Source organism: Mustela putorius, unplaced genomic scaffold (genome assembly GCF_011764305.1).
Source record: "Mustela putorius furo isolate JIRA1106 unplaced genomic scaffold, ASM1176430v1.1 tig00003858_pilon_pilon_pilon, whole genome shotgun sequence".
NCBI classification, from domain to species: domain Eukaryota; kingdom Metazoa; phylum Chordata; class Mammalia; order Carnivora; family Mustelidae; genus Mustela; species Mustela putorius.
In genome coordinates this window covers 2,580,838-2,718,131 of record NW_025422010.1, presented here as the reverse complement: position 1 = coordinate 2,718,131, position 137,294 = coordinate 2,580,838, and the positions used below count along the sequence as shown (strand labels likewise).

At 51.6% G+C, this 137,294-nt stretch overlaps 8 protein-coding genes across 23 annotated transcripts; 4 read left to right on the top strand and 4 right to left on the bottom strand.

Moving 5' to 3' along the window:
- The first annotated feature begins 16,392 nt into the window (after positions 1 to 16,392).
- On the top strand, positions 16,393 to 23,420 carry LOC101692660 (immunoglobulin lambda-like polypeptide 5). Its single transcript, XM_004742510.3, has 3 exons — positions 16,393 to 16,607; positions 21,716 to 21,834; positions 22,966 to 23,420. The coding sequence occupies exons 1-3, from the start codon at positions 16,408 to 16,410 to the stop codon at positions 23,280 to 23,282; spliced, it is 636 nt and encodes a 211-aa protein (XP_004742567.2). The 5' UTR covers positions 16,393 to 16,407; the 3' UTR covers positions 23,283 to 23,420.
- Positions 23,421 to 49,438: 26,018 nt separating this feature from the next.
- Positions 49,439 to 57,735, bottom strand: ZNF70 (zinc finger protein 70). 2 transcript variants are annotated; one of them, XM_004742507.3, is made up of 2 exons: positions 57,587 to 57,735; positions 49,439 to 54,134 (listed from the first exon to the last, which is right to left on the bottom strand). In XM_004742507.3, exon 2 carries the CDS (start codon positions 54,055 to 54,057, stop codon positions 52,711 to 52,713), a length of 1,347 nt encoding a protein of 448 aa, XP_004742564.1. In that variant the 5' UTR covers positions 54,058 to 54,134; positions 57,587 to 57,735; the 3' UTR covers positions 49,439 to 52,710. The 2 variants fall into 2 exon arrangements, with proteins under 2 accessions (XP_004742564.1, XP_004742565.1); XM_004742508.3 differs by lacking the exon at positions 57,587 to 57,735 and adding an exon at positions 57,372 to 57,580.
- A 1,193-nt stretch (positions 57,736 to 58,928) lies between these two features.
- On the bottom strand, positions 58,929 to 63,905 carry VPREB3 (V-set pre-B cell surrogate light chain 3). 2 transcript variants are annotated; one of them, XM_004742500.3, is made up of 3 exons: positions 63,817 to 63,905; positions 60,100 to 60,227; positions 58,929 to 59,380 (listed from the first exon to the last, which is right to left on the bottom strand). In XM_004742500.3, exons 1-3 carry the CDS (start codon positions 63,822 to 63,824, stop codon positions 59,064 to 59,066), a joined length of 453 nt encoding a protein of 150 aa, XP_004742557.2. In that variant the 5' UTR covers positions 63,825 to 63,905; the 3' UTR covers positions 58,929 to 59,063. The 2 variants fall into 2 exon arrangements, with proteins under 2 accessions (XP_004742557.2, XP_004742558.2); XM_004742501.3 differs by having other exon boundaries at positions 58,929 to 59,332.
- Positions 63,906 to 64,054: 149 nt separating this feature from the next.
- On the top strand, positions 64,055 to 66,743 carry CUNH22orf15 (chromosome unknown C22orf15 homolog). Of its 4 annotated transcripts, XM_045065256.1 has the most exons (7): positions 64,055 to 64,166; positions 64,323 to 64,349; positions 64,947 to 65,033; positions 65,125 to 65,262; positions 65,498 to 65,572; positions 65,653 to 65,813; positions 66,192 to 66,743. In XM_045065256.1, exons 2-6 carry the CDS (start codon positions 64,325 to 64,327, stop codon positions 65,790 to 65,792), a joined length of 465 nt encoding a protein of 154 aa, XP_044921191.1. In that variant the 5' UTR covers positions 64,055 to 64,166; positions 64,323 to 64,324; the 3' UTR covers positions 65,793 to 65,813; positions 66,192 to 66,743. The 4 variants fall into 4 exon arrangements, with proteins under 4 accessions (XP_044921191.1, XP_044921190.1, XP_004742559.1 ...); XM_045065255.1 differs by lacking the exon at positions 64,055 to 64,166 and having other exon boundaries at positions 64,206 to 64,349; XM_004742502.3 differs by lacking the exon at positions 64,055 to 64,166 and having other exon boundaries at positions 64,206 to 65,033; positions 66,195 to 66,743.
- On the bottom strand, positions 66,714 to 68,707 carry CHCHD10 (coiled-coil-helix-coiled-coil-helix domain containing 10). The gene is made up of 4 exons (XM_004742506.3): positions 68,553 to 68,707; positions 68,067 to 68,274; positions 67,033 to 67,180; positions 66,714 to 66,930 (listed from the first exon to the last, which is right to left on the bottom strand). The coding sequence occupies exons 1-4, from the start codon at positions 68,591 to 68,593 to the stop codon at positions 66,911 to 66,913; spliced, it is 417 nt and encodes a 138-aa protein (XP_004742563.1). The 5' UTR covers positions 68,594 to 68,707; the 3' UTR covers positions 66,714 to 66,910.
- A 2,308-nt stretch (positions 68,708 to 71,015) lies between these two features.
- MMP11 (matrix metallopeptidase 11) lies at positions 71,016 to 81,356 on the top strand. Its single transcript, XM_004742499.3, has 8 exons — positions 71,016 to 71,168; positions 76,277 to 76,506; positions 77,444 to 77,587; positions 77,667 to 77,800; positions 77,940 to 78,181; positions 78,261 to 78,477; positions 79,086 to 79,343; positions 80,519 to 81,356. Exons 1-8 carry the CDS (start codon positions 71,058 to 71,060, stop codon positions 80,650 to 80,652), a joined length of 1,470 nt encoding a protein of 489 aa, XP_004742556.1. The 5' UTR covers positions 71,016 to 71,057; the 3' UTR covers positions 80,653 to 81,356.
- Positions 81,357 to 82,467: 1,111 nt separating this feature from the next.
- SMARCB1 (SWI/SNF related, matrix associated, actin dependent regulator of chromatin, subfamily b, member 1) lies at positions 82,468 to 119,747 on the top strand. Of its 2 annotated transcripts, none has more exons than XM_004742492.3 (9): positions 82,468 to 82,758; positions 86,613 to 86,724; positions 88,400 to 88,529; positions 93,281 to 93,418; positions 95,430 to 95,557; positions 106,150 to 106,316; positions 111,786 to 111,976; positions 118,918 to 119,049; positions 119,400 to 119,747. In XM_004742492.3, the coding sequence occupies exons 1-9, from the start codon at positions 82,666 to 82,668 to the stop codon at positions 119,437 to 119,439; spliced, it is 1,131 nt and encodes a 376-aa protein (XP_004742549.1). In that variant the 5' UTR covers positions 82,468 to 82,665; the 3' UTR covers positions 119,440 to 119,747. The 2 variants fall into 2 exon arrangements, with proteins under 2 accessions (XP_004742549.1, XP_004742548.1); XM_004742491.3 differs by having other exon boundaries at positions 86,613 to 86,751.
- Positions 119,748 to 119,882: 135 nt separating this feature from the next.
- DERL3 (derlin 3) lies at positions 119,883 to 123,890 on the bottom strand. 10 transcript variants are annotated; one of them, XM_045065250.1, is made up of 7 exons: positions 123,727 to 123,890; positions 123,549 to 123,611; positions 123,374 to 123,459; positions 123,174 to 123,267; positions 122,512 to 122,707; positions 121,961 to 122,051; positions 119,883 to 121,223 (listed from the first exon to the last, which is right to left on the bottom strand). In XM_045065250.1, the coding sequence occupies exons 1-7, from the start codon at positions 123,817 to 123,819 to the stop codon at positions 121,094 to 121,096; spliced, it is 753 nt and encodes a 250-aa protein (XP_044921185.1). In that variant the 5' UTR covers positions 123,820 to 123,890; the 3' UTR covers positions 119,883 to 121,093. The 10 variants fall into 10 exon arrangements, with proteins under 10 accessions (XP_044921185.1, XP_044921184.1, XP_044921186.1 ...); XM_045065249.1 differs by having other exon boundaries at positions 123,549 to 123,614; positions 123,727 to 123,886; XM_045065251.1 differs by having other exon boundaries at positions 123,386 to 123,459; positions 123,549 to 123,614; positions 123,727 to 123,881.
- Between the last annotated feature and the right edge of the window lie 13,404 nt (positions 123,891 to 137,294).

The window sequence follows — 137,294 nt, the reverse complement described above, 5'->3', positions numbered from 1 at the left end:
TATTTGCAGAGATAGAGGTCACAAGTAGGCAGAGAAGCAGGCAGAGAGAGGGAAGTAGGCTCCCCACTGAGCAGAGAGCCCAATGCAGGACTGGATCCCAGGACCCTGAGATCATGACCCAAGCTGAAGGCAGTGGCTTAACCCACTGAGCCACCCAGGCACCCCCTTTTACCCTCTTCTTGATCCAACACCCTCAAGACACACGTGAACTCCTAGGTCCTGTTTGGTCATTCCTCCTGTCATCCAGAGACAGTACTCATGTCAGGACACTTTGAGACTTGATTTTTCTTATTAGTCCAAAACAAATGATGGGATATGGGACATTTCTTGAGTAAGGCAAGCATAATTCTGAACCAGCCTTTGGGTGAGATCTCTGCCATGTCTCCAGATGAAGTTGGAAGCTCCAGATGTGTAGGAAGGAGGAAGCCCCTTGACCCAGAGGTCCTAGGGAATCAGAGTTACAGGTTAAGTGTATGCAGCTAGATGCGGCCATGCCAAGTCCCAGGTCCTATGCCCTCTCTATCACAGCCTGACTTTGGCGTCAGAGACACTAGGGCTGTGAAATCTGTCACCTTGTTTCTCTGTTATGCTCCACCCACAGATCTTGATCTTCCTTCTGGCCACAGATTACACAGACCTCTAAGCATTGCCATAGAAGCCAGCTGGCTCCCACATCAGTTGGCTGTTCTGAGACCACCATTTTCTTCTAGTGCTCTGTTGGCATTTAGCGACAACCAGCCCACTCCATGGTTTTACAGTGACCATTTCCACCATATTGCTCAAATGTTGGAGATATTAGTCAATGCAACCCCTTCCATCTGAACCTGCAGATCCACCACATTCAAGGGGCTTTTCCGGTAAATGTCTTATTACTTGGGGAACCGAGCAAGCTAGAGTCACTAATAAGGTCCTTACTTCTATTTGACTGGTGAGCTATCCAATTCCAGAATTTCACTCTGAAGTTCTGCTTCTTATGACCATGACCAGCTGCTTAGGGTTTCACAAGAATCCAATCCTGAATCGAATGCAAGTAGCATATTTAGGAGATGCTCCTACAAAACGTGGATAAGGAATGGAAAGATGGCAGGAAAACAAGTTATCACTCTTGTGCAACTGGAGTTTAATTCCACTGGGGACCCCTGGGAAACATCCTAGAACACATATCTCGGACTGTTGGGTCTCCCAATAATGGGTCCGTGATTAAAGAAGCGAGACTGATACAAAGCGAAGGTAAAACAAAGCTTTATTTCGTGCCAAGCATCAAGAATCAGACCGACTGTCAAACAGACCGGTCGGGGCCGCCCCTTACAGAGAGGGTGACCCCCCTCTGTTTCACAGGCTAATTTTTATAGAGCAAAAGCCATGTGGTTGGGCCTGGCCACACACAGGTGGCCAATGAAATTGTAACACACAGAGAAAGCTGCACAGTCATGTTAGGTCACACATAAGTGACCAATTGAATTACAATTTACCCTAGTAGACATTTGAATCAGCCTATCACCTTGGTCAGAATTGGCACCCAAAAGGTGCCCAAAGGGCGGGGCCCATACTCCTTGGTAGCTAGGAGACAGTATGCACCCTTACTGATTGAATACCTCCACCTGGCCTGACCCACCTTTGTATTTGGGCTTTTTTACCTGGGACTGGTTTCCAGGACTTGTTTTCAAGTAAGTTCCCCGGTGGGGGAGTGGGGCAAGAGTCAATTTAAGTTTTACAACAAAATGGCAGTTCAACCGGGGTGGGGCCACTCTGGCTGAATAGGCCCTTACAAGACTACTGCCTTGGAAGGGTGGGAGAACCAAGGTGTCTATGTACCTACCAACTCTCATCGGTCATTGGTTGAGAGCTGCTCTGGGAGGAGCTAATTTCTTGCACCCTTGTCCTCCCCTGCACACCGGCACTGATGGCCAGAGATGTCCAGGTGATAGAAACTAGAAGTCAAGCAGAAATGCAAGTGTTGAGGGAATACAGGCAGGTCCCAGACAGCTTCTACTACAATCTCCAGAGGCTGAATGAAGATTCTCTCAGTGGAGACCAAGAGGACTATGTTAATTCAAAAGATTTTGGAGGCAGATGGAGAGTCCTGATGTGCACGAGGGTTCCGATTTAGGTAAGTGTCAGTCAGGGTTGACTAGGGAAGCAGAATCACTGTGAAGGATACAGAACAAAGGATTACTAGGAGGGTGGATGTTTTGCCGGGGTGTGAGTGGTGGAGCAATATTCACAGGCTACTGCCTCTCCTCTACTGTTGAGCCTGAGCTCGCTCTAGGTTATCCAGATCCGCAGTTGGGAAAGAAAGCAACATAGGCAAATTTATACCCATCTCTCCCACGTTAACCTCAGTGCTGGCAGTGACCCCTGGCACAGAAACAATGACGCAGCATCGCATTCAACTTCCAGATCTTCCGTTGAGTGTTCCCCTACGCCTCATCCTAGCCAAGCCATGCAGGGAAGAGAATTCTGCTAACGTGGTTTAGTTGAGCTCAGGCAAAATGGTATGAAGCCAACCCCAAGTGACTGAGAAGAAAGATTTCTAGAGAAATCTGATGATGAGTTTATTCTGGTTTATAGCTTGTAAGATTGTGGAGCATAGAGGGAAGTCAACAGAAATGGGAAAATCACATTGCAAAGAACGTGAACACTGCCAGTGATGATGGGCTTGTCCGCCCTTAGGTGGTGGCCACAGCTATTGACTGGAGGAGGGTGAGGCAGAGGCGCGCCCTTCAAAAATCAGCACTGATCTGGGACACTGGCATGGCTGGGGCTTGACATAGAGTTTTCTGCATGACAAGGAAAGGAAGGAAGCAGCTGCTGGGTCAGTACACAAGTCCAGGTGCCGTGGAGTCTGCCACTGAGTCTGCATCAGTGAGCAGGAAGCTCAATCCAAGACTGGGAGGCGGTTGAGAGCAGCCCACGCGAGGACACCCTGGGACGAGGCCACAGCGCCCCTTGCTGGCCACAGGTCAAATTTCAGTCTTTCCCTGAGGGGTTCTTCCATCCAAGACCCCAGCATCGGACAGACAGTGGACAGGATTCCAGCCCCGGAGCTGCCAGTTCTGCTCTGAGAGATGGGGTGCCTGAAGAACGAACAGATGGGGGTTCGTTCCGGGCAGCCGAACGTTTCCATCTTTTCTTTCTTGGCTCCTGCTTCTTGTTACATAACCCTTCTTAATTCTATGTTAAATAATGCATTAACTTGGGGCACCTAGCTGTCTCCGTAGGGGGAGTAGGGGCTCTTGATCTTGTGGTCTTGAGTTCAAGCCCCACGTTGGGTGGTGTAGCGTTTACTTAATAAAAAAAAATTTAATTCATTCTTTTTTCTGCTTGTTTTGCTTTGTTTTTAGCTATTCAATATACCTGAAATGTATCTTTGCATACAGAGAAGATAGGTGGCTGCATTTTTTTAAAATGTGGCAAGTTCTGGTAAGGCTTAATAACAAAAGACTTAACTACAAGCTTATATTGTGCTTCAAATTTCACTCTTTAAGGGACTGATGATTCTTTTCTGCTCATAATTATTTCTTCAGAGAACAAGCAATTAGATTATTGATGTTTCATTTAATGTTCTTCTCTCATTTGCTAGGATACATAAAACACTTTCAAATTATTTTTGCTATTAAGAAGAGTTAAATGGGGGCACCTGGGTGGCTCAGTGGGTTAAGTCTCTGCCTTCAGCTCAGGTCGTGATCTCAGGGTCCTGGGAGCGAGCCCCGCATCAGGCTTTCTGCTCAGTGGGGTGTCTGCTTCCCTCTCTCTGCCTGCCTCTCTGACTACTTGTGGTCTCTGTCTGTCAAATAAATAAATAAATAAAGTCTTTTTAAAAAAGGAGTAAAATGTATTAGCTTCTGACAGTTTTATTTAAAAGATTTTATTTATTTATTTGACAGAGAGAGATCACAAGTGGCTTTAACCCACTGAGCCACCCAGGTGCCCCAATAAAATCTTTAAAAAAGTAAGAAAAGTAAGTCCTAGGAATATAATGTACATTATGGGGACTCTAGTTAACAAAACTGTGATGTATTTGAAAGTTAAGAGAGTTAATCTTAAAGGTTCTCATCACAAGAAAAAAAATACCTATATGTGGTGATGGTAGTTAACAAAACTTACAGTGGTAATCTCTTCGCAATAAACACATATAATCATATCCCACACCTAAAATGAATACAGTGTTATATGTCAGTTACATCTCAGTTAAAAGTACATTTGACAAATGAAGCAGGTCCAGAAAGAAGTGGGATGATATTTCAGACCAGACTGGGCGTGTTCAGGGTGATATGGCAGTAGACATGATATTTCAAATATTGAATGAAATTCAAGATTCTGTTTATTTTGGCTATTTATGTTTTTCTGGATATACAACCTTTTGGATTATAGATACATAGTTGATTTTCCATTTGCTGTGGTAAGCAATGTTTTGCCATTCAATTAAACTGTAAGAAGCTGGGTGCCTGGGTGGCTCAGTGGGTTAAGCCGCTGCCTTCGGCTCGGGTTGTGATCTCAGGGTCCTGGGATCGAGTCCCACATTGGGCTCTCTGCTCAGCGGGGAGCCTGCTTCCTCCTCTCTCTCTCTGCCTGCCTCTCTGCCTACTTGTGATCTCTGTCTGTCAAATAAAATCTTTTTAAAAAAAATTTTTATTGGGCGCCTGGGTGGTTCAGTGGGTTGGGCCACTGCCTTCGGCTCGGGTCGTGATCTCAGTGTCCTGGGATCGAGCCCCGCATCGGGCTCTCCGCTCGGTGGTGAGCCTGCTTCCTCCTTTCTCTCTGCCTGCCTCTCTGCCTGCTTGTGATCTCTCTCTGTCAAATAAATAAATAAATAAAATCTTTAAAAAAAAAGATTTTATTTATTTATTTGTCAGAGAGAGAGAGCGAGAGAGAGCACAGGCAGACAGAATGGCAGGCAGAGACAGAGAAGCAGGCTCCCTGCTGAGCAAGGAGCCCGATGTGGGACTCGATCCCAGGACGCTGGGATCATGACCTGAGCCGAAGGCAGTCACTCCACCAAATGAGCCACCCAGGCATCCCAGGACTTACTTTTCTTACAACTAGAAGTTTGTACCTTTTTAAAAAAAAAAATATTTATTTATTTGAGAGAGAGAGCGCACAAGCAGGGAGAGCGGCAGAGGCAGAGGGAGAAGCAGGCTCCCCACTGAACAGGGACCCCAATGTGGGGCTCAATCCTAGGACCCCAAGATCATGACCTGAGCTGAAGGCAGACACTTAACCAACTGAGCCACCCAGGCGTCCCTGGAAGTTTGCATCTTTGACTGCCTTCACCCATCTTGCCCACCCAGACTCCCGCTCCCTTATTTTTCCATCATGGACAAGAACTTCATTTCATCATTCAATAAACATTGAGGGAATACCATCTGACAGACACATCCAGCAGTGGGGACACAGGTGTCAGCCCCTCAGGGATCTCACATTTTGTTGGAAGGAGACAAGCACTGAACAACTAAGCAAATACATCATTTGTAAGGTGGTGACAAAGCAAGGTTGGGACAGAGGGTCATGGGAGTGCTGTCCTGGTTGGGGGCAGGACAGACCTTTCTGGCAGGGGGGCGGGGGCGCCTTAGCAGTAGCCGCTGTGGGGAGGGTGAGTCAGACGGACAAGACGACGACAGCCAGGCCAGGGGTGGGAACACCCAATGCAGGTGACCTTAGGTGGAAGGGTGCCCAGAACGTTCTATGAATGTTCTCTGAACAGCCAGACCAGGAGCTCTGCGAATAGAGGCGACAAGGTGGCTGAGGAGCAGGCTGAGGGCCTGGAAGCTGCTGTAAGGATTTTAGCTTTTCCCTGAGAGAATGGAAAGGTCACCACAAGGGAATTTTATTTTATTGGTTTCTTTTTTAATGCTCAAGGGCGATTTCTTTTAAAATTGAGGCTGTGGGGGGCCTGGGTAGCTCAGTCAGTTAAGCATCCGCCTTCAGCTCAGGTCATGACCCCGGGGTCCTGGGATCGAGCCCCACAATGCTGTCTCCCTCTTCCTCTGCCCCTCCACCCCTAGCTTGTGCTTCCTCTCTGTCTCTCTCTCTCAAATAAATAATAAATAAAATCTTTAAAAAATCAAATCAAATCAAATTGAGATTGTGCCCCGGTTGAAGTCACTCCCTATATGACCCAGGTGGTGGCCAAGCCTAGGAGAGAACCACTGGAGTGCTCGAAAAGGCAGGTATCAGACAGAGCTGTGTGCACAACCTGAGACACCTCCCCCTGCCCGCATGCATGTGTCAGGCTCATGTATGTTCTCATTGTTTCTGATATAAATATTTTTAAGAGCTTTGCTCAGCCTCTGTATCTTGGAGAGATCTTACTTCCCACACATAACACAGATGTCTTCGACAAAGGCTTTCCCTCGGGTATTGTGTTTTGGGCTACTTGCAAGTCAGACTGATGTTCTGTCATGGTCAACCCTGGTCAAGGGCTGTTGAGTAGCCACTTCCCACTGAGCTGGGGTCTCATCTTCCCAGTGGTGCTGGCAGGGCAAGGAGAGATGGACAGGGCTGGTCAGCTGGTGGTGTTTGTCTGTGAGTCCCATGAAGCCTCTCCCCTGGCCCCAGGCAGCCTCTGGAGGAGTCAGCCTCATCCTCTGTCTGAAAGAGTCCCTGCAGAGCCCCCACAGGCGAGGACTACAAAGGACATGGACCCCTACGGAGTTGAGCAAGCCAAGGTGGGGGTGTGGGGGGGTGGAGGGGGGTAGCAGTCAGAAAGGCTCCTTCAGGAGAGTGGACAGCGCAGTGGTGAGACGGGACAGCAGACAGGAGAAGCCCTGTGCCTTTGTTTAGTTGCTCATCTTAAGCTGCTGGAGGGGGCCCCTGGGTGGCTGAGTCAGTTAAGCATCTGTCTTCGGCTCAGGTCATGACCCCAGGGTCCTGGGATTGAGCTCCACATTGGACTCCCTGCTCATTGGAGAGCGTGATGCTCCCCCTGCTTTTACTCTCTCTTGTTATTTTTGTCTGTCAAATAAGTAAATAAAATCTTAAAAAAAAAAATAAGAAGAAGCTTCTGGAAACAATGCCTGGCATTTTAAGCACCAGGGTATTTTGAGTGTGTAACTGGCCATCATGTCAAACCACATCACTCATCCGAAGCAACCAGCGCCATTTCCTCACAGGCCAACCTTCCATCTGGACACACAGGAGTCCAGTGAGCAGCAATGGCTCAGCCTCCTGAAGACATCTGGGCCATTCCCTTGTGTCTCTGGCCTTCGTGTCTTCTCCGTCGTCTTCAGCCTCACACCTGCTCAGCCTGATGCCCAGGGTCCTCCTTTCTTCCCGTCTCTTGGAAATACGGCCGATCCTCCTCCCTCCCCTCTGGATTAAATCATATTCCCCGGTGCCTCAACTCGGCCATAAACTTTGTTTATGGTGGATTTTTACCTGCACAGGTGGAAAGTTTAAAAAGTGAAATTATAGACTTTTCTCATATACTTAAAACTATTCATGGAAAATTGCATTCAGACAAAATGTTACTCCATCCCTGACCCCTCTCTTCTCCTTGACCTTGACCTTTATCTTAGGGTTCTCCAGAAAAACAAAACCAATAAGAGATACAGATGGATGGATAGAAGACAGACAGATAGGGACACCTGGGTAGCTCAGTTGATTAAGTGGCTGCCTTTGGCTCAGGTCATGATCCCAGGGTTCTGGCATCGAGCCCCACATCAGGCTCCCTGCTCAGTGGAGAGCCTGCTTCTCCCTCTCCTTCTGCCTATTGCTCTGCCTACTTGTGTTCTCTATCAAATAAATTTTTAAAATTTTAAGAAAACAGATAGAGGGGCACCTGGGTGGCTCAATGGGTTAAAGCCTCTGCCTTCAGCTCAGGTCATGATCTCAGAGTCCTGGGATCGAGCCCCGCATCAGGCTCTCTGCTCAGTGGGGAGCCTGCTTCCTCCTCTCTTTCTCTCTGCCTGCCTCTCTGCCTACTTGTGATCTCTGTCAAATAAATAAATAAATAAAATCTTAAAAAAAAAAAAGAAGACAGATAGATATAGCAATATCTAGAGACTTATGGTAAGGTATTGCTTCATGTGATCACAGAGGCTGAGAAGTCCTGCCATCTGCTATCTGCAAGCTGGAAGCCCCACAGACTGGAGGTGTGGTTCAAAGGCGCAAGAGCTGGGGAGTGGGGGTGGGCAATGGTGTAGATTCTAGTCCAAATCTGAAGGCTCGGGGACCAGGAGCACCCAGTGCAGAGGAAGATCAATGTCCCAGCTCATGCAGACAGTGGGAGGGAGAGTAGCTCCAACCTTCCCCTGCCTTTGTGTTCTGTGCAGACCCTTGATGGATCAGATGACGCCCGCTGGGGACGTGCACATAGAGAAATGGCTGTTTAAGTCCCTCACATCCTCTGTGATATCTATTATTAAAAGAAGAGAAAATTACAAATGTGGGTGAGGATGTGGAGAAATGGGAACCCTGTGCCCTTGGTGGGAAGGCAAAATGGTACAGCTATTATAGAACATGTACTGAGGAGCCTCAAAAAATGAAAAACAGAATTACCATTTAATCAAGTAATTCCACTTCTGGGCATAGAGCCTAAGAATTGAAAATAAGATCTCAAAGACATATTTGCACAACTGTGTTCATAGCAGCATTATTTACAACAGTTAAAAGGTAGAACCAACATTTGTCCATCGATCGGCATATGAGTAAACAAAATATGGTCTATCCATACCATGGAACATCATTCAGCCATAAAAAGAAAAGACGGACCTTGAGAACATTTTAGTAACAGGCATATGGTGGATGTGAAGTGGCTTCTCATTATGATTTTGGTTTTCATTTCCCTAATGATGAGTGATTTTTGAATAATTTTTTCACGTACTCCTTGGCCTGTGGCCAGTGATTTTTGAACAATTTTTTCATGTACTCCTTGGCCTGTGGCCAGTCATTCTGTATCTTTAGGGAAATGGCTGTTCAAGTCTTTTGCTCATTTTTTAAACTGGATTGTTGGTTTTTTTTTTTAAAGATTATGTTTATTCATTTTATTTTATTATTATTATTTAAGATTTTATTTATTTGTTAGAGAGAGAGAGATACAGAGCGCAAGCACAGGCAGACAGAGTGGCAGGCTAGAGGCAGAGGGAGAAGCAGTCTCCTGCCAAGAAAGGAGCCCGATGTGGGACTCCATCCCAGGATGCTGGGATCATGACCTGAGCCAAAGGCAGCCGCTTAACCAACTGAGCCACCCAGGCATCCCTGTATTTATTCATTTTAGAGAAAGAGAGCTCATGTGTGAGTAGGGGGAAGGGCAGAGGGAGAGAGAGAGAATCTCAAGCAGACTCCCCACAGAGTGTGGAGCCCAACACGGGGCTTGATCCCAGGACCCTGAGATTGTGACCTGAGAGAAATCAAGAGTTGGACACTCAGCCAACTTGTGCCGTCCTGGCATCCCTGTGTTAGGATTTTTGGCTTTGGGTTGTAGGAGTTCTTTCTACCCTGGATATCAATCCTGTATCACGTATTTGATTTGCAAATATTTTCTCCCATTCTGTGTATTGCCTCTTCACTCTCGATTGTGTCCTTTGACTCAAATAAGTTTTAGATCTGATGTAGTCTGATTTGTCTATTTTTTCTTTTGTTATCTGTGCTTTTGGTGCAATACCCAAGACATTGTTGCCCACAAGTTTTAGTACATTGTGTTATCATTTCCATTCATCTTAAATATTTTCTAATTTCTTTTGTGATTTCTTTTTTTGCCCCATTGACTATTTAGGAACATGTCCAATTTCCACATATTTGTGAATTCCCCAAATTTGCCTCTGTGATTTCTTTCTTATTTCGGTCCTTTGCGGTGAGAGAATGTACTTTGTGTTATCTCAATCCCTTTAAATTTAGGAAGACTGATTTTATCACCTCCCATAAGGGCTATCTTGGGGAATGTTCCACATGTGCTTGAGAAGAATGTGTACACGGCTATTGTCGAGTGGATGGACTGTTCTAGAGATGTCTGTTGGCTTTTGTTGGCTTACGATATTGTTCAGATCCTCTATGGCCTTGTTCAGCTTCCATCTACTTCTTCCATGTACTACTGAAAGTGGAGTATTGGGAGCTGAGACTAATATAAGACTGTACATTATGCACTGGAATTAACATTTTAAAACTTAGTAAAATTAACATAACAAAAATATTATAATGAACCCAGAATGAAAAGTTTCAATAAACAGCCAGAAAAGAAAAAAAAAAAAAAAAAGAAGAAGAAGAAGAAGAAGGAAAACTGGGATAGCAGAGTCTCCAACCACTATTACCAGATGAAGGAACCTGTTTGAACAAATCCTGATTAGGGTTTGTGATCCTTGGGATCCAAACAAGGGTGGGAGGAGCATATGAGAAGCGAACAGTCTACTCCCCCAAAAGATTAAAAAAAAAAAAAAAAGAGGATAATGTCAGGATAACATTAGCCCACCTTACATCACTCCCTCAAAACGAAAGAGTGAAAGTCTGAGGAAAATACCGCCATCCCCTGCAAGCCTCCTGTCCCCTTCCCCGAGGCTTCGTTTTTCACCAGAGGTAAGGCACAGGGAGGCTGGAAGTTGGGGAGCAGGCAGTCTACGCTGGACTATGTGGAATGCCGCTGAAGCCGATAGAGCTGCAAGGATAATTGTCTTTACAGGTCAACCACAACCCTCCCCGCCATTCCAGGAACCACCCTCTAACTGGGAAGTGTGCGCAAGTGCCTCAAATCGCACTCTCCTCTCATTTTCTGCATCTAGTTCGAGCTCGGCTTCAGCTCACCAGAGGTCAGATCTGGCCCCCAGAGTCGCCCCTCTGGCCGCAGGTGGCCGCCCCAATCTCCATCACCTACCTATTGGACCAGTGCGAACACCTCTCAACAAGGCCGCCAGGGGGCAGTACAGAGTCGCATTTGCTCCTCCTTACTCCAAGTGTGGTCCGTCTGTAGGGTGGCAGCCACGACACCCCCTGGGAGCTTTAAAAACAAAAACAAAAACAAAAAAACAAACAAAAAAAAAAAAACTCGTTTCCGGGGCCAGCTCAGACGTGCTGAATGTGAATCCACACTTTCCCCAGGTCCCTGGCATTTTCTGCACACCGAAGACTGAGAAAGCACGTCCTTAGCCCTCATCATCTGGTTCAGCCTCACCGGCTGAGAGGCTTGCCTGAAAACCACGCGTTTGGGCAAGCGGAGAAGTCACTTCCCCTTGGTCTCTGGCGCCACTGGGTTGTAAACTGCACACCCCTTCCCTCCTAGGTAGTCTGGGCTGTTTTGACATCTTGACCAAGCCTCCCACTGGATCTTTGCAGCCCTGCTTCCTTGATGACTTGCGGTCCCTCCTCCCTCATCCAGTCCCCCGCCCCCTTTGCCCCCCTGACACCCTCACCCTTCACTTTCGAAGCCCTCACCCCCCCAGGACTTGGAGGCCTCTCTCTCTGCCTGGGGCTGTTGCTGCCCTCCCGCAGTTCCCTCCATCCCAGGAACTCGTGAGATTTGCTGCCCAGGGAAACAGACAGGCATTGGACATTGCTGGCGGCATTCTTCTTCCATTAAAACTGCCAGGACAGGTGGGTGAACAGGACTGGCTTTGTCTCCTGTTCGTCTATTTCAACCAAGGCTTAAGAAATACCGTGAATATGGACGCCTGGGTGGCTCAGTTGGTTAAGCAGCTGCCTTCGGCTCAGGTCATGATCCCAGCGTCCTGGGATCGAGTCCCACATCAGGCTCCTTGCTCGGCAGGGAGCCTGCTTCTCCCTCTGCCTCTGCCTGCCATTCTGTCTGCCTGTGCTCGCTTTCTCCCCCTCTCTCTCTCTGATAAATAAATAAAATCTTAAAAAAAAAAAAAAGAAATAAGAAATACCGTGAATACAAATGGCTTTTAGGCCAGGCCTGAATCCAGTCCAGGGAAGGGGTGGGGGCAGTCCTGGCTGGGTCAGAGCTGCCACTGCACCAGCTGAGGAAGCCCAGCCCATGAGGTGCCTTGTAACTCAATCTCAATCGTTAAGCATCTGCTTTAAACTCAGGTCATGATCCCAGGGTTTGGGGATTGAGTCCCGCCCCCATCGAGCCCCGCCCCCTCCCGGCCCCTCATCCTGCTCCCTGATGAGCAGGAAGCCTGCTTCTCCCTTTCCCACTCCCTCGGCTTGTGTTCCCTCTCTTGTTGTCTCTCTCTCTCTCTCTGTGTGTCAAATAAATAAATAAAATCTTTATAAAAGAAAACAAGCCCAGGCCAGCCTGTGTGAGTCCTCAGGATGCAGTCAAACCTGGATTTTCAACCTTGCAACCATGAGAGGATGTGGTCTGTGACAGTGATCCCCAAAGACCATGGCAAGACAGCTAGGGTTCCTGAGCTTAGGTCCAGCCCCTCCTTCACTCTGAGACCTGGGGCTGTCCCAGGTAGAACCACAGTTTCAGAACCCTGGACACTGGCTGAGCGTGTCACACCCACACAGGGTTGCTGGGGCCTGGGGAGCAGCTTCAACCTGGACCCCTGGGACAAACCCGGCCCCAGGTCCAAAGGTGCAGGAAGCCTGAGGTCAGAGGCCAGAGCGGGTTCAGTATCACAATAAGGAAAAACTGGACTGAATCAGGGGCTTCCCAAGGTCTGCCCCTGTCCCCTATATGACGTCTGCTAGGGGGCTTGGCCCTGTTACTGTTCCGTGCCTTGTCCATTTCCCTGTTGACCCTGAACTCTCCAGGACGCAGTGCCTGGCCCTCAGGGATGCTGGGTCACTAAGTGTGGGACCCAGGGATCCAAACAGAATCACAATCCTGCATGGAGTTCAACCTCACTTGGCCCTCATGAGCTCCATGTGCGAGGAGGAAGTCAGAATGTCTATTACAGCATCCGGGACCATGGTTGGACAGATGCCAAGGAAACACCCGAATCCATGAGGGCATATGGCACCCATGAAATTCACTCTGGGGGACACTAGAGGAAACCTTACAAAGATGGACAAGCCACCAGGACCTCACTGCTCCAGGATACACCAGGATCTAGAGGATCTAAAACAAGGGGTGGTTTCAAACTTGAATTCCAGGTCTGCCAACCGTGAAGGGCAGGTGGATTTGACAGCTAGCTTCAGCTGGATTGCACAGACAAACCAGTGTGTTGCTAGATAGCATTTTCCTCAAGTTTTCCTATCAAAATAACCACTAAGAAAGGCATTTCCCATCATCATCCAGAGTCCTGATATGAATTTCGATAGCTGAAGCCAAATCCTGTGAACCGTCAGCACCCCGCTCCTTGCACCGGACCCTCTCTGTTCTCCCCACTGCTCTAGGCTACTTCACTTTTGCAAAATGCTATTTGCAACTGACCGAACTGCTGTAACAGCCCTCTGAGTGACAAGACAAACTTCGAAACGTGACAGTTGATATAACTAGGGTGTCATTTATTTTTTTGCTAGCCGGTGATTTTTTTCCTCGGCCCCACCAGACGGACCAGCTGGTGGGTATACTAACAAGAACAGCAATAAGAAATGTGATCGTAACAGCCGTCCTCCATATGCGTTATGCTCGCTGTACTTTTCCATTTAAAAAGCACATTCACCATCCACAAAAATAGACTCAAAAGGGATGAAGACTTAAATGGGAGACAGGAATCCATCCAAATCCTTGAGGAGAACACAGGCAGCAGCAACCACTATGACCTCGGCTGCAGCAACTTCTTGCTAGACACCCCCCCAAAAGCAAGGGAAACAAAGGCAAAGATGAACTATTGGGACTTCATCAAGAAAAAAACTTCTGCACAGAAAAGGAAATAGTCGACAAAACCAAAAGACAACTGACAGAATGGGAGAAGATCAGTGAAAATGCCTTATCAGATAAAGGGCTAGTATCCAAGATCTATAAAGAACTTCTTAAACTCTACACCCAAAGAACAAATAATCCAATCAAGAAATGGGAAGAAGACATGAACAGACATTTCTCCAAGACAGACATCCAAATGGCCAATAGATAAATGAAAAAATGCTTAACATCACTCGGCATCAGGGAAATACATATCGAAACCACAATGAGATACTACCTCACACCAATCAGAATGGCTAAAATTAACAAGTCAAGAATGACAGGTGGTGGTGAGGATGTGGAGAAAAGGAAACCCTCCTGTCTTGTTGGTGGGAATGCAAGCTGGTGCAGCCATTCTAGAAAACAGTATGAAGGTTCCTCAAAAAGTTGAAAATAGAGCTACCCTATGACCTAGAAATCACACTACTGGGTATTTACCCAAAAGAAACAAATGCAGTGATCTGAAGGGGCATGTGTACCCCAATGTTTGTAGCAGCAATGCCCACAATAGCCAAACTATGGAAAGAGCCCAGATGTCCAACAACAGATGAATGGATAAAGAAGATGAGGCATAGACATACAATGGAATACTACTCAGCCCATCAAAAAATGAAATTGTGCCATTTGCAACAACATGGATGAAACTAGAGGCTATTATGCTAACGAAGTAAGTCAATCAAAGAAAGACAATTATCATATGATCTCTCTGATATGAGAAATGTGAGAAACAAAACAGAATCATAGGGGAAGAGGAAAAAATAAAACAAGACAAAATCAGAGAGGGAGACAAACCATAAGAGCCTCTTAATTATGGGAAACAAACTGAGGGTTGCTGGAGGGGAGGGGGTACCTGGGTGATGGACATTAAGGAGGGCATGTGATGTCAATAGCCAAACTATGGAAAGAACCTAGATGTCAATCAACAGATGAATGGATAAAGAAGATAAGGTATATATATGTACAATGGAATACTATGCAGCCATCAAAAGAAATGAAATCTTGCCATTTGTGATGACATGGATGGAACTAGAGGGTATAATGCTTAGCAAAATAAGTCAATCAGAGAAAGACAACTGTCATATGATCTCCCTGATACGAGGATGTGGAGAGGCAACGTGGGGGGTTTGGGGGTAGGAAAAGAATAAATGAAACAAGATGGGATTGGGAGGGAGACAAACCATAAGAGACTCTTAATGTCACAAAACAAACTGAGGGTGGCCGGGGGGGAGGGGAGTAGGGAGAGGGTGGTGGGGTTATGGACATTGGGGAGGGTATGTGCTATGGTGAGTGCTGTGAAGTGTGTAAACCTGGCGATACACAGACCTGTACCCCTGGGGCTAATAATACATTATATGTTTATTAAAAAAATAAAATAATTTAATAATTTAAAAATAAAAAAAAGGACTAGGTACCAGGGTGGAGGAGAAAGCCAAGGCTGAACTTGGGAACTGTAAAAATTAATAGAAAATTATATCTGAATATAGTTTATTTGAATAGTATAGCACAAAATAAAAATACCATAGTGGTTTAAAAAAAAAAAAGGAGGGCACGTGATGTAAGGAGCACTGGGTGTTATATAAGACTGATGAATCACTGACCTCTGCCTCTGAAACCAATAATACCTTCTATGTTAATTAATTGGATTTAATTTTTTTTTTAAGTACATTAAGGGGCGCCTTGGTGGCTTAGTCGGTTAAGTGCCTGACTCTTGGTTTCGGCTCCGGCTGTGATCTCCCAGTGATGCGAGGAGGGATACTCTGGTCCCCCTGGGACATCCGGGCCTCCGGGAGGCGGGGCTGGCTGGTCCCCTCTGGTGACCAGAGTATCCCTCCTGGCGGCGCCCACTGCAGAGCCCGGCTCTGGCCACCCCATGCTGGGGCTCAGTCCCTCTTCATTGCTTCTGCCCACCCCACACCTAAGCAGGGGTTCCCGGACGGACAGTGTGTGCGCATTCCAGGGAGATGGAAAAGGGATCTCACGGAAGCCATTACTGCGTGCAGTGTGTCCATGCTATACTTATGACTTGACCTCTGGATAAAATCTGTGAGAGTGTGAGTGAGTCTGCGTGTGTGTGTGTGTGTGTGTGAAAGAGAAAGAGAGAGATGACTCCCATGAGGTGCTGAACAAGGTGCTTTAAACACTGTTTTTAGAATTGTATCATGATTCCCGAACTTGAACATGGGCTTCCTGCTAAACTACACCTGTTTCCTCCCCTGTGGCCACCCCTGCCCCCAGGCTGCTCAGAACAGCAGCACCAGTCCGAGCCCCGAATGCTGGCGGCTCCCACTCCCCTGGCGTCCTTGGTCCTCCATGGCCTCTCCAGTCCCAGGGGAGATGCTCCGCAGAACCAGTCGCCCTCTGAGAAGGAAGGCAGGAGCAGGTGCACCCCATCCGGGGCCCCAGGGGAAGACCAGGCTTGCAGCTGTGAGGGAAGACGGTTGAGCTGTGGATGCCAACCACAGCAGGGCAGTTGGCCAATGGCCCGCTGGGAGAGAGCCCCCCGGAGTAACAGCCATGGGCCTTGGAGAGAAGGTTCAGGCAGAGGACCAGGCCACTTGGGCCACAGAACACTGGGATACCCACTGCCAGCAAGAAAGACCAGGGTACCCACTGTATCTCCTCCAGGGATCTCCAGGCTGCAGGTCCTTTGACCCTGAAGGTAAATGAGGCCAGGGACAGGTCAGGTGGGCTCTGAGGCCCCCTGGGGGCAGAGACCTGGCCCCAAGTCATGCTGGCCCCTGCTGCTGCTGGGCTTGGCTGTGGGTGCCCAGGGCCGGCTGCCCCCCAAGACAGTAGCCCCACCGAACAGCACCCCAGAGCCCAGAGCCCCAGCAGGAAGCAGCTCTCGGAGCCTGTGGGACAGGTAAGGGACTGAGTGAGTCATGGGGGTGCGGGAGGAGAGCGTCTTTGCTGCCAGAACTGGGCCTGGGACACTGAGCCACTATGAGGGGGACAAGAAAGACAAGGGAAAAAAATCAGTGAGAAGAGAGGCAGCCTGGACAGACCCTGGCTTTATTTAAAGTGTTGACATTTTGTCCAGGGTATACTTGTTTGCTTTTTTTTTTTTTTTACTATTGCATTAAAATATTATTTATCTGACTTACTGCACTTTCTGGCACTCCAAAATTTTGCACCTAAGGCTAGCGGCTCACTCACCTCACCTTGGTCTTCTGGGTAGGGAAGAAACAGGAGGCAGGGGCAGGATATCCATGTGGGTGGTGGGTGCTGTGGCTGGGCCAGGGTGCCCAGGCCACCTCCTTTATGCTGATGAGTCACCTCCTTGCCCTTCTTCTGCTGGGCAGGGGCCACCCCCTGGAGCACTAGGGTGCAGGCTTCCTACCTCAGAGTGGGCCTTCCCTGCTGTCCCCAGGTCACTGGACCCTCTGCCAAGCATCTTCAACCAGAGCCACCTCCTGCAACCCACCCCCTAAGAACTCGAGCCACCCAGGGTGCAAGCTCCTCCATGGGAAAGGCCCCCACAAGGGTCTTTTGGGGAGCCACGGTCAGCCCCCACTTGCTGATTGAACCCAGCCCCCGCCTCTCATGTATGGGTGGGAAGTCCCTGGGCAAAGTGCCAAGTGTCTGGGTCCGTTCATGATAATGGGTGACACAACAGCACCTTCACTGTGGGCACTAATCCCTTTAGGGGCAGAATGTCCCTGAACAGCCCCACAAGGCACAGCCCACTGTCATCCCCATTTTACAGATGAGGATGGAGGTCCAGAGAGCTGAGGGGATCTGCTCAGTGTCATATAGCTGGTGCAGACTCCAACACTCATAACCAATGGCCTGCAGCTGTTCCCACCCCGATCTCCTAACTTGGGGGTGCTGACAGGCCTGCTCCTCGCAGCCTCAGCTGCCTACCCTGCAAAGCAATGGGTCCCAATTGGGTGAGGGCCTTGTAGTCTGACGCCCACCCTAGGGATGCTGGTGTCATCGTGGTGAAGGGCTAGAACAGGATGAGATGCGTCTGTTCTGTACTGGCAGGCCAGCCATGGAGGGTGGGTCAGCACCTGTGGGGGTCGGGCAAGGACTGGTATCTCAGCGTCCGGCAGGGTCCAGGGAAACACGGAGAGAGAGATGGAGCCCCATGCAGGGTCAGGCCTTGTGCTGGGGCTGGGATACCAGGGGAGGAAGGTTTGGCCCCAGCTCAAGGTCCCTCGGGAGAGGGGCAGGTGAAACAGTAACCACACCCAAGGACAGTGGCAAAGGGGTATGGGTACAGAATGCCCGAAAAGCTCTCAGTGGTCTGCAGGGCTGGAAGGAGTGGGCACTGGGGCCAAGATGGTCTGAGAAAAGGCCAAACAGGTGACCAGCGCCTGACCTGGCGGACCCACCTCGAAGGACAGATTTCATCTGGGGCATCCTGGGGAATGTTTGCAAGGAAAGGACACGACCAGACTTGGGTGATTGAGGGTGGGAATCCAGGGCTAGAAAGACTTGGATAGGTGTGTGGCGGGTTCCCTGGCAAAGTGCCCGGATCCTTGGAGATTGAGGAGGTGGGAGTAACAGGGAGGAGCCAGGATGCCCCCACCCCGGGTTTTTTGCTAGCCAGTTAAAGGAACGCTGCGACACACCAGTGTGTCCTGTATCTTAACAAAATGGTCCAAGAGAAGGGGTGCCTGCAAGGCCTTGGTCTCGCCCAAGGACGTCCACTCACTTTCCTGACACTCAGGGCCAGTGGATATAGAGAGAATGGGGCCCAAACAAGGAGCTCACATGCCGTCTTGAGGACAGACCGATAGACCATTTTCGAGCAGTAAGGTGGGAGGAGGGAAATGACCCAGCTGGTTTCACAGACAAAACGCTGTTGGCCGGTGATGGGATGTCTCCAGGCAAAGGAAGTAGCCAAGGCTGAGGGGAGAGTGAGGTGCGAGGGCCACGTCAGAGACTGGGGGAGGGAAGAGGGAGACTGGTGGCAGACTGCAGGGGCTTTCACGCACTGGTGCTTTTTCCTGAGATCCTTGAGGGACTTACACGTGGGGACTCTCAGAGTCAGATCTGTATCTTGGGAAAATGGCTGCGGATTTTTTGACGGCAGATTAGAGCTGCAGAGAGAGGGCTGTCCACACAATGACCAAGCTCACCTGTGAAACTGGCAAGTGAATTTAAAGTGATGACGCCAGAGGGTTGACGGAGAAGGACTGGGCATTCTCATGGATGGTCAGTGGGAGACGAAATTCTTGGAACAATGACACCATGTGTCAAAATTCATAAAAACCTGCGTTCCTTTTAACCAAGTAATTCCACTCCTAGAAATTTATCTTGAGGAAATAATGAGAATTTGAGCTAAATATTGTATGTGTGTTCAGAGGAAAAAGTAGAAACACCCTCAAAGTCCAACGATAAGAGAAGGTAAAATTAACTATGGCATATCATGGAAGAGAATAATAAATGATATATAGAGATACAGATATATAGAGATAGAGACATAGAGATATGTATTTGGTGGCTATAATAACATATTAAAGATTTCTATTTTTATTTTACTTTAATTTATACAGAGTAAAATTCCCTCTTTTTGGTATAGTAGCTGTAAATTTTAATAAAATCATAGAGTCATGTAACTAGCACCACAATCAAGATAGAGAACATTTCCATCACCCCCCAAAATGTCCTTGTTTCCCTTTGGTAATCAGTCCCTTTCTGGGCCCCAACCATGGCATCCACTGATCTCTCTGTGACCCTATAGTTTTGCCTTTTCCAAACTATCATATACATGGAATAGTACAGTATATAACCTTTTCATAAATTAAACTTTTTATTTTGAAATCATTGTAGATTCACATATAGTTGTAAGAAACAACACAAGGGCCCCAGGTCCCCTTCACCTGGTTTCCCCCAAAGCCACCCAGGTGTCCCAGTTCTCTCTGTGTTTTCTATTTGTCAGTCTGGTAAACATTTCTCAAAGCTGTTAAACTTCGAAGAAGCCGCTTTTGATTATACTGGTTCTCTTTATTGTTTTTTTACTCTCTAATTCATTTATTTCTACTCTAATCATTATTATTTCCTTCCTTCTGCTAGCTTTGGAATTAACTTGTTCTTCTTTTTCTATTTCCTTAAGGTAGACTTAAGCTATTGGTTTGAAATCTTACTTCTTCTTTTTTTTTTTTTTAAGGTTTTTAAATTTGGGGTGTCTGGATGGCTCAGTGGGTTTTACCCTGCCTTCGGCTCTGGTCATGATCCCAGGGACCTGGGATGGAGCCTCACATAGGGCTCTCTGCTCAGCAGGGAGCCTGCTTCCTCCTCTCTCTCGGCCTGCCTCTCTGCCTACTTGTGATCTCTGTCTGTCAAATTAAAAAAAAAAAACTTTGAATTTTTCATGAAGTCCAACTTGTCTAGTTTTCCTTTGTTGCCTGTGCCTTCAGTGTCTTATCCAAGAAATCACTGCCAATCCAATGTTGTAAAACTTTTGGCCTATATTTTCTTCTAAGAGTGTCTTTGTTTTAGCTCTTATATTTATGTCTTGCATTCATTTTGAGTTCATTTTTGTCTATGATGTTAAGTAAGAGTCCAACTTCATTCTTCTGCATGTGAATATCTATGTTTCCCAGTACCATTTGTTGAAAAGACTGTCCTTCCCCCATTGAATGGTCTTGGCACCCTTGTCAAAAATCATCATTTGATTTTATGCATAAGAGTTTATTTCTGGGCTCTCTGTTCTGTTTATTCCATTGGTTTGTATTTATGTCAATACCACACTTTCTTGATTGTTGTAGATTTATAGTAAGTCTCAAAGTCTTATACTGTCATTTCTCCGACTTTGCTCTTTCCTTTCAAAATTGTGTTAGCTATCTGAGTCCTTTGTCCCTCTATAGAAACTTTAGAATCAGTTTGCCAATATCAACAAACTAATTTGCTGGGAATTTGATTAGGATTGCATTGAAGCTACAGATCTGGCCTGAGGGTTGAGCAGTGAGAGCACTCATAGTCACATGTGACAAGATGAAGACAGAAAAAGAGCTGGGTTGGGGGAACAGTGGTCAGTCTCATTTGGGTATGGTAAATTTGAGATTCCTGTTGAACATACAGCTGGAGATGGTCAGTAGCAATTTAGGAAGATTCAAGGAGAGGGTTTGGAGCTGAAATAGACTCGAGCCTCACCCAGTGGGCAGTAGTGGGAATCCACAATGTAGGAAGATGACAAAGAAGGAGGATCCAGGGTGCTGGTCAGGGAGTCAGCTGCCATGCATGGGCAGGAGTGAAAGGGAGGTTAGGGGAGGAGAATGGGAGGTCTCAGGTACCAACAGGAAGAGGGTCACTGAAAAGAGAGGCTGACTCTATGTTGCATCCTGTAAAGACATAATGTACAGCAGGAATTGGGAAAATACCAGGAAGAGGGCCTTCTTGGCCTTGATCTGAGAATTTTCAGGGAGAGAGGAAGATGAAAGCCAGGGAGGCCCTCCATGTCTCAGGATATGAAACAGTGCCTGGAGCTACTGTTGGATGGATAGATGGTAAGTGGATGGTTGGTTGGAAGGATGATAGATGGATGAACACATGGATAGGTGGACAGAAAAACAGCGGTCTGAGAGATCAGAGAAAAAACTTCATCAAAGAAGTGGGACTGCATTGTGCCTTGATGTGTAGAGAAAAAGTGGGGGGTCTTCACATGGGAGAATTATGAGTCAGGAATGTCCCAGTCCCAGACCAACCAGTAGGCCCAGAGAGGAAGCCACCTGGCTGGACCATGGGAAATTGTATTTTGAGAGGAACCCTTGGAAGCTCTATGTGAGGCTCAGCGCTTTACTGAACACCTACTCCATGCAGTGTCACCATCAGCCCTGAGTATTAGGAGATGACCAGGACAGCCTTGGAAAGGGGAGAAATATACAAGACATGGGCAGCGTCTACCTCAATCAGTGGGTTGGGTATGGGGACACCTCTGGGCTATGGGGTCATCCAGGTGTGTCACAGCCTCTAGGAGGCTGACTTCCCAGCCCCACTACTACAGCTTTATGCCCATCACAGGTTCCTATTCTGGCCCGGGCCCCACGGGGCAGGCCCCAGGTGCTGGCCTGGTGGATTTTGGCCTGAAAATCAGTCACCCTGGTATGTTTTCAGTGACGGAACCCAGCTCACCGTCCTAGGTAAGTGGCTCTCACCACATTTCTCAACCTGTCACACCCCTCTGTTGTCCTGGGAAAGTTAGTTTTCTTTGGGGGCTGCTTCCTGTCCACTCTCCCAACCTTAAAGACAGAGCCCCTAGCAGATCTGTGGGATCTGGGGGAAGTGGATTGGCCTGAGGGAACCAACAGGAAGGACCCAATGGTACAAACATTTATCTTTAGAATCTGACAGTTGAATGTGTTCAGATTGCAGGGGCCTATGGCGGGGTTGGGGGGGGGGTATCCAAAAATGGATGTTCCTTCCCTTCTTCCAGGGCAGACAGCTGTGTGGGGTCTGAGGCAGGTTCTGACTAGGGGTCCTGGGGCAGCCTTACATAGAGTCCCTTCAGGTCTTGGCCAAGGGCTTAATAACATCCAGGCTAGGAGGGCCACACAGGAGGCTGGGGACATGGCTGGGGCTTGTGAACCCAGCCTCTGGGGACACAGAGGGGAAGTCTGAGGGAAAGCCCATGGGAGGGGGACAGAACAGACTGGTTTGCTCTAGGCTGAAGTGCTGAGAACCTCTGCTAGGGCACGAGGACACAGGCACAGAGACAAGAGTGATGCAGGCCAGGGTGACCAGAAATACAGCCATCCTAAGACATTGGTCAGAAAGGAGCAGGTCCCATGGGGCAGAGCCTTACCAGTTCCTGGAGCCCCATAACCCCCAGGTGTCTCACCTGTCCAAGGGCTGGCCTCCTGCTGGAAGGCAGGGACAGAGCCTTTCCTGAGAGTGACGGGGTCTCCATGCCCCACTGGGCGCAGGCTTGGGACCTCCCCACACACCGTCAGAGCTGTCCTGGCAGGCTGGATAGGGGACTCCAGTTCACAGGGCAAGTACCTGGATCTGGAAGAATGAAGTGGGCCAGATGCTGGCCTGAGGAAGAAACTGAGGCCGCAGAATCACTTCTCACGCATCTGGGAGAGGTGACATGGCAGAGCTGCTGGGAGCCTCGGGGGCTGCTTGCTGTCCAGGGCTGGAGTTGAAAGGAGGGTCTCCTGGTAAACAAGCATGGACACCATGGGAACAGTCACAGAGGCTGTAGGTAAGGGAAGGGCGGCCCAACACTTTGACTCTGCCTGCATCTTTCACTCTCCCTTCTGTCCACATAGGTCAGCCCAAGTCTACACCCTCGGTCACGCTCTTCCTGACATTCTCTGACATCATGGCCAACAAGGCCACCCTGGTATGCCTCATCAGTGACTTCTACCCTAGCAGCATGACAGTGGCCTGGAAGGCAGATGGCAGCCCCATCACCCAAGGCGTGGAGACCACCAAGCCCTCCAAACAGAGCAACAACAAGTACGCGGCCAGCAGCTACCTGAGCCTGTCGCCTGACAAGTGGCAATCTCACAGCAGCTTCAGCTGCCTGGTCACGCACGAGGGCAACACCGTGGAGAAGAAGGTGGTCCCCTCACAGTGCTCTTAGGTCCCCGACACCCTCCCCCACCCAGCGGGGCCTGGAGCAACAAGACCTCCAGGACGATCTTCCCTCACCAGGGTCATCCCAGCCCTTCTCCCTGTATCTAGTCAACACTCAATAAAATGCTCTTTATTCAATCAGAAATCGTGTTCTCAGCTCATTGCGTTTCAAACACATTGTGTACTCAAATGTGAACATTTCATCCTGTTGGGAAAGGAGTCAACAGAGGCATTGTCAGGTTTCTGGAAGGGCAAGTTTCACTCTCACCCAGAATTGCCAGAGAATATTCCAGAACAGGAGATACCGACAGCAGAACCCAGATAGGCCTTCCTCCACCATGTCTCCATGCTTACTTTTCTTGCATGGACCACATCGGTCACCACCAGTACCAGAAGCCCATCGCTTCTGGTTCCCTGTGGACTCCTGGATAACGTGTGAGCTCCACCCTCGATCTAGGGCCTCACCATCAGGGACTAGCTCTTTCTGAGATGTCCACTCTCCTTTCTTTATGCCCCCCCCTCATTGCCATGTTTTGGCTGGTTATCTACTCTGTATAGATATTCCCTATTGTCAGCCTAGAGCATTCACCCTTCCTTAAGTTACCCCCTGCTCCTGCCTCCCCAGGAACACTGTCCTGTGCTCCTCCCACAGACGTCTCTGTCGCACTCAGTACTGGACCCTCAGTCCCTGGACCCTAGTCACTCAATCCCACACTGCCACTGAGGACTGCTCCTCCTCCCACATGTGTCATCGGGTTCCAGCGTGTATTCAGGGTTCCTGGGAAGCAGGGACCCTTTAGAGTCCAATCCACCACTGACCCCACCACAAGCACTAAACCAAAATGTCCATGGGTAGTCACTGGGGCCAGGAGTTCAATGACAAGCTTACATTCTGGAGTATGTGCTGGACAACTGTGAGCCATGAGCCAGCTCACGTTAGGAGTTGGCAATGGGCTCTGAGAACCAGGAAGACTGCTGTGCTAGGAGCTAGCTCAGGAGCTTGGGTCCCGGCTCCGTGTCCCACAGACTGGACACGTGCACATGCACGGTCAGGTCACATGCACATGCTAGTACACACGCATGTCTGCTATTGCACACATGGCCAGATTGGGCACGTGTCTAGGATGTGTGGTGGCATCCAGAAGCCTCCATGGGCCTCCGCTCAGCCAAGGTCACAGGCCCCATCATGTCTGTGTTGGAAACAGGTCTGTCGGTTCTGCCGGGTAGCATTCCCCAAGCAAGCTGAGCCACACACAGAGCTCCTTCCAGGAAGCTACCTAGGATGGGGTATGTCACTCAGACACTCCCCACTGCCCCTCCATGGCTTGGGATGGGGGGAAGCTCACCCTCCCCACCAAGGACCTGAAGATGCGAGTGGGGAGGGAGCCCCCTCTCAAGCTCCCATGACCCAGACCAGCCCCCACAAGGAGGAGGCTGGATCTTGAGCTTCCCTAGCATCTGCAGGTGGGCCTGGGTTTGGCGGGGCGGCTGTGTGCGGGCGACAGAGGGTTTGTGCTCCAGACTATGTCACCATGTGATGTGTTCAGTGGAGGGACCCAGGTGACTGTGCTGTCTCTCTCTTTGAGAACCTAAGTGAAATTTGGACTTGAATTTCTCTCCTTTCCATTCAGTCTAGGACTGGGATCTGAATGCTCTGGCATTCTGGAAAGTTCACTTTTTGTCTGGCCATCTCACCACCTATAGCCTATTCCCGCTCTGCAGCACCTGGTGGGGACAGGATGGGCCAGTTCCCGTGACCCCTTCCTGCCCTCGTCGCTGGGACTCAGATCTGCTTCTCCAGTTGACCATCCCTGCTGGCCTCTGGGATAGAAGGAATCTTCAGTTTTCCTTATGGGGTAGTTTCAATCTTACCCAGAATAGCCAAAAGAATATAGAAGACAGACCAGCAGGACAGGACAGCCCACCCTCTGCTCCTTCCCTATGTTTACCATTCTTGTGTGGACCATGTCCTACCCCAAGCAGTCTCTGGGCTAATGGCTAAGCTCCTCCCTGGAATCCTGGGATCTCACTGGCTGGGAAGGGAGGAGAGCCTGAAAGACAGAAACCATGTTAAAGACAGAAGGACCAAGCTGGACAGACAGAATCCCTGCAGGAAGATACTAGGGAGAGTTACCTGGGGGAGATCTCAGGCAGACCAATGCTGGAGGACAGATGGATTTCTCAAGGAGCTCTAAGGTCTTAAGGCTGATGCAAACCAGGAAAAGGACAGCTCAGGGCTGGGATGCCTCAGGGTTGGGATAAGGACAGCTGAACCTGCAGAAGGACAGAGACTAAAGAGAGGGTGCCAGGGCTTCCCCGACTGAGGCATTGGAATGCTCCCATGGAGCATGTCCACTCTTTCTGCTAATTCCTTTGGGTCTCATACTTGATTAGCAGCCTCTCCAGGATTCTCAGGGTGACGTGCATGAGATCAAGGTAGGAAAGTAGCCCAAGAGGAGCAGCCCACACTCTCCTTGGGGCATCTCTCGGGATAAGAGGAGTCTGGTCACCAGAACCTCTGTCTCTCTGTCCTCTCCTTCCACCATTCCTCCTCCAGCACAGAACCGTGCCCATTCCCAGCTATCTCTCTGGTCGGAGGGGCCATGGCTGTGACCTCCAGATAAGCTCTTCCTCCCTGACCTTGTGGGGACCCTCCACACCCTGGTGTCCTCTCTTTCCTCAGCCTGGAAACCCTACTCTGACCTGGGCCCCCTCTGCTCCTGGCCCTTGTCCCCTTATGCCCTCCTCCCCCCACCCCATCCAGCTCTGCTTCTCTTCACTTCATCCCCTCCTTGTCACTCCCTCAAGCTGGACCACCCATAGGGTCCAGGACACTCCAGTAGCTCGGTTTCACAGGCTCTTGAATCTGGGCTTGAATTCCTCACTGGATGGCAGGTTCAGAGATGTAAGAGGAATAGAAGAAAGCCAGGAAGAAAATGTTGAACATAAGGCCTGCTGGGAGCTTTGCAGAGCTTTGGGCATCTGCAAAAGCTCTGAGCTCCCCAGGAACCAGTGCAAGGAGGGAAATAGGTGCCCCCCCAGTTTCTCTGCTGGAGGGAAACCGGTGTCTCAATGCTGAGGCCAGGTATCTTGTACCATAATAAAAAGTGGGGACCTGTTTCACCCGAGACCTCCCCAGGGATGGGACTCAGGCTCGGACACACACACGGATAACCCTCCAGCAGCCTCAGGATATAGCAATGACCTTAAGGATGATTCCACTGCCTCTGCATGGGGAGCTCCCTATGTTCCTGTCTCCATTACTGCCAGGTCACTGTAGCCCAATGGAGCAGGGGTGATTACCTAGTTACAGTCCCCTGATTTGGCCCAGTGCATTCCTGCCAGGCAAGCTCCTGCCCCTGGACCCAGAATGGACCCTTGGCGCCAAGTCCCAGCGCCCCACACCCACTGCAGGCCCAGCCCACACCCACTCTGCCTGATGGCCCCTTGGCTACTCCAGGGCCTATGAGCCACTCCCCAACTTGTGCCCCAGCTCTGCCAAAGAAAGATGGGGTACTGGCCCAGGTGTGAGGCTCAGAAAATCATCTGCCATCTTCTGGGGGCCAAGAGAGGCATCGCTTATTCAGAATTCACTCCACTCAACCCTGGAAGTCCCTGGGAAAAGCAGAGTCCAACTGGGGACATTCTGGGTGGCACTACGGGGTTCTGGGGGCATGGGGTTCCAGATACCCTCGGACATGAGGGGTGGTCAATAGACCCGGGCCCAGCACCCGCAGCCCTTCATGCTGGGTCCCTGGGCTCCTCTGGGGGGTTAAAGTGGGATGGGCCAGGTGTGTCACTGTGGGAGGTGGCCACAGATGGGGGTTGACGGTGATCCTCTGCTGAGTACTGCTTGAGGCTCGTGTTTGACCTCATGTGATGCACTGGGCAGCCCAGAAGGCAAGTACCCATACCCCACACCTTACAGACAGGGACACTGAGGCTTTCAGAGCGCTGGCAGCCTGCAGAGCTCTTTCTCTGGTCAGGTGGTCATAGTCACAGAGATGATGGGTACCCAGGCCTCTTCCTCACCCCAAGGTCACCCTCTTTCCTGGAGAAGTGACAACTATGCCAGGCCAGGAGAAGATGCTGAACACACAGACCCTGTTTATCTCTAGAGATCAAAGATACCCTTAAGGCTCTGTGGAGTGGGAGGATCCGGGCTCCTCGGCCCTCTGGTCTCAGCACTGGAACATGCTGAGTGTGGTGGCAGGAGTGTCCCTGTGTGTGAGTGGGGGTGGGGTGTGTGGGTGTGGGTTGGTGTGTTAGCGTCTGGAGCTGCAGGTGTGACCGGCTGTGAGTGTGGGGTGTGGCTTTGTGCCTATCCCTTTGCACCTCACAGGCAACTTCCTAGAGACAGGGTCAGTCAGTCACCACAGGGCCTCTCTGGACCACAGCCACGGACCCAGGAGTCTCCTACCTACTCCCCGCCTTCTGTTAGGCCTGCAGGCTCAGGGAGGCGCTGGCCCCTTCCTGGCCCTCTCCACAGGCCTCCTCCCTCTGACTCTCAAGTTCCCGGGGCAGGCTCCACACTCCTGTCCTCTCAGCAAGGGGACGTCTCAGAGGGCCCATGCACCCTCCGGCATGCTGAGTGTGAGCTCCCCCGGAGACCTGAGATTGGAGGATGTCAGAGCCTGTCAGCCGGCCCCTCGGGGGCCACAGGCTCCTGAACAAAGCAGGGGCAGGTGTTGTGTGCCCATTTCACAGATGAGAGCGCCAAGGCTCTGACAATGGGCTGGGGGGGTGGGGGTAAAGCCTGGGGTCACAAGGTGAGTTCCTGCTGTCCTTGCCCTGCAGGCCCTTTCCTCAGCTCCACTCTCCTATGTGACATGTCACTCATTCACTCACACCCTCCTTTATTCAACAATCTGTGGGCCAGGGCTGGCAGCAAGGAGATGAGAAAGAATTCATGGCCAGGGACAGCCACGGAGACCTGTGCTGACCCCACTTTCATCCTCAAGCCCCCAGATCAGCTCTCAGCCCAGAGAGCGTCTGATGAACCTCAAGCTTCTTCCTGCTCACATAGAATAAGATGGAACCAACAGATATGTGTGCTGAGTGCCCGCAGCTGCCGTCACTGGCCACTACTCTGGGCATGTCACCGTCCCTCATGGACCCTTGACGTCCCTGTTAGGACTGTCATAGCCCATTTCACTGAAGGTCACTGAGCATGAGGGTTGCACTGGGGCTGCCCTGCCCAGGTAAGAGCAGGGTCATCCCTTCCTGGAAGGAGTGATGGCCCTGGGACACCAGGCAGGCAAGTCCACACAGGATGGAGAAGAGGGACGGGTCCTGGGAGGGGGGCTTGACCTGGCCCTGCCTGCCTAGTTGTAGGACCCAGGGCAGCCCCGTCCCTAAGGGCCTCTTTCCTGCTGGAGGCCTGGGCTGAAAGACAGGACCAGGACTGAGTCAGATGGGGGAGGGAGGCTGTGACTTCCTTCTCAGCCCAAAAGACAGAGCCCAGAATAGCCTCAGGCTGGGGAGGACAGAGGGACCTGGGGGAATGGGGGACCAGCTGGTCACCTGGGACCACAGCAACCAAATTCTGTTTGGCCAGGAATGCCACAAGTGGTGGACTCCCCCAGAGCATCTAGGCTCAGGGCCTCTGGGCAACGGATTTTCCTGGACATTCCCAGTTCAGGCCTGTGTCCCAGTGTGATTTTTTTTTAAAGATTTTATTTATTTATTTAGCAGAGAGATAGCACAAGTAGGCAGGGTGTAGGGGATTCTGGGGGTCATGCACAATAAGCAAATGTGGTCTGGTGGCAGCAACAACTTCTGTAACCTCAAAACAGGACCTGGGAGCTAGACCCCCAAGGCTGGAAGGACAGAGGTAGGGAGAGCGTCCTGGAGCACAGCATGAGCAAAGGTGCAGAGGGGAACAGTAGCACCCCTCAGCTGGTCCTCTCCAGTTCCACTGAAGCCCCCGACCTCTCCACCTTTAGGACCCCAACCTCCTGTCTCCCGTGCCACCTGGCCTGCCATCCTGTTCACCACCCAGAAAGCCCTTGGATTCTGTGCCACATGGCTGGGGCCTGCCCTAGGGAGGAAGGAGAATCAGACAGTGACCACTGGGCAGAGAAGGGACGTACCGAGGATGCTGGGAAATGGGCCAGGGCAAGGTCCCAGGGGCATGCGGGAGTTCTCTGGGGTGGAGGAGTGGTCAGTGCCATAGGCCAGGAACACACGGGGCAAGAGACAGAACACACATGCTGAGCCAGCCAGTGGGCTGGAGTGTCCAGAGTCCCGGAGCCTAGCAGAAGGGCAGGGGCAGAGCCCTGAAGGCCTCAGCACTGACTAGAGCTTTGGTTGCAAAAGCAACTGATCCCTGAGACCCTAATGAGTGGCTGATTGTCGCTGTAGCACTTACGAAACATGGGGCACATGGTATTCAGCTGAGCGCGTCAGGGATTCTGTGAGGCTGACAGCCAGGGCCATCGTCCCATTTCACCAGCAGGGAAACTGAGGCTCAAAAGGGTTATCCCAGAGTGAGTCGGAGCAGCTCCTGCGACTCCCAGCCTGGGACCTCGCACTGATGGATGGGGAGACTGAGGCCAGCAGAGGACGGGGCCCGCTGAGCTCACAGAGGGGTGCTCTGTGTGGAGAGCTGCCCTCTGCCAGGCACCAGACATGCTCACACGCGGTGACCTCCCTCCATCACTCTGCCGCCCCAATTCCCTCTCAGGGTGCAGAAAGGAGGTCCAAGTGTGGATGTCAGGCTGAGCCAGGAGTGCAGACCCCAGTGACAGTACCTCTACCCCATGGCTGAGAGGAGGGAGGGCCAGAAGGCAAAAGGCCTCAGGGAGACTCTACAGTGGGAGCCCAGCCCCAGGGTCAGGCAGGCAGGAGTCCCCACCCACACACAAGCCTTCTCCGCCCTTGACCTTGGGTGATTTGCATCCCCTCTCTGGGCCTCAGTTTCCTCCTCTGTACAAGGGGGAGATAATTCACCTCTTCCCCACAGGGTCGGTGTGGGGATTTGAGACGATGCCTGTGGTGTGCCTGACCCATGGTGACCCTCGTTAACCACCAACAATTGCTGTCATTTCCTGGGCTCTTGCCCAAGGGACACCTCTGACATGCTGTGTGACCCTGGGCAAGTTGCTTCCCCTTTCTGGACCCTAGCCTTCCCGTCTGCTCAAGGACACTTGGGTGAGAGGTTCCAAGGGCCAGCCTGCTAGGAAACAATAAGATTCCTAAATGAAGGCATTGGTTAAGGAGGCCAGGGCCTGCCAGGACCCTGAGGCCTGAAGCAGAAGGGAGCTGGGCCAACTTGCCTTCCCCAACTCTTGTGACCTTGCAGGCCACCTTGGGAACCCCCAGGCTAAAGTTAATCCTAACTTTTACCTAAACTAGAACTCAAAGTGATAAATGGGGAGCAGTATGAGGAAGAGAAACTGAGCCCGTGGTCAGTGGGGCATGGAACAGGTGACAAACAGAGCCAGGTGCAGCCCGGGAAGGGTACAGGGCAGACAGAGGCATTCAGCTAGAGCTGAAAGTTAGTGCTGCTCATAGCAGGGAAGAGCAGAACCCTCCCCCTATGCCCAGCCCCCTTCCCCACCACTCCCATGCCTGGTGCTACCCCCCTGGCTGCCTCCCAGAGCTCCAATCTGAATCCTGGAATCCTGGAGGGCCGGACCTCAGGGACTTCAACCTTCTCCTTCCAGGACCTTCATGGACAAAGGAAAAACTGCTGCCCCCACGGGGTGCAGCCCTTCCTGGATGTGCAGCCCTTCCTGGATGTGCAGACTCTATCTCATCCTCGGCTCAGTACCTGGGAACTGCAAGGCTCCCAGTAAACAGTGTGAATGAGGGAAGGAAGGCAGAGATGGGTGAGTAGATAGATGTGTGTGTGGGTGAGTGAGTGATGGATGTGCGGGTGGATGGATGGATGGTTGGGTGGGTGGGTGTGTGAACAGATGGAGAGACGGGTGGATGGCTGATGGATGTGCGGCTGGTTGGGTGGGTGTGGATGGATTAATGAATAGGTAGATGAGCGGGTGGATTAGATTGGTGGGTTCATGGATAGGTTAGTAATTGGATGGGTGAATGGATGGACAATAGTTGGGTGGGTGGGTAGATCTTAACCATGAGAAACACAGACCCTTGGTGCCTGGCAGCTCTGTGCCTGAACCCAACACTTGGGTTCTGATGCTGATGTTGACTTGAGGGTGACCTTGGCGTTGTCATTGCCTTAATGTCTCTAAGCCTTGTCCCCTCACAGGCAACCAAGATGTGGGTCAGTACCTGCCCTGCACACCTCACCAGCTCAGCTTCTGGGAAATAACCTGCAAAGACAGACAGGCAAGAAGGTGCTTTAAGATCCCTAGAGGGCTTCCCGGGAGCACTCTTGGTGTGGAAGGACCTTGCAGGTCACTGAGCTGATCCTCCGGAGTTGGATCACAGCCTGTGGGAAGAGCCCCAGCTCGGAGCCCAGACAGACCTGGGTTCTAGTCCTGACTCCACCACTTTCCAAGTGCATGACCTTGTGCAGGTGACTGAGACCATATACCGGTTCCAAACAAAATAGACTTTGGGACAGAAATTATTACAAGAGACAAAGAAAAATACTACATATTGATGGACGGGTCAATTGGCAAAGAAATATAATAATTAACATATACATATCTTACTGCAGAACCCCAAAATCCAAAGTGAGAACTGATAGAACTGAATGGAGAAATACAGTCCTCCAATTATAAAATTATAAATTCTACAATTATAAATTCTACAACTATACTTGGAGAATTCTATGCTCCACTATCAATAATGGATAGAAGGTCTAGACAGGATTAATAAGAACATAGAGGAGTGGCACCTGGGTGACTCAGTTCATTAAGTGTCCTGCTCTTGATTTTGGCTCAGGTCATGATCTCAGGGTAGTTTGATGAAGCTCCACATGGGACTGCACACTGCTTAAGATTCTCTCTCTCCCCCTGCTCTCCTTTCTCTCTTAAAAAAACAAAAAACAAAAAACAAAAAACTGTGGAGGCTAAGAAAATTAAGGCCATCCCACCTCAGGTTTAGCATTAGCACAAGTACAGCCATCTTAGCTTTGGCGGCATCTCAGGCCTAAGTGTTGAACTTTCCCCTACTTTACTTTAGTTCTAGGAACTAAAGCCCACCCTGCTTTAGTCCCAAGAAAGTATCCCACCCTACAACAGCCCGGCAACAGCTAATCAGCTCACTGCAGAAAAGTCTGAAACTTCTCCCCCAGCCAAGCCTCTTGTAATGACCCATAAAACCCCTGCCTTAACTAGCCTCGGGGTCCAAGTCCCTACTCTGTGCTGTGTCGGGTATACTTAGGCCCAAGCTTAAGCTTGTCAAATAAACCCTTGTGTGATTGCATCAGTGCTTGGATCCTTGGTGGTCTCTCAGACGCGAAAACTTGGGCATAACACAACATAGGGGAACTGATGAAGTTCTAGAACCTAGGTGAGGTTTGGTGGGCTGAGGTCCGGAGCCGATGACCAAGAAAGAATTCTTGAGACATCTTTGGTGCAAAATGGTGGTTTATTTCAGAACTACACTATAAAACACTATAAAACACATCTAATAAGGGACGCCTGGGTGGCTCAGTTGGTTAAGCAGCTGCCTTCGGCTCAGGTCATGATCCCAGCGTCCTGGGATCGAGTCCCACATCAGGCTCCTTGCTCAGCGGGGAGCCTGCTTCTCCCTCTGCCTGCCATTCTGTCTGCCTGTGCTCGCTCTCTCCCCTTCTCTCTCTCTGATAAATAAATAAAATCTTTAAAAAAAAAAACACATCTAATAAGACATATCTAATAACTACAAACGTCACAAAAATGTATAGAACATTCCATCCGACAATAGAACACAAAATGTTCTCAAGTGCACATGAACATTCTCCAGAATAGACAGTTAGCTATAAAATAAATCCCACTAATTTAAAAGAATTACATTAATACAAAGTATCTTCTCTAACTTCCTTGGAATAAAACTAGAGATAAATAATACAGGACATTTTGTGAATTCACAGCTATGTGGAAAGTAAACAACACACTGCTAAGTCATCAATGGGTCAAAGAAAAAAAAAATCACAGGTGATATTGAAAATACTTTGGGACGAATAAAAATAAAGCCTAAGCTGAGATCATGACCTGAACCAAAACCAAGATTCGGTTGCTTAACTGACGGGGCCACCTAGGCACCCCAGTCATTTGTATTTCTATGCATTAGCAATGAGCAAACAAAAAAAGGAAATTAAGACAATTCCATTTACAATAACATCAGAAAGTACAAAATACTTAGGAAAACTATGAAATGTTGCTGAAAGAAATTTAAAAAGACCTACTAAATAAATGGAAAGACATTCCATCCCATCTGGTCACGGACTGGCAATACTGCCCAAACCGCTCTGCAGGTTTAACAACCCTACCCAAATCCCAGTGGCCTTGTCCACTATGGAAATGGAAAAGCTGATCCTGAAACTCATACAGAAATGCAAAGACCCTGAAGGGCCAAAAAAAAAAAAAAAAAAAGAAAAAAAAGAAAAGAAAAGAAAGAAAGAAAGAATAGGAAAAGAAAAAGAAATCTTGAAAAAGTAGAACAAAGCTGGAGGGCTCACACCTTCCAATCTCAAAGCTTACTAAAAGCTACAGGCAACAATACCATGCAGTATTGGCCCAAGGATCAAGGCAATGGAGTTGAGAGAAAGAAAACCACACCTGTGGCCAGCTGATTGTTTTCAAATATTTCACCTTAGAGCAGTTTTAGGCTCACAGCAAAACTGAGAGGAAGGTGCAGTTTCCCATGTGCCCCCTCCCTGCCACGCGTAGTACCTCCACTGTGAGTGGTCTCTCCGCCCCCTACCTCCACCCCCACCCCACCCCCCCCCCCCCCCCCCCCCCCCCCCCCCGCCCCTGAGCGGTAATGGGCTCTCACTGTCATGGCCTTGTTACCCAAAGCCCACAGTCCATACTAAAGATCCCTTTTGATGTTGTGCCTTCAAAGGTTTGGGAGTCAGGGGCGCCTGGGTGGTTCAGTTGGTTAAGCATCTGCCTTCAGCTCAGGCCATGATCCCAGGGTCCTGGGATGGAGTCCCGCATTGTGCTCCCTGCTCAACAGGAAGCCTGCTTCTCCCTCTCCCTCTCCCACTCCCCCTGCTTCCCCTTGTACTTCTCTCTCGCTGTGTCTCTCTCTGTCAAATAAATAAATAAAAATAAAATCTTAAAAAAAAAAAAAAAAGGTTTGGGAGTCAGCCAAAGGTCCTGGAGGGACTAATCTTGGGAGGAAATAACAAGGCCTGGGGAGATATTTCTCTCTTACCTTGGGGCCATCCTGGCGCAAAGGTTTGGGGTCCCTCTGGGGCCCTAGAACTTCAGGCCCAGGTGGAGGCAATAGAGTGTGTTGAGCTCAGCTCAGCACAAGGGAGAATCACCTTATTTGTTTTCTGAGTTTCTTTTAAAATACAGTTTATTCATCTTGGCCTTTAGTTTAAAAATAACAACAGTTCAGTCAAGTAATGTAGAAAGTACAGAAAAGCAAACAGGAGAAAAAAAGTCACCCCTCATCCTTCACCCAGAAGAGCCACTGCTGATGTGGTGATGTACTTCCTCTGTTCTAACCGTGCACTAGAAGGACCATGACACCTGTTCAGAAAATATATCTGTGAACTTTGAAAAGTAGTAACAAAATCACTGTTACGTCCCACCTACGAATCAGAATGTGCCCAGGACCTCAGCAGTCCCTGGGTCAACCGTCCCGTTACTCCTTCCCGCAGTGTCATGTCTCTGTGCCCTTGAACCATTTCTCAGCTTCGCCTGGCTTTGAACTTCCCACAGATCTAGTGAGACTGCGTGTGTTTTCTCGCTCTCAACACAGCGTCTGGGCTCTCCAGCCCTTTGCTGTGTGACAAGGCTTCTTTGTTCGGCTGCACTGGTGCAGAGGAGCCACCATCTGGTAGCACCTGGTCCTGGGCGACACTGAGCAGGTGTGCCCCAGCTCCAGAGCCAGCCTCAGACACCTGTGGAGCCCGGAGTGAAGCTTTCTCTGGGGCCCTGGCACTGGACAGCATGTTGTTTTCATTTATTCTCTTTTAAAATGGAGACAGCTTAGGATTTGTTTGTTTGTTTGTTTTCCTGATTATAAAAAGAAATTTAAAGGTTCTTTTAAAAAAGAAAACGGAAGGAAGCCTGGGTGGCTTGGTTGCTTAAGCGTCTCCTTCCGCTGGGAGGAAGGATGGTGATGATCCTGGGATCCTGGCATCAAGTCCCCCCGCCCAGGGCTCCCTGCTGAGCAGGGATTATGCTTCTTCCTCTGCCCCTCCCCCTGCTCATGCTCTCTCCCTCTCTTCAAATAAATAAATAAAATCTTTTCAAAAATTAAAAAAATAAACAGCAGAAAAGTATAAAGAAGTAGCCAGCACAGCCTGGAAATTGTGCTGGTCTTATCAGGTGTATGTCCTTCCAGACTTGACCTTGCATTTCACACAGACAACAATTAGGCGATAGATGACAGATGACAGATGACAGATGATGGACAAGAGATGATAGATGATAGGTGATTGATAAACAATAGACGAGAGCTAGATGGAGACCTTCTTTTGTCACCGAACAACACAGCCACAGAGGAGTGGGGAAACCTGGGCGTGCATTACCCTTGTGAGTGGGAGGCTCTAATGACACTTAGGCAGCCTGTCTTGGGTCCCGCCAGTACCACCATTCCATACAAGACGCATCCAACGGCCTGGCCTCCTTCCCTGTGCACCAGACCCACCACAGACCTCGGGTTGACCATCACCTCATGGATAGAAGGTCATGCCTATCTAACCCTATGGAAGCATGTTATAGACCAACTTCCAGAAAGGCAGCACATACCCCCCACCCATCCCTCAGAGCCTGGAAGTCCTGCCTAGACCCTGAGGAAGGGACAGCTGGGTCGTGGACAGAGACACACCTGAGGACACTGCCCTCCCACCAGTCCCACTCTGATCTCAGCTCTGCCCTGAGGCAGGGGCAGAGGGGGCTCTGAGACCTCTTTCCAGTTCCTTGGGGGCACCCACCATGGGGTAACCCTTCCTCAGGTGTCTCATTGGCAGGACTGAGCTCCAGGTAGGGGGAGAAGGCTCAGGGCTATGAGCTCAGCCTCTGGCTGGTCTCAGGGGGCTTGGAGGGTATGAATGCTGTGGGCCAGGAGCTGTGGAACCCACATGCATGGGGCTCTGGGAAGGCACAGAGGCCCTGCTGGTGGTCCCCATAGTCAGGACCCAAGGAAGGGACTTGGTCCCCTCTGCCCCAGATAATGCACGGCCCCTCTGTTTCTGAGGCCAGAGGCCCATCTGGCCTTCTTGGGGCAGCTGCCCTTGATGTGGAGGTTGGAGGGGAGACCTTCAGCATTAGGGCCTGGTGCCTCCATCCTGGTAGGGAAGGGTATTAGAGCCTGGGCTGACCTTAGAGACTGGGCTACACATACCCATCTTTCTCAGGAGAAACTGAGGCCCACAGGGAGTGAAGGGCTTGCCTGGGCCCCACTGTGAGCCTGGTTACCAGCCCCAAAGCCCCGTGCTCTCTCTCACATGGTGCTCATATGTCCTTGGCCTTGAAAGCACTGCCCCCCCCCACCCCACTGGGCTCCAGCTCTGTGACCTGTACCCTATGACTCAGCATTGCTTCTGGACTGTGGAACTGAAGCATATTTAAGCACATCCTGGCTCAGCTGGCACTTGTCCTTGGGTAAATCAGTAAAGAGAAACCTCACTAAAGCAGACTTCAGAGGATAAAGGAGAGGCTGGAACCAAGAACCCTACTACTCAATGTCAATTTCAGGAAGCATGGTCAGTTACAGATCTTCTGCAGAAGAATCATCCATGGAAAAAAATAATCAATTACAAAAGGACCAGACCTACCTTGAATCTTCTGTAAGAAATCCACTACCTCTGCAACTCAGCCAACCAGATACCATCTTCAGCCTCCCCTCCTGCCACTCCTCCTTTCAGGCCTGGGGGAGCAGAGTGAGCCCACTCCTCCACACCCAACATCCCAGGTCCCTTCTGAAAGGCCAGGCCTGTCAGTACTGCCCCAGCCCAAGGAGTCTCAGGCCCATGCCTGAGAGAGGAGCTTGGGCCTATCAGGAGTTGATGGCCCAGCAGTCAGGAGCCCCAGCCAGAAGGTCATCGTGCACAGCACAGAAGTGTCACCCACACAGGGACATCACCACTTCCCCTGGCTATTCTCCACGTGCTGCACAGTGTCCCAGATACATTCCTGGCCAAGACATCCCAAGGGTCTCTGTACAGTGTCCCCCCCCCTCTCTCTCTCACACACACACACACACACACACACACATCCCAGATCCCAGGATCCTGCCAGAACTCAGAGGCTGGGACTTCTCCCAGGGCAGGAGTTGGAGCAGCGGAGCTGGCTGTCCCTTACCCCTCACTCCCTCACACACAGGGTGCACAACCTACCACATGGGAAGAAGGGATGGGGAAGAGGAATTTCCAGACCAGAGGGTCCCTGAAAGGGGTCTCCTCCATGCTAGATGGGGTGGGGAACCACAAAAATACCAAGAACGCTGACACAGATGTGGTGCACACAGAAGCATCAAATCTTAACCTGTGGTAAACCAACTCAGATATTTCACTAAGAGAAGAAAAACAACTAGTCAGGGCGCCTGGGCTTGATTGGTTAAGTGGCTACCTTCAGCTCAGGTCATGATCTCAGGGTCCTAGGATCAAGCCCCACGTTATCAGGCTTGCTGCTCAGTGGGGGGCCTGCTTCTCCCTCTCCTTCTGTTCCTCCTCCCACTTCTCTCTCTCTCTCAAAATAAATAAATAAATAAAATATTTTTTAAAAAAGAAAGAAAAACAATTGGTCAAACTGAACTCCCTTCGTCCCTGCCCTTGCCCCATAGTCCCATGCTTTCCCTACTTTTCAGGAAGAAACCCAATGTCTTTCAGTCTTCAAGTAGAAGCTGATCTTCTCTGAAGCCTGACACTGCTGTAGGGCCTGGATATGGCTGTGGCCTCAGAGACCACATCCCGGAGCAAAGTTCCAGTGAGTGGCAGAGGCCAGAATAAACATCATGTTCTACTGTAATATGTGGCGTGATGAGTTCCTTACAGAAAGGAAGGGGTTAAGGGGGAGAGAGTGACAACTGTTAGTTTAGGTAGATGCACAGGAGAGGCCACTCCTGAAGAAAGTGAGAGGACCATCCCAGGTAGGCAACTAGGGAAGGGTGCTCCCTACAGAAGGAACAGTAAGTGCAAAGGCCCTGGGGTGGGATGTAACTGACAAACTGCAGGAACAGCCAGGAGGCCAGTGTGGCCCCATCCAGGGAAGGGCAGGAGGCGGGAGAGGGAGCCAGTGTGTCCCTGGAGCCCTGCAGTTTATGCTGAGCCCCTTGCATTTTACTCCAGGTTCTCAAATGTACCTGAACATCACATGGACATATCTTGCTCCTTCTAACTTCCTACACAGATAAGGACTGAACAGGATGGCTCCGTGTATGAATAAACAGCACAGTACTGGCCATCCCGGTAGATGGATGAACACCGGGGCAGTTCTGGTTCCTCCTCCACAGACACTGGCCCCGGGAACCCTGGCGCGTCTTCCCTGCACACACCAGCGCTTCAGAGGGCCACATACCAGACCTGGAACCGCAGGAGCAGAGGGCCTCTGTATTCCTCCAGCTGCGAGGACAATGGGGCATCTATGGTCACTTTTACTCTGAGCTGGAGCTGGCTCTCATTTACAGCTCAGAGACAGGCCACGCCCCGGGTCCCCATGTTCGTGCCCTTTCTTGGATTGTTGATGCTCGCAGGTTGCTGCCCCCGCGGTGAGCATACCCCCGCGTCACTGGGAACCCTGATAAAGCCCCCTGGCATCAACCGGAGGTCACTAAGCCCCCGATCCTGGTCCCCATTCTCCCCCGCCTAGTATAACCCTGGACTCTGGAGCCTCAGTTTCTGGTGGTGTTACTCGGAGATCCCAAGCCCACCCCACCGTCCTGGTCTCCGCTTGTTTCAGTCTGTGCGCACGCGCGAGCCCTTCCCTGCTTTTCTTTTTTCTTTTCTTTTCTTTTCTTTTTTTTTTTTTTTTTAAGATTTTATTTGCTTATTTGACAGAGAGATCACAAGTAGGCTGAGAGAGGGAGAGAGGAAAGCAGGCTCCCTGCTGAGCAGAGAGCCCGATGCGGGGCTCAATTCCAGGACCCCGGGATCATGACCTGAGCAGAAGACAGAGGCTTTAAACCACTGAGCCACCCAGGCGCCCCCTTCCCTGCTTTTCTAACGATAGGTCAGAGACCTCGTGGCCAAGGAGGGTGAGGCGATTCCGGGAGCCCAGGCGAGATTGAAGGAGGCTAGAACGGGAAGGGACAGGGCGGCCCCCCCCTCCACCCCGGCAGCCCCATCCCCTCCCAGGAGAGCAGAGAGCTCTGGACCGCCTCCCTGGGACCCACACTCTGGGGAGAAGCTTGGCCAGCAGTGTGCCCAGAGAGAGGGCCCTCTCCAGGTCGCCCCTCACTTGCGAGCAGGGCAGCCCCACTTCTGGGGTTGAAGGCAGAAAGGTCTCGGAGCCCAAGGAACCCCTCCTCCCATCAAGCTGCGGGGCACTGCCAGCGCCTTGCACCCTCTCATCAGGTTCCCATCCTGTGTGCAGCTCTCTTCCTAAGCCCGTGGCCCTTCCATGTAGAGCAAGGATCCTCCCTTGGCTCCAGAGGACCAATGAATGAGAGTGAAAGACTGTGAGTCTTGAACAGGAGTGAGGGATGAAGGAAGTGCCAGTCTCAGACTCCTGAGTGTGTGAGTGTGGGGTGTGTGTTTAGGTGTCTGTGTGTGTGAGCAAGGGAGAAGGTATGTAGTTGATATTCATTCCTCTCCTAGCTCACACACACACACACACACACACACACCACCACCACCACCACCACCACCAACAACAACAACAACAACTGGAGCTGAACAGAAGTTTGTGAACATTGATAAAAGGGAAGCTTGCTGAAATAGAATGGCAGGAGGTCTCTGACTTACCGCAGGGACCCAAGGGTTGTCAATCACAGACCCCCAGCAGAAGCATCAACAGGAAAGAACCATCAATTACAGGCCCCAAGGGAGAAAGGAAATCCTGTTTAAACTGTGCCCAGACACTTTCAACTGCCCGCTGGACCATTTGAGTTTTGGCAAATGGGTTTCATACAGCTTCCCCAATTCCATGGATAGGAATACGTTTCAGTCATGGTTTGTATGATTTCTCACTAGGCTGATACTTGCCCTTGCAGACAGGCTGCTGCTTTTTCTGCAGCTAAATTCTCTTAGAAAGGTTATCCCTGGGACACCTGGGTGGCTCAGTCAGTTAGGCATCTGCCTTTGGCTCAGGTCATGATCCCAGAGTGCTGGGATCGAGTCCCACATCGGGCTCCCTGCTCAGCGGGGAGTCTGTTGCTCCCCCTGCTTATGCTCGCTCTCTCTCTGACAAATAAATAAATAAAATCTTAAAAAAAAAAAAAAAGATTTTGCCTATCGGGGGAATCCCTCTAGAACTTCATGGTAACCATGGAACCCATTTTACTGACCATGTGCTTCAGCAAGTGGTTTGACCAGTTTTACCACACTTCCATGGTGCAGACCATCCTCAATCCTCAGGGTTAGCTGACCACACTTATGACCACTGTTAAGACACGACTGGCCAAATTTGTGGAGACAAATACAAATACATGGCTGAAAGCAATGTCATTGGACCTTTTAAATCTCAGATCTACCCCCTTTGGAATGTGTAGACTCTCATCGTTTGAGATAATCCTGGGACCTCAAATGCACTTGGCACCAGTCTCCTTTGACCCACAATTGATAAAAGAGATCTATTTCAGTATTGTAAAAATTTAGTTGCTTCTATTAAAAATAACCGTTCTTCGGTAGAACAGTCTTTTCACCGTGCACTCCCAAGAGATGAAGTTCTTGACCAGCATGACTTGCAGGCTGGGGATTTTGTCTGTTGGAAAAGACACCTCCGGAAAGACTCTTCAACCTTGCCAGAAAGGTCCTTATCAGGTACTGCAAGCCATCCCTCGTGCCACTCATGCCACTCCAGGGAACAGACTCTTGGATTTACATGACATGTAAAGAAAGCACCAAACCTTCTCTGAACCTGCACAGCATGTGGTGACCTAGAATTGAAGCAGATGACATCTGACGAGACCACTTTGCCAAGATATCCAGACCAGGCCTGTTAGAAGGTTCCAGATTTGCAGAAGTTTTTCTTTTTCATCTGGACCATTGAATGACTCTGGATTCTTATCCAGGTTCATGGTTTCTGAATTTATTAGACTGTATCATGTATAATACACTCCGTTCCAGTTTGAGATAACAGTACTGTTTTAAAATGTCCTCCAAGTTTTGCTGTTTTGCGAAAAATTCATCTGTTATTGCTTCACATTTGTGCCTGCATCACATCGTCTCAAATGCACTTGGTTAATTGCAAGAAAGGGTGCTTTTGCAGTATTCATTATTTTGCTTTCATGGCTGCTTTAAGTGGGGACTTCCAAGAGGCATACGTGACGCCAAATTTGCCTCTACAAGAGGAACTTTTCTCCCTTAAGTTGAAATAAGTGACAACAAATATATTTAGTTGGTTGCTTTCAGACCTAGGACTTGGGGGTCTAAAACCTTTGGCTCATGATGCAATTTGGAATTGTCTGTGACTTTTGATTCTGTACTTGTTGGCTGTCAAACCTTTGTAAAAATGGTTTACCCAAAGGAGGAGATGGTCTCCAGGGCTTAGGATCTCAGTATGGACTACAGATGGGAAGTACCTGAGAATTCTCTTGCTTCCCCTCCTTGTTACTCGAACACGGTCTTAGTAGATTTCCAATCGGTACTGTTTCTCTCCAACGTGACACATGACACCCAGGAAAGGTCTTTCCTGGCACCAGGGGACAAAAGGCCAATGAATTTAAGAAAATCTGATTTTTGGTCAGCAATGTTTTCAGAGAAAGATCTTTTTTTTTTTAAAGATTTTTTATTTTATTTATTTGTCATAGAGAGAGAAGCAAGAGCAAGCACAGGCAGACAGAGTGGCAGGCAGAGGCAGAGGGAGAAGCAGGCTCCCTGCCAAGCAAGGAGCCCGATGTGGGACTCGATCCCAGGACGCTGGGATCATGACCTGAGCCGAAGGCAGCCGCTTAACCAACTGAGCCACCCAGGCGTCCCTCAAAGAAAGATCTTGATCAAAAAGAAGGAAATGTGAAAAATGATAAAGGGAAAACCTTGCTGAGATGGAGTTGGGATGCCAGAAGAGGGAAGCTCTGGTGCCATACCACTTGATCAAAAGGTGTCAATTACAGGGGTGTCAGGTGGCTCAGTCATTAAGCATATGCTTTCTGCTCGGGTCATGATCCCAGTGTCCTGGGATGGAGCCCAGCATTGGGATCCCTGCTCAGTGGGAAGCCTGCTTCTCCCTCTCCCACTCCCCCTGCTTGTATTCACTCTCTCTGTCAAATAAATAAATAAAATCTTTTTTAAAAAGTTGTCAATTACAGTCTTCTCTCCCACACCCCCAAAGAAGAATCCTCAGTAGGAAAGAATCATCAATCACAGACCCACATGAAAAGACATACATTACATTTCGTACAAAAAATCAACTACCCCAGCAACTCAAGCAGTGAAAAACAGCCATCACCTTGAGCTCTTTCTCCAATGGGCTTTCATTTAAAACAGTCCTTCCCAACTTCCTCTTTCTTTTCCATGAAATAATGTTCCTCTGCTTTGTTTGGTGGACTAGCCTATGATTTTTGCCATAACTTACTTGTCCCAAATTACAGTTCTCTGCTCTACATAATGCCAATTTTGCTGGTAAAATAACAGTGACTGCTGTGTTTTGAAGGTCAACAAATTAAAGTGGCAAAAACAGGTTTTATACAGGCACTACTGCAATAAGGGCAAAGAGACTTAGTATAGAGACAAGTTCAATTCAAACACAGCATGGGCAAGAGAGCATTTGTCACCAAAGAGCAGGGTGAGGGGCAGTGGATGGAAGATTACTAAGAGGGGACACCATGGGTAAGGAGGATTCTGGCTATCCTGACTTAACACAGATTCTTTGCTGAAGACAAGCTAGGGCGATCAGACCTCACCTGGGGGATGGAGGAAAATGGGGAACACAGTCAATATCAAAGCTGAGGGATTCTGGTAAAACTAACTTCTGAGAGTTCTTGCTAAAAAACAGATTTTAGATGGAGTGGCCTGGGCGGCTCTGTCAGTTAAGTGTTCGACTCTTGATCTCACCCTGGGTTTTGGTCTCAGGGTCTTGAGTTCAAGCCCGGTGTTGGGCTCCATGCTAGGTGTAGAGCCTACTTAAAACAAAACAAAACACAGATTTTAGAAGAATTTGTACAGATGGGCCTAGGAGAAGGTTCAGGAACCTGACTACAGTTTTAATACATCTAGTTTTAGATTGTAGGGAAAAGGAGGGAGGGCTTTTACAAATGCCTACATGGGCACCTGGCTGGCTCTGTTGATTGAACAGGCAACTCTTGATCTCGGGGTTGTGAGTTCAAGCCCTATGTTGGGTATAGAGATAACTTAAAAAATAAAATCTCCAAAGTAGGGGCACCTGGTTGCTCAGTCAGTTAAGCATCTGACTCTTGATTTTGGCTCAGGTACTGATCTCATGGTTGTGAGAGCAAGCCCCATGTTGGGCTCCGTGCTAGACATGGAACCTGGTTGAGATTTTCTATCTCTGCCCCTCCCCCCACCCACCTCCCTCTCCCCCACATGCCTGCTCTCTCTGTCTTTAAAAATAACTGAATAGGGCACCTGGGTGGCTCAGTGGGTTAAGCCGCTGCCTTCGGCTCAGGTCATGATCCTGGGATCAAGTCCCGCATCGGGCTCTCTGCTCAGCAGGGAGCCTGCTTGCCTCTCTCTCTCTCTCTCTTTCTCTCTGCCTGCCTCTCTGTCTACTTGTAATCTCTCTCTGTCAAATAAATAAATAAATAAAATCTTTAAAAAAAAATAATAACTTGGGACGCCTGGGTGGCTCATTGGTTGGGCAGCTGCCTTCGGCTCAGGTCATGATCCCAGCACCCTGGGATCGAGTCCCACATCGGGCTCCTTGCTCAGCAGGGAGCCTGCTACTCCCTCTGCCTCTGCCTGCCTCTCTGTCTGCCTGTGCTCACTCGCTCTCTCTCCCTCTATCTCTGACAAGTAAATAAATAAAATCTTTAAAAAAAAATAATAAATAACTGAATAGACTGATGATTCACAGACCTGTACCCCTGAAACAAATAATACATTATAATTTAATAAATAAAATAGAACAAAAAATTTAAAAACTGAATAAAATCTTAAAAGTAGATAAGTAAACAAATGCACGTATGTTCATGTAGAAGCAAGAAAGAAATGCTGGGAACTACTGTTTTTTGTGCCAGTTCCCCGGCTGCAGCTGGTGCTTATTGCTTCCACTGCCTGTTCTGTATTCCCTTGGCCATCACCAAGCAACTCAGCAGACCTGACTACCTTGTCCAGCACAGTAATCCAAATCTCCTTTCTGGAGGATCTAGGACATGAGCCCTTCTGACTGAGGGAGGCAGGAGTAGTTGGCATGAACTGTCCTCTCAGGATGAAGGTACCCTGAGGCCCTCCGAGCTCCGCATTCCTCCCAGCTCCCAATACCGACAGGCTGATCACCCACGCCTGTTGTGCCCTGACATGAGATGCCCACAGTGGCCAAGGGGGTGGCCTCTTACTGCGTCCTTGGAAAAAGCATGCTTCTCTTGGGAATGAAAACTTCTCAACTAGCAGAGCCTGAAGTCGTGTGTATGGGAAACACATCTTGCTGCTGGCACCCCGGCCTGTAAATCCTGGCTAGGGGGTGAAGCAGCTCCACTTTCTCTGCTACACGTTTATGGTTTCTAGCATCATTGTGCTATATTCCAAGAACATAATCTGTACTTCGGCCTAGCCCAGCATGTGTGCACTTTTTTTCCATGTGTCCTTGGAAAGAATGTATTCCGCATTTGGCACGCTCTGCTCCATAGATGGCTGTGAGGTCAACTGTCTTGTTCAAGTCTTCTCTAGCTTTTTTCATTCACAGCCCTCTTCTTCTACAAGTTACTGGTAGAGATGTGTAAAAATCTGGTAGCACTCGTGCATGTAGTAAGGGCCTCCAGGCTTGGCCTCCTGTGACCCCAGAGCTGGAGGTGGGCTTCAGACCAGTGGGCATGGCTGAAGCAAAAGGGAGAAGAGATGGTGTGGAGAGGCGGGAGGGGAGGCAGCTACTGGACATCCCATAGGCTGGGGAGCACCTGTCCTGTGAGTGGGTGGTGTGTCCTGCTCCCAGTAGCTCTATGGGGCAGGCTCCTGGCGCCCACTGGTGGCCTCTTGCTTCACATCTGATACTTAGCCTCTGGAAAGCACTGAGGTCTCAGACAAGGGGATCCCCCTGTTGTCCCAGCCCTGTTCTCCTCTGTCCCCGTGGATTGACGGGTCTCTTCGTCTCCCTCCCTTTCACTTCCCTGCTCCAGGTACTCTGGACTCTTGCCCGAATTCTCAACATTGGTGCCTGAGGACACAAAACACTAAGGTCTCCCGTTACAATCTTGAAACGGACTCCAAGCTCTTCACTTTACTCTATGGACCGGCTTTCCCTCAAGAGTCCTGCTGGGCCCTGGCTCCATCACACTGGAAAGAAACCAAGGACAAGGTGAGCTTCAGTCACTGTGAGGATCTGAGAGCCCTGGCTATCTTGGGCAGGGGCCAGGCTGTGGAGGCTGAGGGCTCAGGCAAAACTGTAGTTGGGGATGCCCAGGGGGCTTGCAAAGTCAATTTTAGGAGATATGTAAATATGCCAGGTCTTGAGATGATGTGAAAGTGTCACCGTGAGACACAGAGGAGGACAGTCACCCTATTTTGGACCCACTGTCTTTTCTCATTCTCCACTAACTGAGGTGTTGACTCTCACCCTGAACATGGCCTTCTTCCCTGGTCCAGCTGCACCTAACCAGCACAGAGCCGGGAAGGGCGCAGTGGGGGAACCTGGCCTTCTCAGAGCAGCTAACCCTGGAGAAAGATGCCCTATCTTCAGCCCATGTTCTTTCTGTGGGTGGGAGACAACAGTCTCCCGAAGGGCACCCTTCCTCTCTTCCTGCCAGAGGAAGGCATGTTTGGGAAGACAGGGTTCAGCGTGGCAGGGGCATGGAGGGCCTGGGTGAGGACGAAGGGTCACATCTGGAAGGTCCTACAAGCTGGCCTCAGCAGAGGTTTACATAGAAACCAACAGGGATTGGGGTACCTGGGTGGCTCAATGAGCTAAAGCCTCTGCCTTTGGCTCAGGTCGTGATCTCAGGGTTCTGGGATTGAGCCCCACAGCAGACTCTCTGCTTAGCAGGGAGCCTGCTTCCTCCTCTCTCTCTCCCTGCCTCTCTGCCTACTTGTGATCTCTGCTATATAAACAAATAAAATATTTTTTTAAAAAGAAAGAAAGAAAGAAACCAACAGGGGTGTTTGAGAAAGGGAGTGACCCCATCCGACTGAGTCAGAATGATCACTCAGACATGGAGAGTAAGTCAGGTCAGTGGTGGGAGGCCTGCAGTGGGGCAGCGGTGGACAGCAGCAGCCCTGAGTAGGAGCAATCAAGTGACAGGAGGAGGTGGCCTTGAGAGAGCAAGGCCCTGACTTGGGGTGGGGAAGAGTGAACGAGAAGGCAGGAGAGGAGGTGGTGTCTGGCTCTTGGCTTATCAGCAAGTACGGAGAGAAGAACAGGTGAATGTGTGTTGAAAAAAACCCTTGCTATGCACAACAGGCAGGAGTAAGTCCCCTTCACACAGCATAGGCTCCAGTCTCCAGCCCACCTTGAGACATGGTGGCAGGTCCCTCCCCTCCAGGACTCAGGTAAATGGAAGATGGGCCATCAGAGGGAGGGAGAGGCATTGGGCTTTATTTATAAGACCCACACAAACCCCCACCGCCTCCAGGAAGGCAACTGTGCCCCCTTTCCACCTCCTGCACAAGCCTAGTACAACTCTTCACTTTTGGGGGTGCCTACAGTCCTGTGAGAAGACCCACCCAGAACCACACAAGGGACCACTTCCTTTTCCAAGAGGCAATGTGAGGGTTACATAAGGAGCACCTTACTACTTGGCTGTTTGTGACTCACTCTCACTTCAGGGGTTCCAGGACCTGGAAGACCTAAGTGAGGTCCAGAAGGCAGAAACGGTGGTGCTTCCAGTCATCTCCAGGGAGAAGGTGAAGCCTGGCTAAGGGTGTTCATAAAGGGAAGCAGGGACTGAAAGACACTTCACTTGGGGAGCTCTGGTAACAACATTTCACGTGTTTGCAGACGGCCACCAGAAGGCACTTCAGGACCTCAGAAGGCAGGCAACCCCCAAGGGGGAGAGTGTGGACCCTGGACAGTCTTCATGTGCTCCCCACCAGCATTCTGAGTGTGTGCAAGGGGATGGCCTCTGGTGCAGTAGGCATGGTCCACGTCCTGACACCCCAATTCCACACTCACCAGGCAGCCTTCTGATGCAGTGTCCTGGGTCATTAGATACTGAAGATGGGGTTCTCCGACAAGAAAGGGGCTTCTCTTTCCCCATCCCCAGTAATTCTATGTGTTGGCATTCTGGCAAATACATATATCCACCTTTTGTGACGTTGGTGAACGTCCACTTGTCCCCAAGGGCTGAGCAGCTCCGAGCGAACAGAGAATACTTGGTTTTCACTTTGGACTGTGGTGACTAAACCACTTGCCACCTGAAAAGTCCTGCCAAGAGCTGCCCAAGGCTGCAGCAGAACCTCCAGAATTCCTCCTTCTCATAGCTGCCGGGGAGATCTGACACCAAAGCACCTCACTTATGCCATAGTCATGGCCTCTGTTTCCCCACCTGCCACAGGAGGGGCCGAGTGACCATATTCTCGAGCCTCTGCAATTGTGACAGTGCTTCCCCCTACCACCACAGGAGAAGGGGAAGGGGGAAGGCTGACCAGGGAAGCCACCTGGGACAGAGAGGTGATGGGGATGTGGGTTATGCAATCGGGGTTCCCGCTTCTCGTCCAGATGACTATACGTTGACTTGGGGGGTGTGGGGAGGGATCTGTGAGGTCTAATTCTTTGCTACATCTGGCAGTTTTTTTCTAAAAAGTAAGCCACAAGGTACCATTCCAAGTTATGTTGAAAGAACTTTGGGAGTGAGAATCGAAAATTGAAATATTTCAATCCTCTTTGCCCCCAGTTTGCCACGCAGGTTTGTATGTCTGACTCCTCTGAGTTCCACAGGGCTGTGCGGGGCATCAGCCAGGTGCGCTGCAGCCAGAGGCTGACTTCAAGAGTGGGCTCAGGACAGAGCCTGGCATTGACCAAGGCAGGAAGGAGTGGTGTACCCAACGACATACCCTCAGGATCCCCAGAAATAATACTCCACACATGGTGAATAGCTCCTAGAGATGAGGCTTAAATGAGCATGGCCTCTTCTGGGTTAAGTGAGTTCATCTATATAAAAACATAAGCATGAAGATAAATTATGCCTTACTCTAAATTGTGATATGAGTACTTCTTGCATAAAAAGAAAAAGAATTATAAAATCAGAAAATAAAATCCAACACTTTGCTGTTTATAAGTTATACAGCAAAATATATGCACAAATTTTGAAAATAAAATGCTGAGTGAAAGCAACTCTCATGCAGATGCAAATTGAAAAAAGCAAGGGGCTTCAATTGTGGTATCTGGAAAAGAGAAATGTAAGCCAGAAGCATTCAAAGAGGCAAAGAGGGCAGAGAAAGGCACAATTTTTCAATATAGTACTATTAAATATATATGCTCCAAATATCCTGGTACTTACTTAGTGATACCCTGCTTCTCAAAAAGGATTTGAGGAAACTGCAGATCACATCTAACATTACAACAACAAACATAAAATAGAAACAATTGAAGTGAAACAGAAATAACAACGTAAAAAACACAAAATCAGATTATGATCTGATCATGTCAGTGAATGCTCCTAACTGTTTGGGGGCTCACAGAGCCTTTCCAGAATGTGGGGAATGCTACATGTCCCCCCAACCCCTGACCCCAAACAATCCATTCACATTCATAACCCCCAGCTTTGTTCCACCCTCTATGCCGACTCTACAATAGACCTGCGTGCTCCTGGGCTCCTGGGCAGTATGCAGACCCCAGGTTAAGAAATGTAAAGTAAACAACAGAGAAAATATGAACTTGAATAAAGTAATTTAAAAACAAGTTAACAAACAGAATGGATGGAGTACAAACCCATTTCTTGAGAGTACACAAATGCTTTATAAAAACTGATCGTATCTTCAGGCCCAGCGTTGTTCTATGGGCACTTAGAAATGTTGATACCACAGCACAGTAAGAAAGAATGGCAATGACCTATGCAGTCATCACTTGGAAGTACAGAAAAAATAACAACCCTTGGGCCAAAAGGCAATTCCTCATATGGTAACAAGAACTTGCATGTGTCAAGTTGAAAGAATGCAGAAAAAGCTCTAAGAAAAAAGTCCTAGACCAGAGTACCTGCATTTACTAGAAATATTAAAAATATGATTAGCTATAGCTAAATAAATTTAGAAATATAAAATATGAAGTTAAAAAAAAAAAAGCAGACAATACATACACTTGGACAAAACCATCCAATTAGTCAACAAAACCGAAAGCCAGAGCTTTATAACACTCAACATCTGCCATTAGAAGGAAAAAAAAAAAAATGTAAGACAAACAAAAACAACAACTAAATCCCAGGACAATTAAAATGTTACCAGGATGTTCTCTTGTAATACTATACTGTTCCAGAACCTAAATAAATTGAAGGATTTGAAAATATATAAAAGTAAAGGAATACGAACAGAAGGGACTAGGTCCTGCTCAGTCTTTGAAAAGTACCTGGTTCCACCATGGTTATGGGAGAATCCATCCACCCTTCTGAAAAGGGGGTCTCAATGTTACATAAATTGTCAAGAGGAAGGAGGAGACGGGGGTCAGGGGATGAGGAGGAGGCAAAAGTGCATATCCCAAAACGCAAGAAGGGCATAAAATGAGCTAAGGGAAGCTGGGAGACAAGGGAGCGTCCAGGCAGGGCCTGAAGCCCCTGTGGTCTGTTCCAAAGGAGCAAGCCAGATTGGCTGAAATGGGGGCTTATCCGTAGAACAGCCCCTGAGGGTTGGTTTTAAGGAAAGTGGTGGCATGTGCAAAAAGCTTTAGGAAAATCAATTTGGCTGGGGTGTGCAGAAGCACACGGAGAGACATCAAAGGTAGGAAACTGACGACTGCCAGGTGAGAACAGGCCTGGCCAAGGCGAGGTCAAATGGGGGTGCCAAGGAGGTAGATCTTGTGGGGGGTGCTGCTGTTCCACCCACGCTGAGCAGGGGTCTCAACTCTCTCTGCACTTTTAGTAAGTAACTGCAGACCCTCAGTGCAGGCCACCTGCCTATAATACGTGGGGCCAGCTGGTCAGGCTGGTCTAGCTGGTGGTACAGTAGGTTCTAGGAGACCCAGGTGCTGGCTCGAGGTTTCACACATTCATGCAACAGAGAGGAGCTTGACAGGAGCAGCTGCTGTCCCCATGGCTGGGACGCCCGCTGTCATCCCCCCAGCTGGAGACCTGGCCTTTTAAAGTCTCCAGCCTGCCAAGTTCCACTTCCTAAGTAACCATTACTTGTCCATTTGTATTCATCAAAACAATACATGATTGCCAAGCTGAGCTGAAACAGCCAGTATTCCCATGATGGGGGTCATGGGATCCCAGCCATAAACTTTTGGAAAACTTCAGAATCGCTCAGAAGGGCACTGAGGAGCCTGGGGGAAGGCAGTACCAAAGAGATCCTGGTGGACACACGAAGGCCCAAGGACCAGGGCCAGACACCTCTCAACCAGCCAGACATGGTTCAGCCTGTGCCGATTCCTGGCAGAAGGGAGGTGTGGGTCCTGAGACAGAATGGCCACCTTCAAACTCTGCTCATGCCCAGCACATTTGGGAGATGCTGGGGTCGTGATGATGCCTAGCATAGGGCTCACACCCTGGCTATGTACTAGAACATTCTAATCATCTAGGAAGATTTAAAAACATACCACTGTCTGAGCCCCACCTCTGGGGATGCCAACTGAATTGGTCTAGGCAGGCAGCAGGCAATGGTAATTTTTGAGCAAAGCCTGAGGAGAGGAGAGAAGCATGGGTATGCAGGCCGCACAGACCACACTGATGATGGGGAGAGCTTTAGGATGGCATCTGGAAAGGGTCCCTTTGTGGGAGGTGGCCCCACAGGGCACCCACAGCCCTGGGGGCAGGCAGGAGGGGGTAATGGAAAGCCTGAGTCTCGGTTCAACAAGAGGGTGGGCTACAGACCCTGGCATCCAGGGAACCAGCAGGGGTGCCTCTCCTGCCTTTAGGAAATAGATCTCTGGCTAGGGCAAGGGTCCCTCTTGGTCTCCATCCTCAACTGCCAGTTGCCAAAGAACTTCCTGGCTGGTTTCATTCTGAACAGGAGTCAGCCAGGTCCCAATAGCCCCATCTCACAGATTGAGAAACAGAGCCTTGGAGCTTCCTCAAGGTCACACAAGTAGGAGGAGTGGAACTGGGATCTGAACTGACTGGATGGCCATGCTTCCCACGTCCCCCAGCACTACAGAGCCACTGGACCAGAAACCGGCCATGGGGCCGACCTACACACGCTGTGGTCTGGGGAGCCCTAGGTCTTGTGGAGAGGTTATAACTGGAGGGCACTAATGCCTTAGGCCAGGCTGAGTCAAAGCCAAGGTCAAATGTCCTCTGGCCTACAGGACCAAACCTCTACCGTCCTATGAAAGAGCCATCTGCCAGAAACGATTCTTATTCTAAAAGAACAGGGATCAAGAGACCATGCCAGGGGCTTGCCACCCTCTTCCCCAACCCCATAATGAGTCCTTTCAGACCCTCCCTTTCTTCTGTAAGGGAGGTTGTTGGTTGTCCCCACCAATGCTCAAGCCAGGTGGAAGATTCCACTTTGCTGTTAGCTACTTCCAGATTCATTTTTCTTTAGCGGATTTGGACCGTGAACACAGTTCTGTCTTCTCAAAGTGCCAGACGGCAGCTGACATTAGAGTCCATCTGACATTTTTGTGTGTTTCACTCAACTTTCTCCCTCTGTATATTCTTCTGGATTTTGACAAGGGCAAAGAGATGGCAAAACCCAATCTCCTAGGCTTGGGAGTCAAATGTGAATGACTTGAAGGCCAGGTCTCCTTTGGGGTATGCCTCTGTTTCAGGGGCCTTCCCATTACTCCACCCTCCCTGCCACTCAGTAAACCGGCCGTATGTGGGGTGCCTGGGGGTCCGTGAGGGGGCCTGGCTGCTAGTGTGTGTGGCCAGAAGCGCTGGGGGTGGCACATTTCCATTTGGCCCTGGGATCAGGGAGGTGGGCAGGGTCTTTGACGATGGGGTATGGGCTCCATCTGGGAAAGGGTCTCAAGCTTTGGTGTGAGTTCCTCCTTCTAGAGCTTCTCCCCAGCATGGATTTTCTGATGCCGAATAAGGTGTGAGCTTCCCCTGAAGGACTTGCCACATTTGTTACACTCGTAGGGCTTCTCTCTGGTGTGGGTTTTATAGTGCTCAATAAGGGCTGACCTGTGCCGGAAGGCTTTGCCACACTCGTTGCATGCGTAAGGTTTCTTTCCAGTGTGGATTCTCTGGTGCTGAATGAGGGCAGAGCTGTGGCAGAAAGCCTTCCCACACTGGCCACACTCATAGGGCTTCTCCCCAGTGTGGATGCGCTGGTGCTCAATGAGGGAGGAGCTCTGGCTGAAAGCTTTCCCACACTTATGGCATTTGTAGGGTTTTTCACCGGTGTGGGTCTTACGATGTTCAATGAGGTTGGAGCTCTGGCTGAAGGCCTTCCCACACTCTTCACATTTGTAAGGTTTCTTCCCAGTGTGAATCCTCTGGTGCCGAATGAGGTGGGACCTGTGACAAAAGGCTTTCCCACAGAGATCGCATTCGTGAGGTTTCTTGAGCGTGTGGATTTTCCGATGCTGGCTCAGGCCGGAGCTCTGGTTGAAGGATTTCCCACATTCCTTACACTGATACGGTTTCTCTCCTGTATGGATTCTCTCGTGTTTTCTGAGACTTGAGCTCCGGCTGAAATCCTTCCCACATTCCCTACACTCGTACGGTCTCTTTCCAGTGTGGGTTTTCTGGTGTTGTGTGAGGGCTGAGCTCTGGCGAAAGGCTTTTCCACATTCCCGGCATTCGTAGGGCTTCTCCCCAGTGTGAATGATCTGATGTCTGAGAAGGTGTGAGCTCTGGCTGAAGGCCTTCCCACACTCACAGCACTCATAGGGCTTCTCCCCGGTGTGAATCACCAGGTGCCTGAGGAGGTGTGAGCTCTGGCTGAAGGCCTTCCCACATTCCCGACATGCATAGGGTTTTGCGGGTGGTGCAGTTCTGTGAGGCTCGTTAGGTCCTGAGTGTGCCCTGTTCGCCTTCTCACAATTGTGTTTACTGGGTTCCTCTCCACTGTGGATTATCTGACACATACTAAGGTCTGATTTCTGGAAGAAGGTTGGGCTGAAGATGTCATCATCCTGGGGTCTGTTCACCGGGGGGGTACTCTGATGCTGAACAGGGCTTGAGCATAAGCTGAAATTGCCCTCATAATCGTCATGTTCCTCGTCTTGTTCCCCGAGAGGGATCTCCTTATAAATAACAGCCATTTGCTCTAAACCTCTTTCCTGAAGAAAAGGATCCCCCAGGTCCTCCTCTGGGAAGAGTCCTTGCTGCATCTCTAAGCTGTCCCCAAACACAAAGGTCTCACCAAACTTGGCTGCTGGGGGAACCTCCATTGTGAATCTAGTGTCACCCCCAATAACTGTATTTCTTGAAAGATCGTCTTCTTAAGGGCACTTACTGTCCTCCCAATCTGAGAAGAAAACAAGGAACATTGTCAAGTCTGCAGATCAGGGCCCTAGGACGTACCTCCTGCCTGTGCCAGAATCTATCGTGGACTAAACGAAATAGGTATAAGATCCAAGCTGGCCCTTGAGATGATCCCCACTGAGTTAGAGACAAGTCTGATTTATCAGAAACACGACAAAGAAGATGGACAGAATCAAGTGCTATACCATGGGATCTAGAATCTAAAGACTGAAGGGGTTCAGAAAGGTAGACGAGACCAGAAGTGGAGCCACTGTGGAAAGGGGGCAAGATTCTGGCTAATGGAGGATCTTGACGATGGCAGTTTTTGAGAGTACAAACTTCCCTCCTCTACTAGGTTAGCTGCAGCCCCTCCAATCAGGTGCCCAAGCCACAACCCTGGGAGTCAGCCTAGACCTTCCCCCTCTCTCACCCCATACATCTAGTCTGTCCATTTCCTGAGGCTCTATGAAGAGGTCTCTGTCTCTCTGTCAGTCTGCAGCTGAGGCCTCATGCAGTTGCCCAGGATCACTTCAATGCTCACTGCCCAAATGACCACCGACCCCCAGCTTCTACTCCTCCCTCAGGTCTGTTCTCTACCTTGACACCAGCTTCAAATACCCCAAACACAGGCCCGATCATCTGCCTCAGGATCTCGCGGCAGCCCAAAGCCTTCACAAAGCCCTTCGCACTAGCCGTCCCAGCCCCAGATCCAGCCTCTCCTTCCATGTAGCCCTAGCTGCTGCTTCATGCTCCTAACAGGTTCCCCTCCCATCTCAGATTGCCACTGGCTTATCTTCCCAGACCCAGTCTTTTTTTTTTTTTTTAAAGATTTTATTTATTTATTTGACAGACAGAGATCACAAGTAGGCAGAGAAGCAGGCAGAGAGAGAAGGGAGGAAGCAGGCTCCCTGCAGAGCAGAGAGCCCGATGCGGGGCTAGATCCCAGGACCCTGGGATCATGACCTGAGCCAAAGGCAGAGGCTTTAACCCACTGAGCCACCAGGCGCCCCCAGACTCAGTCTTAATGTCCCTTTTTCTGTACCCTAAGTCTGGTGATCTCAGGCTCAGGGACCTGCAGAGCTCGGTGCACGTGTCCATCAAAGCACTCACAACCCTGGACGGCAAACATGCTGCCTGAGAGCTCCCTGGGGGCAAGTACTGTGCTCCTTCAACGTGAAGCCCCCAGCCCCCAGCATAACAGGACAATTTCCACTGAATGGAAGAAAAGTCATGTTTTCCTGCTAGAACTAATGGCTACACTTTTTTGAGGGGAGGGGGGCACAGAACTCTATTCAAATAAATCATCTGGGAGATACAAATAAATAAAAGATAAAAGCAGAGATGCTCCAGTTAATGGGGGTTGTTTTCATAGGGACATGGACGGATCCCGGAACACCCCCCATTCCACTGTGGTGGCCTCCAAGGGAGCCTCTCGTGACCTCATTCAGAAATTGCTGTGCAAGGGGCGCCTGGGTGGCTCAGTGGGTTAACCCCTGTCTTCAGCTCAGGTCATGATCTCAGGGTCCTGGAATCGAGCCCTGCATCGGGCTCTCTGCTCAGCAGGGAGCCTGCTTCTCCCTCTTTCTCTGCCTGCCCCTCTGCCTACTTGTGATCTCTCTTTTTCTGTCGAATAAATAAAAAATAAAATCTTAAAAAAAACAAAACAGAGGGGCGCCTGGGTGGCTCAGTGGGTTAAGCTGCTGCCTTCGGCTCGGGTCATGATCTCAGGGTCCTGGGATCGAGTCCCACATCGGGCTCTCTGCTCAGCAGGGGGCCTGCTTCCCTTCCTCTCTCTCTGTGATCTCTTCCCTTCCTCTCTCCTACTGTGATCTCTCTCTGTCAAATAAATAAATAAAATCTTAAAAAAAAAAAGATTAAAAAACGAAACAGAAATTGCTATGCAAGCTGAAGGGAAACCCCAGGAATCATAACAATAACAGCTCGTGTTTATTGAGCATCTACTATGTGCTGGGCACTACTAGACCTTCTATAAGCACATGTGCATTTAATCCTCACAATTCTATATACAAAGATACTATTAGCAGTACACTGAAGCGTAGACAAGCAGCTCAAAAACACACTAAATTAATCAGCATAGTCGCAATGGAGCTCATTCCTATTTGGAAACGATTTTTTTTTTTTAATGAATAATCAGGCGATACGAAGGCCAGGTGTGGAAAAAAAGCAAAGAACTGAAGTATTCTCAAAAATTCTTTGATCACTTATCTCCCCTTCCCCTCTTCTTCAGCAACCAGAATCTCCCATCCTTCAGGTTCTCTAGATTAATCTCATTGGGTCTAACAACCCACTGATTTCATCCTGGCTCTCCACTTCTAATCCACCCTTCCCTGTCTAGCTTAGACTCTATTGTGGATCGAACCACAGACTCTGACCAGCATCACGTTCCTCACCTCCTTGCCCTGCTGCAACCAGCCGCCAAATACCAAAGCTCTCCGCCAATTCCTCCTAAGATGTTAAATGTTGCCAAAGAAAATCATAGGACTGTGTACTGCACCAAGACAAATTTCAAGTTTCCAATTCCAGCTGGGACTTCAGCATCTTCAGCTCTTCCATCCAGTGACCTCCTTATGGCCAATCCCTCTATTCTCAGACCTCACTTTCCCACCCCTTTTGGCAGTGCTCACCAAAAGCTCCCTTCTCAAAACCCTTCATTTCAGAAGTTGCAAATTGGCAGCCTGAGGATCCTGTCACAGACACGTTTTGTTTGGCTCGGGAAAGAGCTGGAACTTTTTCTTTTTGTTTGACTTAGCTGCCAATATTGGAAACTCTGTAGGTTTCAGGCTTTCTCTTGAAAACCTGAAAGATGTGATAAAATGGGTCTACCCTGTCATTAAACCCTCCTTGCATACCTGAACGCCTCAAGATTTTGAGCCCCCCACCCCCTTTCCCACGTCCTTCTTTATTCCCTTCATTTATTAAAGTTCTTTCCCCCACTCCCTGTTTTGATGCTCTCCGATCCCTTTTTCTTGGCATCTGTGATTACAACTCTTCTTCCACCCACCTGTTAAATCCTGATGTTTCCAAGGTTCCCTCCTTAGGGGTTTCCCATTCCCACTATAGACCACCTACATGCTGAAGTCTCCACGCCGTTCACAAAGTTGGCGATCCTTTATCTATCCTCAACAATGTCTTAAATATTTTGGGACCGAAGATCCCAAGGTCTGGAACCCCAACTTCCCACCTCTCTCGGGGCCTTCCTCGGCTTCTCCTGTATGCTCACCCTATGCTTCAGGGAGCCCTCGGGGCCTGGGCACCCGGGAGACCCTCGGTCCCGTCAGGGTTTCCTGGCTGGAGGCCCGCGGGCGGCTGCGGACACGCACACGCCGCTCGAGAGGCGACGCGGAGCCCCTACAGGCTTCCCACCGATGGGGGACGCCCATACCCAGGGCCACCGGAGGGACAGGTGGTCACACTGGCTGACGCGGAGCCACTCACCTGGGCCTGGGCGGGGCCGCTCACCTGGGCCTGGGCGGGGCCGCGGGCGGGCGGGGCGGGGCCGCACCAGAGCTGCTCCAACCCGCGGCCGACCCGGCCTAGCTCAGAGGCAGCTGCTGACGCGGAGCCCGCGGCTGCCCGAGCGCCCGGAGCCCCGCCCCCCACCCGCGGGCACTTCCGGGACCGCTCTAGGCCGCGTGGAGGTCCCTACGTCTCGGTGCTCCGGCGGCCCCTGGCGTCCGCGAACTCAGGCGCCACGACTCTAGGTTCCAAGGCTGGGACTGGTGGTCTCTGGGCGGTTCCCAGAACAAATCCTGGTCTTGGGGGAGACAGCTGGTTAGCCGTTGGCGGGAGTGCAGAAGAGGCAACTGAGGCCGGGAAGGGCGGGCGGACGGGCGGGCGTAGAGCCGCAGGCAGACAGCCAAGTTCCCGCTGCACTTGCCCTACGGGTGGGGGCGAGCTAGAGGCCACGCGGGCGGCAGGGGTCTTCGGGAGAAGGGAAGGGGTAACTAGAGCTGTGGAGCCTGTCACCTCGCGCAGGCCCAGGGGTCCTGCATGATTCACCCTTCCTGGGTAACCTGGTCCTGCCTGCCGAGCTGGTACCAGCAGAGACAGACGAGAAGGGGCCGAGTGAGGGCCCAGGAGACAGCTGGGAGTGGAGGCTGGACCCTGGAGACCCGGAACTCCAGTGCATGTGAGGGATGACCTCCAGACATAGGCGCCTCTTAAAGGAACCGGGAGGGACGAACAGTGTGTTTTTGAAGCCCGCTCCAACACCTCCCAACCCCCACCACACACCCATACTCTCAGCTCTGCTTCTAATAAGGATTGCTCCCCTACCCAGTGCCCCCTACTCGGCCCAGTTGCTCAGGTAGTAGGCTGCTCTGCCTACTTGTGATCTCTTTCTGTCAAATAAATAAATAAATAAAACACTTAGAAAGATAGAGATGCTGCCACCTGCAATGAGCACCCTCTGTCCGAGCTCCGGGGTGCCTCCGAGTGGCCCCACCCCACATACATACTCATACCCCTCCATGCCCCATAAAGGAGTAAGCAGGGGCTCCATAAGAACCCAGTCCAGCCACCCCTTGAGCGCTGAACCACAACCAGCCATGCAGAGCTGGGAACAGCAAGAGCTGGTTCCTTTTTCTCTTCCTCCAGCTCCTCAGGTCACAGGAAGCCCAGTCTAAGCCCCCTGGGGGCCAGTGGAGAGGCTGGACCCCGCCCCAAGGATCTCAGGTGCTTCCTCTTCTGTAACAATCCCCAGAATCCCTACCCCCACACTCCCAGTCACTTTTTCAGCAGGAATTCCATGGCCCTCAGAATAGTTACTGTTCATATGTTTGATATTATTCTTTTTTACATGTTTAATACTGTTAACCCATTTTACAGAGGAGAGTTGAAAGTTTGGAAAAAGAGGGGCGCCCAAGATGAGAGTGCAGGAATGAGAGGCAGACAAGAAGCCCACGCTCCACCCCTAGGATGTGTAAGCCACAGAGCAGTAATAATCTGCTTCGTCCTCGGGCTGCACGGGGCTGATGATCAGGATGCAGGCATTGTGGGCGGCGTCTGTGGCTGCCGAGAAGCGGTCAGGGATGTCAGGGGGCCGGTGGTAGTCGTCCTCTGAGCGGTAGTAGAGGAGGTATCGGGGGGCACTGCCTGCCCGTTGCTGATACCAAGACACGCCGTACTCCCCGATGGTGGCATGGCTGGGGCTGAGCATGCAGGAGAGTTGAGCCACTTGGCCTGGAAAGACCAGCAGTGCATCTGGCTGGGGTAAGCCTGGCTGAGAGACTGAGAGAGAGAGAGACTCGTGGGCTCCTTTCTTCCTGTCCCCACCCCACAAAGGCTTGGTCTCTCTCCAAGGAGACTCTGACCCCCAAAAGGCTCACAGACCTGTGCATAGAATTGAGATGGGTGGGGCACAAAGCTGACAACCCCCAAGTCCTCATTTGTGCTATGTTCCCAAGAATCTGTGTTCAGTTGAGCACCTAGAGTTCAGAGTGTGGGACTGGTGGCCTCTGAGTCCTTCTCTGCCAGCCCCCATTCCTTACCCCTCAGTCACACTGGCTCTTCCAGACTCTGGCTACTGTCACCACCCAGAAGCCTCCTGGGCTGTCCCATCCTTCAGGTCAACCTCAGATAACTGGCTGCTAGGAATCTTGTCAAGGGTAGTTTGTCTTTGAGGCCCTTGGGGTAGCTTCCCACGTGAAAAACTAAAAAGGTGACCAATCAATTCCAATTTCTTCTGAGACCCCAAAGAATCAGAATCTGAAGGGATCCTAACAATCTGCTCGTTCCCCATTCACAAATGGGGAAACTGAGGCCCACACCGAGAACTGACATGCCCCGAGTCTAGGGCAGAGTTATTTGTAGCTAGTTCTCCCCTCCATCTTAATGCCCCTTCTAGAACCCTCCCACTGCCCACATCAATTTGTTTCTTTGCAGGGGCCTTCTGGAGCCCATGCCATCCCCCACCCGACCCCAGGTGAGCCAGGCCTGGGGGATCTCACCAGACAGGAGGGTCCCAGTCAGAAGGAGGGCCAGATGCCAGCAGGCCATGGCCAGAGGCAGGGAGGCAGACAGGAGTTGCTCTGTTGGGAGTGTCCCAGGTGCTTCAGAGCCCAAGCAGGGGAAGCCCCTGGACCATGACAAGGCATGCAAATCAGCCCATTGACTGGGGGTGGGGGCAAGGGGGTACAGTGGCTGGGGCCCAACGGCGGGCCCTATCTTCCCAAATGTGGATGGCCTGGCCCCACAGGGCCTCCTGAGAACAGAAATCCAGACATACACGTGCAATTATAGTGGGTAGATGCTTTTTTATTGAGGTGTAACTCACGTAGGGTAAGGTGCACAGATTTTTAAGTGTATGCCTTGATGATTTTCTTAATATTTTAATTTATTTATTTTAGAGAGAGAGAATAGGGGAGGAGCAGGGGGAGAAGGAGAAGCAGACTCTATGCTGAGAGTGGAGCCCGACGTGGGTCTCGATCCCATGACCCTGAAACCATCACCCGAGCCTCAACTAAGGGTCAAATACTCAACTGACTGTACTACCCAGGCACTCCTGGCTAGATTATTTTATTTATACTTATACCCTGCAACCTCTACTCAAATGACAATTTAGAATGTTTCTATCTCCCCAGAAGGCTCCCTCATGTGCCTTCCCCATCAGTAACAGGCTCTCTAACCCCAAGGGTAACCATCATTCTGACTTCAATCACTTAGATCAATTTTGCTTGCTCTAGAATGCCAACTCTAGGGAATGGCAGTGTGTTCCTGTTGCTCCTCCTTCTTCCGTTCAGCGTTATAAGAGTCACCCATATGTGTACAGCGGTGTCTAATTTATTCTCATGGTTGTATGTGGATAGACCACCGCAAAGCCATACCTTTCCCATTCTTCTGTTAATAGACAATAAATTGGGTGCTTTCCGGTCTTTAGCCATTACAAATAAAACTGCTGGTGCACCTGTGTTCTCATTTCTTCTGGTAGACACCCAGGACAGAAGTTGCTGGACGGAGGGAACATGCGCATTTATCTCTAGTAGATAATTACTAGTGTTCCAATGGGGTTGTACGGATCTTGCGCTCCCCCTCAGCAGGTGGGAGAAGTCTGGAGACATCCTCACTAGCACTTAACGTGGTCAGCTCCTTTAACTTGCCAGACCAAGGTACCTGGGTGGCTCAGTTGGTTAAGCATCTGCCTTCGGCTGGAGTCATGATCCCAGGTCCTGGGCTCCCTGCTCCATGGGAAGCTGGCTTCTCCCTCTCCCACTCCCCCTGCTTATGTTCTCTCTCTCATTGTGTCTGTCTCTGTCAAATAAACAAATAAGATCTTTAAAAAAAATAATAGAGATAAAGAAACTACAGGGCTCTCTCTTACCTTCTGCCTGCTGACCCAGTGTGGGTGCTTCCCTATGTGTCCCTCTGTGGTGCCCCATGCCCCATGCTCTAGAGATCTGCAGGGAACACTTTTCTCAAAGGCAATCTCCTGGCCTGCTGGCCTTAGCATACCTAAATAATTATAAAAGTAATTAAAACAGCACATTCTCATTAACTCAAAGCCTTGAGAGCTCCCTTGGGGGAGGTTATAAAGCCCCACCTCCCCGAAACGGGTCCCATTCTGTCTCTAACATCTCCTTAGGGCATCTCCAAGACACTAAGTTCAAAGACTCCTTCATGGCAGCACTGGAAATGAACCCTTGAGACAACAAGGATGGTTGCTGGAGCTGAGGCTTCAGGGTTCTGCATGGACATTCTTCTGGAATTTGGTTGCCACCCCTCCTGAGCTGTGGTCTGCCGGACACAGGTCCCCAGGGACAGTGGTGTCCAGTGTTTAAATAAATCTGCAAAATACTATTTGTTGTCACAGTGCTCATTCTGAGCACTTGCAGCATTCTGAGCACTTTTTTTTTTTTTTTAAGATTTTATTTCTTTGACACAGAGAGAGAGATCACAAGTAGGCAGAGAGTCAGGCAGAGGGGGGGGGGTGGACGCAGGTTCCCCGCTGAGCAGAGAGCCTGCTGCGGAGCTCAATCCCAGGACCCTGAGATTATGACCTGAGCTGAAGGCAGCGGCTTAATCCACTGAACCACCCAGGTGCCCCTACCCCTTTTATTAATACATAATTTTTAAAAAGATTTTATTTGTGACAGAGAGAGATAGAGAGGGAACACAAGCCACAGGGGAGCTGGAGAGGGAGAAGGGGCTCCCAGGGAGCCTGATGTGGGGCTCAATCCCAGGACGCTGGGGTCATGAGTTGAGCTGAAGGCAGACGCTTAACGACTGAGCCACCCAGAAGCCACCCCCATGCCCCAAGGTAGCACTTTAAAGTGTTAGCATGTTTAAGGGGCGCCTGGCTGGCTCAGTCGGTAGAGCATGCAACTCTTAATCTCAGGGATCAAACCCCACACTGGGTGTGGAGTTTACTAAGAAATAAAAGAACAGAAAAGAAAGAAGAAAAGGGGCGCCTGGGTGGCTCAGTGGAAGCCTCAGCCTTCGGCTCAGGTCATGATACCAGGGTCCTGGGATCCAGCTGGCATCGGGCTCTCTGCTCTGCAGGGAGCCTGCTTCCTTCTCCTCTCTCTGCCTGCTTCTCTACTTGTGATCTACGTCTGTCAAATAAATAAATAAAATCTTTAGAAAAAAATAAAAGAAAGAAGGAAAGAAAGAGAAAGAAGGAAGGAAGGAAGGGGGTAAGGAAAGAAAAGAGAAAAGAGTTACCACGTTTAATCCTCACGAGGACTCTGCGGGGCGTGTTCTTACTGCCCATCCCCCACGGGGGCGGAGCACTGAGCTGAGTGCTGGGTGAGCTGCTCTGAGGATCCAGTCCTCCTCCGGAGTCAGTGGCCCAGCGGGTAGGACATATAGCCTAATCACCCTGGTAGGGAGTGAGGGGGGTGGTGCATTTCTAAAACCTTGGGGAAAGGGAGCTGGCAAAGGTCAGAAGCCTGCTCCAGACGCCTACCTGGCACTCTGGCTGAAGGGGTCTGGTAGGGGCTCATGGAGAGGGGGCAGGAGACAGAAACCGAGAGAAGGAGAGGGTGCTAAGGGGGAGGAAGGAAAGAAGACGATGAAGAGAAGAGAAAGGGGGAGAGAAAGTCAAAGAATGGGTGGGCATGGATGGAGAGGCAGAGAAACACAATATCCTGTCTGCCAATGTCTATCCTGGCTTTATGCGTAACTGCAAAAAACTGAGAACTATCCAAACAATAGCAGGTGAATGGATCAACACACAGGCCCAACCCGACAATGGGACCCTCCTCAGCAGCAAGAAGGAACGAGCTGTTGAGTGACTTGCGTGCTGAGTGAGAGAGACCAGACTCCAAAGGCTCCATGCTGCATGATTCCCTTTATACAATTCTGGAAAAGGCAGCGGCAGGACACAGACCCATGGTGTCCAGAGGCTGGCACGGACTACAAGGGGGCATAAAGGAATTTGGGGGCTGGGGATGAGGGAAATGATCTGCCTCCCGAATGCAGTGGTGGTTCTATGAGATTTGTCAAAACTGGAAAACACGAAAAAGTGAATTTACTGTATATAAATCATAGCTCAAGAAACTTGCCCAAACAAGGAGAGAAACAAGGACAGAAGGAAAAAGAGGGGAGGGTGGACGTGAGGAGAAAGGCAGAGAGGGCAGGGAAGTGAGGACAGGGAAGGGGGCCTTGAGAAGGTAGGGGATCACAAGGGTGCCGAGAATCCCCCTGCTTCCATCAGGCCATAGCCTTACCTGGTCATAGTTTTCCCAGGACCAGGGGCACTGATCCAGGAATCTCCCCACTTTCAGCCTGGAAGCTCTGTCTCTCTCTCTACTGGTGGGGGGATGTGGTCTTGGGCCATCCCTGGACCACAAGCCTTGAACCCCCATTGCAGCCCTGCCTTAGGGAGTGCCTGTACTCCTGCACCAGATCCTGTTACTGAGATACTGTGGGGTGGGGGAAGGCATTTCCTGCCTAGATGACTTGGCAGCTCCCACTGCCATGGAGACCAACTTGGAAGCTGGGAGGGCCTCAGTCTCCTCGGGTTGCTCTGAAGCAGCAGGCAAGAGGAAGAGGAAGCCAAAAGGACCCCTTTAGACTGGTAGAGTCTAGACCTAAGGGTGGCCAAGCAAGGACCTAAGCCCGATCCACCCACCCATTCCCCCCAACACACATTTCCTGGCAGTGCCATTCTCCCCATTAGATCTCAGCCCTAGATCCTTCCATAGCTGGAAAGTCTGTCTCCTCTCTCCTACAGCCATGTTTATCAAAGTGATGTTTGGAGGTAAGTGGGGTCCCCTGTCCCTACAGATGGGTAGGGAGGTGGTACATTCAGAGGCTTGCTTCCCTCTGACCTGGGGGAGATTAGGGAGGCAGTGTGGGGAAGGGGGATGCACTTGTGTAAAAGGATGGGGGAAGGTTAGGGAAACAGCTCTATGAGGAGACAGAGAGAGTACTTGGAGTCCGTTGTGGGGCAACCCTGATGGCTGGGTCCTGGGAAATTCTCATGGCTCCTCTAGAGGACTAACCACCACATCACCATGGGGTGTGTTGTTGAACTACACAATCTCTAATTCAGTGGGTGGTCAAGCTTCAGGGTTGATCAGGCACCTCAAGTTCTGGCCACAGTTGCAGATTTCCCGACTTCCAGTGGCAGGTGGGGCTGGGGTGGGAGGTGAGGTCCTGTGCAGAGGCAGCACTGCGTGCAGGAGACAGGAGCTGTGTGCCCTGGTCACTGACACCTCAAGAGATGGAGGGTCCAGGCTCAATAATGGAGCCCTATTCTCTGCTCTGGTTAGAGAAGGGATGGAAGAGAGACAGATGGTCCCAGATTGGGGGCAAGGCGGGGGTCGCATTCACTCACTTCTGCCCACCCCTACAGCTGGCTGCTGGGAGCTGGTGAACACCTGGTGCAGCCCTGTGACCCTCAGAGCCCACTTGAGGCAGAGGGGGCAGGTGCCCCCGGATGGTGAGGGGGCAGGGAGGGATGCTGGGGAAGAGGGGCCAAGGGCCCCCCGGCAGATGCCAGCCCTGTCTTGCCTCCCTTTCTGCCTTCCCAGCAATCATTGCCCTCCTGGCTGAGGACGGGCACTTGGTGAGTCTGGATGAAGGACTGGAGGAGGGGGCATCCCTGGCCCCTTCCATGGGCAGCCCCCTGCTGCAGGAGCGTGGAACCTACGTCCTCGTGCAGATCTTCAGTAAGTGGGGCCCAAGATCTCCCCCTGGAGTTATGTTAGAATGAGGGAGGGGGGCAGCAGTTGAGACCACCCGAGGCCCTGGCCAGCTCCCCACCTTTGGCCAGGACCTGGCCCTGACCCTTTCCATCCAATGCCTTGTCGGCGGCCCCAGCCAGGCCCAGCAAACAGGTCCAGAGTGAGAGGTGGGGGTGCGGACTAGCAGGCCGGTCAGGAATTGGTCTTCCTCCCTCCACAGAAGGGGAGGGTGGAGCCCCCACCCGCTATGAGTCCCTCCTGGAGAACCTTGATGACCAGTATCCAGAGCTTGCAGGTGAGTGTCATGGTTGAGCCCCAGGGGGAGGGTGCACCTTTTCCCCAGCACCCATAGGTAGGGCTTCCTGGGCCTTCCAGAGGAGCTTCGCCACCTGTCAGGCCTACACCCTGCAAGTGATGGCCGGAAGAGGCGCACGAGCACTCGGCGTGGGCACCAGGAGCAAGGTCCCCTTTCAAGGCCACGAAGGATGGGCTCCCTGCCATCCAGGACCCGCTAGTTGGGGCCAGAAGCTGGCCAGGTAAGGAGGAGACACGGACACCTGGGGGGATGCTCACACCCAAAGTCCCAGGGACAGGCTTATGTGTGCTGATAGACCACAACCACCATCCCCTTTACCCCACAAACACACACACGCACGCACGCACACACACACACACACACACACACACAAATACCAACAAGGTGGAATATACTGGCCCAAAAGACATCCCTACCGCTCCACTTGACTCTGAGTACCCAAGTTCAGGAACATCCTCCATGGCCAGGAGATATCAAATAGAGCCTAGCACACAGTAGGTGCTCAAGGCAGGGCTGATGTACTCAATGAAGGCAGCAGCCCAGAGCACGTGATCGTGAGGTCTGCCTTGGCTGTGCATGGCCTGCTCGTCTGTTCCAGCAGGTCCTGTGATCTGGAACATCACAGCCAAGTGGCTGAGCTGGACTCCGATCCAAGGGGATTGGCCGTGACCTCTACCATGTGATCAGGCCCAAAGAGCTGCCCAGGGCCATTCTTGCAGAATCTGGACTTACGAAGAAGTTGCATCAGCCAGAGGGGCAAGGTCATGGAGTAGCTGTGAGGGCACTATGGGGGGGTGGCCCCCAAAATGTGGGTGCAGAGAAAGGGATCCAGAGGCAGAGACAAGGGTGAAGGGAGAGGAGGCAGCCCTGAGAGCAGAAGACAACAAAGAGGCTTATCCAGGGATTCCAGTCCCCAGAGTCAGATGCCCTTGGGGGTCCAGGCTAATGCCTCACTCCTATCTGGACTGTCCAAGGTCATCAGATTACAACAGCCCTCCTCCCCAGCCCCCACCCAGGATGTCAGCTTAAGGTAAAGCAATTCAACCTCACAGATGGACGTCCGGTGATGCTCTTTGACCCCACCCCAGCAGACAGGCTAGTGAGAGGGCACACGGCAGGCTACAGTCTAAAATAAACTCTTTTAATTGCACATCTGTGTCTCCGGTCATTTGCGGAGTGAGAAACCCCCTCCTCACTCCCAATCCCAGCTATGTGGGTACAATCTGACGTCATGGTCCAGCTGTCGGTGAAGGGGGGAGGGTGGGTGGGAGGTTGCAGCGCTGGCTCATGGATCTGCACCAGTCTGCACCTGTCTCTTCAGGGCAGGGAGCTCAGACCTGCAGAGAGGGAGGGGTGGCACGGGCCAGTGGTCAGCCTGCAGGTACAACATGAGGGACTGCCCTTCCCACTCCAGCCTGGGTCAGGGGCTGCCCGCTCACCGTGGTTGTATTTGCACTGCTTCAAAGCCTCGCTGAAGCCCTCACATAGGGACAGGTCACTCTGAGTGGTGGAGCAGTCCAGGAACTGCTTGATCTCGTAGGAGCAGGGCCCCATCTGCAGGGGCTGGGGGCCAGGCCGGGTGGGAGCCTAGAGTATGGCACAGGAGGCAGCAAAGTCGGCTCCAGGTTGGCACCCAGAAGTGGGCTCCAATGCTGGGGGCCACCAGCTTCTCCCCACACCCCTAGCCCAGGTGCCCCTGGGCTCCCTGGCAGGCTGAGTGACTCAGGGGCCAGCCTGCCCTGTCCAGTCCCAGCTGCTCTGAGAATCAGGAGCCCACAACCCTTTCAAACCGACACAGCTGATGGCTAGTGCCGGTATGGACAGCATTTTCCAATTCCCTCATAATGGGCTCACTGAGTAAGCAGGGCCTGAGAGATGAGAGAAAGCTCTAGAAAAGCTGAGCATTGTGCTTGTACTCTAGGCGTATAAGCCCCACCCCCACAAGTAATAGCAGCTTACAGGCTCAGCCAAAGCAATCCTCATGACCCCTGACCCTGCCACTAAGCCACATTTGGCTCAGGACTAATGGGGTGCCCAGTAGGGCAACGGTGAACAGGAAATGGGGCTCAGACCTGCTGCTGGCTACCCCTTGCCCTTGGGATGTGGGGACTAGAGGGCAGAACCTGGGAATGGGGAGAGTGGGGACTCAGAACTTCAACATCCCTCCACCAGGGTTAGGTTACCTTGAGCCACTCTCTGAATTGCTAAGGGCTTTGGTTTCCCCATTTTTAAAAAGCTGCTTGGTCCCTAGAAGTCTAGGGACCTTGGCCTCAGGAAAGGGGCTAGGAGAGCCTGCCTGTGATCAACAGGGGGCTAAAATCAGAGAGAGGAAAAAGACCCTTCTTGGAAAAGTCCTGGGCCTGAAGCAGCTCTGAAGGTGCCAGGGCACTTTTCGCTGGACATTCCAGCAGGTTCCTACTAGTGTGACCCTTATGGGAAGTCGGCCTCAGTTTCTCCTGAGCCCGCTGCTCACCTGCTGGGCGGCAGGCTGGGCGGGCTCTGAGCTCCCCCCGCTGAAGGCTCCGGTCAGGGCACTACCCACGACGTGTCCCACAGCCGAGCCCACGGCCACCCCAGCGGCCGTGGACGCCATCTGCGCCATCAAGCCGGGCTGGCCAGACGAGGCGGGGGCCGGTGCAGGGGCCGAAGGCGGCGGGTGCGCGGGCGGGTGAACAGTGCGGCTGCGGGGTAGGGAGTAATTAAGTAGGATTAATCGCGGCCGGACCCCTAACTGGGGCCCCAGGGGCTCGCAGCTCCTGGACACGAACCCCGTCTTCCCCCTCCTCCCCTCTTCGCCCCGAGGGTGGGCGACCACCCTCTTAAGACACGCGGATGCGGCACCCCGCCCCTCCCCCACCAAGATGGCGCAGCAGCCGCCAAGGTCAATCTATTGCGCCCTTGCGCAGGAGTGCCCACGTTTCCCTAGCCCCCTCCTCAACCGCTCCTGTCCCGCTCACACCTGGCTGGCCGGGCGGTCGCGCTTCGGCTCCCCCGGGGCATGATGGAGGTGAGACGCAACCAAGCGCAATCAGAGACGGCGACAGTGACAGCGGTTCTGTCTCGTGGACGAACGCGACACCGCTAAACACTGCGGCGCAAGGGGGCGGAGCCTAGGGGACACGCCTCCAGAGGGAGTGGCTGAGCGTGGGGCGGTGCTCACCTTCTCGCGGGTCTCCGGGACCTGTCCCTTACAGCGTCACCTCGTCTCAGTACCCTTCTTACCTGGCGGTGTTATCCTGCGCTCTCTGCGCCTGGCCCGAGCTGTGTGGGCCCTGGGGACTCGGGCCAATGCTGCAAAGTGCCGAGGGCTGACCCCGCGGTGATGGGCCAAGTCTCTTCAAAAACCACCTCTGAGGGCACTCGGGTGCCTCAGTCTTTAAGTTTCTGACTTTGGCTGGGGTCATGATCCCAGGGTCCTGGCATAGAGTTTCACAACGGGCTTCCTGCTTGGCGGGAAGTCTGCTTCTCCCTTTCCCACTCCCCTCGTTTGTGTTCCCTCTCTCGCCGTCACTCTGTCAAAAAAATAAATAAAATCTTTAAAAAAAAATCCACCACCGCGGAGCCCAGGGAGTGGAGTTGGTTGCTGTCCGATCGCCAGGGAAGAAAGAGACAGGGAGGCGACCGGATGAAGCCAGCAAGGGAGTGGCACCAGGCGCCAGACAAGGCTTTGGTCCCCCTCCTATGGACTGGGTTTACCCACCACGACTTGACCTCAGGGTCCCCCGCCAGGGAGGAGGGCAGCGGGGCTAGAGGGGAACCCAGCTGGGAAGAAATACCCAAAGGAAGGCCCGGCGGGATTCTTTTCCAGAGCTCCCGCCAGGGGGCGCCCGGAGCCCCTCTTCGACTCCCTGGTTCAAGTGCATGGCACCCTGAGAAGCCTTGCGCAGTACCCTCCTGGGAGGCGGGGATGACCGCCCCCTCCGTTTCGCGCAGTACCCCGCCTGACACCCTAACACGCAAAACGGACGCAGCGCCAGACACTGACAGCGTTTACGGGACATACAAGCAGCATGCCCATTCCAAAGGTGCCCAGAGGCGTTTGAATCCTGTGGCCTCGGGATTTTACCATCTTGGTTCCAGGCCAAGGGAAGGGTGGAGGTGCGGATTTAGGAGGCTTCCCAGCCCTTCAGGAACTTGAGGTTTATGGTTTTTTTTCTGAGTGATTTCTCAGTGACCATATTATTACCCTTGAACTGAGAGGAGCTCTGATTTCTTTACCCTCCTCTATCACTGTCCCATGTGTCGTGGGGTGGGAGGTGGGTACAGGGCTTGTGGCACCAGGATTGTAGAGAGGATGAAATCACCCTAAGCAAAAGTGAGTCACTTTAAAGAAATAGATTGCTAACACTTGAGGTCTGTCTTCTCTTTCCTCTGTGGAGCCTTCCTGGAGAGGCTATGAGGACTCCCAGGACTGGGACCAGTAGGGAGGGGTTGAGTGGATCTGATTGCCCCCCCTCTCCCTCTTTGACTCTTTCCCTTACTCGGCCCAGACTGGGTGCCCACAGTCTCACCTTGCAGCTTCTCAGGAACCTGCCTGGCAGGATGGGAGCCACTGCCTGGGTCTGGGCTGTACATGGTTGCCATTGATGGAGCAGATTGCCTTAGTGAAGTGACAGGGCCCCAGGTAATGAGAGCAGAGGATCCCTTCCAGAATATGGACACCACCCTCTCCTTTGATTTTCACCTCCTTTCTCTCAGATCTCAGGGGTCTTACCCCTAGGGCCCCTAGGGTTAGTCTCTTGGGCAGCTGGTGCCCCACTCAGACACTGTCCCCCCACCTACCTCAGCCTGCTGATAGCACCCTCCCTCCCCACCCCTTCTCTTGCCTGTTGGTCTGGGAAAGCCTGATCTGGTCCCTTCCTCTTGGGCCCTCAGTTTTCCCATTTACAAACTGTAGTTCTGTTCCAAGCTGGGGGGCTGGCCAGCCTCCTCCTTATGCCTCATTTTCCCTTGAGACACACCCTGGTATCAGAAGGGCTGTTGTGGCATCTTCCAGATGGATCAGCTAAGGCTGTACCAGGTAGAACTTGCCCATGGGAACAACCACCTGTCATAGGCTAGCAATAGGTCAGAGGTCAGGCCATCAGGGAGACCAGCTAGGGAAAGCCTTCCAAAGGTGGGGGGTAGGGACCAGAAGGAGTAAAATCCCAACTTCTCTCAGACTCCCCATAGCACAGCAGGGAAACTGAGGCCCGGAGTTGCGCCAGTTAGCTTGGGTCACCCAGCACTGGGCCTCAGAGACCTCAGGCTCTGCCCGACCCCTGGAAGGACTGGGTCGCCAGCCCCCTGCCCCACCCGGGCCAGCCGCTCCCCGTCCACCTCCCCCACCCTGGCGGCGGCCACCACGGGGAGAGTTTAGAACAAAAGGCACGAGGGGCGGGGCCAGGGCGGGCCGGAGGCGGGGCAGAGGCTATAAGGGGCGGTGGCCGGGCGCGGCCCAGCAGGCCCAGCAGCCCCGGGGCGGATGGCACGGGCCGCCGGGTTTCGCGGCGCGGTCCTGCGCGTCCTCCTGCTCCCGCTGCTGCTGTTGCTGCTCCCGCCGCCGCCGCTGCTGGCCCGGGCCCCGCGGCCCCTGGTGAGTGCCCGCCGCTGGTCGGCCGCTCCTCTCGGAGGGGGTGCCGGGCACGCGGGCTGGGCTCAGGGGCCGAACTGGAGCCACGGGGGCGTCCGGGGTAGCCTGGAGAGGCCCATTACCCGAAATGCTTTCTGGGTTCCAGTGAACGTGAAAGATAGTGAGCTTTCCGTCCCTGGAGGTATGCAAGTGGAGCCTATGCCGGGATCGCTCCGGCTGGTGAGGCGAGACTCTGTGCTAGACTAGCACGCCCCTTCCCAGCGTGGGGACCTGCTCCTCGGTGGCCTGGGGACTTGCTCCTCTGTGGCCGCAGCTGCAGATGCTGGGCTGTGTGGTGCTGGGCCAGGTAGCAGAGGGAGTGGTTACAGGGCCTCCTATTCATTGCGGGGACAAAGACTCGGGCTGGTGTCAGCCTCCAGGTGTGTGGCCTCCGTGAGCACACCTACACCCGTGCAATGAGCTGGAGCATTAAGGAAGAGCTGGGAGGGCAGCACTGTTCTGCGGCACATGGAGTCTGAGCCCGGAAGAAGTGGCACCACCTGGGCACCTACAAGTTTGGGAGGTGTGAAACCAGGACAGAATGAGCGTGAGAGCTCCAGGGAGGGTGTGTGTGTGTGTGTGTGTGTGTGTGTGTTCGTTCGTGCATGCTACAGAGAAAGAAGAGCCGAGAGTGGGCAGCAGAAACCCTGAGAAAGGAAAGGGATGGGGAGAGAAAGGGAAGAGAGAAGAACTTGTGATTAGGAGAAAAGATAGTCTGGGTGAGAGGGCAGCAGAGTGACCAGAGGAAGGGCAGTCACGGGATGTTGTGTGAGAGCCTGTGTGCCCAGCTGGAGCCTCAAGGGACCACTCACAAGAGTGGCCAGGCAGAGTGAGGGCAACTTCAGGCCCACAGGCCCCTTGGACCTCAGCTGGGGCATCCAGAAGCTCAGGCTGGGATAGGAGCATTAGCAGGTGTGGCAGGCAGGAGTTGTGGGATGGTCTGGTGAGGCAGGAGATCTGACCAGCCAGGCCCCCCTCTGTCCACTCACACCAGCTCTGCCCTGGCCAGTCTTGCCCCATCCTGGCTGGGAGCAAAAGAGGATAGGATGGGTAGGTTAGGGAGCGGGGGGCACCTCAGTCCAGAGGCTCTGCCTCTTCCCCAACTCCTCCCAGTCCCCTTGAGCTTGGGGCAGAGTCTGGAATCCCCATGGGTAGCCCCTGGGTTCAGGAGTTGGAGATCTGGTTTGAACCATGTGCCCTAGGTGAGTCCCGTTGTGTCTTCGGACCCCACCCCTCCATCTTGGTTGAGAGGGGGTGGATAACAGTGCCCACTGCCGGACACCTAGGATTAAACGAGGTCATGGGAGGAGAGGGCACAGCCAGTCATGCTGGACACACACTTGTCACCTGTGGCTGCCACTTTGACGCTCGTGCAGGGTCAGTCGGGGCCGGGTCTGAGCTGGGCTGTTGTCTATCACTCCGCAGATATGCAGGGAGCACTTGGGGTCGCTTTCACCGTGTTTATCCGCAGGCTGCCGTGTCGGCAGGGCCAGGAAAGCTCTGTAAATATTTATCCATCCCAGTTTGCAGCTTTTAAGCTTGATGAAAGCCCCGCAGCCCTGTGGGACCGATGCTGTGTTCCCTCTTGGAGCCAGTGGGGGAGGCGGGCAGTAGAGGGACCTGCTTGTTGCCTGGTGTACGACTTGGGTGGGCTGCTTGACCTCTCTGAGCCTCACCTTAGAATGGTGTGGTGATGCTCCCCATTCTTTCCCACAGTCTGACCACGTGCCCTCCTATCACGGTCACCTCCTGCTGACTGTAGAAGGCAGAGCTGTTATTAACAAGACTCCTTGGACCAATAGCAAACTGACAATCAGAGAGGGGCGAAACTGGCCGGTCTTACCCAGCAGTTTTTTGGTTTGGGGTCCTTTCTCTCCCCTCTATGGGGTGCCTCCCATTTTCTAGATTAGAAATTGACCCAGGTGCTGACCCCAAGCCTCTAGCTCAGCCAGGACATGGAGTCACCTCAGAAGGTCCTCAAGTATGTTTGAGGCTGTGGTTTGGTGCCCCCAAGAGGAAGGCAGGGGTGAGTGAGCTCAGTGCCCACCACATGTCAATCCCAGGAGAGGCTCCTGATTGAGGAAAAGGAGAAGGGAAGGCATCAGAAAAAGAAATACTTCTCAGGAATGTGGGTTTTGGAGCTAGGCCAAGAGTTGAAGAGGTAAGGGGAGAGGGCATGAGCCCCAGGTCTAGACCCAGCTCTTCTCTGACTTGCTGTGTGACCCGGAGCAAAGTCCTTGACCTCTCTGGGCTCTGTTTCTTCCTCTGAGAAATGTGCTGGTGCCTGCTCCACAACCCTCCCAGGGGTGTAGAAGAGGCCAGGCATGGTCAGTGCCTACCACGCCACCTCACTGAATCCCAGCAGCCTCGGAAGAACGAAGCACACCAATCTTAGGGATCAGCAAGAGGCTTTGTGCCAGGCCTTGCAGTTAAGGTGCCTGACCCTGGGCCAGAAAAGACTCAGAAAGATGAAGTGTGGGAGGTCTGCAGGTCAGGGAGCATGTGTCCCATTCCAGTAATGGGGAAACTGAGGCCAAGAGCCATTAAATGATGGGCTCCAAACCCCAAATATTGGAAAGGAAACCTTGATTCTAGCACCTCCTGCTCACTCACTCCAAGACCAGTGAGTGTGACATGGACAATGAGCCTGACCCTCTGGCTTTGGGGGAGATGCTGCACCAGTCCCTCTTCTCTGGGCCTGCAGGCTCCCTGCTGCTAGGTGCAATTCCTATTTATGATTTGGTCTGAGAACTTTGGGGGAGCTGGCCCCCAGGCGAGTGCTGGGAGCTGTAGCACAGCTGGGGAGAGCAGATATCTAAGTATGGGAGGGGAAGGCCCACAGGGCCAAGGAGCTGGGCCAGGGAAGAGGCTACAGTAGGCAATATAGAAGAAGGTTATTTAAAGCCCTCTGCTATGGTGCCATCCTCAACGGACAGAGAAGTCACAGCTAAAAGAGGGAAGAGACTTCCCTCCAGGGTGACCATGACATAGGACTGGGCCTATGTCACTGGGCCTATCTCATACTGTGGCTCTTTCGTTGGACTGAGAGTGCTATGTTCCAGGGGTCTGGGCGCGGATCTAGAGTTTCATGAAGACAAGAGAGGAAGGGATGGTGTGTGTGTCCATTACTTACCCTCACTACATGGCCCGCTGCTCCAGGCCTCACGGGAGGGCAGAGAAGATGAGAGAATTCTGAACAGTGGTGTGAAGAGACCTGGTAGGCTGGGCTCTGGGCTCTAGGCCCCCAGGGCAACCCAGTCTTGCCCGTTCCAGGGATGGGGGAAGGAATCTGGTTATCCAGAAAGTCAAAGGGGGCAGTATGGGGAAGAGAAGGGGCAGGCTCCCATGGCTAGGCACACAGACCTGGGATCCACATCTGCAGCGTGAGACCTCGCATGTGTATCTTCCCCATCTTACTGGGGGTGTTGGGGTGGAGGTTCAGTGAGCTGATGGGGGCCCTGGGAAGTAGCAGGTGCTTAATAATTTTCCCACTCCTTCTCTACTGTCACCAAGGTGAGGCCAGCCTGGATCCCTCCTCCAGGGGAAGGGTGGCTCCAGCTTGAAGAATACAGCCAGGTAGCAGGTAGAGAGTGGTAGAGGGAACCTACCACCTGCCAGCTATTCCCTGGGGCAAATTGCTTAACTGCTCTGGGCTCTGTTTTCTCACCTGAGAAATGGGCAATGAAGACAGTGGAGTTAGTGAGAGATCCCACACGGGGATAAGAGCATGGCTGTGAACTGTTGGCAGGGTCCAAGTCTAGATACAGGTGGACTGCAAATGAGAAGTACTTACCAAGCAATAAGTCCAGTAGTGACGGAAACCTATAAGTCAGTGAGGCTGGGCTCTGCCAGAGAACTAACCAACCATTCAGGAAGCAAGCTCTGAAATTAGAAAGCTGGTCTGAAATTAGAAAGGCTTCTTCTCATACCCCAGGTAGCTGTGGCCTCTGGGTGTTCAGAAGACCCCTTCCTAATGGGGTATTCTTGGGGTTGAGTCTGGGTGGCTCTGGGAGGTTGAATTATTGGTAGCTCTGGAATTGGGAGACTGAGGGTGCTGGGCGTCAGAGTCCTGGGACGCCTAGAGCCTGGGAGAGCTGCCAGAGGCTAAGGGCGAGGGTGGAGCCTGGGTGGCCTGGCTCCCACCCCAAATATGGCTGTGGGGAGGCCCCAGCCTCCCGCCCAGACCTGTCAGCCCTAACACTTAGTCCTTAACAAACAGCATGGCTCTGTACTAGCCTCCCCTTTGCCTCCTGCCTGGGACACCAGAGTCTGTACCTGGCCCTGCCTGCGCCCTTGCTGGGTGACCTTGAAGTGTCTCCCAACTTCCTGGAGCTTCTGCTGTTTTTAAGGCATGAGAACTGTGACCTCCCCCCTACCCCCGCCCCGACCGACCATGGAGGTTGCAGAGGGTGGGAGCTCCAGGTTAGAATTCAACGCCCATCTGGTGCCAGGACTCCAGCAGGGCAGGGTTGGATGGGGGCTGGGCAACTGATAATGGTCTGTTTCCCCCTGCCCACACATGGATCGCCACTGGGGAGGTATTCTCCCCATTTTTCAGGTGAGCACATCAAGGCTGCACTGCATGGCTACAGCTCTTCCACACTGGGGAGTGCTGGTGGTGGGTGTCAGAGCCCATTCACCTAACTGGAGAGGGCAGAGTTGGTGGGGCTTGGCGGGGAGGTTGGAAGAAAGGAAAGAGAAAAAGTGGGGGCCAGTTGGTGGAACAGGAAGAGCTTTCCTGGCCTTTGCTTGAAAGCTTTGTAAGATCTATTCCTGGGGAAGTGTGGAGAGTCAGGCGCCTTACTGTAGTAGTCAGTAGACCTTACTGGCCCAGGGGGCTGGATTGGCAGCCCAGGCCCTCCTTTAGTGGACAGGAAGGCAGCAGGGTGCCTTGGAACAAATCTCAGCAAATCTGAGCCTGTCCATGCCGAAGGGCCCTGCTGTGTGATGACTTGTACCCCTCACCCTCAGTTTGCCCATCCATTAAGTGGGCTGGGGCTGCACATGGGTATGCTGATGGGCCGGGAGGACCCAGGGCCTGATTAAGCCTTGCCGTCCTATCTCCTGCCCAGGATGCACACCGCCGCCACCCTCTGAGGAAGGGGTCACAGCCCTGGCATGAAGCAGCTTCCGGCAGCCTGGCACCTGCCCCTACTGCCCAGGAGAGTCCCCGGCCTGCCAGCAGCCCCAGACCCCCCCGCTGCGGTGTGCCTGACCCGCCTGATGGGTTGAGCGCCCGCAACCGACAAAAGCGGTTCGTGCTGTCAGGCGGGCGCTGGGAAAAAACGGACCTCACCTACAGGTAGGGGCCAGTGGCCATGCAAGCAGATTCTACATGTCTCCACAAACCTGAGTGTCTGTGTGGGAACAGCCACTCTCTTCTGCTTCTTGATACATGTACTGGAGCTAGATCTCTGTGGTTAACAGGCCTTTCTGTCCACTGACCCCCGAGTCATCCGTGGACCGACTGACTCCCTGAACCCCAACTTAGATGCACACACAGGCAGCACTCTATATGGCCATGCCTGCCCGCGGAGGGGGCCGTAGCTCTGTCAACACTGGAAAAGGCTACAGCTGATGGCTCCCTTGACATGCAGGGGCGTGGCCTTCCATCACCCAGGCAACCTCTAGTGGGGACCTAGAAAGTGCCAGGCCCTGGGATTTTGTGGTAGTTGGAAGAGACATGGCCTATCCTCTCGGGGAGCTAGGCATTAGCTATGTCATTGCTCAGACCTATGATGAGAGCTTGGAGTCCATGCGGGTGGGAACCATGGTGAGCGAGCAGGACAGGTAACCTGGGCAGTGATGCAGAAGCTGAGGCTTCTCCTGCAGGTGACGTGGGGAGTTGCCCTGGGACAGAAGGCACATGAAGGATGACGGTGTCACACAGATCAGAGCTCAGAAATGTCCTGGGTGGGGAGCTAAAACCAAGTTGGGGGCCAGAGGCTGGGGTCCCCCCCACAGCAAGTGGCACAGTCAGGTCTAGAAGGTGGGTCCTGGGGCTCCTCCTGGTTCTGCGTTCTTTCCACCAAATGCAGACACCTGTGTGCACCAAAGGACATACAAACCCTTACAAAGATGTTGCCCTGTGGAAGAGGGATCGCAGCTGAGGCCCAGAGCACACCTGGCTTGTGTCCCCCCTGCATGCTTCCCCGCTGAGCACCCAGGGGCAACTCCTGGCCCATCAGCCAGCAGGGAGCTGTCCCAAGCGAGGCCCAGGCCCCTCCTCCTCCCCCCAGGATCCTCCGGTTCCCATGGCAGCTGGTGCGGGAGCAGGTGCGGCAGACGGTAGCAGAGGCCCTGCAGGTGTGGAGCGAGGTGACACCACTCACCTTCACTGAGGTGCATGAGGGCCACGCTGACATCACAATCGACTTCACCAGGTGAATCAGTGGCCTGAGAACCCACAGGGAGCTCACCCCACTTATCAGCGGCAGCTAACTCTGCCCCACCCACCCATAGGTACTGGCATGGGGACAACCTGCCATTTGATGGGCCCGGGGGAATCCTGGCTCATGCCTTTTTCCCTAAGACCCATCGAGAAGGAGATGTCCACTTCGACTACGACGAGACCTGGACTATCGGGAACAACCAGGGTATGGGCTAGGGACCCCCTTTCCAGCTGGGGCAAGTGAAGATCATAGCCAATGGGGACAAGTCCTTGTGCTGGGCTCTGGAGCCTGGGTATCTTGCAGCAGGAAGTTCGGGGATTGCTGGGCTATCTCCCTTTTCCAGGCACAGACCTCCTGCAGGTGGCGGCCCATGAATTTGGCCATGTGCTGGGGCTGCAGCACACGACAGCTGCTAAGGCACTTATGTCCCCCTTCTACACCTTCCGCTACCCGCTGAGCCTCAGTCCAGATGACCGCAGGGGCATCCAGCACCTCTACGGGCGACCACGGCCAGCCCCCACCTCCAAGCCCCCAGCTGTTGGCCCCCAGCCCGGGGTGGACACCAACGAGATTGCCCCGCTGGAGGTGAGGCCCTCTTCCCAGCTCCCTTCACCCTCCGTGGTTCCGATACGGGCTCTTTCAAAGCCCTTCTCTCCCGCACTAGCCGGAAGCCCCGCCGGATGCCTGCGAGGCCACCTTTGATGCGGTCTCTACCATCCGTGGCGAGCTCTTCTTCTTCAAGGCGGGCTTCGTGTGGCGGCTGCGTGGGGGCCGGCTGCAGCCTGGCTACCCGGCGCTGGCTTCTCGCCACTGGCAGGGACTGCCCAGCCCTGTGGATGCAGCCTTTGAAGATGCCCAGGGCCACATCTGGTTCTTCCAAGGTGAGGGGGACTGGGGTTTCTGCTCAGGAGACTTCTGGGAGCTGGGAGCATCATGGCCAAGGAGAGGGCCGGTCAGCCAGCCAGCCAGCCAGCCAGCCATACAGGGCACAGTGCCCTGAGGGTGGTTATGGGTGACTAGCATGCCTGCCCTAGAGATGAGGTCTCTGGGGAGTAGATGGGGGGCAGTGTCTCCTGAAGGCACAGTGTAGAAAAGGCAGAGCAGGGATTCGATCTGGTTCTGGCAACCCCAGACCCTGTGCTGTAACTTGCACCTGGGAGAGACAGGAGCCTGGAACATTCTAGGTGGCAGGGACTTCAGCCACAGAGGCTCAAGCCTGCTGTGGCAAGGGTGGGGCACAGGGACTGGTCAGAAGTGCTTGCCACAGGTAGCTCTACCTCTAGAGCATGCAGCACCTCAGCTTATCCCCACTGGCTCTAACTTCCCTCTGGGGATAAGGGTGTCAGATGGGATTACTGGCCTGAGTGTTCTATGGACAAGGAAACTGAGGCGCGGGGGAAGGTCTGTGGCAGTGGTGGTGGCCACATGGGTCCACACTGGCCGGGCACAGCCGTCGGGCAGCTCCATTGCAACCTCCCCTCTCCGGCAGGTGCTCAGTACTGGGTGTACAATGGTGAGAAGCCAGTCCTGGGCCCTGCACCCATCTCTGAGCTGGGCCTGCTGGGGTCCCCCATCCAGGCCGCCTTGGCCTGGGGTCCTGAGAAGAACAAGATCTACTTCTTCGGAGGCGGAGACTACTGGCGCTTCCACCTCAGCACCGGCCGGGTAGACAGCCCTGTGCCCCGCCGGGCCACTGACTGGCGAGGGGTGCCCCCGGAGATCGACGCCGCCTTCCGGGATGCTGATGGTGCGTTGGGGTGGAGTGGCTGGTTGGTACCAGTAGTGCCAGAGCTGCACCTCCCCCGCAGCAGTTGGCTGGGCATTAGCTCCTCATCTCAGGTCCTCTCTCCAGGGCTTTCCCCATCCACCCTCTTCCTTGCGCCAGGGCAGTGCTCTGCCCCCATGCTGCAGATGGGAAGCTGAGGGTCAGAGTCATAATTCAGAAAATAATAACTGCTGCACGCTGAGGACTGATGATGTTCTGGGCACAGTGCTAAACTCCTGGTGTGTCTCCTGCAGTTCTCAGACCAGCCCTCTGACCTAACACTTTCTTTCTTTCTTTAAGAGTTTATTTATTTATTTGACACAGAGATCACAAGTAGGCAGAGAGGCAGGCAGATAGAGAGGAAGGGAAGCAGGCTCCCCGCTGAGCAGAGAGCCCGATTTGGGGTTCAATCCCAGGACCCTGGGATCATGACCTGAGCTGAAGGCAGAGGCTTTAACCCACTGAGCCACCCAGGCACCCCGACCTAACACTTTCTACAAAGCCAGTTTTCAGAGGGGCAAACAGAGGTTCAGGTGATGAGGTCCCTAACTGTGCCTCTCAGGTGGATCATGGGGAGCCAAGCCTCCCACCCAGGCAGTCCCTGCCGCTTAGCATGGAACCACCAGGCTGGCTTCCCACAATCTCAAAGGACTAGAGCAGGACTGATGTTCATTCCACTACTTTCTCCCCTGTAATCTCAAGCTTGCTTCTGTGCTGTCCTACCTTGGTACCTGCTGGCAGAGATATTCTGTGGTGGCTCTGGGGCTCTCTGTCACCCGCATGGTACACCTTGCCTCAGGACATCTGCTTATAGTCACTGGCAGGTATAGGAATAGACTGACATGGCAGGGAGGGGGTCGGTGGTGTATGGAGAAGGGAGGGAGACTTGCTTTCCTGAGAGGTAGGGTTTGAGTTTCTGAGACTCCAGGCATCTGTGAAGCTGGACAACCTGTAGCTCAGACCTGGGGAAAGGTAGGATTCTGAAGGATGGAAGGTTCTGGAATGGCCATGCTGGGACCTGCAGGTTTCAAGGAGTGCAACAGTGGTCAAGCCCCGGCAATCTGACCTCCCCCTTTGCCTGGACCTGGACACATTCTGACTGGCAGGTGCAGGGCCCAGTGTCTACCCATGCCAGCCTGACCCTCCTCTCTCCTCAGGCTATGCCTACTTTCTGCGTGGTCGCCTCTATTGGAAGTTCGACCCTGTGAAGGTGAAGGCCTTGGAGGGCTTCCCCCGCCTCGTGGGCCCTGACTTCTTCGGCTGTACCGAGCCTGCCAACACTTTCCGCTAACCTCGACTTCAACGCTCTCAGGGCTCCTGACCCCTGCCAGACCACTGGTCTGGGGTAGAGACCAGTGGTCATCTTTGTGGCTGTGGGTACAGGCACAGGATGGAACCCGTGTTTCCTCAGGGGGGTTGGGGGTGCAGGGAGGGCCATGCAGGTCATGGTCACCTGCCAGCAACTGTCTCAGACTGGGCAAGAAGACTCTGGTGTTACTTGAGGGTGACAGTGGTCTTGGGCCAGCCCCACCCAACCTGTGCAGGTCACATTCAAACCATGCTGCCCTCAGTCTCCATCCCTGTCCCTCAGGTTAGCACCTCAGCCGGGCTGGGGAGCTGAAGCCCTCATTCTGTCCCTGCTGTGAGGTCCCTGCAGGGTGCTGGCATGTGGTGGGGGAGCCTTCTGCCTTTTCCTGAGAGGTCAGCTCTGGGTAGGTGTTTGGAACTGGCTGCCTTCTAGCTGATGATCCTAGTGATGTGTTCCCCCAGGATCCAGGCCAAAAGGTCCAGAGTCAACTTGGGGCAGGGGCGTTTCCTGCTGGAGACCCTGGGCCCTAGAAGCCCCAACATACCTCAATCCTGGCTTGGGCTAGATCCTTCCCAGCCCTCATTCCAGCACTGGGACCCTCTGAAGTCATGTAAATGTGTGTACAGTGTGTACAAAGCCTTTTTTTTTTTCTACTGAGTACTGTCATTAAATATGGTTATTTTCTACTTGCGTGCCTGAGTTCTTTCTGTAACTATGAGGCCAGGAGAGGAAAAGAGCTGGGGAGGTGGGAGCCTCCTGTCTTAGGAGCCAGGGTCACAGCCTACTCCATCCACACACCCACCCAAGCTTCTGCCCTTGGGGACCAACGCAATGCCTAGGGCTTCTCTTGCTCTATTCCTTCATTTTGTCTGGCTGGACACCTGGAGTGGCTTTGCAATTGATTCTAGGCTTCCCCACTGGCCCCTTGGGGCATCCTCCACCAAGTGGTGGTCACTTTATCTGATCCTGTCCCACCCTAGCCCCTCTCCTCTAATACTACCTGTCGCACTGCTGTCTTTGAGAACAAAACTCAATGGTTAGCACAGCCGATCCCACCCAACTCTGAAGGGTCACCTTGCCGGGCCAGCCAGCCTCACCTATCACAGCTGCAATTGTATTAAACTGAACCACGTGAAATTGTCAGTGGTGGGCTGTTGACCTGCTGCGTTGTGCAGCCAGACACACGGAAGCTTTGATGCTTTCAACAGTGTTAGCTCCACTCCCAGCTGTAAGCTCTGCAGGCCAGGGCTATCGAATTTCGCTCACCACCCCACAGCTGCACCTGTTGTAGTCACAAAGTGCAGAGTTAAGGAAGGAATGGAGAAGTTTGCCAGCCAAACCAAATACCACCTGGGCCTTGGAATGCTGCCAACCCTGGGGAAAATTTGCCCATGCCACTCCCCCACCCAGTGTTGTCATTCCACCCATCTCCACAGCCGCAGGCACAGCTGTGGGCCCGGAAGTAGGGTATCTGTTCTTAGGATCCTCTTATCTACTCAACTACACTGGGTTTTTCTGGGTGGGGAAACTGAGGCACAGATAGCTCTGGCCTCAGGCCCCACTTCACTCCTCCTCCACTGAACTGAGTCCTACCTACTCCCAGAAGTGAGGCTGGGAAAACCACCGCTTGAGTCAGGGCCTCGGCTGCTATTTCTGTCCCTGAGAAGTTCTGTCGGGTACCTCTACTTGGGAAGCAGCCTGGAGGAAAAACCGGTCATGGCTCCTTTAAAGGGCCCGAGGGGGCGCGCCCCGGCCTTTTGTTTGGGCGGCGGCGGCGGCGCGCGCGTCAGCGTCAACGCCCCGCGCATGCGCACTGAGGGCGGCCTGGTCGTCGTCTGCGGCGGCGGCTGAGGACCCCGGCGGCGGCACCAGCCCCGTATCGGCCCGCTTGTCGCCTCCCGGCCTCGGCTCTCCTCAGCTCGGCACGCCCCGGCTCCTCCTCAGTCCTCCCGATCCCTCGCAGCCCGGCCCTGGCCGCCCGCTTCCGCCGCCGCAATGATGATGATGGCGCTGAGCAAGACCTTCGGGCAGAAGCCTGTCAAGTTCCAACTGGAGGACGATGGCGAGTTCTACATGATCGGCTCTGAGGTAGCCCGCGGCGCGTTCTCGTCCTCCGGCTCCGGCCCAGCGGGAGCCTCGGGGCGGGTCTGCGCGCCGGGAACGCGCATCTCCATTCATCGCGGTGGGCGGGCGCGCGCGGGGGGGGGGCCGTAGGAAGGAGCGGGGCGGGGCCTGTTTGACTCCGCCCCGCGCACCTCCTCGTTCGGGGTTCGCTTACTCTGTTAGTTATGGTCGGGGGCACGCACCGCGGCCAGGGCTTAGGGCACCACGAGGAGCCACTGGTTCCGCCCTGAGTTGGTACAACTCCAGGCAGCCGCGGAGAAACAGGATGTTTCGGTTAGCCCCTGGGGCGCCTGGGGGAGTGATTTTGAAAGTTTCGCATGCATCCCTCCTCCATTGCTGCATCTGGGACCCCGAAATTGCAGGTTGGAAACGGGGCTCACTGATGTTTCATGCCTCATTGTGTTGGTTACTTTTATTCACCAATGAGAAAATTGGGAGGAGGATGCTTGCTTTTGCGTGGATGAGGCCCCAGTCCCTGAGCTAGATCAATCAACAGTTCCGAAGAAATTGACACTTGGACTATCCTGAACTTACTTTGAATTTTCAGGGAGAGATTCTAAATATTTTCAGTTCTTAACCGGAAGTGACAGCATTTTGTTGAAACGGCTGCACTTTAGGAAAACCCTACAATTGGTCTTTCTGTGAGAGTTTGTACTAAAAACTAAGCTTTTCTCTAGATTGCCTCAGACTAGCCCTTTTTGATCCAAAAGTAATCCCCAGCTAGTGTGTAATTGGGGATATGCAGTTCAGATGTGCAAATACCAAGTCATAGAGTCTTTTTTGGGTAATGAGATAAGTGCCAGTCCGGGAGAACTAAAACAGTTACAAGATGCCCTGGGTTGTTGCTCCTTGTGGCAGTGTTCAGTATCATATGCCAGCATTTCCTTCCCGTTTTTTAAAATAATGGGGGATTTAAGTCTTTATGATTGAACATAGCATGCATGAATGGAGCCTCATGATGGTCACACTGAGGCTTTGAGGACACCCTGTGATTTCTGGCTTGTTTTAGTTGTATCGGGTTAGGAGACCAGTGTTGTCAGTAGCATCAGGACTTTAGAGTCCATTTTTCACCAACTTTTATAAAACAAAAGGGCAGGATTTATCCATCAACTTTTCACGTTTTCACATCAGTGCTGCTCTTCAGACATAGTGGGGAAGCGAAGTCCATGCCTGTCCGTGTGCCACAGCTCAGAATGGTTCTCAGTGACCTGTAGGAAGTGCCCAAATGCAGGATACAGGGCATTTAAGGAGTTTTCTCTATGGTACTGGATACATTGTTTAAAGAAGCCCATACCTGATCTAATGGGCAGGAAAAAGCACTCAGTTTGGCCTTGACTCTGGGTGGAAACTTTTTTTTTTTAAAAGACTTTATTTATTTATTTGACAGATAGAGATCACAGATAGGCAGAGAGGCTGGCAGAGAGAGAGAGGAGGAAGCAGGCTCCCTGCTGAGCAGAGAGCCCGATGTGGGGCTCGATCCCAGGACTCTGGGATCATGACCTGAGCCGAAAGCAGAGGCTTTAACCCACTGAGCCACCCAGGCGCCCCTGGATGCTACTTTTGAAAAGCAAGCTTTCATTTATTAGGTGGAGTATATTGAGAGATGGGAAGGCGGAGGTCTGGTTCCAGCTCTGCTCTGCCTCCTCACTTTTCTCGTGTGTGAGAGATGCTTAGACTCAGTGTCTCTAAGATCTTTCCCAAAACACTTCTTGGTGTCTCGAAGGCTAATTGTAGTCTTCTCTTGCAGCCCTGTTGAGTGAGAATTGTCTTTAGACCCAGTCTGTAGAAACCTAGATGGGAGAGGGGAGAGCCGTCTGCTTTCTTGGGCCAGGCTAACAGTTGTCAGACCTCTGGAGGTCTGGGAAGGATGTTAGATCAGGAAGCTGACTATTGATAACCTGTGACAACATTGGGTAGATGGGCTCTGAGCCCCTTCCCCTTGGAAGGGTTGCGTTGGCCATAGCAACACCACTGGGATTGCCTGGGAGGCAACTGCAGTTGCAGCAAGCCTATGTGTCATTGTTTTCCTGCCATCTTCAGGCAGCTGTGTTCGCCAAGCCAGAGTAACAGAGCTGACGGGACCCTAAGAAGTTCCCAGGTTCACACCTTCTTATTTTATTTTATTTAAGATTACTTATTTATTTATTTATTTGGCAGAGGGAGACACAGCGAGAGAAGAAACACAAGCAGGGGGAGCAGGAGAGGGAGAAGCAGGCTTCTCACTGAGCAGCGAGCCCCATGCGGGGCTTGATCCCAGGGATCAAGGGATCATGACCTTAGCTGAAGACAGACGCTTAACTGACTGAGCCACCCAGGTGCTCCTTATTTATTATTATTATTTTTTAAGACTTATTTACTTATTTGAGAGAGAAAGAGAGCACGAACGAAGTGGGAGGGGCAGAGAGAGAAGAAGAGAGAATCTCAAGCCGACTCCCTGCTCAGCACAGAGCCTGACTCAAGGCTCCATCTCACACTTCTGAGATCCTGATCTGAGCCAAAACCAGGAGTCAGGCGCTTAACTGACTGTGCCACCTGTGCGCCCCAACCTTCATTTTATGTTTCACCCTCCAGAGAGGGTGAAGGCTGGTGTAGGGGAAAGCCAGGAAGGCAAAGCCTAGTCTCCCAAGTTCCAAAGGGGTCTTGGGGAGGATGTAAGTGTTCTGGAGCCCTACAGGACCCGCAGAGTAATAGTGGAGGGCATTGTTGTCAATTTCTTTCCAAAAACCTAGTGGAAACTATCTGTTTGCCCCTGAATAGTAATGATACTCAGCCAAATAATGCAGAGAGGGGTCTGTGCCTTCTGTATGAAGCATGAGCGACTGACTGCCTGTGGCCACTCCTTTATCAGGCTGTTCCGCAGCCCTGGTTGTCAATCGTAACAATCTTTGATTTGTGAAAATGGGAGAAACCCATTTTAATTTAACAAATATATCGTGCAGGTAGGTAAATGGAAAAAATAATAGAAATGGCGCTCCGTGGGGCAAAGTTCAGAGTTGCTGCCTGTTTGACAGATGAGTGAGGAGACCCAGGAAAGGGCTGGGCTTCTCACCACTGGTGGAGCCACACATGGCACTCGGTCTACTGACTGTCCCCTGCTAGGGGACCCAAGCAGTCATTTTTGCACTGTCAGTGAAATAATTGAGTTTCTTGATGAAAACTTGGAGACTAGATTTCATTTCATTAAGGAAGTCATACTTTGACTATCTGGGGCAGACAAGCTGAAGCAGTTGTTTGGGGTAGTAATGATTTATATAGCAATCTGGTGATTGCCAGTAAGTGCTTTTTAAACTCTTCGGAAAATTCCTTTGGTGTCCCTGGTTTGAGTTTTGTTACTAAACAAAGCAACAGGGGCTGTGGGGAAATTATCCTGCATCTGTCTAAAATTAAAAGACCTTTTTGGTGTTTATTAGATCGTAAAAATATCAAAGTCTTGTTCTTAGGATAAAAGAAACTCAAAGAGGCCTTACATTTCTGGAAAGGGCCCAGGATCCTCAGTCTAAAATCAAAATCCCCGTGAACTCCTCAGTGAGCTCTGGGAGCCTGCATCAGAAGCGTCCTGTCAGGCCTTTCAGAACGTGGTCCTGTCTTCAGGAGGCAGATGTGGCCCCTGCCATGAGGGGCAGATGGGGGCCAGATGTGCACTGCTGTTGAACCCTCGATGTCAGCAGAATGTGTTTTTAAGGCTGCAGAAAGCCTGGGGCCCGGAGGGTAACTCATGTTCAATTTGTCACTCAGCCGGACAGAGCCTCTGCACCACGACCCTCTCTTTCTGCATTGAGGTGTGACCCTCATAATGAGCCTTCTTGCTTTACTCATAGGTGGGAAACTACCTCCGTATGTTCCGAGGTTCTCTGTACAAGAGATACCCCTCGCTCTGGAGGCGACTAGCCACTGTGGAAGAGAGGAAGAAAATAGTTGCATCGTCACATGGTAAAAAAACAAAACCTAACACTAAGGGTGCGTCTTCACGAGGGTTTGTAAACCTGTTTCAAAACCACTCGCTTATGTCATGAAGATAAAACGTTTTCACTCCAGAGTGTCTTCACTGCAGCCCTGACCTTAGCGGGGCAGGGTTGCCCCGGGGCTCGCCACACAGCTCAGGCGAGACAGCCAGCGGTCCCCGTCAGGTATTTTTAGCAGGGCCTGTGGGGGCGTGAGGGCAGCGGGGCCGGGACTCAAGTGGGTGCTGTGAAGACATGTTGGTCTCAAAACGTTTTAGGAATGCTGTGATGCTCTGCCATCTGCCGTGGGCGTGTCGCCATCGTCACCCTTCATGCAGCCCGAGCGGCGGGTGGTGGCCCCAGCTCCCACTCCCCTCTGGGGCTTTCACCGCTTCGCTTCCCAGAGCACATCCATCCCGTAGAACCTCATCCTGGCAGCTGGCGTGCTAGTGCTCTCGTGCATGTCCCTGCTTGGTGTGCCTGAGGTGTGCCTGGGACCTGCTGGCTGAGCTGCCCGACACTCGAGACACGGGTGGGCCTTGGCAGTGGCAGCTCTGCACAGGGCCAGAAGGTGCTCTGTAGATGCTCAGAGGGCTCTGGCGGGAGAATCTCGCTGTACCTTCCAGTTTGGATGCGGCGCAACGTGAACTTGGCAGTGACGCCTTACACAGAGCTGCCCCGGGCCTGGGTTAAGACTCCGCCTTAAGCCGTGCATGCGTGCGTGTGTGCGTGCGTGTGTCCGTGCACGTGCGTGCTTGTCTGTCTGCCCTGTGTCTGTAGGTGCTGCTGTGGTCTTGTCCACTGTGGGCAAAGTAGTGGTTCTTTTAATGCAGGAGCCGGAGCTGCTTTTTTTTATCTGCTGCTATAACACTGCCACTCACTTGCTTTAAAAAAGTCTCCTTTTTGTCCTCCGTCTGCCCCCTGCCCCCCAGTGGAGCACCAGTCACTAACGCAGTGAGTTCCTAGCTTTGCGTTCACCCTGGCAAGCCTCAAGTGAAAAGTCTCAGTGACTCTTCTGCCTTTTGCTTCGGAGACACCTTCCCCATAACTGATTTGTTTCTCCAGGAGAAGCCAGTTGGGATGCGCAGACAGCTAGCATCTCTTGACTGAGGTTCCGCGAAGAGCTCTGGGTCGAGTTGCCTAGCTTCTGTCCTGCTTCCCAGACGGCACGCACTGACTGGCACGGGGCCGGGCATTCATGTTTGGTGTGAAGCAGCTCTTTCTAACTCTCTGGGCTCTTGTCTTAAAAGAAAAGTATTTCTCATCTTTCATTCCATCTCTCCACTTTGCTTCGTGTCGTGGATTGCCGTGGTGTCAGACCTCTTCCCACTGGTGGTATTACTCTGGAGCCTCCCTTCCCTGCCCAGAGAGAACTGGTTGGCTGTGCTACGCTGTAGCTGCTGCTGCCCTGTGTGCTTCCTCTGTGCCAGTGCTCCTGGCACAAATCAGTGCGAGTCAGTCCTCTGGGAGTGTTGACTCGGTAGGATCCCCAAAGCACTCCATCCAGATCGCCCTTTTGGAAGAGGCCAACATTTAGCAGTAGTAAGGGTGACACCTGCTTGTCCCTCCTCGTGCATGTGAGGACCTTGATGTGCCGCATCGATTGGCTGCTGCTCCCCGCTATCCCACCAGCAGGGTGACCGCAGCCGCGTCTCTGCTTACAGATCATGGCTACACGACCCTGGCCACCAGCGTGACGCTGTTAAAAGCCTCAGAGGTGGAAGAGATTCTTGACGGCAATGACGAGAAGTACAAGGCAGTGTCCATCAGCACGGAGCCCCCCACCTACCTCAGGTAGTGCACCCCCCGGCCAGGGCATGCTCTTGGGGCAACACCCACAGGTATTTTTCTCCTACTCCAGAAGTGACTATGATTCAGCTGAGCTGAAATATTTTTCAAAGATGTATTTATTTGAGAGTGGGAGAAAGAGTGAAGGCACAAGTGTGCACTCGCACATCCAGGGTGTGGGGTGGGGCAGAGGGAGGAGGAGAGAGAGTCTTTTTTTTTTTTAAAGATTTTATTTATTTATTTGACAGAGAGAGATCACAGTAGACAGAGAGGCAGGCAGAGAGAGAGAGGGAAGCAGGCTCCCTGCTGAGCAGAGCGCCCGATGCAGGACTCAATCCCAGGACCCTGAGATCATGATCTGAGCCGAAGGCAGCGGCTTAACCCACTGAGCCACCCAGGCGCCCTGAGAGAGTTTTTTAAGCAGACTCCCTGCTGAGTCTGGAGCCAGAGGCAGGGCTCCATCTCAGAACCTGAGATCACAACCTGAGCTGAAACCATGAGTGAGAAGCTGCATGCATTGCTCCACCCAAGCACTGCTGAACCAAAATACTTGGCAACACTTTACCCACTATGCTAACAAATTGTCTTCGCCAGGTTTCCAAGTTTCTTCTGTGTCTGTGGAATTTCTGAGAAACATAGGCCAAGTCTTGGCTTCTGGAAGGCCATTAGGAATGCTTTCAAACTGGGACTAATCTGTTTGAAAAAATGAGTGGCCCAGATAAATTCACAAAAGAAACGAACAATAGATTTTAAGATTTATTTATTCTTTTAGAGAGACAGAGTGCGCATACATACAAGCCTTGGGGTTGGAAGGGAGAGGGAGGGAGAGAATCTCAAGCAGACTCTGCACTGAGTGCTGGGGGGCTTGAGCCCATGACCCTGCGATCATGACCTGAGCGGAAATCAACTGCTGGATGCTTAACTGACGGAGCAACCCAGACGCCCATGGTTGATAGATTTTAATGTATGAGTTCATAACCTTTGTGTGTTTACAGTATTTACAGTAAGGATTAGGTAAGTAATTGGGTGGTGGTTACATCATAGAGTCTGTTCGTTCAGATTTACTTTCTAATTTTTTATCTTGTTTTTCATTTTCATAGGTAGGCTTTTTTTTTTTTTTTTTTTAATTTATTTATTTGACAGACGAGATTATAGGTAGGCAGAGAGGCAGGCAGAGACAGAAGGGGAAGCAGGCTCTCCACCGAGCAGAAAGCCTAATACGGGACTTGACCCCAGGTCCCTGGGATCATGACCTGAGCTGAAGGCAGAGGCTTAACCCACTGAGCCATCCAGGTGCCCCCATAGGTAATTTTATTTGGTATTTATTCATTCAGGTTTATAAGAGAAACCTGGATACTCCAGTATCTAAATAGGTAAAGAATGCCCCCCCCCCCGAAACACAAGGAGTAAACAAATAGAGGAGACGATGTTTGTCCCTGTGTAGTGTTTAGAATTCGGAGTAAAACAAATAAACAACTAGCTACATAAAGAACCAGGGAAGGTAGGCTAGAGCTCACACACTCAGGCACCCTGCAGAGGCTTTGTACAAGGCCATGGTGATGACACCAAACCTGTTTTCATTCTCTGGCCCATTAATGTCACCGCTGGGAGTGTGTCCCAGACAAATAATTTAAAAGACCGCCACCACCAGCAGAGACCATAATATGCACCAGAGGCACTTGGTAGCATCAGGAGTAGTAACAGACGATATGGAGCCCCTTGGGCGTCCAGCCTTAGGGAGAGGCCTAGCGAGAAAAGGTGCGGCCAGCTGAGTAGGCTTGGGTGTGACATCCTAGGACATAGACCAGGGCAGACTATCCTCAAACCAGATAGACTGGGATATTGGTGACTGTTTAGGTCATAATTAAATAGATTCTGCGGCAACCAGAAACATGGCTTCGTGTGCATGAACTGTGCAGAATACCTCTTTTACCCTCTCAGTTCTCAAGAACACGTGCATTTAGATGCACAAAACCCCTGGGGGCACCGAGAGGGGGTGGGAAGGGTTATTGTTTTGAGTGATGCGGTTATGGAAAAATCCTTTCTTTCCAGATTTTCTTTCAACTTTACCATTGGGTCGTTTTTTCTAATCCTCCCCCCCTCACCCCTACCCCCACCCAAAGGTGACACACATCCCACTTGGCCAATGTTGCATGTGTGCTCTGCAGATTCCTCTTTCCCTCTGGGGATGTGGTAAGAGCATAAGGATGGCTAGACTTTCCTAGGGAAGTGGCAGAAGGAAATTATGTACATATGGCTGGGGCTTTCAAGTCCTCACATGTCAGCCAGGAACCTTTTATGGGGCAGTAAACACTTCTTGATGATCATGTCATATGAGGAACAGCTGAGGGAATAGAGTACTGCAGTTACCCCAGAGCCCAAAACTACTGGGAGGGGGGGCTCCTGGGTGGCTTAGTCGGTTAAGTGGGTGACTGTTGATCTCAGCTCAGGTCTAGCTCTCAGGGTCAGGAGTTCCAGCCCCGCATTGGGCTCCACACTGGGCATGGCCTACTTCAAAACAAAACAAAACAAAAAAAAACTGCTGGGAGTGTTGGGGGTAGAAGTTGAATGAAGCTGGTTTCCTTGTGCTCTGTGCTCAGGAAGTGCCCACTACCCAGTCACCTCCATAGGAAGACTGGGGCCTTCCCTCCTTGTCACTGGATGGGTCGGGCTGAGGCTGAATGTCCCCTCTTGGGCAGACCTACGTGTTGCAGAAGAAAGGTTGAATCCCTTGAGCCAGATTCTTGGATTCTGTGTCTGGCTTACTCCCTGTGTCTGGGACAGGATTTGCATGCTCCTCGAGACAGCTACCTGACAGAGGGGCATGGCAGAGCGACCCAGGCCTGGGAACGAATGGGATCTCTACTGAGATAAGGCAGGATTTTTCTGGTGAAGGAGGAACCACAATGCCAGGTCTGAGAGGCTCGGGAAAAAAGTGGTGTTTTTGACCTGTTCCCAAATATAGGGCCAGCTGCACCAGCATCGCCCAGGGAAGTTGTAAAGAACTTGTATTCCTGGGCCCTCTTCAGAGATTAGAGTCCCTTGATACAGGTGGGGCTCGGAGATTTCCTACCAGAAATTTTGCACTTTTTTTTTTTAAGATTTTATTTATTTATTTGACAGAGAGAGAGAGACACCAAGAGAGGGAACACAAGCAGGGGGAGTGGGAGAGGGAGAAGCAGGCTTCCTGCAGAGCAGGGAGCCCGATGTGGGACTCAGTCCCAGGACCTGGGGATCCTGACCTGAACCGAAGGCATACGCCTAACGACTGGGCCACCCAGGCACCCCAGTTTTGAACCCTTACGTGAATCTGTGCAGCCAGGATTCAAAACCACTGGCCCATAGGTACTGTGGTAGGGGACCCCAGTCTTGCTGTCCTAGCTATAAGCTCTGCCCAAATTAGTTGCACATTTCTCCTTTGCTCAGGCCTCTTGTATGTGGTAAGGCAGGTCATCAGATTAGAGTAAGATGTGGGTATGGGAGACTTGATAAGAGTCCCAGCCAGGAGTTTGGTACTCTACATCTCTCCCTGCCCCCACCCTCAGAAAAGGGGCGCTCTGCAGTGGCCGCATTGAAGGTGCAAGTGGCCCCAGCTTTAGAAAAGGAAAGAGTCGAAGGGCCTGCGGCCCTGCAGGTCATGGCCACTGCTTCTGCCTCCACCATCCCATGGAAAGAAGGGCTGCCAGCGGCGTCTCCCTGCCCCTCCTGTGAGGACACCGAGGGGAGGGGAATCAAGCAGTTGCTGTCCCGTTCTCAGAACTGTAGCACACAGTCATTGAAGGAGACGCAGTGTGGCCATTGGGGATATAAAAGCAAATGACACACAGTCTCTGCCTTCACGTTGCTCAGACTCACTAGGGAAGGTGGCCTTGAGGATGAAAAAGTCATGCACAGGGCACGGTGGGAAAGTACTTGCCTTTCAGACTAACCCAGCCCTGGAGCCTCGACTTAAAATAGCCTTCTGGTATTTTCCTAGTAGTAAGAGAAGCCTGTAATTTGTAGAGAGGAGTGAGTCCTTTATGGTAGGTCACTTAAATTACTTGGAGCCTCACTTTCTAGAAAGTTTTTACTAACACAGCTTCTCATCCGCCCTGCTGGTCTGGAAACCTAGAAGCCAGAAGTGTTGCCTTGTCCATCTCAAGCTGGCCTGTGTATCTAAAAGAACAGCCTGATCTTGTCTCTCCTCCCTTCCGACTCCTCGGGGACTCCTAGCTGTCCTTGAGAGCATGCCGGCCCCTGGGATCAGGACTGTCTCCATGTCCCACCTGTCCAGCCCTGCCAAGCCCACAGCCTAAGTTTCCTCTCTCCCGCCACTTGTGCACTTCTGGACATGCCCTCCACATTCCAGTTACTCCCCTATCCTAACTCCCAGTGAGCCCCAACTCAGTGCACAAGGCTCCCCTCCAAGGTCTTTTCTCCTGGAAGCTGCCACCTCATAGACCTTCCCTCCAGAGGGGACAGTGCTTCCCAGGAGTCCTGCCTGGCAGGTACCGTGTTACACTGCGACTCAGGCACTGGTCTGGGCGCTGCTCTGCTGTTTGGGGTCCCTGCACCCTTCGTCTAGCCCGGGTGCCTCTGAATTGGTGCCAGTTGGAGCCTGAGGAGTAGACATGTGCAGAATTTGGGGTGCTTAGGGGCTCCCACAGGGTCCTGGAGCCCAGCAGGGGTGCAGTAGGTGTCCACTGACCGTGACTTGAAGCCTGATGGCCAGTAATGGGCTCCTAGACTGAGCAGGGGTGTTTCTTGCATCTCCCCAGGGAACAGAAAGCCAAGAGGAACAGTCAGTGGGTGCCCACCTTGCCCAACAGCTCCCACCATCTGGACGCTGTGCCCTGCTCCACGACCATCAACAGGAACCGCATGGGCCGGGACAAGAAGAGAACCTTCCCTCTGTGGTGAGCATGCCTCAAACCCTTCCCCGCCATGGATTCCACCTCAGTTTTAGCCTCTTCCCTCTGCTTTGACCTTGTGGTCCCTAAATTGCTATGCTGCCTTCTTGAAACTTGTCCCCCTCGGCTTCGAGGACAGCCAGTGTCACGCTTGCTGCTGCTCCAAGGCTCTGCCTGCTTTAGTCTCGCTGCTCTCTCCTGTCCCCAGCACCTCCAGTGGTGCTCCTGAAGGTGCAGCCCTTGGATCTTCCCTTGTGGTTTCAGACGCCATTCCACGGAGAAGCCTCTGGTTTGTTCCCTGCGGCCACCGGAGCAGATCACCACAAGCTGGGTGGCTTAAAACAATGCACGTGTATTTCTCACAGTTCAGGGGCAGGAGTTTCAGTGCAGCAAAATCAAGGTGTTGGCTGGACCCTACTCCCTCTGGAGGCTCTCGGGAGAAGCAGTTCCTGCCTGTTTTGGCCCCTGGTGGCTTGTGGTTGCATCACCAGTATGTGCCCCAGTGGGTCACAGGGCCTCCTCATCTTAAAAGGATGCTTGTGAGGTGCATCAGGGTCACTTGCAGAATCTTCTTCTCTTAAGCTAATTAAATCTGCAAAGTCCCCTCTCCCCCGTTTTGCCATATAATGATCACAGGTTCTAGAGATTAGGACTAGATGTCTTTTGGGAGGCATTTTTTTAAGTATCCACTCCCACTTTCATCTCTGCAGCCCGGCCTCAACCTTACACACTGTCCTCAGGTGTCTGTCACACGCTGTTTGCAGACCGTCCAACCCAGGACATAGCAATCCTAGCCTTCCTGCGCTCAGGCCAAAGCCTCAGAACTCTGCCCTCTTATGCCCCAGAGCTAGTCTCAGCAGATTCCTGCCTTCTCGGCCTTCCAAGTGTCCAGAATTGGACCACCCTCAGCCAGCCCCCCACTCAGGTGTGGGCCCCCTCGCCCCAGGGCAGATGGCGCCGCTCCTGTTGCAGGTCTTCCAGATACCCTGTCACGTGTCTGCCAGGACTGGAGTCCTTATAGCGGCTACCACTCTCTGGCTGCCTTCACTCTGCCTCAGACATACGAACCTCCATGCTGCCTTCAGAGCCACTCAGAAGCTTCTGCCCTTGTAGTTCCCTCTGCCAAGAGTTCACCCCTTGCCAGCATCTGCATCGCTGACCCCTTTTCCCTCTTCCTTCATTTTTCCCTTTCCTTCCTTTCGCTCTTTGACCTCACTTTCTCAGCACTGCTTTCCCCTCTTGTCCCTTTCCCTATCTGTGCTTCCCAGAGCCTTGGTGTCTGGCCTTTGTTTGTCTGTCACTTTTGCCCCACCTGAGACAGGTCTCAGCCCTCTGTATTCCACAGACTCCCTTAGGGTCCCCTTACCCTCTGGCATCTCCCCCATCCCCTTCACCACCGCAGTCTGTTCCCTTTTTGTCTGCCTAAAATACGGTTATGACCACAGAGCTGCCTTGCTTTGGGTTCTCCTGGGGCTCCCTCAGGGAAGAGGCTGGATTCCGTAGCCTGAGGTGGAGAATCGTGGGTACTTGTGGACGCCTGTAGCTTCTCTGCATCCCCCACGCTGCTCCCCCTCTTCCTTCCAGTCTGCACTCCTCCTCCAGGGCTCTGGCTTTTACTCCCCCAACAGCTCCTCACTGCTCCCGCCCCTTGGCTTTTGCTCAAGTGTTCTTCTTCTGGAAATATCATTCCTTTCCTACAGTTTTCTGTGAAAATTCTGCCTGCCCTGGGGCTTAAATCTGCTTTCCTTTGGGGTGCATCAGGGTTATAGCTCACTGCCCAAGGCCACAACTCCCTCTCCCTTCCCTATATGTCCTTGAAGAGTGAGCTGTGCCCTTGTGGCTGCAGGACCCCTGCTGACTCGTCTCTGCCAGCTCAGCTCTCAGTCAATGAGTCGCCGTAAGAAATGGGATTTTCCCCTCTGGCCAGGTTCACAGTGACCAGTAGTGCAGGGAGGGAGGTCCTGAGCGTGGAGACCCACAGCACCCCTTGCTGAATTTGCTGCCACTTCACTTCCAGCTTTGATGACCATGACCCAGCTGTGATCCATGAGAACGCATCCCAGCCTGAGGTGCTGGTCCCCATCCGGCTGGACATGGAGATCGACGGGCAAAAGCTGCGAGATGCCTTTACCTGGAACATGAATGGTAATGTTGGGCTCTGCGAAGCCCAGGCCCGACTGTGGTGGAACGGTTCTTTTTCTTACCTACTGCCCATTGGGATCCTGGACTCTGAACATGACATTCAGAGTGTCATGGCATAGATGGGGAGGGTGTGGACTCTGTGTTCAAATCCTGCTTCTGCCCCCCCATAACCTGAGGGTTGGACCCATGCGCTTCGGGTTCCTTCCTCTCCCACTGAGCGTGGGCGGGTCAGGGGCCAGTCACGATGCAGGCTCTCTATCCACAGAGCTTGATGATGACCTTGATGCTGCTTAGACCAGTTTGGCCGCGTGGCCATCCATACACCTCCCATCAGCCCTGTCCACCCCTCTGGTTTTTCATATCTGTGTGTGTGCTTATACCTCGCTGGGCCCCATAAGGTCTGCCCTTGCTCTGTTCTTCCTCTTCCCATCCTTGGCTTTGTAAGTCCTGGGTCAGGTTCCTGCTTTGCCCTGGCTCCCAAAGTCTGAGCATGACTCCATGCAAAGGAGCAGACGAAAGCATAGGGGATGTTTGCCGGAGTGTTGGGTTCTCATCCCAACGAGGAAGGAGGATTGCATCTGTGTTTATTTTTTCTTTATTGTTTTCCTGAATCTTTCAGACTGTTTGCAATAAACAGACTATTTATTTTCAGATCCAAACCAAACAACAACAATGAAAAACCCCAGTCAGTATCATTTTTTTTAAAGATTTTATTTATTTATTTGACAGACAGAAATCACAGGTAGGCAGAGAGGCAGGCAGAGAGAGAGAGAGAGGAGGAAGCAGGCTCCCCGCTAAGCAGAGAGCCCAATGCAGGGCTTGATCCTAGGACCCTGAGATCATGACCTGAGCCAAAGGCAGAGGCTTTAACCCACTGAGCCACCCAGGCACCCCATGAGTATCATTCTTAAGTGAAGGAAAGTTGAGACTGTCCAGAATCTCACCATCCCTGCTAATAGTTTCCCTGCCAGTCATTTGCACATGCAAACATACTTAACAGACTTGTAGTTAGATTGCAAGTATAATTTTATTTTAATTCACTTATAAGTATCTCTCTGGTTTCTTTGGTCTTCATAATTAGTGCACGATTTTCTGATGAGTATAGTGCCTCTGTTTGCTCAAACTCCTCTGCTGTTAAACCTTTCCATGGCAGAGAACATCATTGCTTACAAGTTTTTTCTCCCAGAGGGATTTCCTCAGGGAACAATGTGTGTAGTTGTTGATACACGGTTGTCTTGAGCTTTCTGGAGGAATCCGGGTGCTTCCTGTGGTCATCTCCTGGCACTTGACATGCCAGGCCTGAGTCCAAGGGCCTCTGCCCAGCTCTGGGAACAAGACCCAAGAGCCAGGTGCCTGTCCTCCAGGGCCCATGGGTTAGTGGGCTAGAGAGAGGATATGGCCAGTGGGAGTTGGGATGAGGGGTTCCAGGAGCTTGTAATGAGCATAGACAGGGCAGGTATGGTGCGTTGGTGATACTCCAACATGGGGACAGGACAGCTGATGAGCCCTAGGCCATGGCCAGTGCTGCACAGCCTCTGTTACACCATTCCCGGCTTATCTCTGCTGGTGTGTGTTAGAGTTCATTGTTAATTCATCTTTCTCTCTCCCTGTTTCAACCCCTTGAGGTCAGAGAGCTGTTTTTGTTTGTTTGTTTGTTTGTTTTTTAAATCACTGCTCTTCTTACAACATTTAGCATAGAACCTGGCCTTAGGCCATGGCATAGGAACGTAGCTGTTCAAACAGACGCCGTACACGTATTATGTTATCCTTCAATAACATGTAGAAAGCTCAAACTATTTATCTCTACTCCCACCCTATTTTAGAAGGGAGAAGGCATCTTACATGGGAACGCTGGGTACAAAAGAATAAAGCAAATGCAAAAGATGTCATTAGGGAAAATTGGATGAGGCAGAAAATGAAATGAGAAGATGCAAAATGAAGCCAGTGTTCTGGTTCATATACTCAGTTCAGTAGGCGTACGGTGTGAGGGGAGGGCATGCCACTCGGCCCTTTAGAACTGGGCAGAAAGCGACAGGATGATCAGTTCTGCAGTTCCTGGTGTGGTCAGGATGAGCAGCCAGTCGAGGCTCAGAAGCGACAGAATCACAACGTACTGTTTGTATCCAAAAGCACCTTTCCCCCTGGCTCTCAGAAAGAGGACACTGTAAAACGCAGTGAAGACCTGTATCTTTCTGGGAACACTGCAGGAGTTTCTCTGGGCTATTCCTCAAAGGAGTCCTCTGGTAACATATCCTATCCCCCACTAAGTATAATTTGGTACAAACCCTTGAAGAACCAAAATAATTTTGTTCTGCAAGCTCTTTATCAGCCCACAGTGGTACTTAGCCTGTCTAAGAGCTGTAATTCTTAACTGGTGATTAGGAAGCTCTGCCCCTGGCATGGGAGTTAAAATTGCATGTTCAGAATCACTGGTGTTCTTTGTGATCATATCTCATTTACTTCAAAATTTCAAGTAACTATGGTGGGTGTGAGATACTTTATCGTATCACCAAGGGACTGAAAATGTTGAGTGCCGTGAATGAACTACATATCCTCCAGAACCAGGACAGTCTTCAGACCTGGGATTTGGCTTCAACAAACTTTTTGGAAGGAAGCTGTTAATAATGAGTTCAAGGTTATCTTCTCTTAGAAGGATATGGAAGAGAGCTTATGTGAGTCACTGGTGAAGTATGACATCATCTGTCTCAATAGCCAGCCTCCCTGGGGTGTGTTAAAATCCTCCAGACAGGATGAGCTGCTGAACAAGTGGAACATGTGGACACCAGTGTGGCCCCACCAGGGGCTGAGGGCATCCCAAGGCAGTGCCCTGAGCTACCCCAGGAGAAGGTGTGGCATCTTCTCCTGCACACAGGCCAAGGGTGACCAGGGCCCTGCAGGTAACTCTGTGGGGCGTGGCTACAGGAAGCAGGCTCTAGAGGTTTGTGTCCATGTGTTCCCTTTGGATGCTTAAAAACCCTAAGTGACAGATTCAGGAAGCCAAGTGGATCCCAGCAGCATAAACCCAAAGAAATCCATGCCAAGGCCTATCTTAATTAAACTTCTAAAAACTAAACCCAAAGAAAAGATCTTGTAAGCCGAGAAAAAGAACACCTGACTTAGAGGGAAAGACCTAGGCTGACAGCAGATTTCTCATCCGAAACCATGGAGGCCGGAGAAAATGGCACGTGGTTTTTCAAGCACTAGAAGAAAAGGACTGCTGATCTTGAATCTTAAGACCCAGTAAAAATATCCTTCAGGAATGAAAGGGAAATCCTCAGATGAAGGAATACTATCGCCTAGAAACCTAACCTAAAAGAAGGGAGATGATAGGGCACCTGGGTGGCTCAGTCGGTTAAGTGTTTGCCTTCAGCTCAGGGCATGATCCCAGAATCCTGGGATCTAGCCCTGTATCAGGCTCCCTGCTCAGTGGGGAGTCTCCTCCTTCTGCCTCTGCCCCTCCACCTGCTTGTGCTCTCACTCACTGACTCCCTTTCAAATAAATATTTTTTTAAAAAAAAAGAAGGAGGGGCACCTGAGTGGCTCAGTCAGTTAAGTGGCTGCGTTTGGCTTGGGTCATGATCTCAGGGTCCTGGGATCAAGCCCTGCATCAGGCTTTGTACTCAGTGGGGAGCCTGCTTCTCCCTCTCACTTCCCCTCTATGTGCCCGTGCTCTGTTTCTCTCAAATAAATCTTATCTTAAAAAAGGGTATTATAAAAGAAACTTCGGAACATCATGAAGGAAGAATGAATATGATAAGCAAAGGTACGGGTAAATATAATAAACTTGCTTTCTCCTCTTGAGTTTTCTAAATTGTGTTCAACAGTTGATGCAAACGTGGTAATGCTGTCTGATGTGGTTCTAAACATATGTAGAGGAAATATATTAAAGATACTCATATTATAAATGGGGAAATGTAAAGGGACGTGATGAGAGGTAAGGTTTCTATACTTCACTTGAATTGGTAAAAATTAAGAAACCATAGACTGAAAAGTTATGTGTATATGATATTACATGTAGAAGGGCACTTGAAAATTCTCCACAAAGAGATATGCTCAAAAATACTACAGATAGGGAGCCTGGGTGGCTCAGTGGGTCGAGCCGCTGCCTTCGGTGCAGGTCATGATCTCAGGGTCCTGGGATCGAGTCCCGCATCGGGTTCTCTGCTCAGCGGGGAGCCTGCTTCCTCCTCTCTCTCTCTGCCTGCCTCTCTGCCTACTTGTGATCTCTCTCTGTCAAATAAATAAATAAAATCTTTAAAAAAAAAGATACTACAGGGGCGCCTGGGTGGCTCAGTGGCTTAAGCTGCTGCCTTCCGTTCGGGTCTTGATCTCAGGGATCTGGGATCGAGCCCCGCATCGGGCTCTCTGCTCCACAGGGAACCTGCTTCCCTCTCTCTCTCTCTGTCTGCCTGCCTCTCTGCCTACTTGTGATCTCTGTCTGTCAAATAAATAAATAAAAAATCTTAAAAAAAAAATACTACAGATAAATCAAAATGGAATCCTAAAAAATGTTCCAACTAATCCACAGGAAGGCAAGAAAAGAAAACAGGAAAAACAAAAACAAAGTGGCAGATGTAAGCCTTAATATGTCAGTAATTACCAGTTAAAAAAAAGAGATTCTCAGAGTGCATTTTTTTCAACACTTCATTTTTTTAAAAAATATTTTATTTATTTATTTAACAGAGAGAGACTCAACGAGAGAGAGAACACAGAGGGAGTGAGAGAAGCAGAAGCAGGCCTCCCGATGAGCTGGGAGCCCAATGTGGGGCTCAATCCCAGGAGCCCGGGATCATGACCCGAGCCAAAGGCAGATGCCTAATGACTAAGCCACCCAGGTGCCCCTCAACACTGCATTTTTTATTTATTTTTATTTTTTATTTTGTTTTAAAGATTTTATTTATTTGACAGATGGAGATCACAAGTAGGCAGAGAAGAAGGCAGAGAGAGAGGAGGGAAAGCAGACTCCCTGCTGAGCAGAGGTCCCAGGACCCTGGGATCATGACCTGAGCCAAAGACAGAGGCTTTAACCCACTGAGCCACCCAGGCACCCCAAAACTTCATTTTTTAAAGTAACCTCTACATGCAACATGGGGCTCGAACTCACAACCCCAAGATTAAGAATCACATGCTCTACCAACTGAGCCGAGTGCATTTTTAAAATGATAGATTATCTAAATGAAACTTATGTCAAATATAATGCTATAAGTAAGTTGGATGTAAGAACACAGAAAATATACATCATTCAGGAATTGATCAGAAGAAAGCAGAAACGGTAGCATTAGTATCAGATGAGGCTGACTTAAGAGCAAAGCAAATGACCACAGGTAGAGAGATGAAGTACAGTCATACCCCGTTCTCCATGGGGAATATGTTCCAAGGCCACCAGTGGGTGCATGAAACTGCAGATAGTGCCCAGTCCAATGTATACCATGTTTTTTCTTATGCATACCTACTTACAGTAAAGTTTATAAACTAGGTACAGCAAGAGATTAACAATAATAGGACAATTATAACAGTGCTGTAATAGAAGTTGTATGAATGTGGTCTCTCTCAGAATACCTTAGTGTACTGTACTTACCCTTGTTCTTGTGATGATTTGAGATGATAAAATGCCTACGTGATGAGATCTAGTGAGCTGTAGGATTAGCCTACTGTGATCTTCTGATGATACCTCAGAAGGATGGTCATCTGCTTCCAGACCAAAGTTGGCAACAGGTAACAGACTGTAGAAAGCAAAACCACAGATAAGGGTTGGGGGTGTCTGTAATGATAAAAAGGCCAGTCCACCAACAAGACATAGCAATCCTACATATGTGCGCACCAAACAGCAGAGCTGGAAAAAATGGGAAGCAAAAACAGAACTGAAAGGAGAAACAGACCAATCCACAATTACATTGCAGACTTTGGTATCTCTCTCTCTCAGCAACTGATAGAGCAACTAGACAGAAAATGAGCAAGATGAGCGGCGCCCGGGTGACTCAGTTAAATCCTCTGCCTTCAGCTCAGGTCATGATCCCAGGGTCTTGGGATCGAGCCCCACACTGGGCTCTCTGCTCAGCAGGGGGCTTGCTTCCCACTGCCCCCCGCCCCCATCTGTTGCTCTGCCTAATTGTCTCTCTTTCTGTCGAATAAATAAATAAAATATTTTAAAAAAAAAGAAAGAAAGAAAATGAGCAAGATGATAGAAACCCACCACCACAAGCAGCAGCCAGCAGTGTCAAGCATTTGTGGAACACTGCATCTGTCACAGCAAAATGCATACTCTCTTTAAAATCTTTTTTCTTTCTTATTTATTTATTTATTTGACAGAGAGAGATCACAAGTAGGCAAAGGCAGGCAGAGAGAGAGAGAGAGGAGGAAGCAGGCTCCCTGCTGAGCAGAGAGCCCGATGTGGGACTCGATCCCAGGACCCTGGGATCATGACCTGAGCCGAAGGCAGCGGCTTAACCCACTGAGCCACCCAGGGGCCCAAAATGCATACTCTCTTTAACTTCCTGTGGGACATACACCATACAAACCATGTCATGGGTCATAAAACAAACCTCAACAAATTTAAAAGAATTGAAATTGTACATTATGTGTTCTTCAACCAGAAGGGACTCAAATGCTTGTAAACTCGGCAACATGTTTCTAACTAATTCATGCTTCAAAGAGGAAACCTAAAAGGAGATAAGTGTATACATGAACCTGAATGAAAATAATCACATACCAAAATTGTAGGATACAGCTAAAGTAGTCCTGACAGGGTAATCTGTAGCATCAGAGTTTACAATAGAAAAGTAGAAAGTTTAGAATCTAATCTAAGCTTCTGCTTCAAGAATTGAGAAAAAGAAGAGCAAAATAAAACCAAAGCAAGCAGAAGGCTGGGCATAATAGAGCAGAAATCAACAACATTAAAAACAGAAAAACAATGGAGAAAATTAATGAAATACAGCTGATACTTTGAAAAAGCTCAGTAAAACTGACACACCTAGCAGGACTAGCAACAAAAGATGAAAACAAAAATTGTCAAGTTCACTACAGATTTGGTAGATATCAAAAGGGAATACCACAAAAGCTCTACACACATAAGTTTGACAATTTAGACAAAATGGAGCAGTTTCTTGTAAAACATAAGCTACCACAGTTCACTCATTATCAAATAGATAATTTGAATTGCCCTATCACTATTAAGAAATATGATTCATAATTTGAAAACCTCTCCAAAAGGAAATTTCCAGGCACAAATAGTGGCTCTGGGGAATTTTACCAAACATTTAAAGAAGAACTAACATAAATTCTCTGCAGTCTTTTCCAGAAAATAGAAGAGGGAACACTTCCCAATGAATTTTACTGCCCCCCTGCATTCCACAAAGCTCATACTACCTTGTTATCAAAACTAAAGACAGTACAGAAATAAATTGTAGACCGGTATCCCTAATGATTATAGACATAAATCGGTTTGTTTTAAAAAGATTTTTTTATTTATTCATCAGAGAAAGAGAGATCACAAGTAGGCAGGGGGGGTGGGGGGGTCAGAGAGGCAGGCAGAGAGAGGGGGGGGGAAGCAGGCTCCCCGCTGTGCAGAGAGCCCGATGTGCAGCTCGATCCCAGGACCCTGAGATCATGACCTGAGCCAAAGGCAGAGGCGTAACCCACTGAGCCACCCAGGCGCCCCATATAGCCACCCAGGGACGCCTGGGTGGCTCAATCAGTTAAGCCACTGCCTTTGGGTCAGGTCATGATCCCAGGGCCCTGGGATCCAGTCTTGGCAGCGCTCCTTGCTCAGCAGGGAGCCTGCTTCTCTCTCTGCCTCTTCCTGCCACACTGCCTGCTTGTGTGTGCGCTCTCTGTCTCTGTCTCTGTCTCTCTCTCTGACAAATAAATAAATAAATAAAATCCTTAAAGTAGATTTTGTGCTCAGCACGGAGCCGATGCAGAGCTTGAACTCACAACCCTGAGATCAGGAACTGAGCTAAGATCAAGAGTCAGAACAAATGACTGAGCCACCCAGGCACTGGGACACATAAATCCTTAACAAAAGAGTAGCAAACAGAATTCAGCAATATATAAAAAAAATTGTACACCAGTGACCCAAATAGGGTTTGTTATTCTGGGGATGCAAATCTAGTTAAATGTTTGAAAATCAGTCTACATAATGTACCGTATTAACAGACTAAAAAAGAAAAACCAGGCGATAGCAATTTGTTGCAGAAAAAAAATTAACAGTCATTCTTGACAAAAACTTGAAGCAAAATGAGAATAGAGGGAAACTACTTCAATATAATAAAGAGTATATTCAAAATATCCTATAGCTAACATACTTAATGGTGAAAGACTGAATGTTTTCTGCCTATGATCAGGGACAAAACAAAGATGTCTGCTCTCATCACTCTTGTACCTAGCCAGTGCAGTTGGGCAAGAAAATTAAATTGAAAACTTAGAGATCAGAAAGAAACTGTCCCTGTTTGGGGGTGGCGGGGTGGCTTAGTTGGTTGGGTGCCAACTCTTGATTTTGGCTTGGGTCTTAATCTCAGGGTCCTGGGATTGAGTTCCACGTTGGACTCTGCACTCACCAGGGATTCTGCTTCAGGATTATCTTTCTACCTCTGCCCCTCCTCCTGCTCACACACACACTCTCTCTCTAAAATAAATCGTAATAAGTAAATAAGTAAACTCTCCCTATTTGTAGACGACATGATTGTCTACATAGAAAATCCCAAAAGATCTACAAAAAACCTGTTAACACTAGGGATGCCTGGGTGGCTCAGTTGGTTGGACGACTGCCTTTGGCTCAGGTCATGATCCTGGAGTTCCAGGATCGAGTCCCGCATCGGGCTCCCAGCTCCACGGGGAGTCTGCTTCTCTCTCTGGCCTTCTCTTCGCTCATGCTCTCTCTCATTGTCTCTCTCAAATAAATAAATAAAATCTTTAAAAAAAAAAAACAAAAACCTGTTAACACTAATGATGAGTTCAGCAGGGTCATAGGATACAAGATAAACATGCAAAAATCAATTGTATTTCTATGTACTATTGGTGAACAGTGGGCACTCAAAAATATGTTACCATTTACATTGACATAATAAGAAAAGGAATACTTTGGGGACACCTGGGCAGTGCAGTTGGTTGAGCAACCAACTCTTTGGCTCACGTCATGATCTCAGAGTGTGGCATCAGGCTCCACATTCAGCATGGAGTCTGCTTGGGATTTTCCCTCTACCCCCATGCACACACACGAGTTCTCCATCTCTGAAAATCTTTAAAAAGAGAAAAACAGTACTTTGGTGTAAATCTAGCAGACATTTATAGGACTTATATGCCAAAACTAGAAAAACGCCAATAAAACTAATTAAAGAAGATTGAAATAAATGGACAGGCATACCATGTTCATGGATTAGAATACTCAAGATGTCAGTTCCCCTAAATTGACCTGCAAGTTGAATGCAATTCCTGTGAAAATTTCAATAAGACTTTTTGTATATGTAGACAAAATTACCTAAATTTGAATGGAAAGGCAAAGGAACTAGAATAACTAAAGCAGTTTTGAAAAAGAATAAAGTAGGAGGAATCAGTCTCCCCAGTCTCAAGTCTTAACATATAGCTACAGTAATCAAGTCTGCATGTTAATCTACAGTTATCTCAAACTAAAAAGTTTAGTAATGTTTTGCACATTGTACTCATAGGGTGCTTCATAGGGCACTTCAGCTCTATGCTGCAGTTTCCAAAATTAACTATGCTTGCTTGCTATATGAGTTACTGATCTTACTGGCTGAGTGTTCTGGGTCTGTCCTGGTGGTACTGTTAGGATGGCTGGTCTCTAGCCCTTCTGGGCTAGTGAGGAAATAGTAGGGTAAGTTGTTGAACAGACCTTGTTCCTGATGATGGAATCATGCTGTGTACCAATAAGGGGATGCATCCTTTCTTGTCTGTGGCTCATCCCAGAAGTGGTGCATAGCCATTACAGTTTGGGTTACAACAATAGGGCAGAACAGATAGAACATTTGATCTCATGGTACCTTGCTAACTGGCCAGTTGCAGATGGCCCAGTGCAAATTCATAACCTGGTATGGCTACATTTCCAGCATCCAGGGTCCATTTACACCTGCATATTTGTCACCTTTTTATGTATATGTCCTGCCCTGAGAGAAGCTGAAGTAAGGTCCCTAAAAAGCCACAAGCAGCCTAATATCTCAGGGATTTCTCTTTTGGAAAGGAAGTGGTGAATGATGGTATGCCAATGGGACGCTGACCTCAAAGTGACTTATCTGGAAGGAGACTATTATTTTGGTCAGACTTCCATAACAAAATACCAGACTGGATTATTTAAACGATAATTCATTTCCTCTCCATTCAGGAGTCTAGAAGTCCCAGATCAAGGTGTCAAAGGATTGTATGTGGAACGAGGGCCAGAAGCCGGTGATGCTCTTCCTCCACTTCCTCCCCCGGCTCCATCTCTGGGAGGGTTACCCACCCTCCCAGAGTGGTCATTCCCTTCATCCTCAACTTTGTTGGGGAGGTCTAGTAGAAAAGGAAGGGGATGGGGAGGCTAGGGCCAAACATGGCGAAGTTAGTTCCTGCAATCAGTTGGCAATTCCTGCCCTTTTTCCTGATTTCAGAGAAGCTGATGACCCCTGAGATGTTTTCAGAAATCCTCTGTGATGACCTGGATTTGAACCCGCTGACATTTGTGCCAGCCATCGCCTCTGCCATCAGACAACAGATAGAATCTTATCCCACGGACAGCATCCTGGAGGACCAGTCAGATCAGCGTGTCATCATTAAGGTGGGCAGTTCTTCACCCTGCTCCAGAGCCTGTCTTGTCCTGGGTGGTTATAGGGTGCTGAGAGTACATTGAGTCCTTGAACCTCCTTGGCCTTAGGGTCCATGCTGTGGAATTGGACTTCTGGAAAGCTATCCTAAAGGTAGCATGTGACTCTTTACCCCAGGAAGGGTTGTGGCTGTTTTCTTGGAGTAAGAGATGTATTCTGGGTGTATTCAGGGCATTGCCAGGTGTTGAGCAGAGCCCGAGTGGTACAGAGGAGATGAAGCCGGCTGACAGGCAGAACAGGGAAGCCCACAGTGAGATGGACAGCAGTGCCACATTCTTCCTGTGGACTGGCTGGGTCAACCACACTTCTCACTATCTAGTAACCCACTTCAGTTCTGGAGGAAGATGTTGCCTTACCCATTGTTTTGCAGGTGAAGAGCTTGCCACATGAAGAGGTGAAATCACCTGCCCCATACTGCCCAGCTGATAAGTAGTAGTGCTGAGATTTAGGCCTAGGCCTGCTTGCTATAGCACCTGTGTGGTGTGAGGTGTTATTTCATTGTGGCTTCGATTTGCATTTCTGTTAATTAGTGATGTTGAATATCTTTCGTGTGTCTTTTGGTCAATTATAGATCTTTGGAGAAATGTGTTCAAGTTCTTTGCCTTTTTTTAATCAGGTATTTTGTTCTTTTGTTGTTGAATTTAACAAGTTCTTTATATATTGTGGATATCAGCACTCTATCAGATATGTGATTTGTAGATATTTCATCCTGTTCTGTAGGTTGCCTTTTTACTCTTTTTTTCTTTTTAAATTTTATTTATTTATTTGGCAGAGAGAGAGAGAGAGATCACAAGTATACTGAGAGGCAGGCAGAGAGAAGAGGGGAAGCAGGCTCCCTGCTAAGCAGAGAGCCCGATGTGGGGCTGGATCCCAAGACCCCAAGATCATGACCTGAGCCAAAGGCAGAGGCATATCCCACTGAGTACCCAGGTGCTCTGCCTTTTTACTCTTTTGATGGTGTCCTTTGATAAATAAAAGTTTTTATTTTGATGAAGTCCAGTTTGTCCTTTAATTTGTTCCCTGTGCCCTTGGTCTCATATCTAAGAAATCACTGTCAAATCCAATGCTATGAGGCCTTTTTCTGTTTTCTTTTAATATATTTATAGTTTTAGCTCTTACATTCGGGTTTTTCATCCATTTTGAGTTAATTTTTATATATGGTGTCAGGTAAGGGTCTAACTTAATTCTTATATATGTGGATAGCCTGTTTTCCCAGCATCATCTGTAGAAATGACTTTCTTTTCCACATTGAATGGTATTGGCACAATTTGTCAAAAATAATTTGCCTGTATATTTGAGAGTTTATTTCTGGGAATTCTTTTTTTTTTTCTTTTAAGATTTTATTTATTTACTGACAGAGAGAGAGAAATCACAAGTTTGCAGAGAGACAGGCAGAGAGGGAAGGGGAAGCAGACTCCCTGCTGAGCAGAGAGCCTGATGTGGGGCTTGATCCCAAGACCCTGAGATCATGACCTGAGCCCAAGGCAGAGGCTTAACCCACTGAGCCACTCAGGCACCCCTATTTCTGTTTTGTTGGTCTCTGTGTTTGTTTTTATGTCAGTACCACACTGTTTTGATTACTATAGTTTCTGAAATTAGGATGTGTGAGTCTTTCAGCATTGGTCTTCTTTTTCAAGATTGGTTTTACTCTTCAGGGTCCCTTAGATTCAGTTCAAGATGGATTTTTATTCTGTTTCTGCAAGAAACATTGTTGAAATTTTGGTAGAGATTGCAATGAATTTGTAAATTGCTTTGGATAGTCTAGACATCTTAATAATACTCTGTCTTCCAGTCCATGAACATGGGATACCTTTTCATTTATTTATGCTCTCTTTAATTTTTTTGAGCAGTTTTTGTAATTTTCATTATACAGGCGTTTCACCTCTTTGGTTAAGTTAAGTCATAAGTATTTTATTCTTTTTGACGCTGTTCTGAAAGAAATTGTTCTCAATTTTTTTTTTTCAGATTGTTTATTCATGTATAGAAATGCAGCTGATGAGTTGTATGTTGACTTTGTTTCTTGCTGCTTTGTTGCATTTGTTCTAACAGTTTTTTTGTATGTGATCTTTAAGATTTTCTATGTATAAGATCATATCCTCTATAAATAGAAGTAACCTTCACTCTTCCTTTTCCAATTGGGATACCTTATTTCTTTTTCTTGGCTAGAAATTCCAGTATTCTGTTGACTAGAAATGACAAGAGCAAGCCTTGGCTAGTTCCTGATCTTAAAGGAAAACCTTTCTGGTGTTACCATTGAGTATGATGTTAACTATAGGTTTTTCATATGTGGATTTTATTAAGTTGAAGTTTTTTTCTTTTTGTAGTTTGTTGAGTTTTTTGTATGAAAGTTTGTCAAATTTTGTCAAATGCCTTTTCTGTATTAATTCAGGTGATCCTGTGTTTTTTGTTTTTCAGTCTGTTGATATGGTGTGTTACATTGGTCAGTTTTTGTTTTGAACCATCTTTGCCTTGCTAGAATAAATCCCATTTGGTCATGGCATATAATTCTTTTAATATTTCACAAAATTCAGTTTGCTAGTATTTTGTTAAAGATTTTTACATCAGTGTTTATGAAGAATATTGATCTGTAGTTTTCTTTTCTTATAGTATCTGGCTTTGATATCTGGACAACAAGCTATGAAGTGTGTTCTTTCCTCTTCAGTTTTTTGACAGAATTTTAAAAGGATTGATGCTGGTTCTTCTTTCAGTGTTTCATAAAAATCACCAGGGAAGCCATTAGGACCCAGGGCTTTTCTTTGTGGGGAAGTTTTTGTTTACTCATTCAGTCTCCTTACTAGTTGATTTCTTTTCATTCTTTCCTTTTTTTTTTTAATGTGGGCTTGAACTTGTGACCCAAGATCAAGAATTGCGTGTTCTGGAGGGCACCTGGGTGGCTTAGTCAGTTAACATCTGCCTTCAGCTCAGGTCATGATCCCAGGGTCCTGGAATCAAGCCCTGCGTCAGGCTCCCTGCTCATCGGAGAGCCTGCTTCTCCCTCTTCCTCTGCCTGCTGCTCTGCCTGCTTGGGCTCTCTATCTTTCTGTCAAATAAATAAATAAAATCCTTAAAAAAAAAAAAAAAAGAATTGCATGTCCTGGGATATCTGGGTGGCTAAGTTGGTTAAGTGTTTACGTTTGGCTCAGGTCATGATCCCAGGATCAAGTCCTGTGTCAGGCTCCCTGCTTCTTCCTCTCCCTCTGCCTCTGTGCGATCCCTCTCTCTCTTTCAAATAAATAAAATCTTTTTTAAAAATTAAATTAAATGTAAAAAACAATTAAAAACTGCATGTGCTACTGATTGAGCCACCCAGGTGCCCCACTGGTTAATTTCTTTTGAGAGAAATACGAATCTGTTTTTCTTAACCCATTCTAGTTTCGTATTTTGGCTGGCCAAGCAGCAGAGAAAGGGCATGCTGAGAGGGAAGGGGAACTTCACAGAGAAATGGGGGCAGTGGGAGCCTCACCTGCATTCTCATGCCTAGTCTCTCATCTCTGAAGGATGTCCCTGAGGACTCCGCCCTGTGCCAAGTCTTCGAATCCTCGCCTGTAACTATAACCGTAGTGGGGAAGTGGCCTTACGGATTTAGCCACCCCCACCAACATTTTCCAAATAGTTGGGGTTGGACATGAATAGGGTCCTCATGAATCTGACCAGCTGGCTTCCTGATATTTTTTTCTCAGGATTTTTGGGTGTGTGTGTTGTTTCAAATCCTCGTGGAGCTTATGGGCAGCCATATAGGAAGTTGTCAGGTGGTTGAAAATCTGCTGAGGGTTGCTACCATCTCTCCTGACCAGAGGCTTTCTTGGCAACTAGGCAGCTGTGGGGCCCCTTCAGGCCCTCCATCCCACCTGTCGTCCCCGTTCCCCGCCTCAGGTGGAGTTTCCTGCCCAGCTCTGACACAAAGGCTCGCTAGCACTAAGGTCGGACACAGCTGGCCCAGGGAAGTTTTGCTGCTCAAAACATTCCACAGGCCTTCCAGATCCCTTTGTGGAAACTGGAGCCCTTAGGAAACTGGAGCCTTCAGGCCCAGCTCTGCCTAAGATCCTTCTCTCCACGGAGCCCCATGGTCTGCTCTCTATGTCCATTCAGTTTTTCCTAAAATGCTGCCTTCCCCCAGGAGGCCTCAGCCTCCATTCACATATTTCACTTGCTTTGGTGTCTCTTCCCCAGCTGGAATGTCAGCACATGAAGATGGTTTTTTGCCGGTAATACTCACCTTTCTGTTCCCTGTGCCTCTCTTTGACGACACACAATCTGTATTTTTTAATAGATGCAAGTGTTAATGACCAGTTATTGGCAGGGGACAGGCCCCCAAATCTGCGCAGTTCTGCCTGGTGGCCAGGAGGACTCCTGCCATTGCACCTGGGGCAGGGCCTGCTTGGGTTGCGTGGGAACAGCTACACCCATTGCTCCTGTTTGATGTTTTTCTGTGAGCTGCCTGCTGTTTCCCATCTTTTTGGTCCCAGCATGCCCTTGGAGCTCACTGGGCATTAGGTTCCTGTTAGGGGAAGAGGCAGCTCTTTTGGTTTCATTCTGCATACCATCACTGGTCAGTTGCCCAGTATGAGCAGAACACGGAAATGGGAAAAGATGGGGCTTGTTTGCAGTGAGGGAAAAGTGGTGTGTGGGGTACAGAGGTGCAAGGCTTTGTGACTAGGGAGAGGGAGTGAGGTCCCATGCTGCTCTGAGGGCAGCAGGTGGTCCCTGAGCAGTGGCCACCCTGATCTTTGTCTTAAAAAGCTGAGCACGCAGGGATAATAGCATGGATGGGCAGGTGCATGGTGGCACTTAGCTGGAGAGCAGTAAGGGGTGGTCCCAACCCCACAGAGCCATAGGAGGACCCTCGTGGGCACAGTGCCCAGAGAACACGGCCAGACCCTGATGAATCCTTTCTGTTTCAGAGCAGGCCTGCTCATTTGTGGCGTGATGAGTAAAGGTAGGGGTTCTGAATGCAAGTGTTGGTGGGGAGCTCCTGTGGCTCAGGCTGTGTCCCATCTCGGTCTGGGGGCTGCACAGCCACGGCCCGGACCCTCTCCTGGCACCAGGTTGCATGTCAGGATGTTTGCTGGGAGCATGGTGGGCTGGGCTGGCCGTGAGCCTCTGCTACCTGCCCCCAGGCTTTGCGCTACGGGCTGTTCGAGTGGGATGTGGGTCTGTGATCACACTTACTAAGCAAGATGGGTGACTCTGCCAGGTCTTAGCCACAACCCCTCAGCAGGTATATGGTGTCATCTCCGTTATCTAGATGAGAACCTGTGTGGCCAGAAGGACAAGGGCCAGCCCCGGTTCTCAGCGAGCAAGCTGTGGGCAAGGTCCAGCCCAGCCCGGTGGCTCCCCAGTCAGCTGTCTCACCTCTTTGAGGCCTCCCGAGGTTGGGAGTGGTTCTGACTCCTCTTCCTTGTGTTCTTTGGCTCTTGCCCCAGCTGAACATCCACGTGGGAAACATTTCACTGGTGGACCAGTTTGAGTGGGACATGTCAGAGAAGGAGAACTCACCAGAGAAATTTGCCCTGAAGCTGTGCTCAGAGCTGGGGCTGGGCGGGGAGTTCGTCACCACCATTGCCTACAGCATCCGGGGACAGCTGAGCTGGCATCAGAAGACCTATGCCTTCAGGTAGGAGACCAGATGCGGCCCGCCCTCATTCCTTTGCAAACCTCTTAGGGGGAAAAATCATCTCCCTATGTGTGGTGATGCTTTCGGGTCTCTCTGGAGCCTTGGCCAGCTTAGCAGCCCTTTGGTGGCTCACTCCTCCCGCCTCTTGTGTGTCAGCAGCAGGGCTCCCCATCCTCATCATGGTGGGGGGTGATTCTATCCCCTCTGTACCCAGTAGTGCCCCCCCAACTGCCTAAGGCCACACTCTACTGCCCCGCCACCTCTGTGCTTTTGCCCAGACTCTTCCCTCCATCGGGGGTAGACTGCCCACCCCAGGAGCTGTCATCTGGTGGACTTGCCTTCTGTCTCAAATAAGCGCTGGTCCTCGGGAGAGTCCGGGATCTCTAGCAGTTTATTTTTACTGTTGTATCTCACCATTAAGTCAGAGGCTAGTCGAGCGCCCACTTCAGCAGGACCCTATACTGGGCGTCGTGAAAGATAAAGAGTCATATCCAGGCTGCCAATGAAGGTGGAAGTGTAAACAGAACATTCCAGTCCTGTGTCCTTTGTGGCAGTGTGGGGGTGGACCAGGGGATGGCGGCTTCTGGAGAGGCAGATGTGGCTTTCCCATTGATGGTGGCCCCGGAGTGCAGAGTACAGGTTTGGTAGGGGATGGGGTTGACGAGTGATCACGGGGAGTAGAGATTGCCCGCTGCAGAACTGTTCCCTGAGCTCCTTTTCCCCTTGGGAAAGTGCAGTCTGTGGATAGTGATGAGTATCATGCATCAAAACAGGATGTTAGCATTTATTCTGCTCATAACTGTCGTTGTCTACATTTGGCGATCATTACTCAGGGACGGCAGCTTAAAATGGCCCGTGAGGAGCCAGTGCGAAGGTCTTTTGGCAAAGATATGACAGTTAACGGAGCTCTTGAGTATGTTTGTGTCTCAGCTGATTTTCCCAGAAATCCCAGGAGACTGACTGCTTCTGACTGGTTCCTGTAAATCTGAGCAAGAGAGAAGGAATGACCATACACTTTTGGGGCTTGAGGATCCTGGCCCTGGGAAACCACTGAGCTCCTGGGGGGTGTCCAAGCGCCACCTGCACTCCCAGCATCTGGGCTGGGACAGCACACGTGTCCCCTCCCATAACCTCCCAGCAGCCCTGCCGTCCAGGTGGTCCTGCTGCACAGACAGGGTCCAGGCCCTGCCTGGGAGGAGGCATCCATGAGCTGCGATGTGGTGGCATCTGACCCTTGTGAGAGTCCAGCTGGAGGTGCAGGCCTACATGTCCGTTCGTGCTGTACCTAAGCCAAGGCCAATGGGCCTGATAGACCAATCTGGGGTGGCCTCACTTGCTGGAGTGCCCCTCTCCAGGTCCTGGGAGGTGGTGATGTGGTACAGGTCATGGGAGTGACACCGACGCTAGATACCTCATCCCCCAGATGCTGATCAGGTCAGAATCCACATTCTGACCAGCAGATGCCGTGGACTGGGGGTGCTCAGAGCAGGAAGACCCTGAGGGTGGTGGCGTCCTCCTGCTCTTATCTCTCGGGGCGATTCCAGGTAACCTCCCATAGCCCCTGCCGAGGATTTAGGCCATTGGTGGTGTGCCAGACAGCTCACAGAGCAGGCCCCCTTGGGAGTCCCTGGTGGCGACAGGTCAGGACTTATAGACAGCCCGCACGCCCCCATCTCAGAAGCCACTTAATAAGTTCCAGCCGGCTGGATGGGTAGCATTCCAGAGCCCCAGCCTGCTGCGATCTGCAGGCTGTCATGCTGAGTGTGCAGGTTTCTCGTCCTGGCGGTGGAAGGCAGGTCCGCTGACTGGAGACTGGGGTAAGCACATACCCCTTCCCAGCAGCCCCAGCAGCCCCCGCAGCCCCAGCAGCCCCAGCAGCCCTAGCAGGCCAGGCCAGCGGGACGCAGCCTATCTGGATCTGAGAGACATCCCAGTGTCTCTTTTGTATTGGGACAGCTGCTTGTGATTTCCCAGCTGACCAGGCCTCCTGCACTCCTCATGCTAGGCCTGGCCTGTCATGTGTGCTGTGTGCGGTGTGGGCATCTGGACTCTAGAGAGAGTTTGCAAGACAGAAATGGGAGCTTAGGGTCAGAAGCTGGCTTGCTGTAGGCTTCATCGTCCAGGGGACGATTGTGGCCTTCTAAAGCAATCAAGGGAAGGGACTGGAACTTCTGTCTCTTGCCCCTATCCCACATTGTCACTGCTGCACCATGTCATCCTTTGGGAGCTCTGAGCGCTCTTGACTCTCCCCAGGGAGCCTGGTGTCAGTCAGTCTTTCTGGGGGAAAGGCTGTGTAGTGGGAGTAGAGTGGGCTCTCAACATCCCCAGGGCCAGGGGCCACTTGGTCTGTGGAGGGTGGGATCAGGAACCCTGGCCTGGTCTCTGCTACACCCAAAGCTTGGCAACCGCTGAGTCACATGACTCCTTCAAAGGGGCTTGAAATCCAGGGCCTCCGTCATCCTGTGTTATAAATGCTCTGAATTCCCGCCAGCTGGTCCTTCCTGTCTGTCTGCCCCCCGGACCAAGCCCAGCATCCGGCTGCGGTGCCATCTGCAGTGATGGTGGCACTGAATTGTGTCCACAGTGGAGCAGGGCAGGCTGCTGGTCACAGGGCATGTGTGAGCAGAGGCAGACAAGTCTCAGGAGCTAGGCCAGAGGACAGGCTGCTTCCCTCCAGCCATGGGACGGGCAGGCCTGATGTGGGCAAGCATGAGGAGGGAGCATGGCATGTAACAAATGGATAGGGGGCCCCAGACTCCTAGCAGGAGGGGTACAGGACTCTATCAGGGTAAGGGCCTGGGCCGACTGGCACATGGGAGGCTGTCAGATACCCAAACCTGCAAGCTGTTACCTCTGAGAAAGTTGTGTCAGTCCCGTGGCTGCAGCTGGGTGCAGAGAAGAAATAGCACCCTGTCCAGCACGGGAGACTTGTGTGTGGCCACTGAAAGTACTGGAGGGTGCAGGCCCGGGGTAGGGAGCATGAGACCCCAGGGTGGGGAGGGAGGACAGAGTGCCGGCCAGGAGGAAGCCAAGGACATGGGGAGGGGCCAGAGAACTTGGGATCTGGGCCCAATGGGGGACAGAGAGGCAGTGTCCCTGGTGCACATCAGGGTTGGGAGACACCAGGGTCATTTTGGATTTGTTGACCAGGAGCCACACGGGTTCCTCCTGGAACTCTGCCCACCTGCCAGTGGCAGGCATTTGCTTGCCTGCTTATCTGCTTTGAGAACCACTTCCTGGAGGTACAGTGCATGTAGGGTGCGGTCCAGCCAGCTAGCACGGGCTCTGTAGGATCCGCAGAGCCCCAGCTGTCACAGCTGGCAGGCCTTTCCTCACCCCAGCAAGCCTTGCCCCCTTTCACCATTGCCCTGCCCCCATGGCTCTCAGCCCCAGGTGACTACTGATCTGCTTTGAGTCAACTTGCCTCTTCTGGTATTCAGTATAAATAGAATCCCAGATCACGTGGTCTTTTGTGGCTGACTTCTCAGTGTCACTTCTCCCTGTGGCAGCCTGTATCAGAGCTTCGTTCCTTTTGAGGGCTGTGTGATACCTTATCATACAGATGGACCATATTTTACCCAGTCAGCCGTCGAGGGACAGGTGGGCTGTTGTCCCTTTGGGGCTGTTGTTAAGGGTAGTGGGGTGAGCGTTCATTTTTGTTTCGGTGCCTCTTTTCAGTGCCCTTGGGTAGGTGCTAGGAGGGGAGTTGCTGGGTCACATGATAGTTGTGTTGAGCACTTGGAGGGAGGACCCGACTGCTTTCCAGAAACCACCCCCCACCCCATTTTATTTCCCAGCCAGCAGAGCCAGGCTTCTGGTATCTCACTTTTAAATCTAGCACTCCTAGGGCAGTGGGGTAGGGGGAACTCGGTGGTTTGGATTTGCATTTCCCTGACCCCTGATGACCTTGGGCATTTGTACATTGCTTTTGACAAAATGGCTGTTCAGGTCCCCTGTTTTTTAATAGGGTCATTTGCATTTTTATTACTGAGTTGTAAGTGTTCGTTATATATTCTAGATAGGAGTCTTTATCAGAGATGGGATTTGCAAATATTTTCTCCCACTTTTGGGTTGTCTTTCCACTTTCATGACAGTGTCCTTCAAAACACAAAAGCTTTATGTCGTCTTTTTTTTTTTTTTTTTTTTTTAATATTTAGTTATTTGGTTTGGTTTGGTTTGGTTTTGGGTTGGTTAGTTTGTTTTTCCCAGTAATCTCCACACCCAACCTGGGGCTTTAACCTACAACTGGGAGACCCAAAATCTCATGTGGCACTGACTGAGCCAGCCAGGTGCCCTGAAACACAGAAGTTTGTGGGTTTTTGTTTTTTTTTAAGATTTTATTTATTTATTTGACAGGCAGAGATCACAAGTAGGCAGAGAGGCAGGCAGAGAGAGAGAGGAGGAAGCAGGCTCCCTGCAGAGCAGAGAGCCCGATGTGGGGCTCAATCCCAGGACCCTGGGATCATGACCTGAGCCGAAGGCAGAGGCTTTAGCCTACTGAGCCACCCAGGCGCCCCAAAGCACAGAAGTTTTAAGTTTTAATGTAGTCCAGTTTATTTTTTCTTTTGTTGCCTGTGCTTTTTTTCTTTTTTTTTTAAAGATTTTAAGTAATCACTACATCCAGCGTGGGGTTCAAATTCCCAGCCCAAGATCAAGAGTTGCATGTTCCACTGACTTAGCGCAGTGCCCCCACGGTCCTTTTTTTTAATGTGACACCTATGAAATCACTGCCTAATCCAGCACCATATGTTCGAAAGACTGCTCTCTCCCCATTGCGTGGGCTCCCACACCATGTCAAAATGCGTTGACCAGGAAGAGGAGGGTGGTGTCGGGTTTTGTCCCCTGCCCACTCCCAGCTGAGCAGCCATGGACAGGTCATTTCCCTCCAAGAGTCTGTCCTTCTCATTTGTGAAGTGGGCCTAGTAGTGTTTCCTGGCTTTTGTGTCATGCAAGGGCATAAAAGTGAGATCACAGCAAGACAGCCCTACAAGCTGCGGCCCAGGGCCCTCTGTCACCTCAGCTACAGCCCTCCCCTACCTGGGCTCTGTGTCCCCACCTGGACTCTGCAAGAAAGTAGGAGAATCTGGGGTCCCAGGTGACCTTGAAGTCGTCATGTGGAATCCCCTCAGAGGAGGAGTGGGAAGCAAGGTGGCACTCCTGCCTTTGTGTTTGTCCTAGATCCGAGGCAGGCCTACTGGCCCAAAGCCCATTCTTACAGGGTTGGATCGAGCAGTTCTTATTTTAGAACAAACCCACAGGAGTGGAATCTTCCCAGAGCCAAGGGGAGGTAAACAAAGGGACCTCCAGAATCTACTCACAAGCTCTTGTTTAAATTAAGAGGAAAACATGTTTTGCTCCCCTCAGCATGGGCTTGGCGCCTTTCATGTCTGTCCTCCCAAGGAAGGCGGCAGCTGGGAGGCCTTGAGGTGCGGGATGATGTTTGGGTCTGTGGCTGGGTGGTTTAGGATTGCCAAACCACGGCCCTGGCTGCAGAACAGCTGTTAGGAGCTGCTGAGGAGGCTCGGCCTCGGGGAACCTCGGGTGAGGGCTTGGTGCATCCACTGGCCTCTGAGTCACCAGCACAAGCTCGGGCTTCGGGGACTAGCTTCAGCAGCAGGAGGTGAACCTGACTCCTGCAGAGGGGCCGGAGGGAGCCCTGGGCTGTGGTGAGAGCCTTAGCCCATGTCTGCTCGCGTTCCTTGAGACTCTGGGATGAGGAAAAGAACACGAGGGAGGCCAGAGCTGGCCCTCGGCTGCTATGTGCCCACCAGACGCCCCTCTCCAGTGGGCCACACACACAACCTTGAGCACCAGTTACAGGGAGACTCTGTGACAAGGCTCCTGGCCCCTGGGGAGCCCCTTCCCAACACCAACATAGTGGGCATACGTTGGCTGGTTTAAATAACAGCAAAGCTCTGAAAAGTTCCCACAGCTGTGATATTGTTCCTGGTTTCCAGATGAAATATCAAAACCAACAATGCCTGACCAGAGCGAACAGTGTTCTGCAGGGGGGCAGACATGTGATAGGACTGCATTGGAGGGGGCTGGCCTTCTTGGGGTGCTGAGCCTCGGGGAACAGGTGCAGGCCACCCAGCTGGAGAAGAGAGAAAAGGGCTGGTGAGGTGGCGGTGGTGATAGGGGAAGGGGCTGGGAGAGGTCACTGTGAGGGCCATGCTCTGAGGCTTGGAAACCAAGGCCTGGAGAGGTGGCAGCTCAGCTGTGTCCTCCCTCCCATGGTGTCTGCTCCTCCCCCTCTCCCCATGCCCATGCTGTGTCTCTTTGGCAAGAAGGGGCTTAGGTGGCCATCAGAGTGGTCGTTTAGAGGCTACAGAGTGTAGTGATTTGGGGACAAGGGTCCCAGGCCCAACTGTTTACCTTAGGCAAATAGCCCATTTCTCTGGGGCTTAGTTGGGCCAGTGAAGTGGGCTGAAGGGCAAGTGTACAGAATATTCAGGAATAGGCCGGCCCAGCAGCCTTCAGTGGGATGAGTCTTTGAGGCTGGTGGGTCCTGGCCCTGGACACTGAGTGGGATAGACTGCCCTCCCCTGCCTCCCCAGCAACACTGGTCACGGGGAATGCCCTCTCCAGGCTTATAGACAGAGACACCTCGGCAGCAATCTAGAGCCTGTTTGAGAGTGCTTTGAAGAGAGGCTGTTATTGGGGGGGGGGGGCTGGCATCTCCAGTGACTCTGCCTTGAGGTCTGAGTGACAGGTGATGACTGGGCCACTCCTCTCAGGAGTGCTGTTCTGAGGAGCCAGGCATGGAAATGGCCCAGTAGGGAGGAGACAGAGGAGGTAGCAGGAAAGGCGTGGGCCTTCCTGCCATGGCCTGGCTCCAGCATTCTGGCAGGGGGCGGACACTGTTTCTGGGGGCGTTTCTAGCTGCTACTCTGTGAACTCAGCAGTCACTACCCCCCACTCCACCCCACCCTGGCCCACAGTGAGAACCCCCTACCCACGGTAGAGATTGCCATCCGGAACACAGGGGATGCTGACCAGTGGTGCCCGCTGCTGGAGACTCTGACAGATGCCGAGATGGAAAAGAAGATCCGCGACCAGGACAGGAACACGAGGTATCCACACCCCCACCCCTCCAGGTCCCTTACAGCTGGCTCTGTCTTGAAGGCAGGTGAGAGATGTGGTGACCTGGTTTTGTGGGGAACCAACTTGCCAAAGACAGGCCCCTGCATGGGTTTCCCTGCAGGGAACAAAAATAAGCCCCTCTGGAGCCCTGGAGAGGTAGGCGGGACCTGTGCAAGCTGGAGAGAGAGCAGACGCAGGGCCTCCAGCAGCAGACAGGCACAGGCCGAGTGGGGCTAGGGATCCTCCCTCTTACCATCCATGTCCTATCTCTGTCCCCACTCCCCCAGCTGCACTAGAGATCCCTGGGGGGCTCTGGGTCACTCCTTCTCTCCTCCTGCAGGCGTATGAGACGTCTTGCCAACACTGCCCCAGCCTGGTAACCAGCCTGTCAGTGCGTGGCTCCCACGGAGCGTTCAGAAGATCGGACCGCCTCTCCATCATCTCCTGGCAAGGCAGGAGGCAAAGGGGGCAGGCCGGGGCCATCCTGAGGAGCATGGGGTGTGGGGAGGGCTTACGGTCACCCTCCCCTGGGCACACATTCCAGTTTCTGAGCCCCAGTCCCCACCCAAGTCCCTGGTCAGAAAGAGGCCTCATTTTTGGATTGTGTTTTGTTTTTGTATAGGAGCCCCAGGTAGGGCTAGCAACACTTTTTAAATAAAGACAACAGGTCATGTTCCATTTTTTCAAAGTGGTAGCATAAAAATAAGAAAGGGAACGAGGAGCAGGGTCTGGCTGGGTGGAGTGTGGCCAAGGCCAGCACACCAGGCCTCTCGCCCTTCTGTGCCTCAGACCCCAGGTGGGCAGATGGGGGCTGATAAGGCTGCATCCGAGCCCTCAGACCCCCAGCCTGATACCCACCACCTGTGCCATCCTCCAAGGAACAGAAGTGAGGTTCAGAGGGCAGGGGGCCGGCTTTCCTGTCAGCAACAGCCCCACCCTGTTCCAGCTCCACCCCAGCTGGAGCCCTGAGCCCTGCCAGCAACTCTCTCAGGTGGGTCTCAAGGAGTAAGACATGTGGAGCGGCACGCCTGCCTGGGGCTGGAGTGGGGGTTTGTGGTGTGCCGAGAAGGGAGGCACAGCCCTGGGCCTCTCCTCAGCTCTGCATCCTTGTCTCCTGGGGAAATGCCCCCACTCTACACAAGGCACATGGGCTCCACAAGGGTGGCACGTGTGGGTCTCCTCACGGAGCCAAGCAGTGCTTGGTGAACTGAGCCCATGGCTGCAGTCTTGCCGAAGAGAATAGACCCCAACACCGGGCAGCTGCCATTAGCTGCTGCCGCGTCTTCCCTGTTGGGTCAGGGCAGCTCTGCTCCCTGGGTGTGGCAGGAGCATGGTGCCACCTGGCTCCCAACCTGAGCCCCACACTGGCCAAGGGCAGAGTTCTTGAGTAGGAATTGGGGTTTTGGTGCCAGGATATAGGGGTAGATGGGCCTGGCCCTCTGGGCTGGGGGTCCTGTGATCATGTCCTGGGACATGACAGCTCCTAGCTCCTGGGGAGTTTGTACTCAGGCCCACTGCCCTTCATCCAGGAGTGCAACTTGCTGGAGTGAAGTTGGGCTTCACTGGAAGGCCCTGAACAAAGAGGAAGATTCCAGGACTGGGTTCTCCTGGCCTTGGAGACAAGTGGGCTCCATTGCTGAAGGGTTTGCTTGGTCCATGTGCCCATGCAACTGGTGGGATGGACTGAATACTGCCCACCTCAGCCCCTCTGGGCAACCCAGCCCAGTGCTCCTACAGAGCCAGCTGCAACTCCACACGGTTTGCCTACAAAATTTAGGTCAGACTCCATGATGAATACTTGTGTCATCCGTGAATGTGACAGCCTAGGGCTGGAGGAGTACCGTTGCTGTTGATCATCCAGGAATCAACTGTCATTATGACTAGTCTAGGGCAATGAGGAAAGTTGGCCAGGCTGTCTGGTACCCGCTTTACCAAAGTAAAAAGTGAGCTGTGGTATCAGATCAGGCTCCCATGGTCCTTAGCTACAAACATCAGGGAGAGAACTTTGCAGAACTCTGCTGAGGTGAAAATTTCTCAAAGCTTTGGGGTTGCAGAAAGGGCAGAGGACCCCGGTCCTGGCCCTCTCCTGCACCTGACTTCATGGAGCCTCGGCCAAGTCCCTTGGCTGCTCAGCTGGAAAATGGGGCAAAGGTCCCCTTGTTGCCTGTGAGGGACAGAAAGAGTCAAGTGAGGCATCAGCCTGAGGGTACCATGGGCAGGAGCCCCTAGGCCTGGCATGATGGGAACATCCCAGTCCTGGCCCCAGCCAATGAAACCTGGCCAACCCCCTTGCTGCCTGGCCTAGAGCAGAGATCAGTACAGGTGGGATTTTCCCAAGGCTCCATCAAGGTGTTGGCAAAGCTGGAGTAAGAACCCTGAGTATGCCATGTGTGAGCTCAAAGCTGCTGGGCAACTGTGGGCAGGTTCTTGACCCCCTTTGGGCCTCCCATCCTACCACCTACAATTGGTCTGAGAGGGCCGGCCAGGGTTGGTGGTCCTAGGTCAAGGCCAGCAACACCTGCCCAGCTCCGTGGAAGGATGTGGCCAGCCAAGGCAGGGAGCCAGTGCTGCGGGCAATGAGATGCAGGTCATTCTGTTTATTTGGGTGGGCCCTGGGCACCAGCCCAGTCTCCAGGACAGGTTGCTCTCCTGTAATCGGGAGTTAGGGGTAGAATGGAGGCCTGCCAGAGGCCAGGAAAACAGGCTGGTCCTGGGTAGGATCATTGCTGCAGGAGTCCTGGCTCCTCCTCCGGGAGGGGCAGGTAATTGGGGTCCTCCTGTGGGGCATCCAGTAGCAGCTTCCTGTAAGGAGGGGCCCACACTGAGCTGAGGCCAGCGGGCGTTCCCACTGGTGCAGGAAGCCATCTGAGGGAGGGTAGCAGAATTATCTCTAGCACTCACAGGAAACTGGGGGTCAGTAGCAGCCTCTTGCCTCCAGGCTGGTTGGGCAAGACGTCCTCTAGGAAGTAGTAAATGTGGCCCACAGCAATCCCTGTAGGAGAACCCTGAATGGCTGAGGCCACTCTCCATGGTCCAGAGCCCGAGGCCCTCACAGCCTACTCCCTCCTTCCATGCACAGGCAGGCAAACAACTCAGGCCCCAGAGTATGAGTACCCAGTGTTCTGCACAGACTGCCAGCACAGGGTTGACCTTGAAGGACAGGCTTACCTGGCCCAGAAGTGGGCAGGACGTGGGGAGGGGAGGGCCTGAGAACATGGGAGGAATAGGAGTCAAGGCTGGCACCTTGACACACCGTATGCTCATCTCTGGTCAGGACCCACATGAGCATCAGTACACCCGAATATGGGGAGCCCATAGCTGGCTGGGTTATTCAGGGGCCGGGAGAACAAAGGAGCTACAAAGTCTGGAAGAGGGGGTGGGAGGACAGGTGAGAGTCCTCCCAAAGACCATCAGGTACCAGATGGGGAGGGCGGATGCACAGGCAGGCTTACCCAGCAGGTCCACAAGAATGGAGTTGCCCAACAGCAGAGAGAAACCCATAAGTGCCCAGGGCAGGAATGGTGCCTGGAAGGTGAGGAGGCCGAAGAAGTTGACTCTCACTTGGGGGTTGCGGCGGCTCCATACATACACCAGCATGACTGTGAGTGCCTGGCCCAAGAAGAAGAGGCTGCCCAGGAGCCCCAGCAGCTGAGCCAGAGTCAAGGTGCTGGAGGCCTTCTCCTGGTGCAGGCCTCAGAGCTCCTGCCCAGGGCCCCTCTGACTTGCTAACACCCTGGAATCATCCCTAGTTTCCCTTCTCTCATCACCCCTCTGTGCCCTTCCAATCAAGGCCACACTATGGCCTCAGGCCCCACAAGTGATCTGCCCTTCTTGTCCACCCCCAGCCTCCAAACACTGCCTGTCATTGCCCCAGTTTCTCCTGACAATGGGCATGCAGGGCTCAGCCCCCAACCACGCCACCCGGCTCCCCTGCACATTGCCCTGTAGTATTTTGTGTACAGCATTGAAGAGCTGGCGTTGACATCCGGAGCCGAGTCCGCTATGTACGGTAAATACATCCTAAGCTGGAGGGAGCGACTCTGTCGCTCACCGGCCAGCACAGGCTGGACCAGAGGCACTGCGGCCTTCAGTTTAAGAGCCCGGGAAAGGATACGGTCATGAGGACACCCCCGAAAAGGAACATGAAGACGAAGTCGGCCGTGCGGCCACGGAACGAGCCCTCCTCCAGCATGCGGCAGTAGCGGAACCTGCGGCGTCCGTAAAGGAAGTGTCACCAGGCAGAGCCTCAGTTTCACCACAGCGCGCATCCCCCAGCCCGGCGACCCGCCCACCGCCCCACGCTTGGGTCCGCACGGTGCAGGATACACGAAGAGCATGTTGAAGAAGAAGCTGAATCCCAGCGGCCCAAAGAAGAGGAAGTTGGTGACGAGCCTCCAGACCTACAGAGATGGGAAGGAAGGCGGGCGGGCGGTCAGGCGCAGGGCAGGCAGGGCCCGGCTGTCAGGTGCCATGAGCGGGGCCGCCTCACCTGGAACTTCCGGAACACGAGGTGTGGGTTGAAATAGAGCTGGAAGGGGCTGAGGAGCTCCAGCTGCTGCGGAACCAGGGACGCGTCAGGTGGTGCCCCCGGAACGCAGAGGTAACCATGACGACACCCCTCCCGGACTGCAGCCACGGAGATGCCCCCACCCGTCTAGCCAGCTTACCACAGCAGCGGTGGTAAGGACGCAGGCCGCGGTGTAGGCCCGCGTCACCGCGGGCACCTGCAGGAACTCGGCCATCAGCCCCTGCCACGCCATTGAAACTTCTTTGACACGCGTGGCCCAACTTGCTGCGCGCTCTTTAACCCGCCTCCAAAGCCCGCCTCACTCTCGAATTCGGCCAATCCGCGTCGGAGGCGCCGCACGCCCAGGGTCGAGGGAGGGACCCTGGGCCCGGTAACCAATAGGAGGAGGAACTGGGAAGCCGGGGGCGGGACAGGGTAGTGGGCGGATCGGAACTAGGGACCAAAGAACAGGCCCCACTGTTGAGCACGTGGCGGTTGTTGTGATGGCTGGCGTGGCGGCGCGGGAGAACGTGTGACCAATGAGGAACGGGTCGCTTCACGGCAAGCTAGAGAGAACCAATAACGAGGACGCACAAGATTTTGGGGGCGGGACTGAGGTTACTCCGCGAGTGAAGAAGAGAAAAGACCGCGGAACTGCGAGACCGGAAGGGGCGGGGCCACAGTGGGCGGTGGGCAAGGCGGAATCGTCGGGAGTCTGGTCTTGGAGGCTCTGTGAGTCCACCTAGCGCCGCCAAACACTTTGTCCCGTCCTCTCTCCTACTGACAGCCAAACACAGTGCCACCTGACCCTTAACAGAAGAGGCGCTCAGCACTGTGTCCAACCACCCCACTCCCGTACCCTCCTGCAGTCCACTTGACCCCACGCCGACTCCTGCGGACAGTCTTTGAACCCAAAACGCCAGAGTGCCAACACAGGCCAGAGCAAGTGAACGGGCTGGAAAGGGCCTCTTTTTTTTTTTTTTTTTCTTTCTTTGAGCACGTGCACAAGAAGGGAGGAAGTCGTGAGAGGGAGAAGCAGTCTCCCCCACGGAGCAGGGAGCCCTACTGGGGGCTCAATTCCAGGACCCTGAGATCATGACCTGTGCGGAAGGCAGACGTCTTAACCAGCTGAGCCACCCAGGCACCCCGTTTTAATCATTTTGATGGAAAAGAGAAACTCCATTTATTCATTTATTAAGTCCACTGTTTACTGAACACAGATTGTGTGCCAGGCGCTTTTCTGGATGTGGGAGATACAGCAGCCAAGAAAAGATGAGGAGACAGGTAGTCATAGGCTCGTACTAATATGAGAGCTTGTGTTCCCAGGACAGTAAACTGACGCAAATAATGCCAAGACTGGAGGGTTGGGTCGTGAGCCATCACTGCAGGTGGGGTGATCTGAGAAGCCTCTGCAAACAAGTGATGAGCAAGTGACGCTTGATTGTCACTTTTAAAAGACCCCTGTGGCTGCTGCAAGGACAGTAGACTGAAGAATCAGTGAGCAGGGGAGGTTGCAAGGCACAATGGTGGCTTGGGCAGGGTGGAGCCTGGAGCATAGGGGAAGGGCGGGAGACGCTTTTGCCCATTGATGGGACAGAGCTGTGAGAGAGCAACCAAGGGTGACTTGAAGGTCTGAGCCATAGGGCAGATGGATGGTGGTGGCTTTTACCAAGATGAAAAAACGCTTGGGGAAAAGGAGAGCGGACGGAATCCCTTCATGGCCCTGTTGAGTTTGGGGCATCTGTGTAACTTCCACCTGGAGAAATCTAAGGGTGGTGTTGGGGGAGAGATTGGCCAGGCAGTCCAGTTGTGGATATCAGTCCTCTGTACACCAGTGGCCTGTGTAGTCTTGGGCCTGTGTGAGGCAGATGAGGCCCTGCCTGGGTGGCTTACCATTCAGTAGTCAGAGAAGGCAGACCTGGCCAGGGAGGCCTGGGGAGGCTGGAGAGGGCTTCTAGAAGCTGAGCCAAGAAAGGGCTTCAGGAGCAACGCAGTGAGAAGCTTACAGAGATGAGGCCCGGGAACGGTGGGGTGCAGCCATGCCAAAGCCGCTGTGGCCAGGACACTGGAGGATAGGAGGAAGAGGAAGGTGCCCAAACAGATGTGCCTTTACCAACATGGGGAGCTCAGGTGTGGACGTAACTGTAGAAGACTAAGAATGCCCTGGACCAGGGCACTGAGGCCCCCCGAGGAGACTGGAAAGGCTGAGAACCAGCTGACAGAGTTATCTCAGGTGGATCCTGAGAAAACAGAGGGCTAAGAAGGGTTCCCTAGGGAGTGGCTCAAGGAGTCCCCAGGGGACAGAAGCAGAGGAAGAGGCTGAAAGCATGAAAGGGCACTGTGCATTTGGCTCCGGAGTGAGAACAGGTCTGGTCTGATAACAGTGGGAATTGGATTAACATGCTGAGAGTTTGGGTGGTGGGACCCCCCACCTTTAGATGGCCCCCATTGTCCAGCAAAGCAGGCCAAGGTCATGTTTGAGGTGGGCCCAGTGGAGTAGATCCCATCTGGGTGGAGGCAGGGCTGCAGATGCCAGGGCTGGCACCTGCCAGGCAGGAAAGCCATCCCGGGAGGTCAGGTCTCATGCCTGTGTGGGGAAGAGTGGGTATTCCTGCCTCCAGGCACCCAGCAAGCTCTAGGCCCTCCACTCAGGGTCAGGCCAGGGCTAACAGGAGGGTTTGTCATTGTGGACAGGGGCATCTGTCTCCCCTCTGATTGCAGCTGATAAGGCAGGCGCCTCGCTTAGGGACAGACAGAGAAGCACATTCCCCGGGGAGCCTGGGAGGCTGGGACAGGTGGGGACATCCAGGGGAACAATGGCTGGATTTTAGGGCAGATGCTCCCTCCTCAGAACCCTGGCTGTTCTCAGAGGGGGAAACTGAGCCCCAGTAGGAGGTACAGCACAGCCTGAGGCAGACCTCCATCACCAGTCCAGGCTCTTCCCGTCAGTTGCAGGCCCAGGGCCGTTCCACTTCTTGCCTCAGACACCTGTAGACAGTTATTTACGGAGAGGAACCCTGGACTCCCCATGGTCCCAGGGGCCTAGAGATGTGGGCAGGCAGCCTGACGTCTATGTGGCTGCTGGTCTGAAGTGGGGGTTGGGGGGTGAGGGGTGCCAGCTGGGCCTCTTGGGCTGAGGATGAAGCTGAAGGAGGGCCTGTGGTCCCTGGGCCAGGTGACAACAAGCCCTGCTCCTTAAGCTGCCTCTCTGGCCTTGCTGTGTTTTCCTTTTGACATGAACCTGCCCCTTTCAGACCCTGGGCCTCCTCCATCAGGGGGGCTTTCCCTCAGGGGCTGGGAGCTCAGTGCCAACCCCCTTCCTGCACATGGGCCCCCAACTGTGGTGGGAAGACCGCCCCCGCAACTCCAGCCAGCTCCTCCCAGGAGCAGCTGTGTCCCCGCTGGCCCTTCCTGTCTGGGTTATGGTGTATTTTTAGCACTGAATCCGGAACCTACTCGGCAGCAGCTGCCTATGGCCGGAGTGCAAGAACAATAAACCGTCCAGGTGGGCTCTGTCAGGCCAGGGCTGGCCCTCTGAGCTTGGTAGCAGATTCCAGACTTTCCAGGAATTAGCAGGTCTCTGGGGTGGATGGAAAGGGAGGAGGTAGCTCGGGGCTGAGGAAGAGTAGCATGAGCCAGGCCCATCTGGGGAACAGTCTGTGCAAAAGTCCTGAGGTGCCATGGTGCAGGTGCAGAGAGAGGCAGAAGGCATGGCAAGGAAGAGGGGCTGTATGCACTGTGAGGCTGAGCAGGGCTGTAGAGGCTGTGGTCCCTGCCCTGAAGGGCAATGAGGAGCCCTCTGAGAGTTTTCAGCATGGTGGTACGTGCCAGTGAGATGGCAGCTCTCGGGAGGAAGAAGGAGACAAGAAGAGAAGCACTCATTTGAGTGGAGAAGGATGGCAGCCAGCCTGCATTAGGGGTGAGTGACAGAGGAGGAGGTGGAAGCCACAAACCTTCGTGACTGATTGGCAGACAGGTGAGTGTCGGGGAGGGCCAGGTTTTGGAGGGAAACCTCCCACTGGCTTGGGACATGTCAATTCAGGTGCTGTGGGGCATGACCACCTCAGGGAAGCCCTCCCTCCCTGGCCACCCCAGCTTGGTTCTCCCAGCCCCTTGTCACCTACAGCACGGGGTAGGTGCTCTCAGCTCACCATGCTCTCTATCCCTGGAAGTCCTCGGTGACCTTTGAGCCTCAAGAAGGCCGAGACCCGTCCTCCAGTGCTGGATCTGCGGCCTGGGGGCTGGCACTGAGACTTGACCGTGCCAGGTGGGCCTCTGTGTCCTGGTCTGTGAAATGGGCTAGTGGGAAGAACCCATTTGTAGAGCCTCCTTCAGCTGTAGTCTGTCCTGATGTGGGGAGTATCAGATTTCTGGGCAGGGGCCCCTTCCTGGGACACAGTCATGGCTGCCCCTCCTGGCCCCCAGCAAGGTAGAGACCCTGAAAGAACGAGAATGCACCAAGGCAGGACTTTCTCCCCGAGGCTGGTTTTCTCACCTGCCTCCTCCCAGTCCAGAGCTCTCCCAGGGCTGCAGTGGAGAACATTCACAGAGGAACATTCACAGAGGCCTCAAGAGCCTGGGAGGGAGGCAGTAGGGTCTGGCTCTGATGGGGATATGGGGAAAGATACCGACATTGTGCAGGGAGGGGCCAAGAGTCGTGGGCTTGCTGAGGAAGGACTGCCGGGCGGGCAGAAAGACTCTGGACTATGACAGTGGAGAGGGCACCAAGGCCAGGAGAATGCCTTGAGCAAAGGTGTGGACACATGGAGAATCCATGTCTCGGGCCACCCTGGGTGGCTCAGTCATTAAGAAACTGCCTTCGGCTCAGGTCATGATCCCACGGTCCTGGAATCGAGCCCTGCATCGGGCTCCCTTCTTCAGGAGGGAGCCTGCTTCTCTCTCTCCTGCTCCCCCTGCTTGTGCTCTTTCTTTCATTCTGTCAAACAAATGAATAAAATCTTTAAATTAAAAAAAAAAAAAATCCATGTCTCACGGAGGCAAGGACAAGTGAGGTCCTGAGAGCCAAGGTTGGAGCCAGTCGCCACGGTCAGAACAGTGGCTTAGCGACCCCCTCACCGGATTCTGCACCCCTCACTGAAGCCCCTCAGTGGGTTCCTGGACCCAGTTCCGATGCATGCGTGTGGGGCGTGTGTGTGCTCAAGCTTCCCCACAAGCAACCAGACCCCAACAGGGTGTCCAAGAATTCCACTCAATTCTAACACTCCACCCTGAGATAGCATCAGATTCCACAGGCTAAGGGCTCAGTCCCCCCAAGATCGCCCCCACTTCAGGGGAGAGTCCAAAGGTAATAACCTTTGGCTCTATATCAGGTTCTTCTTGGCTCTATATCTTCCTCTTGGCTCTATATCAGGTTCCCACGAACCCCCTTTGGGCTCCACTAATTTGCTAGAGCGACTCACAGAACTCAGGAAACCTGTTTACTCACTAGATGACTGGTTTAAGTCAAAAGATATTAAAGGGTACCAGTTGGGGCGCCTGACAGGCTCAGTCAGAAGAGGCTGCCACTCTTGATTTTGGGTTTGTAAGTTCGAGCCCCACACTGGGTGTAGAGATTACTTAAAAACAAAACAAAAACAAAAACAAAAAAGGCGATCCATCAACAGCCACAGGGAGAGATACCTAATGTGAGGTCCCAAACAAAGGCGCTTCTGCCATTGTGGAAGTTGGAGTTCTGCACCAGGCCACATGGAAGCCTTCCGGTTCCCCAACCGGGAAGCTCTCGGAACCCCATCCTTCTGGAGGCTTCACCACCTAGGCACAAATGATGAAAGTGTGGGCTGCTGATGCTTGAATCTGCCTTTAGCTCTTCTCCCCCACCCCCTATGTCATGGCCTGGGACTGCAAGCTCCACCCCTTTATTCGAGGGTGGTTTCCCTGGCAACCAGCCCCCATCCTTAAGTGTTTTCCGAAAAGTCACCTGCTTAACATAAACCCAGCTGTGACGGAAAGGACCTTGTTATGAGTAATAAGAACCCCATTTCACCTTCATGGCTCAGAAGAGCCTTCAGGAATTTATGAGACAACAAGTAGAACACAAGAGGCTCCCCTTGCTCTTATCCCCCCAGGAATTCCAAGGATTTGGGAAGCTGTCAGCAAGGAACTGTAGATAAAGATCTAACAAATACGAGAAATATATTTTGGTCATCGGAAAGACTAAATCTCTCTCTTTTTTTTTTTTAAGATTTTATTTATTTGACAGTCAGAGATCACAAGTAGGCAGAGAGGCAGGCAGAGAGAGAGGGGGAAGCAGGCTCCCCGCCCAGCAGAGAGCCCAATGCTGGGCTCAGTCCCAGTATCCTGAGATCATGACCTGAGCCAAAGGCTTAACCCACTGAGCCCCCCAGGTGCCTCCCAAGTATATCTCTTATCAATCACACACTATCACATGGCCACCTTACCAAAGAGGTTATTTTTTTAAATATATTTTTTAAGATTTTATTTATTTATTTGACAGACAGAGATCACAAGTAGGCAGAGAGGCAGGCAGAGAGAGATGGGGAAGCAGGCTCCTGGCTGAGCAGAGAGCCCGATGCGATGTGGGGCTCGATCCCAGGATCCTGGGATCATGACCTGAGCGGAAGGCAGAGGCTTTATCCCACTGAGCCACCCAGGCACCCCTCAAAGAGGTTATTATTACAGAGGAGGAAATGGGCTCAGAGAGATTAAGTCACCTACTTGAGGATACTCAGCTAGAGAGAGAGGAACCAAGACACCAAGATGTCCATGCTGACTTTGCCACCATGAGGACGGATGGAAAGGACTGGTGGCAGTGAGCTGCTCCTAGATCTTATCATAGGGCACAGGGGTGTTCAGCGTGGGGAGTGAGGGACATCACCTGCGGGTGCCTGTGGAAGGTAGCCCCCCCACCCCCTCACCCAGCCAGCATCTCACAGCCTCATACGGTTCTCCAGCCAGAGTTTGGAGGCAAAACTTCTTTGCCATCTCTGGGCTTCTGGAGTGTCATGAGCATCAGAAGCACGTCCGGCAATACTGCGACACTCTCCTGCTGAGTGGTGTGGGTGCCTGGCTCTCTGCCTGGGCCTCAGGGTCACTGTGTCTGACCCTAGATGGCCGGATGGGCGCGTCCTTTCCCAGCTGGTCCCCTCCCAGCTGTCTTGATCCTCAGCAAGTGCCCTTAATTCCCACTTCCTTCTGTGGCCACTGCCGGAATGTCAAAGCCACCTCCGGCCAGCCACTGAGGAGTCCCCAGAGCATCTGGCAGAGCCTCTCCCTGGACTCTGCTATTTTGGGGCTCAGCACTGTGGGTGGTGTTTTGGGAGAAGCGGGAAATCCGCTTGTCAGAGTCAGCGGCATGGCAGGGCCACAATGCCCGTTCACCCAGACAGGAGCGCAAGGCGCCGTAGAAAGACGGGAGAGCCCTGTGAGTGTGCGCCGCTTGTCTGCACATGGGGCGGGGTGGGTTGGTGGGTATAGCACACAGAACGTAGTTGTGGTTTGTGCGGCCCTGACGTGCGTGTGCGGAACCGGGGCCACACTGTCCTACAGTCCTCCTGCTCCTTACAGGATCATCAGGCCGTGCTGGCCTGTGGCCTGCCTGTGGCCTGTCTGCCTGTGGCTGTGGCCCGTCAGCACGGTGGCCCTGCCACCAGAATTCCACTTCTCTGCCCTTGGTTTTACCCCAGCCACTGGGGCCTCGTTAACAAAACAAAAGCAAAATGAAAATGGCAAGATTTGGTGGCAAGAGGGAACACTGACTTCAAATGAGAACTGAAACAAAACAAACACTACATTCATAAAAGCTGACAAATACCGCCCAACATCATAAAACCCAGAAAAAAATCCCTCCATCTTGAGAAGCATGTGGCCAGATGGTGTGCTGCGGCAGGTCAGGCAGGGACCCCTCGGGGCAATGGAGGTGGGGGGAGGGGTCCAGGAAGGGGTGAGGGGGTACCCAGGAAGGGCTGGGCTGCCTTTTCAGCTTCCACATCCCCCCCACTCCCCCGTAGCGGGTGGCCACAGGGGAATGGCCGCTTTGGTGCCCTCCCCTCTCCTTCCCTGGGCCGTGCTGGGAGGAAGTCCTCTCCTCCACAAGGAATGCAGACATCAGGGCTTCAGACTTTGGCCTGACCACCCCCCCAGTCCCCCCACCTCCCACCCTCCCCTCCAGATGTGGACACAGCTGTATTTTTCAAGCAGCCAACCGCAAGGACATTCTTTCCTTCTAATTACGATGGCTTCAAATTTCCTAGCCGCAAGGGTCTCATTGTCCTGTCCTCAAATATCAGAAGGTGGCCAGGAGGAGCCGCTTTGACTGGTTGTAGCCCGCCGGCCCTCCCTCATTCCCTCCCTTCCTTCCTCCCTCCCTTCCTTCCTTCTCTTCTTCCTTTGAACCATCAAATTGGAAATGAGACGCAGAGCCAGAATGGATGCCTGCCAGCTCTGAGGAAGAGGGTGAAGCAGGATTCAGGGGTAGGGCCTGCGGGCCTTGCTTTCCGCACCCCTGCCCCCACTGGGGATGTCCAACTATGCTGCTGCCCCCTCCGTGTTCACACAGCCAAGGGCCTGTCTGGGACAAGTGTGAGGGTGAAAAGAGGGCCTGTCCTCAGGATGCTCAGTGCAGGGAAGGTCCACAGACACACACAGGGGCCTGAAGACGCAACGCCTGTGCAGTGGGCAGGCCAGGGGTTATGATGTCCGCATTTTACAGGTAAGCAGACAGAGACTCAGACAGAGGAGGGAGCTCTTGGAGCTGCAGAAGCCCCACTGGGTGTTGGCTGCAGCCAGGCCTGTGGCTGCCATGCTGTGCTTGGTGACAGCCGGCGGCCACTCTCTCAGCCTGGTGTCCAAGGTCAGCAGGTCTGCCAACCTCTGCCCCCATACCTCCCTGGGAGACTTCTGGGATGGGGCAGAGGTGCCAGTCCAGGTGGGAGGAACAGGAAAAACTGAAAGGAGGAAGGGCCTTTGAGTGGCCTTGAACCAGGAGTTAAAAGCCCACTCTGCAGAACTTCTGGGAAATGGAGGCCCAGAGAGGCTAAGAGGTAGGCCCAAAACGGGTCAGCCCTAAGTCACGTGCCAGGTACCTCAGCCTGGACTAGTAGTGGTCCACGCACCACTCAGTCCCAGTGATGGCCTGGCCTTCTCCTGGCCTGAGCCCTGGAGGAGAGGCCAAGGGGCTCTGGGTCCAAACTGAGCACCGGTTTCAGGGGGAAAGGCGCTAGCTCGGAGGAGCCAGCAACGGCACAACCTGGGATTTGTCGCCCCCTCGTGGCCAGAGCGGGTGGCGGCGGCATCGGGGAAACCTCGGGAACCCAGCAGGGCGGGGCAGGCTGAATGGGGGTCTGGAGGCCCCATCTCTGGTAGCCCCCGCCCCGCCCGCGCCAGAGCTGGGACAACAGGCAGAGGCATTTTCTGGGACAGGTCAGGTGGGAGTAAAGGGCAGCAGAGCCGGCAGGCAAGAGGTGGGTCCCAGGCGCTTCCAAGGGAGTTTTACTGGCTTTTCTGTATTGATTATTATTTTTTAAATTTAAATACAGTTAATTAACATATAATGTAGTATTGGTTTCAGAAGTATAGGCCTGTGGTTCATCAGTCTTATATAACACCCAGAGCTCATTATACCACATGCCCTCCCAATGTCCATCACCCAGTTACCCCCACCCACCACCCCACCCCACCACCACCGCCCCAAGCAACCCTCAATTTGTTTCCTATGATTAAGAGTCTCTTGGGACGCCTGGGTGGCTCAGTTAGTGAAGAGGCTGTCTTTGGCTCATATCATGATCCCAGGGTCCTGGGATCAAGCCTGCTTCTCCCTCTGTTATCTGCTCCCCCTGCTTGTGCGCGCTCTCTTGCTCCCCTCTGGCAAATAAATAAATAAAATCTAAAGAAAAAAAAAAAAAGCCTCTCATGGTTTGTCTCCCTCTCTGGTTTTGTCTTGTTTCATTTTTTCCTCTCTCCTCCTATGATCCCCTGCCTTGTTTCTTAAATTCCACATATAGGTGAGATCATAAGATAATTGTTTTTCTCTCATTGATTTATTTTGCTTAGTATAATACCCTCTAGTTCCATCCACATTGTTGCATGTACTGGTTATTTTTATTTTATTTTAATTTTTTAAAAATTTATTTGACAGAAAGAGACATACCGAGAGAGGGGACACAAGCAGGGGTAGTGGGAGAGGGAGAAGTAGGCTTCCTGCCCAGCAGGGAACCCCATGTGGGGCTCTGACCTTAAACAACTGAGCCACCGAGGTGCCCTGTATTCATTAATTTTAGTGTGAGCATCATTCCTCCCTGCTTCCTGCTGAGTGCCGGGGCAGATCCAGGCCCACTCTGGGCCTGAGTTTCTCTATCTCTAGAGTGAAAGGCTCTAGCTTGTAGGAGGGGGCATGGAGGCGTGGCCTCATACCCAGTTGCACCCAGCTGGAGGCCAGCCCCTGATCTACACTAGCCCCTGGTAAGTGTCTTTTGTGAGTGGCTGGTGGCTGTGGCAGGTTACCCCTCCTCCCCTGCCCCTCACTTCCACCTTCTCAGGAGACCCACTAGGTGAGAATCAGATGCAGAAACCCAAGGGCTGGAAGAGTCAAGTGGTGTTCTTTCTACACTCCCCCCAAAAAGAAAAAAAAAAAATTCCTTACTACTTACAGCCCATTGACGAGTCCTTGACACGGAGTAACGTTCCTTTGGGAGCTCAGCAACCTATACGTTAATACTTTGCTAAGGGCAAAAGGCCCAAACCCCCAGGATCCTCTAAGATCTAAATTCCTTTGGAAACGGCCTTTATCTCTTCTCCTCAAGATATACATTTGCACTGTCCCCCAAGCACATCTGAAGGATCTCATGACTAGGGCTTTACTAGACCATAATAAATTACCTTTTCCTAATGGCCCCTAGCCTCTCAAGGTCCTGGAAACCTTGGTTCCAAATTCTGTACAGACTTAACCCCCTCCTAACTTGAAAGTTTATAATCAGCCACTGGTCACAAGCCCAGTGCAGCTCTTTCTGACCATGGGTCCTGTCCCCGTGATTTAATAAAACCACCTTTTTGCACCCAAGATGCCTCAAGAATTCTTTCTTCACCGCTGGCTCCGAACCCCAATCATTTCTTCACTATCAGTGACTCCTTTGCAAAGGATACTGAAACCTCCCACTAGGCAGTTGCTGAGAGGATTAGCATACAGCCCTGGGGCCACCCACTGCTCACACCTTAACCTTCATACTCAAGAAGGTTGCCTTCTGCTCAGGTCATGAACCCAGGGTTCTGGGATTGAGCCCAGAATCAGGATCCCATTCAGCGGGGAGCCTGCTTCTCCTTCTCCCTCTGCCTGCTGCTTTGCCTACTTGTGCTCTCTCTCTTTGTCAAATGAATAAATCCAGTCTTTTTTTTTTTTTTAAGATTTTATTTATTTACTTGACAGAGAGATCACAAGTAGGCACAGAGGCAGGCAGAGAGAGAGAGAAGGAAGCAGGCTCCCTGCCGAGCAGAGAGCCTGATGCGAGACTCGATCCCAGGACCCTGAGATCATGACCTGAGCCGAAGGCAGAGGCTTTAACTCACTGAGCCACCCAGGCACCCAAAAAATCCAGTCTTTAAAAAAATAATAAATAAAATCCTCAGGATGCCTGGGTGGCTCAGTGGGTTAAGCCTCTGCCTATGACTCTGGGTTGTGATCCCAGGGTCCTGGGATGGAGTCCCTCAAAGGGCTTCCTTGCTCAGTGGGAAGCCTGCTTCTTCCTCTGCCTGCCACTCCCACTACTTGTGCTCGCTCTGACAAAACAATAAAATCTTTTAAAATAAAAATAAAATTTTTATGAAGGCTTCATAGTCTGTGCAATTTTCTGCAACTTTATTCATGCCTTGTTAGGAGTCACCTAACTTTATGTTAATGCTGTTCTAGCTCATCACTTTCCACTGATGACCGGCATTCTCGGCTCAACCACAAATCATTCTCAGGACAAACCACAGATGACTGACATCTGGGCTGTTAACAGTATGCTGCATTTGTGAACAGAAGTTCTTGAGAATGGGATTAAGAGTTCTTATTTTCAGGCAGACCTAGGAGAGGAACTGTTGGAATTTGCTGGCTTGCCAGGTGTTTGCAACTCCCATTTTCTAGATATGCCCAGATGGCTCTCCAGCCTCATTGAACCCATCTACATTTTCATCAACAGTGAGCGTTCCAGCTGATCCTTACTGCCTTGGTATTGTCAGAATGAAGCTGCCAGTCTGTTGAGTGGGACATAATATTTTGTTGTCAATCCAGTTTGCATTTCCTCATTGCTGAAACAAGCAAGAATCTTTTCATGTTTTTTTGGCCACTTCCGTTTATATTCTATACATTCCTGGTTCAGAGACTTTGCCCATTGTCTTGTTTTATTCCGAATACTAGTACTTTTTTGGTGATATCCTTGTGGACATCCTCTCCAACATGGTAGCTTTTAATCTCACATTTTTATGGTTATCTTTTAACATAGATTTTTAATTTTATAATTTTTTTTAAGATTTTATTTATTTACTTGACAGAGATCACAAGTAGGCAGAGAGGCAGGCAGAGAGAGGGGGAAGCAGGCTCCCGCTGAGCAGAGAGTCCGATGTGAGGCTCAATCCCAGGACCCTGAGATCATGACCTGAGCCAAAAGCAGAAGCTTTAACCCACTGAGCTACCCAGGTGCCCCAATTTTATAATTTTATTATTATTATTATTTTTTAAGTAGGCTCCAAGCCCAACATGGGGCTTAAATTCATGACCCCGAGATTAAGAGTTGCACGCTCTAACACTGAACCAGTCAGGTGCCACTTGATTTTTAGTTTTAATGATATTAAATCCTCATAAGAAACCTGCGTGTTTTATCCTTATTTATACTGAGTGTTATGCACCAATAATGGGTCCGTGATTAAAGGAGCGAGACTGATATAAAGCGAAGGTCAAGCAAAGCTTTATTTCGCGCCAAGCATCAAGAATCTAACCCAACATTCGGGGACGCACCTCTTACAAGAGAGGGTGACCCTTCCCCATTTCATAGACTAACTTTTTTTTTTTTTTGACGGGCAGAGATCACAAGTAGGTGGAGAGGCAGGCAGAGAGAGAGGAGGAATCAGGCTCCCTGTCGAGCAGAAAGCCTGACATTGGGCTTGATCCCTCACCTGAAGGCAGAGGCTTTAACCCACTGAGCCACCCAGGCACCCCCAAAGACTAGCTTTTAAGGGCAAAGGCCATGCAGTCGAGCCTGGCCACGCACAGGTGACCAATGAGATTGTAACACACACAGTGATGCTAGGTGACCAACTGAATTACAATTTACCCTAGTAGACATTTGACCCAGCCTATCACCTTGGTTGGGATTGGTGCCCAAAAGGCTCCCAAAGGGCGGGGCCCATACTCTTTGGTAACCAGGGAGACAGTATGCTCAGATGTTCTCTACCTGGCCTGACCCACCCTTGTATCTGGGCTTTGTTACCTGGAGTGGTTTCCGGGACTTGTTTCTAAGTGAATCTCCTGGGGGAATGGGAGCAGGGACAGTTTAAGGGTTAAACAACAAGGTTTTTGTTTAACCTCAATGAAAGCCTCTTGCTAAAATATAAAAATAGGTCCTTACACTAAGGTTATTGTAGAAGCCGCTTTTAGGCAACCAGGTTGCACAATGGACACCTGAGTAGGGTAGAAGGGCTCACGGTGACCACCTACCCCCTGGGTGAATACAAGCAGGCCCATTGAGTGACCCACCTCAAAATATGTTGAAGCCCTAG

Coding starts and splice junctions, on each gene's coding strand:
- ZNF70 (XM_004742507.3), bottom strand. CDS start 54,057: ATGGAGGTTCCCCCAGCAGCCAAGTTTGGTGAGACCTTTGTGTTTGGG.
- LOC101692660 (XM_004742510.3), top strand. CDS start 16,408: ATGAGGCCAGGGACAGGTCAGGTGGGCTCTGAGGCCCCCTGGGGGCAG. Junction 16,608..21,715: donor TCTCGGAGCCTGTGGGACAG/GTAAGGGACTGA, acceptor TGCCCATCACAG/GTTCCTATTCTGGCCCGGGC. Junction 21,835..22,965: donor AACCCAGCTCACCGTCCTAG/GTAAGTGGCTCT, acceptor CTGTCCACATAG/GTCAGCCCAAGTCTACACCC.
- DERL3 (XM_045065249.1), bottom strand. CDS start 123,819: ATGGCGTGGCAGGGGCTGATGGCCGAGTTCCTGCAGGTGCCCGCGGTG. Junction 123,268..123,373: donor CTCTTCGTGTATCCTGCACC/GTGCGGACCCAA, acceptor CGGACGCCGCAG/GTTCCGCTACTGCCGCATGC. Junction 122,052..122,511: donor CATTCTTGTGGACCTGCTGG/GTAAGCCTGCCT, acceptor GTTCTCCTACAG/GGATTGCTGTGGGCCACATT.
- VPREB3 (XM_004742500.3), bottom strand. Junction 59,381..60,099: donor GACTGGGACCCTCCTGTCTG/GTGAGATCCCCC, acceptor TCTCTCTCTCAG/TCTCTCAGCCAGGCTTACCC.
- SMARCB1 (XM_004742491.3), top strand. CDS start 82,666: ATGATGATGATGGCGCTGAGCAAGACCTTCGGGCAGAAGCCTGTCAAG. Junction 86,752..88,399: donor AACAAAACCTAACACTAAGG/GTGCGTCTTCAC, acceptor CTCTGCTTACAG/ATCATGGCTACACGACCCTG. Junction 119,050..119,399: donor GACCAGGACAGGAACACGAG/GTATCCACACCC, acceptor CTCCTCCTGCAG/GCGTATGAGACGTCTTGCCA.
- CUNH22orf15 (XM_004742502.3), top strand. CDS start 64,871: ATGGAAGAGAGACAGATGGTCCCAGATTGGGGGCAAGGCGGGGGTCGC. Junction 65,263..65,497: donor CGTCCTCGTGCAGATCTTCA/GTAAGTGGGGCC, acceptor CTCCCTCCACAG/AAGGGGAGGGTGGAGCCCCC. Junction 65,573..65,652: donor CCAGTATCCAGAGCTTGCAG/GTGAGTGTCATG, acceptor TGGGCCTTCCAG/AGGAGCTTCGCCACCTGTCA.
- MMP11 (XM_004742499.3), top strand. CDS start 71,058: ATGGCACGGGCCGCCGGGTTTCGCGGCGCGGTCCTGCGCGTCCTCCTG. Junction 71,169..76,276: donor CCCGGGCCCCGCGGCCCCTG/GTGAGTGCCCGC, acceptor TCTCCTGCCCAG/GATGCACACCGCCGCCACCC. Junction 77,801..77,939: donor GACTATCGGGAACAACCAGG/GTATGGGCTAGG, acceptor TCCCTTTTCCAG/GCACAGACCTCCTGCAGGTG.
- CHCHD10 (XM_004742506.3), bottom strand. CDS start 68,593: ATGCCCCGGGGGAGCCGAAGCGCGACCGCCCGGCCAGCCAG. Junction 67,181..68,066: donor CCCAGCCTGCCGCCCAGCAG/GTGAGCAGCGGG, acceptor GCCATACTCTAG/GCTCCCACCCGGCCTGGCCC. Junction 66,931..67,032: donor GCAGTGCAAATACAACCACG/GTGAGCGGGCAG, acceptor CCCTCTCTGCAG/GTCTGAGCTCCCTGCCCTGA.